Raw genomic sequence first — 144,179 nt, forward strand, 5'->3', positions numbered from 1 at the left:
ATCATTTAGTAGACTTTTCTATTACACCTCTCAACTTAATATATGGGTATTCATACTAGTGTTATATTATTATTATTATTATGTTTTATTTAATTTTATTTATCTAAATCGTCTTGACTGTATGATTGCATTACATATTTTTAAAAGAACAATAATTTTTTAATTATTGTCAATTCAGTGATATGTGCATGTTTGAAGTTTTAAAAGGATTTCATATTTTAAATAAATTAGATTATTGTTTTATCGTAAATATATGCATATTTATTTTGTACTGTTATGAAAATGGTTGTTAATTGAGGAAGTATTTCAGTCTTAGTTCATATTAGGTAATATAAGTTTTTATCGTAAATTCCTCTGCTTTGTACATATGATAAGCCATTATATTATATGCAGAAGATAATTCATTATCGAATATACATATGGGTGTAATAATCTAGAGAATTTACACATTTTTTACTATCAGATAGGGGTATCAATCATGTTTTTAAAGCCTATATTTTGAATAAAATTTTACTGATACTTTTAACATATGTTTTTCTTCACCTTAAGGAGCACACTAATGTTTCTCACTTCTGTATTTTTATGTCTCTTGTTTATTTTGATGATATGAAACGACCTTATTGATTAAATATTTACTTATTATTTTATATACATCTAATATAACTGCTATTTTACGTACATAATATTTATATGATTTTTTATATTATTTTATTTATAAAATGTTATATATAAAATGTAGTAATTTATTATCAAATATTATATATAAAATGTAGTAATCAAATATGAAGTTTGTTCTAGTGGTTTAAATGTGTATGATCTTTTATCCAAACCTCGTTTCGATCCTCACTTTATTTGCTTTCCTTTTTCCTTCCCTTCGATATATTTTTTATTTAATCAGATCGTGATATATGTCATTATATAATTAAAATTAAATTTATTAAATTAAATGAGAATTATGATTAAATTAATAAAATTATATAAATATTAATAACTAAATATGTAATTGTTCTAATTTTTTAACAACCACGTATGCTCCTTCATTAAATGTTAACATATGGTGACTTGATTGGTAATACTTATACAGATAAGTGATCTTATTAACAAAATCAAAAGATCGGTTGTCAAAATAGAATCGATCCATAGTTATGTGGTCATGACAGTGATTTACCGCTAATTATTGGACCAAAGTGATAAATGAAAAACTTTTGGCTGGGTCAATTCGATCGAAACAAAATTAGAAAAAAAGAAAACAAGTGTTTGGAGTAATTTGGAATTCTGCTGGAGTGGAAAAAGCGCAGACGAGAACATTGGCAGGAAAATGACGTCGCTGCTTCTATTAATTTCGGTGTTACTTTGGCTTCCTTCAATCTCCGTTGCTTACAGACCTGGGGACATCGTTCCTATGAGCAAGATGGGTCAATACCATTCCGTCAGTTCATTTTTTTCTTTTCCTTTTTTCTATTAGAGATGTTAGCTATTCTTGAAGCTGACATCTTTGAATTTTGTTGATTTCAGTCTAGAACTGTTTGGCATGACGTGATCGGAAAACATTGCCCGATCTTTGCTGTTAACCGCGAGGTATCGTTATTCTTCGTTTTCCACCTCCATTTTTTAGTTTCTTTTTATGAAAATTTCCATTTATGTGTAAATTATTTTCGCAGGTATTAATTCCTATAGAAAAGCCGACTGGTTACACGGGAGCTGATCCCTATAAAATGTATGTTCAAATTTATGGTTTTATTAATTCGATCTCTCTCTTTGCTTTAGTTGCAACTGTTAGGGTTTCGTTTATTCGATTAATTCAATTTCTCAAAATTAAGAATGAAATATTTCGAGTCCTAAAATGTCGTTTCATTCAGTTTTTTCTAATAGGCGTTTTGCAAAAACGAGTGAGATACAGACCTTGGCTTTAGCTTCCTGGACCCATTTTCTCGTATATTCTCATGAATCTCATCCTTAGCTTTCCACTCCTATGATGCTCCATAAACTGTCTAATGTTAACAGTTTGTCTTAGCAATTCTCTTTTGCTTCTTGTTTTTAGACTTCATAAATTCATTGATTAAGAATTTATTTTAGTAATTCATGTTTTATAATGTTTAACTTGTGTCTAGATCATTCCAAGTTGGGAAGGAGAAGTTTCTTGTCCCATGGCTTTTTCTTATAAATCGTAAGAGTTCTGAAGTTCCAATGATTGACATGCATTTGGTAAGATATTTTTGTAGTTTTTACCCCTTTGCTTTTGGATTTAAATTTACTTCTTTTGGTTTCTAACTTTACGTCATTCAGAGGTACTCAGGTGGTGATTTGCATGGTGTAACTGCTAAAATTGTGGATATGCCTCATCATTGTATGTAACCTTATCTATATGCTTCAGTGTGGTACTTGTTTTCTAACAAATAAAGATACAATGTTTCCAGAGAATTTGTGGTCAAATTTGTTCTTGTATCAGGAGAGTTGTGAGATTTATTTCTCTTGGAAATTGATTCACATCTTTGTTGTGTTATGCATTTGTGCATTTGTGAACTGTATTCAGAGATTTCTTCATATTCAATCATTTTAGAGTAGCATATCCAGTGCGTCAAACATATTATAACTTTTTGTTTTATTTATTTTCCTGTGTGTTTTCTGGGAACTAATTATGTTTTATCTTCAACAGATGTTGATATTCATCCAAATATTCGTAAACAATTCTGGGATCCTCAAAATTGGCCAAAACATGTGCTTGTCAGATATACCTGGTCAGTTTGTTGTTGAAATCTCTCTCTCTCTCATTGTTTGTCTGGTTTTGAATTTAGTCTGCCTTTAAGTTTTAAGAGAAGATACTTTGAAAACGATATTATCATTTAAAGCAATTGGGGACAGTTCTCTGTTGTAGCTTAAGTGCTTGATAATACCTGGCTAATAATAACCTCTGAAAATATGAGTTTTGCATGGGAGGCTGCAACTAAACCTTCCTTGCTATGGATTTGTTTAGGCATTATTCAGATAGTTTTAGAATATTGATTATTCTTAGGATCCCTTAGAATGGGTAAAATAACTAAATACCTAAGATGTAAGGTTAACTTCAATATTACCTATTTGAAATAAGATGCACATAAGCTTCCATTGCTTGTCATAAATTGTGATATGGTTGTGACGGTGTCATATGACAGGGAGGAGCAATCAGAGATAGATGTGACCTCTGGATTTTATGTTCTGTTTGGATCAGGTAAAAAGTTAACACACACTGTATAAGTCAGTGGATCTATTTTTTATGCTTCGTACGACTTGTATATTTTAGTTCCTAAAACAGAAAATTGTTTAGAATGCTAACATTTCCAACGCCATTTTTTTAAACATTTTCATGGTACTCTTCATTACATAGGATTCATTTAAAATGAGTTCTTCGCTGTATTTGTTTTATGAATGCGAGGAACCTTTTCCCCCTTTTTAAAAGTGCATATCAGTGTTGTCAAGGGTGCAAGAACCCTCAGGCACAATGCACAAAAGATGCTTATATAAGCGTGGTGCAATATGTATACTCTTGTGTCCTTGTATGTCTATATGCATGTATGTATATGTAAAATAAGCTTAGGATATATAATTATGATAATAAACCATAAAGAAGGATCCCGTTTATCTGCAAAACATGAAATTGTTTGTGTTGGCCAATAAATATGATTTTCTTATGTTATCATATATGTTGTTAGATTCTCAAGTATTGAGAAGAGAGTTTGATACTATCCCCCTCCCCATCTTACTTGTAAAGGAACGTACCAATCATGTGCCTCACTTGAAAGGGTTTGAGGCGCTTCTGTCTTCTAGTCTTAACACACAAGGCGTAGATGTGCCTTGACAGCATATATCAATCTCAGATGCATGTACTCACCCTCTGCAAGCCATACTATTATGATCCTAATAGGAGTGCATCACCTAATCCTTGACGAGTGTCACTTTGCTAATGGGCAAACGAAGATTTGAATGATAGATTAATTTGAGATATTTATTTACACTAATTTTCATGTTTTTGCGTGAACAGGGCTGATGCTATCATTTATTCTTTCAATCTACATCTTGCAGTCATCAAGGGACAAATTAGCAAAGTAACATTTCATCCCATATTTTTTTTCACATTTTTTATGCAACTAAAATTAATAGATTTCAACTGAAAGGGTATATGGTGATATATCTATGTTTCTTGTATCTCCTGAATGTTACATGTTTTTTTTCTTCATTTTTCCCAGGTTCGTAATGGAGACGGTTGTGGAAAGCAGCATGCCCGGAGTCGGAGTTGCAAAGGTTGAGTGATTCTTCAGTTTTGATAGATTGCGTGATGTGAATTATGGCAAGGATTTTTGGAAGCCCCCACGGGGCATTGAAATGGATACAAGTAACTTTTCCTGATAATGAAAAACCTTCAATGCAGATCATGAATGCATATAGCATTGTCCTAAACCAATATAACAATTTCATGCATAAATTCAAGATAAATACGAATTTGGGTTTATCCCAATATCTTTTCTAAGAGAAGGATTATCGTAATATTAGAGATCATTTCCAGCATTTCAATCATTCTCTACAATTAAAAGGAATAATTAAAGTAATATTAGCTAAGTTAAGCTCACATGAAGGATTATACAAGAATTGGATTATATTTATATTTTGATAGCTCAAATACCGTTGCAGAATGGCCGCCAAAACAAAAAGAAAAACTAGTCATGTGAAGACCATACAGAGTGCTAAATTAAATAATTTTCTCATGTACTTTAAATTAGTTTTTATTATCTTCGATTTGACTGATGAAGATAATTTTTTTCATTAGTAGCAACCTCGTAAGTTTCAAAACATCTAATATTTTCATTAATGGCAATTAAGTAGCTTATACACAAGGAAAAGGATTGATTTTCTTTTATGAAATGATGATATAACATAAAATTATGAACTGATTTTGAGTTACCAATAGTTATAGGCTTTAGTGCTATACATTGACAAAAGTTATCATGCTCAAAAACACATTTCCTACACACCTATACCTCAAACATTAGAATTTTTTTAAAGGTGATAGCATATGCTGAAGAACTGGTTGGTCATCTTTCGTACAAAGATAGGAGGGGCTCAGAGCCCTTCCTACAAAGATGGTCCCTATGGATGGAAAAATTATTTGATGAACTCGACTCACATCATTCACTGTTCCGGTGAATAAGAGCAAAAATTTTTAAAATAACTTTCAAAAAATTACTCACTTTTTATTTACATGTAGAAAAAAAGTGAAGATTCATCTTTAAAAAAATTATATGGACAAATATTATTGGTTGTGATCACGGATGATTCAATGTATCAGGACCATCTTATTTATATGTAGCCCAGTTATAATTCACGCTTGCATCCCCAAAACTATGCCTCCGTCTTCTCTCATCTTTGCTACCAACAATCAGATCCCAGTGGTAAGAGAGTTTTGTTCTCCTTAAAAATCTTAGATTTGAACAGCTGTATTTACATGATGTATGTACTATTACCACCTTATAATCACTCCAAGATAATTCAACACCCAAAGCAAATTACAAGGTTTAAGAAAAAAAAATGCAAAATTTCAGTGGTTTAAATTCAAACAAAGCTTCATTAATTTATATTCAATGGAATATGGGGAACCATATTGCCTAAAGATACCAACACTTGATTGTCGGAAAAAAGGGGGGCTAATAATGGCTAATATATAGGGAGTCCAATCGCCATCAGATTTTGATCACTTCTTATTGGTTCAAATGTGAAAAATCCCCACATAAAAAGGCCAAGACAGTTTTAAACTTAAGTTGTCTCTTTCAAGTTTCAAGACATCACTTTTCTATGTCTTGAAAGTATTGGGAACTAAACAATTTAGTTGTAGGGGAAAGGAAAACATGCCCATTATCACCCACCATTTTGTTTCTTAAGCCCACAAATAATTGAAACTAGCAGGAACCAATGAGAAGACAAAACATATCATTTTTTAACTTGGATATAACAATTCATGTTTTGAAATTTTGGACCTAACTTTTCTAGTCTTCTTAGAAGATTACGTATATGTGATGTATCAACAATATATAATTTTATATATTATTAGTAAATTAAATGATATCACATTATTAAAAATTAATATAAGTGAATTTAATTTTAGTTTTTTAATAGTATGTTGCTACCTCCATCCTAATAAAATTGTCTTTTATTGACTATTTTTTAGTCAATTTTTTTAACTTTGACTTTATATTATTTAAAATTCATTATTAATAAAAACATGATTTTTTAAAACTTTCAATCAAATAGTTTTGAAATATGTATTTTACAAAATTTAATTTTTTTAAATATTTAAAATAATTGTGGTCAAATTTTAAAAAATTTGACTTTTCAAAAGTTAATAGGAAATTGTTTTAATGAGATGGAGGGAATATTACCTTTTAAGATGATTGATCCTCTAATTTAATTTGAATTAAAAACTTTTGGATCCAAATTTTCTATCAACTAGTATATTATAGCAGCTTGATCTAATTTTCTTTCAATTTTGTCTCTAATTTTTTAAATTTTATGTAAAAAAAAACGGGCTTAACATGACAATTAGATTCTTCTCTATTAGCTTAAATTTTAAATAATAAACCATTAAATTTAATCATTTAAAAAGAAAATAGCATTTGGCATTACTGTTCTAGCTCCTATCATATTAATTACTTCCCATAACAAAAACAATTATTTAAATATTTATTTCAAAGCTTACAAAAAATGATACTTTTTATTATATACATACAACATTTTGGAGACTGGAAGAGCCATTTTTAATAAATTTATTAAAATGGTTGGCCTTATGCATAGATCTTAGGTGAAAATTAGTTAAGAATTAAAGTGAGTTATAACACTCATAACCTGTATACGTCTCAAAATATGAGTTAAAGATGTTACATTAACTTTAAAAACATTTGTTCAACATAAATGCTTAAAATTTTGTTTCATTTAAAACCTTCCTGTTTCAAATTTAAAATTACTTCCTTAATCTTATAAAATCATAAACAATATTTAATTATTGAAAACGAATCCAATTTCAGACAACAATTAGACAATTTAGTGTTGTTTCATAATCTATTTAAAATTGCCTAAACACTGCTTAATTTAAAAACCATTTTAAAATATAAAACATAAATATAATATTCATGCATAAAGTTACATATAAGTATAACTACCCAAAATAAATGGTCATAGTTTACTATTACAGAGTATTTTAAAATAAAACTGATAAAATAACTAACACATAAAATATACATGCCACTAAAAACCAAAAGAAACATCAAGATGTTTTACTGATACTGTAACACCCCCAATCCATATCCGACCCGGATCCGAGTCCGAGGTGTCACATTGACTTTTCAAGACGCTTTTCTTTACAAATTAGCAAAAAATTTAAATTTACAATTTAAGAAAATGAATACTTTACATTAATTAAAATCAATTGGTTTTACAAAACATATCAGAGCATATTCAACTCAAATTTAATAGTACATGCCAATTACATTCATTAAAACGAAATACCTATTAATAATTTATTTTCTGATCTGACATTCAATAAGGAGAAACTGACATGTCTTGCTCTTCTTTGCTCATTAGTCTTCTCGAAACCTACGTGTGAAACATTCACACGCTAAGTCTACGACTTAGTGAGACATATAAAACATATAAGGTAAACTATAACTCTTAACAATGAATGCATGTTTCATACTATCATATCATACAACCTCATATACACTTTCACGTAATAAATATATCCATACACATATATCATCATATCATATATGATTGTATACTATTTCATGTTCATATAATCCTGTATATTTACCACACTTAGCTTATATCACATTCTCCTGTTATCATTTAAATAATTTCTTTTACATAATTCTTAATCATATAATTTCTATCCCAAAGTCACATATCTTATCTCTTATTTCCATATGCTTGTATTTCTCATATAACCCATAGATTCTTTTTACATATTCTATATCATATTCTTGTATACTAATTCCTTATATTCAATTAGTTCATTTTTCACATAATTTGTCACATAAACATATATTTTCATAACTTATCATGATCTAATTCCTATGATATCTTCATATGATTTCATTTACTAGATCCTTGTACTATATTTCATATCACCTAATAATTTAACAAGTTTTAGATTACAATTTCATTGAAACATATAAACCTTCCTATACAACTTATCTCATATATTCTTATACTTATTTATGTACATGTTTCCTATTTGATATATTATTTATTTTATCTCAATTCTCATTTAATAATATAATTCCATTATACTAGTTCACCTACAAAGTATATTCTCACAGTACGATCATAATCATTCTATTCATACAATCATATAGTTAACTGCCTCATTACCTATACATATAATTATAGAGCTCACAACATTTCTCATGTAATCCCTTATACTATATCATATAAGTTCATTATATTCTCTTTATTCAAATATATCATATAAACATATTTTCACATAGATATTATAACATGTGTAATATGTGCAACCTACATACTCATATCCAAATACTCGGTCCACATATAACAATTACACAAGGTTTATTTATATTATCTCTTTATTAGCCCATGTACACATGTGAGAACTACAGATATATAAGTCTATAGAGGTTGTGCACATATGCTGTCACCACAGCTCGTATAAAATCCCACTAGGGGCACATAGACTTTGTCCCGGAAGACCACTCCTTAAGAACCATATACATATTCCAATGGACCAAATAAGTGTACTGAAGTATCGCATATATGTTCCAAAGGATTACATATATGTCCCGAAGGACCACTTAGAACCCTCGACTCTTGGCATGTCAACTATACATCTAGCTCTCATGACACATAACATGGACATTCTCTTTCATATCATTTCCCATATTTATATATACATATGGTTCACCTTTACATATTACATAGCTTATCACATATACTTTCTCTCATATATCTTATGACATGTCTCATATCTTGTGATCATGTAAGCACATTACTTATTTTCATGTAGCTCATATCATTTCATTCATAATCACATATCTCATGTTTATATGATCTCTTAAGTTCATATCATATATCTTATAATATATTATTATGTCATCACATATATCATCTATACTTATTCACAATTACACTAACATGTACTCACGTATATCATATAACATATGCAATTAACCAATAACACATATATATTATGTCAAACATATGCTCATATTAATGAATTCATGCATTCTACTATAGGAAATAGACTTGTTGCAAGGAAATAGACTTGTTGCAAGTCTTATTTCCATTAAACATCATATACTATCTAATATGCACTCACATAGCCTCGCTAGTCAATTCGAGCACTTATAACTCTTTCCTGATCAATCATATCTCGTTAACTAATACTTGTTGACTTGTCCGGACTTCGCTCTCGATCAATATCTACACAATCATACTTCCTGTACGCATTCCAATTATTATAATTTGATCCTTAATTTCTTAGACCAAAAGAAAGGCTTAATTCCCTTTTTTACTTGGAGTAGTGTCGGTACCCCCTGTAGGGTACCGATACTTCCCTAGCTGTGGTATCGATACTAAGCCTGGGTATCGATACCCATTTTGCATTCGAAATCCTTATTTCAAAACTGGTACCGATACAGATCTTATGGTATCGATACCCTTGGTATCTATACTACCTTCCCAGGTATCGATACCCCATGAACAATTTATAAATTTATGCCTTATGACATCGATACTCATTCATATGGTATCGATACCCTCACTCAAATTTTGAAACTTTTCTATTGGAAGTATCGGTACTGGATGAACAATATCGATACCCCATGCCCATAATTCATCTTTTTAGTTTGAAAATTCACCCAAACTTGCTTATATATTATACTATAACCTCCTTTAAGTCCTTTAAGCTTAACTACACTTATTGTAACACCCCTAACTCATATTCAACCCGAATACAAGTCCTAGATGTCACATTGACTTTTCAAACTTTGATTCTTAAAGAAAAATCCCGAGAATTTAAAACTTTCATTAAAACAAAATACTTTAATGTACATAAAAGAGACCACTTAATACAAAATTAATCAGAGCACTCGTAATTAACCACTTATTACATACCAACACTTTATACACAACAAAATACATACTTTGTCGATTACTTCTGATCTAACTTCTTAGTAATGTTGCTGTCCGTGCCACTGTTATTTTGAATCTTCTTATTTCTTGGTACCTACGTGTAAATCACTTACACACTAAGTCATAGACTTAGTGAGGCAATAAATGAATATGCAACAATATCTTCATGAATATGCATTCTTACCATTTCCTTCATGACATTTCAATATACATGTATCTATTACACAATAACATATATAATCATATCATGCATGTACAAAACTTACCTTCTTGTACCACTTTCACTTTACTTTGTATTTCAATTGCCCATGTATATTATTGAGAATAGAGGTATGTGAGTGCATTGAGGTTGTGCACTAATACTGTCACCACAGCTCGTATCAATTTTCTCATGGGGCACCGAACCTTAGTTTAGTATTCGTCCCGAAGGACTGTCATATATGTCCCGTAGGACTACTATATCCCGAAGGACTACGTTCCGAAGGACTATTATACCCTCGACTCTTGGCATGCCAATTACATCTATAGCTCTCATATCGTATACTATGGGCATTATTCTTATATTTCATATGTTCATGTACTCATGTCATTTCTCTAATGATCATGTAGTTCATGTCATTTCTCTTGTGATCATGTAGCTCATGACATTTCTCTTGTGATCATGTAGCTCATGTCATGTTCTCATATCACATATCATATCACATGTGTATTTGAATCTATTCATATATATACATCATTTATCCAATCACATGAACATATATATGCCTTATGCATGTATTACAATAATTATCATGTATGTATGTTCACAACTATTGTACTATAAAAATCAATATAGGAATTAGACTTATCACAAGTCTTATTCCATTATACTATACATATAGTATGTACTCACCTTAGCTTTGCTTTGATTCGATTATAATCCTTTGATCGTTCCGGAATAAGCTTACTTTTAGTATCTACATAATCACACATGGATCTATATCAATATTATAGCTAATATACTCTAATGGTTCACTCTTTAAATTAAGATAAATGTCAATTTCCTCTTTTAATGAATGTATGCATCGATGCACTACTTGGGCATCGGTGCATAAAATGCATTCGATGTTTTATTATTAATGGGATGCATCGATGCATGCCTTATGCATCGATGCACTAATTGCATTCGATATTTTTATTTTAAAAGAGTGCATCGATGCACTACCAGTGCATCGATACACCTTCAAACACTTTCTGGGTTTTAACCTTGATGCATCGATACACTATGAATATGCATCGATGCACTCTGCCCAAAATCCTCTTTTTGAACCCGAAAATTCATTCATTTTGGATTAAATCCTTCATGTTTAATCCTCTTTTTCATTCTTAACTATAGTACACATCCTTAAACCAATTTATACTCATTTATTTCATCTTAAACCTCCAATTCTATCTTTCATATGAAATTCAAGAATTACATCAATAATTCAACATGTTTGAATTCCACTTTTAACACTTCGTATATCTTAACTAGATTGATGATAAGTCAAATTTAACTTTCAATTCTAGTTATGAACTCTATTCCAAGATTTCATTTAAGAACTTCAAATCTTAAATCTCTCCTAAATCCATAATCCTTTGATGTTAAGATAACTTAATCTTTCTTTAAGCTTAGTTATCATCTAATAATTAAAACCCAATATTAAATTTAACAAGAAACTCAATAATCAGAAATCTTACCTTTGCTTTGGTTCACACGCACAAGGAAGAAAGAAGAAGAAGAGAACTCTGGAAGTCTTGGGTGTTTTCTCCCCTTCCACCCACGTGTATCCTTATATACATACATACTTATCCCTTCTTTAATTATTTTTGCAATTACTCTATTGTCCTTATATCCCTTCTTCCTTTCAATTCCATCCTACACAATAATTTACATATAAATCTTTATACTATTCATTCATTTTATTTTAACTACCAAATTCTGAGACTTTACAATTTAGTCACTAACCCGATATTGAGGATGTTACAACTCTCCCCCTTAAGAAAATTCGTCCTCGAATTTTCATTATGCAAAGAGGTAGGGGTACTTAATCCTCATGTCCTCTTCACGTTCCCATGTTGCATACTCTACTTTGAGATTCCTCCACAAGACTTTAACCAATGGAATAGTCTTGTTCCTTAGTTGCTTGACTTCGTGAGCTAATATTTGAACAGGTTCTTCCTCATAAGTTAAATCTGGTCGAACTTCAATTTCTTCAGTAGTCACAATGTGGGATAGATCAGATCGATATTTCCTAAGCATTGAGACATAAAACACATTGTGTATCTTTTCCATTTTAGGTGGCAAAATTAGCTGATATGCTACTGGTCCTACTCTCTTAGTAATCTCGTAAGGTCCAATGAATCGAGGACTCAACTTTCATTTCCGTCCAAACCTCAATACTTTCTTCCACGGAGACACTTTCAAGAACACTTTATCTCCGACTTGAAATTCAATCTCTTTCCTTTTTAAATCAGTATACGATTTCTGTCTATCAACTGTAGCTTTCAGATTATTCTGAATTACTTGAACTTTTTCTTCCGTATTCTGAATCAACTCAGGACCAATAACTTCTCGATCCTTAAGTTCATACCAGTTCAAGGGCGTACGACATCTTCTTCCGTATAGAGCTTCATAGGGAGCCATTTTGATGCTTGACTGATAACTATTGTTGTATGCAAATTCAGCAAGTGGTAAATACCTTTCCCACGATCCTTTGAATTCAATGACACAAGCTCTTAGCATATCCTCCAGAATTTGAATAGTTCGCTCGGATTGACCATCGGTTTGAGGATGAAACGTTGTGCTGAAATTCAACCGAGTTCCCAGTGCTCCATGTAATGACTTCCAAAACCGTGATGTGAATCTAGGATCTCGATCAGAAACTATGGAAATAGGTACACCATGAAAACGTATAATCTCTCTAATATACAGTTCCGCATACTTATCCATGGAGAAATCAGTTCGTACCGAAATAAAATGGAATGACTTAGTCAATCTATCTACGATCACCCAGATTGAATCCTTTTTGTTCGGAGTTAAAAGCAACCCCGTGACAAAATCCATCGTTATGTTTTCCCATTTCCATTGAGAAATTGAAATTGGTTGTAACAATCCTGACGGAACCTGATGCTCAGCTTTGACTTGTTGACAAGTTAAACACTTTGATACAAACTTCGTAATGTCTTTCTTCATTTCCGACCACCAATATCGACTCTTGAGATCCATATACATTTTATTCTCTCCCGGATGCATTGTCAATGGACTACAATGAGCTTCCATTAACAAATCATTCTTTAATTCATCATCATCCGGAATTACCAATCTTTCTCGATAACACAAATTCTCATCAGACTTAATCTCATAATCCGTACCCTATCCATTTCTTATATGTTGGATCTTCTTTAAACACTTTTCATCTTTAGGTTGCAATTCTTTAATTCGATCTAGCCATGATGGCTTGACAGTCAATTCTACACAAATTGTACCATCTTCTCTTAACGATAATCTAGCATTAAGAGTTCGCAACGCTGCAAACGTCTTTCTACTCAAGGCATCAGCTACCACATTTACCTTTCCGGGATGAAAATCAATAACAACATCATAATCCTTGAGAAATTCCACCCATCTTCTTTGTCTTAAATTCAACTCTTTCTAAGTCATCAAGTATTTTAAGCTATTGTGATCCGTATACAAGTAACACTTTTCACCATATAAGTAGTGACGCCAAATATTTAAAGCAAACACTACTGCCGCCATCTCTAGGTCATGTGTTGGATAATTCTTCTCGTGCGGTTTTAGTTGTCTCGAAGCATAGGCCACCACTTTGCCTTCTTGCATTAATACGCATCCCAAACCACTATGAGACGCATCACAATACACTATAAAGTTCTTGCCAGACTCAGGTTGAACTAACACTGGAGCTTCTGTAAGAATCTTCTTTAGCTTTTCAAAACTCTCTTGACATTCTTGAATCCAAACAAATTTTACTTCCTTTTTCAACAGTTTAGTTAGGGGTAATGCTATGATCGAAAAGTTTTTAACGAACCTTCGATAATAACCAGCTAACCCCAGAAAACTTCTAACTTCTGATACATTCTTTGGAACTTCCCACTCCAGAATAAATTTAATCTTTTGGGGATCTACTCGAACTCCTTCTGCAGAAATTACATGTCCAAGGAATGTCACTTCATTCAACCAAAATTCACACTTAGAAAATTTAGCATAAAGCTTCTTGTCTCGTAAAATCTGTAAAACTATCTGTAAGTGTGAACTATGCTCTTCTTCTGACTTTGAATATATTAAAATATCATCAATAAACACCACAACAAACTGATCCAAATAAGGTTGGAATATCATGTTCATTAGATCCATAAAAGCAGCTGGTGCATTCGTAACTCCAAATGGCATCACGATAAACTCATAATGACCATATCTTGTTCTAAACGCCATTTTTGAAATGTCTTTCTCTTGAATCTTTAATTGATGATAACTCGAACGTAGATCAACTTTTGAGAACACTGAAGCTTCCTTTAATTGATCAAATAAATCGTCAATTTGGGGAAGTATATACTTGTTCTTGATGGTCACTTTATTGAGCTCTCTGTAATCGATACAAAGACGCATTGATCCATCTTTCTTTTTAACAAATAGAACAGGAGCTCCCCACATCTAAACCAAACTCCAGAAATCATCCGGCATATCCCTGAATGATTCTTTCCACAATATGAGCATTATCTGGCTTGACTCTGATTAGATCTCCTAGCTCCAGATCCCACTGACTGAGTTTGTCTACCTCTTATCTGATTTGACCATCTAGCGGAGGATGCCACTGACTCTGATCTAACTTGGGGTCGAAAACCAGCATCTCTGCCCCTTTTTGATGGTGCGGAACTCGAAGAAGCACCCGTTCTTTTGACTGTTTGAGCTCTCGAATTTTCAAACCTCTCGTTCTGAGCTCTTTCCAGAGCCTTGGCACGGTTGACTACCTCTTGAAACGAGGGTAAATTCAAGATAATTAACATTTCCTTCAACTGAGGACGTAAACCCTCTACAAACCACTCACAAGTATCCTTTTCCGTAGGAATTAACTCGACAGCAAAGCGGCTCAACTTATTGAATTCACACTCCTACTCATATACAGTGTGATTTCATTGCTTCAAATTCATGAAATCTTGCTTCATTTGACGAATAAATTGATCTCCGATGTACTTATGCTTGAATTCTTCTAAAAACAATGACCAAGTTACTTGGGCGTTAGACATTCTCAATGAAACATTAGTCCACCAGATCCTTGCTTGTCCTCTCAACAAGGAAATTACTCCATCCAGCTTCTCAGCATCGGAACAATGAAGTCCCGTAAGCATGACCTTCACGTCATTAAGCCAAAGGTCCGCAGTAACAGGACCTTTATCGGTTTCCCCTCTAAACTCTGGAGCTTCTAATCCCTTCAACTCTTTCGCAACATTCATTTTTGGAGTTGAAGTAACAGGAGGTTGGAAACGCGTCAATACCACATCTAACGTTCTAAAGAATACATCTTGATCATTTACAAGCATTCCAGAGGATGTCTGTTCTTCACTCAGCCTGGCCAGGGCAGGTGAATTACTACTTTCAACGGGTCTATCATCTCCCGCTTTATTCCTAGAACTACCTCGTCTGGACATCTATAAAAATACAATCATATATTTCTATTAGAAAAACAATATACTTACTATTCCATCAGATCAGAAGTTTCTACTATTTTGTTGGTATGTATATATTATCAGACACTCTAGACTCCGGTTTATGCCGAGAATCGACTAAACCGTAGCTCTGATACCATTAAATGTAACACCCCTAACTCATATTCGACCCGAATACAAGTCCGAGATGTCACATTGACTTTTCAAACTTTGATTCTTAAAGAAAAATCCCAGGAATTTAAAACTTTCATTAAAACAAAATACTTTAATGTACATAAAAGAGACCACTTAATACAAAATTGATCAGAGCACTCGTAATTAACCACTTATTACATACCAACACTTTATACACAACAAAATACATACTTTGTCAATTACTTCTGATCTAACTTCTTAGTAATGTTGTTGTCCGTGCCACTGCTATTCTGAATCTTCTTATTTCTTGGTACCTACGTGTAAATCACTTACACGCTAAGTCATAGACTTAGTGAGGCAATAAATAAATATGCAACAATATCTTCATGAATATGCATTCTTACCATTTCCTTCATGACATTTCAATATACATGTATCTATTACACAATAACATATATAATCATATCATGCATGTACAAAACTTACCTTCTTGTACCACTTTCACTTTACTTTGTATTTCAATTGCCCATGTATATTATTGAGAATAGAGGTATGTGAGTGTATTGAGGTTGTGCACTAATGCTGTCACCACAGCTTGTATCAATTCCCTCATGGGGCACCGAACCTTAGTTCAATATTCGTTCCGAAGGACTGTCATATATGTCCCGTAGGACCACTACATCCCGAAGGACTACGTCCCGAAAGACTATTATACCCTCGACTCTTTGCATGCCAATTACACCTATAGCTCTCATATCGTATACTATGAGCATTATTCTTATATTTCATATGTTCATGTACTCATGTCATTTCTCTTGTGATCATGTAGTTCATGTCATTTCTCTTGTGATCATGTAGCTCATGTCATTTCTCTTGTGATCATGTAGCTCAAGTCACGTTCTCATATCACATATCATATCACATGTGTATTTGAATCTATTCATATATATACATCATTTATCCAATCACATGAACATATATATGCCTTATGCATGTATTACAATAATTATCATGTATGCATGTTCACAACTATTGTACTATAAAAATCAATATAGGAATTAGACTTATCACAAGTCTTATTCCATTATACTATAAATATAGTATGCACTCACCTTAGCTTTGCTTTGATTAGATTCTAATCCTTTGATCATTCCGGAATAAGCTTACTTTTAGTATCTACATAATCACACATGGATCTATATCAGTATTATAGCTAATATACTCTAATGGTTCACTCTTTAGATTAAGATAAATGTCAATTTCCTCTTTTAATGAAGGTATGCATCGATGCACTACTTGTGCATCGGTGCATAAAATGCATTCAATGTTTTATTATTAATGGAATGCATCGATGCATGCCTTATGCATCGATGCACTAATTGCATTCGATATTTTTATTTTAAAAGAGTGCATCGATGCACTACCAGTGCATCGATACACCTTCAAACACTTTCTGGGTTTTAACCTTGATGCATCGATGCACTCTGCCCAGAATCCTCTTTTTGAACCCGAAAATTCATTCATTTTGGATTAAATCCTTCATGTTTAATCCTCTTTTTCATTCTTAACTATAGTACACATCCTTAAACCAATTTATACTCATTTATTTCATCTTAAACCTCCAATTCTATCATTCATATGAAATTCAAGAATTACATCAATAATTCAACATGTTTGAATTCCACTTTTAACACTTTGTATATCTTAACTAGATTGATAACAAGTCAAATTTAACTTTCAATTCTAGTTATGAACTCTATTCCAAGATTTCATTTAAGAACTTCAAATCTTAAATCTCTCTTAACTCCATCATCATTTGATGTTAATATAACTTAAGCTTTCTTTAAGCTTAGTTATCATCTAATAATCAAAACCCAATATTAAATTTAACAAGAAACTCAATAATCAGAAATCTTACCTTTGCTTTGGTCCACATGCACAAGGAAAAAAGAAGAAGAAGAGAACTCTGGAAGTCTTGGGTGTTTTCTCCCTTTCCACCCACGTGTATCCTTATATACACACTTATCCCTTCTTTAATTATTTTTCATTGCAATTACTCTATTGTCCTTCCATTCCTTCTTCCTTTCAATTCCATCATACACAATAATTTACATATAAATCTTTATACTATTCATTCATTTTATTTTAACTACCAAATTCTGAGACTTACAATTTAGTCACTAACCCGGTATTGAGGATGTTACACTTATTCTAATCAAATTAGATCACTTTAACTCGTCCTAATATCCAATATCCCTAATACATATTTGAATTCAATAATTAAGCCAATAAATCAACATGTTCCAAATTCATTTCTATCACTCTATACTTCTTAATTATACCTTTGACAAGTCAAATATGACTTCTAAATCCATTAACAACATTTTTTTCAACAATTCACTTAAAAACTCTTTATATTCAATATTCCATAACTTATCATTCTTTAAGTTTTAAGTAATCTAAAGCCTCACTTAAGCTTTTCTATCATCTCTATAATCAAAACCAACTTAAAAATGAAAGGAAATCTTAACTTGAGACCAACTTACCTTATTCATAGTGACACGAGAAGAAGAAGATAGCTCCACCCATTCTCCAGACTTTTCTTTTCATTTTTCCTCCTAATCCCCACGTGTTTTATAGCCCACAAATGAAAGATAAAAAATTTTCTTGCCAAATGACCATTTTACCCTTTTTTCTTTCCATATTTACTAATCAATCATATTCACATAATTTTCAATTAAATCCATAAACTTTTAACTTATTTCAAAATTGAGCACAAAGTTTTCAAAATTTGCATTTTAGTCACTAGCCCTGTATTTGGGATGTTATAGATACTAATAGTACATATGATCTCCAAAAAGTTGCTCGGGAGGCTCTTCATTGCACGTTCTATTATTTATCTGAACCTACGCATGGAAATCATCACACACTAAATATAACTTAGTGACCAGTAATAAGCTAAGGTGAGATAAGACATAAAATTATCATAAATACGATAAAACATAAAAATAATTTAAATAAAACATTAAACTTTCAAACCGACTTATTCAAGCCAATTTCTTCATCATAAACCTGAAAATTTATATCATCCCATGATTTTATCCAAATCATAATAAACATTAGCAGATAAAATAATCATATCATAATTCATGCGAATATGACATATTTAATAACTTTCATATTTCATTTTCATAGCTCAGTGCATATTTAAGAGAAATACAAGGTACGCGATAAGGTGCACACTATGCACTTCACGGTGTCAATCATATAATCATCATAAGATGCACTCCAAGTGCAAATCATAACATATGCACCAACGGTGCTAATCATAATGTACATGAATGTACCATAACTTAACTTGAATTTACTCAACTTAATGGCATGTCAAATGTACCTACGACTCTCAATGCAACATACAATGGACTTTTAGATCAATCACAATTATTTAATAATCAACATTTAAAAATTAGAATCACTTTTAATTCATCATTGTTGTCGAAACAGTTTTTGAAAAGGACTCATTTTCGAACAATTTGATGATCGATAAATGATAAAACGTGGTTCAAGGAGTCACCACCAATCTTTGATTAGGGTGTGATTGGGCACCCAAAAAGTATTTGTCATTTTAATAAAAAATAATATTAATTAAAACAACAAATTTGCGGTCTGCGTTATCAAAATTTGAGTTCGGGAGTTGGTTACGTGTGGGGAATGATTAACACCCCCACAACACCAAAATAAAAAAATAACAACACCAAAATAATTCTAAGAGAGAAAATGATAATATCTAATTATTTCCGATCGAGAATAAATGAACTCTCATGCTTTAAAGCAATCATTTATTACTCCAATTGAAATGAAGATATATCACTATTTCGTCTTAAAATTCAATATTTATTCGAGTGAAAACAATAATATCCAATGATTTCTAATCGAGAATAAATGACCTCTCATGCCTTAAAGCAGTAATTTATTACTCTAATCGAAATGAAGAGATATCACTATTCCGTCTTAAAAATCAATATTAATTCGAGAGAAAACGATAATATCTAATTATTTCCAATCGAGAATAAATGACCTCTTACGTCTTAAAGCATTCATTTATTACTCCAACCAAAACGAAGAGATATTACTATTTTCAATATCGATTCGAGTGTTACTATTTTAGTTTTATGCTTTTATGAAACGTTTATCTCTATTTTTTTGACACGTTTTTCTATGTCTTTTTCGTAGTTTATGATTTTTTATCTTTGTTTTCATTTTTTTCTCAGGTTAGATTTGGTATTGCAATGACTGATTTATTTGTTATCATGCTAGTCATCTTCCCTGTTTTGGACCATTGTATTGATTTAGATACAGGTTTTGCATTCGTTGATAGTTTTCTTACGTCGCTTGACTTTGATTTGTGATTTGTCGTTGATCTTCAATAGTTTTATACCCTTTTATGGTTCGTTTGTCGATACAGTCAGATTTATTCGTATCTTTATTTTGTTTGAGCATTGGTTATAGAAAAATATCTTAATTATTATTTAATTTATGTTTACGGTTGTACCGATAAATCTTCATTATAATTTCAAATATTTTATATTTTTAATAAAACTAGCATTTAAAAAAAAATAAGACCATGCAAAGTGGACCATTAAGTATCACTTGATGCAACGTACAAAAAGTAATGGCAAATGAAAAAACTAGAATCATCGGAGGGGACGAAGAACATATATCTATAGACTAAAAGCAAAGTCTTGTCTTTGGTCTTTGCAGCAGTTCATGCGGAAAAGTAAGCTTCTTGTGTTTGTATGTTACTGTGTCTTTAACTTTACCAAAAACCAAACTAAATTTTTGTTTCCCCCTTTTTTTTTATTAGGAATCCCAAAGAGGAAATTTTAGGTGAGAGTTGTTTAGGTAATTTCCTTTCTTTCCGAGACTGAGTCTAGAAGAATGAACGGTTAAGAACTCATGGAAAATTTTATTTGGTGAAAAAAAAAGACTTTCGAGAGAGAAAGTCAATGACTTTTTGGAATTGGGACGACATCACAAAGGTCGGGGTTTTATTTGTTTTTCTCTCTTTTTTTTAACACAACAAACGAGAATAAAAGAGAGAATTTCAAGAGAAACCATCGGGTTGATAAGCTGTATATTAGAACCTTTCAAAATACCAAGTTGAATTCTTGATTCTCTAGCAAATAACCTCGTGGTTTTGACTATCAGCCCATATCCTTCTTTTCTCCACCTCTATTCTATCTTCACAATTCATTCGGTTTCCTTGGAATCCTGTAGAACTGGGAATTGGATTTTTGAGCTGAGCTTATTTGGTGAACTGGGTATTAGTGATCAAGGAAAAGACTGGATTCTGAAGGGGAATTGAAACTGGAATTCTGGTTATGAGAAAATGGGGGAAACTGGAAATGACAATACAGCTGCCCTGCACACTGCAATGAACGCTGTGCAGGCATTAGGGAGGGGATTTGATGTTAACTTCGATACGAAGTTACTGTATTGTAAAGGCGTGACAGGTTCTAGGATAGTTGAAATCGATGATGAACATGGTAGGGATATCTACCTGGATAATCAAACTGTTTTGCCAAATATTTCTAGAGATATCAAAAACTCCTCGGAGCCTTTTGGCTGTCATAGTTCTGGGGTCTGCAACTTCCATGAGGTAATGTTCTGGTGTTTTATTCATAAATTATGCAAGGGGGTTCGTTCAGATTCAAAACTTGTTTCTATTGTAGTCAAAATATCTTGAGGCTATGCCTTCTTCCCTCTAATTTATCATGGTTTAGTTTTTTCTCATGCATGAGCTTTTTAAGGACTTATTTGATGAAGTACAATTATCCATTGGTGTCAATTGTGAACCAAAAAATCTCTAGCAACTGATTCTGTTTGCCCTTCTAGTTATCTCCTACCAAAATGCTCAAGGTCATGGACTCATGTCTGATTGCTAGTGTCCAAATTTGGTTTTAAGTGATTAACTGCTTCCATAAAATAGTTAGGGTGACATAAGAACATACATAAGAGTGTTGAATTTGATTACGATGGACCTAATTAGTTGTAAGAGACAGAGAGAATGCTGATTGAATTGCTAACTGCACTCTGATCAATGATGAATTATAGCATTAGCATAACTAATGTTTCTGATCTTAATATTATTACCTAAACAATTTATTTCGTATTATTTGTTTTACTCTTATTTCTTTGAACATGATTTGTGTTGCTTTAACCTATTCTAATTTGCTATTCTTAACTTCCAATTTCAGATGGTGGAGTATTTTAACATAAAAGCTGATGTCCCTGGTGGTTTTCCGCTTGGTAGTTTTAATTCTGCATTTAGCTTTACTGGTTCAACGACTACTGATACTGCAATGACAAAGACACTTGCTATGGATGGATTTTACATTCCAGTTGCCAAGTTTCAGCTTACAAAGACCCCATCATCATTGCAAGAAAATGTTAAACAGGCTGTCCCGACATCTTGGGAACCATCGAACTTAGCAAGGTATGAACATTTGTTGTTAAATGAAACTTCTCTTATAGGTTAAGTTCCTAATTCTGCTTTATTTGACAGTTTCATTGAAAGTTTTGGGACTCATGTTATTACTTCAGTAACTATTGGTGGTAAAGATGTGATATACGTCAAACAACATCATACATCACCTTTGTCAACCAAGTATTTGAAAAGCTATGTCCAGGGTATTGGAAACCTGAGATTCTCCGACAGAGAAAGCCTTACAAGTTCAGGTTAAATCAAATTGAAGGATAAGGCTAGTTCCACTTTTTCTTTCATATTTTTCCATCCTTCGGTTTTCTTATTTTCTTGACCTTTGCTGACATAATATTGGAGTTTTGTAGGGTCTTGATTCTGGCATATTCAACAGTCAAGAGATATACCCTCAGCCTACCACTGCGCCATCTCTATATGAGAAAGAGGTATTAAGATGTCATGACATTTTATTAGTGGAAATCAATTTGAATATGCTATGATCGGGATGCCATTTTGTTATATTCTGTGCCCTTGGGGTCATAAAGTTGAGAAATCTAATTTGGAAAAGAAATTTTGCATTGTTCTTCGTACACATAAGCGATTTAGCATGTAGGATATTAAGAACCAGGGGGTGATTGTTATTTATTTTGAGATTCACGACTGAAAATAATTTAACTGCCAACCACAATTGTATTTGCCTGCACTATTTGTCTGAAACTCTTTTATAAGACATGTTAGTTTGTACTCACGGTTTGTTTTTGGCAATGATTCATTGAATGTGATAGCTTCATGATTGGTTTCATCGGAGTGGATGGTGCATTTACTGTTTTTCCCATTATTGAATCAGATCCAGATAGCCAACATTGTATAGTAGGCCATGGTTAGTTTGGACATCTGGCCGTTGTAACCATTCCTCTTAAAATGTTCCCATTGCGATGTATTGAACTATTATTGTTATGTTTTGGCTTGAAATTAAGTTTGACAAGTTGGAAATTTCATCTTGGTTGGTGATCAACTTATTTGAAAATTCTTTTGTAGGTGACCAACTTATTTTTCATCTTTGATCCCTAAAATATTAGGTTATTTATAAGTTTAGTCCTTAAAACTCAACTATAAATAGGCCTAAGTATTTCATTAGAAATCATTCCAAAAACAAGTTCTCTTTTCCTCTTGTTTTCTCAATTCTCTCACTTTGGGAACTCTAAAGAATTTCATTTTTTATAATATTTGTTGATAGTGAAGTTATCATCCGGTGTGATGCCCGAGGAGTAGACGATATTCTCGTCGAATCTCGTAAATTTGGTGTTATCTCATTTATTGTTTTTTATTCGGTATTTTTCCATTGTGTTTCAATATTCAATAGTTTGACAGGTTTATCCGCTGTGCAACTTTTGGTGGTTTTGATCTTGACATTTTAGGTCAATTTTGAAACTACGTTCGTGTGGGAAATAACCCGGTTTCCCCAACAATTGGCATCTGAGCTTCGATTAAGGTTATCCTGGTGGTTCCGTTGCTGAAAAGATACAGTTCGTGATATTGAATATTGTTCGTTAGAATTAAAATGCCAAAATACGGATCAGTTGAGACATCAAGGTCTTCATCTGGACCGGTGAGGAGGGTGATGTCAAATGCAAATTTCTCGGTGGAGTTGTTCGATGGATCCAGTCATTTTGGCATGTGGCAAGGCGAGGAGACACTTTATTCTAACAAGGTCTAGACATCGCCATTGAGGAAGAAAAACCCGAATATATGGAGGAGAAAGAATGTGGAACAATCAATCGTTTGGCGTGCAACACGATTCGATCTTGTCTTTCTAGGGAGAAGAAGTATGGCTACAAGAACGAGACTTCTGCAAGTACGATGTGGAAAGCATTGGAGGAAAAATTCCTAAAGAAAATCTCTCAGAATCATCTCCACATGAAGAAAAGATTATTCAGATTTGATTATCAACCAGACACCAGTATGAATGAACACATCACTGCGTTCAATGAGCTAGTGGCAGACTTATTGAGCATGGATGAAACCTTCAAAGATGAAGATTTGGCTTTGATGTTGTTGTCATCTCTTCCAGATGAATTTGAGCACCTTGAGACAAAATTACTTCATGGTAAGGATAATGTTACCCTTAAAGATATAACTGTTGCTTTGTATAGTTATGAGCTCAGGAAGAAAACCAAGAAGGAGAGCAAGTACGAAGCAGCGAAGGTCATGGTGGCAAGAGGTCGCTTGAAAAGTCAAAAGTCAAAGTGGAGAGGGAGATCAAAGTCGAAGTCCAGACTGGGAAAAGATAATGTGTCTTTTGTCATGAGAAAGACCATTGGAAGAAAGATTGTCCGAAGCTGAAGAAGAAAGAAAAAGTTTCTCTAGATGCATGTGTTGCAGAGCATGATGCAAATGACTCTGACATATCATTGGTTGCTTCATCAACAACATTCCATTCAGATGAATGGATATTAGATTCAGGTTGCACCTATCATATGTCCCCTAATCGGGAGTGGTTCTCCGATTTAGTAGAACTAAATGCATGAGTTGTTTATATGAGCAATGACAATGCTTGTAAAACTGTTGGGATAGGTTCAATTCGATTGAAGAATCAAGATGGATCAACCAGAGTTCTGACGGATGTCCGATACGTGCTCAGTTTGAAGAAAAATCTCATCTCGTTGGGAGCCTTGGAATCCAAAGGCTCAGTGTCAATATGAGAGATGGATTTTTAAAAGTCACATATGGCGCACTTATAATGATGAAGGGCGTCAGGAAAAATAATTTGTATTACTACCAAGGTAGTACAATTATTGGAGCAGTTGCAACAACTTCCAGAGGTGATGATTTGGACGTAACCCAGTTGTGGCATATGCGGTTGAGACATGCTGGAGAGAAATCCTTGCAAATTCTGGCAAAGAAATGATTGTTGACAGGTGCAAAGGCTTGCAAATTGAACTTTTGCGAGCACTGTGTTCTGGGAAATCAGAAGAGAGTAAAGTTTGGCACCACTATACATAATACAAAAGGTATTGCGGATTATATTCACTCAAACGTATGGGGTCCTTCAAAGACATCGTCTTTGGGAGGAAACAATTATTTTGTAACTTTTGTAGATGACTTTTCCAGAAGAGTTTGGGTGTATCCGATGAAGTCTAAAGATGAAGTGCTTCGAATTTTCCTGAAATGAAAAAATATGATCGAGAACCAGATTGGTAGAGAGATCAAACGTCTTAGGATGGACAATGAAGGGGAATATAAAAGTGACACATTCTTTGACGTTTTCCAAGAGTATGATATTGTTCGACACTTCACTGCTAGAAATACACTATAACATAATGGGGTGGCAGAGCGTATGAATCGAACACTATTAGAGAAAGTTTGATGTATGTTGTCTAATGCTGGGTTAGGCAAGACATTTTGGGCTGAGGCTGTGACATATGCTGGCAATCTCATCAATCGTCTACCGTCATCAGCGATAGAAGGAAAAACACCATTGGAGGTATGGTCTGAAAAACCTGCTACTGATTATGATTCCTTACATGTATTTGAATCCACTACTTATTATCATGTGAAGGAATCAAAGCTTGATCCGAGAGCAAAAAAGACTCTCTTTATGGGAATCACCCATGGAGTGAAGGGATTCCGCCTTTGGTGTTTAGACACCAAGAAGATAATTTGTAACAGAGATGTTACCTTTGATGAATCTGACCTAGTAAAGAAGGTAACAAATGAAGCTGTCCAGACAAGTAGTACTCCGCAGCATGTGGAGCATACTCCAAAACAGGTGGAGTTTCAGCAGACGATGATCCCAGAAGTTGATGCAGCTGATTCTTCAACTCTAATAGAAGAATCAGAAAATGAAGAGGTTCAAACCCAAGAACCATTGGAGACACCAGAACCACTTGCAGTTACAAGGCCAATGAGAGAAATTCGTAGACTTGCTCGATTTGTTGATATGGTGGCCTATGCTCTTCTAGTTGTTGATGATGATATCCCTATTACTTACCAAGAAGCAATACAAAGCTTGGAAAGTGATAAGTAAAAAAGTGTCATGGATGAAAAAATACAATCTCTCCAAAAGAACAACACTTGGAAACTGACACAATTACCGAAAGGTAAAAGAGCAATTGGATGCAAGTAGGTATTTGCAAAGAAAGATGGATCTCATAGCAAGAAAGATGTTCGCTACAAAGCACGGTTGGTAGCTAAAGGCTACGCTCAAACGGAGGGAATCGACTACAATTAAGTATTTTCCCCTGTTGTGAAGCATTCCTCCATTAGAATATTGTTGGCCTTGGTAGCACAGTTGAATTTGGAGCTAGCTCAACTTGATGCAAAGACGGTTTTCTTGCATGGTGATTTAGAAGAGGAGATCTATATGACTCAGCCAGAAAGATACAAAGATGGTAGTTGTGAGAAATGGGTTTGTAAGCTGAACAAATCGCTATATGGATTGAAGCAATCTCTGAGGCAGTGGTACAATTTGATAACTTTATGAGGAGGCAAAAGTACACTAGAAGCAAATATGATCATAGTGTGTATTTGCAAAAGCTCAAAGATGGATCTTTCATTTATCTTCTCTTGTACGTTGACGATATGTTGATCGCTTCGAAGAGTTAAAAGGAGATAGACAAATTAAAGACTCAGTTGAATCAAGAGTTTGAGATGAAAGATCTAGGTGAGGCCAAAAAGATTTTTGGTATGGAGATAAACAAAGATAGACAGAGAGGGAAGCTTTGTTTAATACAGAAACAGTATCTGAGAAATGTATTATAATGTTTAGGCATGAATGAAAATACCAAACATGTAAGTATCCCATTGGCTTCTCATTTGAAATTTAGTTCTCAATTATCTCCTAAAACTAACGAAGAACGAGAGTATATGGCAAAAGTTCCATATGCTAATGCAGTTGGGAGCTTGATGTATGTAATGGTGTGTACGCGTCCTGACATTTTACAAACAGTTGAAGTTGTGAGCAGGTACATGCATGATCATGGAGAAGGACATTGACAAGCTGTGAAATGGATTCTACGGTATCTCCAACAAACCGTGGATGTTGGTTTAGTTTTTGAACATGATGAAGCACTTGGTCAGTGTGTGGTTGGATATGTTGATTCCGACTGTGCTGGTGATTTGGATAAGCTTCGATCAACTACTGGGTATTTGTTTACTCTTGCTAGAGCCCCAGTAAGTTGGAAGTCTACTTTGCAATTTACGGTGGCTTTGTCTACTACAGAGGCAGAATACATGGCAGTTTCAAAAGCTGTGAAGGAAGCAATTTGGCTTAACAGGTTGATGGAAGACTTGGAAGTTGTTCAAAGTCACATTAGTCTCTATTGTGACAGTCAGAGCGCTATTCACTTAGCGAAAAATCAAGTCTACCATTCAAAGACTAAGCATATCGACGTGAGGTATCACTTTGTGCGGGAGATCTTTGAAGAAGGAAAGATTCTACTTCAGAAAATTGCAACATCAGAAAATCCTGCAGATATAATGACCAAGGTGGTAACAGTAATCAAGTTCAATCATTGTTTGAACTTGATTAACATCCTGAAAGTTTGAGCACCTTCGGGTGTATGGCGTTTGTGAGCGCAATTAGAGGCACTACATTAAAAGAGCTTCATGAAATGTGGGGAGTTGAAAAAGTTGAGTAGGCTTGGTAATTTCAAGCTAAGGTGGAGATTTGTTATGTTTTGGCTTGAAATTAAATTTGACAAGTTAGAAATTTCATATTGGTTGGTGGCCAACTTATTTGAAAAATTCATCTTGGTTGGTGGCAAACTTATTGGAAAATTCTTTGGTAGGTGGCCAACTTATTTTTCATCTTTGATCCCTAAAATATTAGGTTATTTATAAGTTTAGTCATTAAAACTCAACTATAAATAGGCCTAAGTATTTCATTAGAAATCATTCTAGAAACAAGTTCTCTCTTCCTCTTGTTTTCTTCATTCTCTCACTTTGGGAATTCTTTCTAAAGAATTCCATTTGTTGTAATATTTGTTGATAGTGAAGGTATCATCTAGTGTGGTGCCCGAGGAGTAGATGATATTCTCGTCGAACCTTGTAAATTTGGCATATTCTCTCCTTTATTGTTTTTTATTCGGGTTTTTTTCCATTGTGTTTTAATATTCAATAGTTTGACAGGTTTATCCGCTGTGCAACCTTTGGTGGTTTTGATCTTGACATTTTAAGTCAATTTTGAAATTACGTTCGTGTGAGAAATAACCCGGTTTCCCCAACAATTACGAAATCATTGCTCATTACTGAGCATGCTGGAGTGGCTAATATGTACACTTTATTGGTTTTTATTGCCAAATGATATTCTATCATGGCTTGTTGTAAGATTAGATTGTTGGTGCAAGCCGTTTATAATGTTAGAACAAGCATATAGCAGCTGGCCCCTGGTGAGAGAATTATTTGCGTGATTGATGGAGCAAGCTTATTTGCTTTCTACTACGAAATATTTGCTTTAGTGTTTCTTTTTCTATGAAGCCTTGATCCCATTTTCTGGAATTCTTATTGTTGTAGGATTTTACTTTCATTTTTCGGAGAAGGGGAGGAGATGATCTGGAACAAAACCACGCCCGGTGGGCGAAAACTGCCGGTCCTCTCCTGATGTCATTGAAATGACTTTCTATCCTATAACGGCTATGCTTGATGGTGTAGCTGGAAAGGAGCATGTGGCTCGAGCTATCAGTCTCCATCTTGAATGTAATACAGCTACTTCTTTGTAGTTAATTGAATACAATCTTTTCTTTCAACAAATTCTTTGTACTAACTGGATTATTTGCTCTGATTGTCGGCAGACAAGCCTCCAATTGAAGAACTGCGATATTTTCTGGAGTTTCAAATTCCTAGGATATGGGCTCTTGTACAGGATAAGATTCCTGGCCATCAGAGGAAGGAGCCTATCTGCCCATCTTTGTAATTCAGCATGATGGGCCAAAAGCTTTATGTCAGCCAAGAGCAGGTATAGGCTTTTGCAACTTGACTTTTCATATAAAAACTTCATGCATGGTTTTGCAGCCTATGAACCGATCAAACATCATTGTTATGATTCTGGAGTTTCTGGTCATAGGGCATTCATTATAAACAACCCCATGAAAGTTACTGGGGAATTGTGAAATAAATCATTGCAAGAAATTTTTGGATTTAATCTGGGCTCAATGTAAATGCAGATCTCAGTTGGGCGTAAGCCGCTGACAGGCTTGCGGTTACAAAGGGATCAAGAAGAGTCGTCTGAGTATTCATCTTCAACACAAAGCTTCTCTTCCAAAGATCCTGCTTCCACACTGGGACACGCGTGTAGCAATTGGCGCTCCCAAGTGGCTGGGACCTGAGGAGCAAGACAGCAGATGGTTTGAACCTGTGAAATGGAAGAACTTCTCTCATGTTAGTACTGCACATGTTGAAAACCCTGAAACCTTTATAGTCGACCTCTCTGGCATCTACATTGTCACGGGAGCACAACTTGAAGTCTGGGATTTCGGGTCGAGAAATGTCTTGTACATGAAGCTCTTGTATTCTAAGGTTCCTAGCTGCACAATACGAAGATCTTTGGGGGACACACTCCAAACAAGAAATCAAAGAAGGTCGTTGCTACTACGGGTATTACCAACTCCGGGGACTCGGGTATGGCCACACAAGAAAACAATTCAAACAAGTTGGCAAAATTCGTCGATATGTCTGAGATGAGCAAAGGGCCGCAAGATCCACCCGGTCATTGGTTAGTTACTGGTGGAAAGCTTGGTGTTGAGAAAGGCAAAATTGTTTTGAGAGTGAAATACTCCTTGCTAAATTATTGAACCTCGCCAAGGTTTTGCAACAAATTCTTTTTTGGCATGTACATTGTGTTCATGTTTGTAAAGTATTGTGCTTTGATGAGAGTTTGGTTCGAGTAGGTGGTACCTATTAAGTTTAGTTCGATTCGAGATAAAAGCTTGAACCGTTCATTAGGCTTGTTAATCAACTAACTATTAGCTCAATTTTCATGCTTGGATGATATCTGATTGGTCTGAAAAACATTTACAATAAGAAATCACCAATTATTTAAAAATTATAAAGGATATTAATCCTTAAAAATTATGGTCAATCAACAAACAAATTTCAGACATTATCTTATGGATATTCCCTCCAAAATCCAAACTTAGTAGTTGGAGGGCACTATGCATACATTGAAATGTATAAATGTATATATATATGGCACTTGCTCGCTTATTTCACACAAAGCCAGCGGGAGCCACCTTGCTACCTATGCATAAAACTCTCGTGTGACCTTATACAAGTAATTTTTCAATTGAATTTGTCTTAAAATTGGCCTCCTTCAAATGTTTGTCCGAATTGCCATCCACCAGGCACCACATTGTAGTTTGTGATGGTCCTGCCATCGCTGTCTGTGACTTTGAAAGACAGGCTTTGGCCATTCAGGTAGGCATTGCTCTGCCAGTTTTGGCCCCAGTTTCTCGACATCGGTAGCCACCCCGTCTTCGAACCCTTGATCGACACCGACTTTATATCCCCAGCACCTGCGACGTTTGTTATCAGAACTAGGTTGAAGTATGAATGCCCATTAATGGTGTATCGTATGCCTCCTTTCTTCACACATGAGACCCTGCAAAAGGTTAAAAGAACACTAAAGTATGGTTGAAGATATAATGAGTGAGTGATGATTTGAATCGAGCTGAATTGTGGTTTATGACCTTCTGTAGAGAACAGGTACGATTCCAGCTCGATATTCGGCAATCTGCAAGAAAGCTGGTTCGGCCAAATCAAAGTGTTCTCGGGGGGGATTGCACCAACCACCATTGTCACTTGATAAAGCATAGTTAGGGGGGCAAAAGTTGGTGGCGGTCACGGTTATGGTTCGAGTAAAACACCATTTAGGAGCATCATTGCACCGGAGCTCGTAGCAGGAACCACAGCTCAGGCCATTGTTGAAAAGTGAAGTGCTCAAAGCTGCTGTGCTCGTTCCATACCCTTGACTATACAAGTTCCCATAACCACAAGCTCCCCCTAAAACAAACATCACAAATTACATGTATAACACAGAAGTTCCATTTTTTATGTAGAGTGAAAGTTTGAAACTCACCCATCGTGCCGGTAGCATCAGCACCACCGTAGAAGGTGGCATGTGCAGTTTGCCAGCCGCCATTGTCATCTCCATTAACGCCCTCGAATCTGCAGTTGCAGACAAGAAACAAGCAGAAGAAGAAAAGGGGAAATAGTTGCAATGTTATCGTTTTGGTGGCCATTTGAGTGAGAGATAGCTATAGCTCAAACAACCGGCTGAACTTATTGATTGTAGCAATGGTTTGAGGATCCGAAGCGGAAAGTGTGTAACTATTTATACAAAAACCACCATAGCTACTAAACGTAGGTAAGTGGTGAAAGAACAATAATTAGGATTAATAATTAAGCGACGCATAAAAAGGGCACATGCAAAATTTTATTTTGCATAGGACCTGTGATTGGTCCCGATTTAGCAGCCATGGTATTCAATATTTGCTCAACGCCTTGTTTTAATGGATATAAATATCGATAGATAGATACATAATGTTTAGTTAAAGCTTTTATTTCCCTCCAAAGGGAAGCCATAACTATGAAGGAAGGTTGAGCAATGAGTAGACAGCACTGATCCGTGCAGTTTTCAAAGTCAGAAATAATCGAAGGAGTGTCGGGCCGATTAAACCCTTAAATTACAATATAATTTTTTAAAAATACATACCATGGCATAAAATCATACAGCTGTCTCTGTTTGAAGTGTTGGTCGAGCTGAGTTGTTCCATTGCAGTCTCGTAATTGCTTGCAGTTGAAGCCACTTAAAACTAAACTAAACACTGTAATGTCCAACCACCACCCAACCATCAGAGGAATTAATTTCCCTATCATTTATCAGGTATAATTATTTGAAGTTGGCTTGATGAATGGTGTAGTGTTGTTGATGAATGGTGAATTGGTGTAGTGTTGTTGATGAATGGTAAATTGGAGTAGCGTTGGTCGATTTTCAGCCACCCTATCAGATTCAGGTTTTTCTTTTTCTTTTTCGTTTGTGTTGAATGTTAAAAACAAACATAAATAAGGAGTTATTGTAGGTGTACAAATTTATAGACGGACAGTTAATCATGTGATGTTATCATCTAAAATCAAATAAGGTTAAAGAATTTTAATTTACTGTTTTTGTTTTTAAACTCAAGACTCGAGACAATTTTTATGCCGTCCGTATCATAATTTTTATTCATTTATACGATTCTTGTCATGTTCAAGCATAACATTTATAGTTGTCTAATTAAATACAATATTTGATTTTGTCAAAACATAAAAATCATTAAGTTGAGAACTATAATAATTTCACATCTATATAACTGCAGAAGATTAATATATGATAATGATTCATATATTAATCTAAAAACGAGTTGATCCAATATTTATTCTCAAAAAATTCATATGAATTTTATTTGTATCTTATTCACATATTCATGGTCGTTAAAGTTTGATTAAGTTTTTGTTTTCCTCACTAAAGTTTTAAAAGTAACAAATTGATCATTAACGTTATTGATTTATAATAAATTGATCACTAGCCCTTAACGGCCTTGATAGAATCAGATGTCGCACGTTACAGCCACTTTGACCACTTTTTGACTGTAAAAAATGTTTTTTTATAACAAACCCTTATTTTCTTTTTCCACCTTTCCATGTTCTTGTCCTTCTTCTTCCATGCAAGAAAACTCATCAATATATCTATAAAAAGATATCCCAGCAATACCACTATCTCCCAGCCGAGTATGTGACCAACACCATCAAATGAAAGAAGCAAACAATTTGAATCTTTATTAACATTGTTGTTTTGATGGGATTCTTTTCTCTCTAATTGTGCACGAACCTTAAAGAGTAGTCAACAATCCTTGATCAAAAGACTGCAGAATGATGATACAATCTGTACACAAAGGATGCCATCATGAATGAACATGAAAGGGAGGGATCAACGCAAGAAGAAATAATTCTCATTCAAAATTTAGCATACTGCATAGGGTACATATCAAATTCCAATTCTATTTAATACAGCCAAACGTTTTCCCTAATAAAAATTACTAGAATCGACAGAAAGCTGAAGAAATACGAGCAATCTTCTTTCACAAATGGAAAGGTGTTGACCGAAGTAATAATCTGAGACAAAATCAAACATGAGAAAATCAAACAAGAAAGTTAAACTTTATAAAATAAATCAAAATTAAATAGAAATAAAAGTACTCCTTTTTATTTTGATCAGTTGAGATCGAAATTAATTGAAGTCTGTTGTTACACATTTTTCTTAAGACATATTTTCGACCACTTATTGGTGTTCCAGTTCGTTGGTCATTTGTCTCCCAGTATACAACACCTTATGATCAATTGCAGCAACACATCTGCATAGATCACGAACGAACCTTACCTTTGACGATCACCGAAAAACTAAGAAGAAAAGAATATTTTTTAAGGAGATAAAATATTTTTTCAAGAGAAGAAAATTCTTCAAATCTGAGATGTGAAAAACTATTGTTTTCTCACTATTTATAGATATTTTAAAGAGAAGTTTAATCCAACCAAATATCTTTTAATATTCAACTTTAAATAGATTAATATTTTTTAATTTGAAATATTCAAAAGATAAAATTTCTTTTATCATTCAAACTTAAATATATATATTATTTTAATTTGAAATAAACAAAAAAATATAATTATCTTTAATATTCAAAGTTAAAAATGTAACAAATATCTTTTTAAATTGACATATTCAAAGAGTAATTATCCTACTAATATTCAAATTAAATAATATATTTAATTTGTAATGGTCAAAAGATAAATTTCTTTTACTATTCAAACTTAAACAATATTATTTTAATTTGAAATATAAAAAAATATATAATTATCTTTTAATATTTAAAATTAATATAACAAATACATTTTTAACTTGATTTATTAAAAGTAATGTTATTAAAACCGAACGGGTGGCCTGTCAGGTCCGGTTAACTTCCAAAACTGGATGAGCACAGAACCGGTAGAACCGGCTGAGAACCGGGGTGAACCGGCTGAAAACCGACAAAATCGGTGTGAACCGCCAATTATCTTTTTTTCTTTAAAAAAATTAAACCAAACGACGTCATTTGTTAAATGAGCCGAGTCGAACTCGAGTACTGCTGAGCTCGACTCGAACTCGAGTACTGCTGAGCTCGACTCGAACTCGAAAACTTTAAAAGTAAGCTCAACTCGACTCAAAAACTCACGAGCTAAAAATTATCAAGTTCAACTCGAACTCGAAATATAATATTGAAACTTGAACTCGAAAATGCTTGAACTCAAAAAAATTTTAGAAGCTCGATTGAAGCCTGAAATTCGAGCTCAATTGAAGCGAACGAATAGTTCGCTCTGTGCTCACCAAAAGGTTCCATGATTTTGAATGTCAAATTACCTCTAGTATTTATAGAAGTCAGTTGGGATGCTCTTCTATGTTTCTTAGCCATGTGAGATTGTTTTGTTCTCATATTTTTACTCTTTAGACTTTTGAGATGCTCTTCTATGTTTCTTAGCCACGTGAGATTGTTTTTAAAAAAAAAATTAAACCAAACGACATCATTTGTTATGATTTTTTTCAGCCCCAAATTTATTTTTTAATTATAGTTATATAATTATATTTATTATTTAATATGTTTTACCTTAAATATTATGTTGTAGTTGATTTGAATAATTTTGTTTTACTTGATTTTATGTTTTTTAACTTATATATGTTATGACTTGTGATATTTTTATACCTTTTAATATTGTAAACTTAAAAAAATATTATATATATATTAATATTGCTTTGAATATTATATAAAATTTTTAAAAAATATTATTTTATATAAAATCCGGTTGAACCGCGGTTGAACCCGATTGAACCAGTGAACCAGTACCTTCACCGGTTCAAGGTCCGTTCCGATTTTAAAAACATTGATTAAAAGAGTAATTATCCTCCTAATATTTAAATTAAAAATTATATTTTAGTTTGCAATAGTTAAATTCATCAATTAAATTGACTCTTTTTCCAGAAGTAGGCAAGGACTGGTGACCATAGTTTTGGAACTCATTCACTATTATCTGCAAAAGCAAAACTACGGAATTAATTCCAAGGAGTCAAAAGAATGGAACGGGGCAAAATATTCGAGCGGCATAAACATGGGAGGCAAAGCATACCCAAAGGACACATTTGACGGGTCTTCAACCATCGGCTGATGCAGTGAAAGTGGAATGCATGGTTGCAGACACCTACATAAACAAAAGCGATTAAATGCCGAAGAAAGAGTTCAGGTTAAGATATATTGTAGTTTTTGTGTTGTTTCATTCACTCCTCTACTTCATGAAACCAGCAACAAAAAGCTAGTTGAAGAATGGGTCCTAAAGCTCAATCCTTGTGTTCAGTATAAACCATACTCAAACAGTCCTTGTGTTTTATATTTTCCTTCTCTTCTACATACATATTGCAAACTCAATTGTACAATCCCAACAATAAAACATGCCTAAAATATAACCATTGAGAATATATACGTGAGAGCAATGTTTCAAGGAGTGCAAAAAGGAAACACACCCCACGCAACAGTGCATTCCTCACTGGTAGCGCTTGCTTGGTTGGCTTGGCATTCAAATTGTTTGATTCTTACTCTTGATGGTGTTGGTCACATACTTGGTTGGGAGATAGTCGTACTGTTGGGATATATTTTTATAGATATATTGATGATGTTTCTTGCAAGGAAGAAGATGAAAGACAAGAAGATGGAAAGGTAGAAAAAAGAAATGGGGGTTTGTTATTAAAAACAAATTTTTTAGAGTCACAAAGTGGTCAAAGTGGTTGTAACGTGTCAATTTATTATAAATCGATAACGTTAGTGATCAATTGTTTACTTTTGAGACTTCAGTAGGTAAAACAAAAACTTATTAAAACTTTAGTGACTATCTATGTAGTTTACCCTAATTGATTAGGGATAATTATAATAATCAATAATATTATTCAATGATATTAATATCGGTAAATTATGCTTTTAGTACCTAACTATTAGTTTTAAAAGTTAGTATTTTGTTTCATTTTAGTATACTGTTCAAAATTTTACGTTAAATTTTGAAGAAAATATTTAAAAGTTTAGGTACACGCAAATTGTGATAATAATAAATTCAATAATCAAAACATTATGTCCATACAATATGCCTATAACACTATTACTAACAAGAGGTAGATGAGAAGACTCACGAATTTTCTTGTCATATTGACGAGAATCACATGCTACCGCCTACCTCATCCACTGAGTTGACTCAATAGCTAGGGGCGAATGTGTAATGGCTCTTCTGGATGTACACGAATCCATAGGAGAGCCATTGCATATTCATTATTTTGAGAAAATGTTAAATTTAGTTTAATTAACTAATGATAATAGGAAAAAATAAGAAAACTTGTACACTTAAATATTTTAAAATTGAATATTAAAATTTTGGACCCTATTTTTAAATTTCTAGATCCGTCTCTATTAACCAGCTACTAAAAACCAGACATCCCTAGAGCTGTAAAAGAGATTGAATTTCATGATTCAGACCATCCACGAACGTACATCACTTATCACCCTGTCCTGATGTAATCAGCTGTGTCTTCAAGACTTCAAGTGTGAGAACTTCTTTCTCCTTTCAAGTTAAATAATCATGATGGATATACTTCTTTAATTTTGTCAGGAAAAACTGTTGCGAAAGACGGCTATCGGATAGAGCAAAATTGCAACTGATAATTTGAGAAAATAAAGATGAAGATAAAAGAGACACAAAATTTACGTGGAAAACCCTTAAATAATATAGGGTAAAAATCACGGACAACGGTAGAAGAATTTCACTATGAAAAAATAGGAATTACAACTTCTTTCGATCTACCAAGGAGAAAACAATGATAATTCTCTCTTGATAAAAAAGGAGAAAACAACTCTCAAGAAACTCTCTAAATTCTCTAGTATTGGAAGAAAGCTAGAATGCTTTGGGATGATTTTGAAGCTAAATGAGCTAGGGTATTTATAGTTGAAGCTTAAGGACTAATTTGTAAATACCATAAATTACAATGACTAAAATTTAGGATTTTACCATTTTTTCCAACAAAAATTGCACATTTCGGTGCCCCTTTTTTAATTCATTTTCTTCTTTTATTTTCTCATGCACTTTCGGTGGTGTATGTGCATTCACAAAGAATTTCAACAATCTTCCACTTGAAGATTTGATTGGAACAATCATATCTTCACACCATTCTTTCTACCTTGTACCATCATGTTGCTTACGTCTCTGACATGCCACAAGAGGATTGACACCAAGTAAATTTATCAGCGTTGATCGCCTTCGTCATGAAATCTGCTATGTTGTCTTTGGTATGGATCTTCTGTATATCTATCGTTCCTTCTTCAACCTTTTCACGAATGAAATGGTATTGAACTCGTATGTGCTTTGTCCTTGAATGAAATGATGGATTCCTTGCTAAATGCAAGGCGCTTTGACTGTCACAAAACAGAGAGGCATACTCTTGATTGTGCCCAAGCTCTTCCAATAGCATCTTCAACCAAATTGCTTCTTTACTAGCTTGTGTAGCTGCTACATATTCTGCCTCTGTTGTGGATGTAGCCACAACTGACTGCAATTTTGAAACCCAACTTACAGCTCCACCAGCAATTTTGAACACATATCCTGTAGTAGATTTGCTTTTATCCAAATCCCCTGCATAGTCAGAATCTACATACCCATTGATTAGTAAGTTTGATCCTCTGTAACATAATGCAACATTTGAGGTCCCTTTGATGTATCTCAGGATCCTCTTTACTGTATTCCAATTCCCTTTGCCTGGATACGCCATGTACCGACTAACCACTCCCGCTGCTTGTGCAATGTCTGGTCTTGTGCATATCATAGCGAACATTAAACTTCCCACTGCTGATGCATACGGTACTCGAGACATCTCAATCCTCTCTTCTTCACTGTTAGGACTTATACTGGAGGATAATTTGAAGTTAATAGGAAGAGGGGTAGAAATTGGCTTACAATCTTGCATGTTGAATCGTGACAAGATCTTCTTCAAATAATTCTTTTGTGAAAGCCAAATCTTTCTATTACTTCTGTCTCGGTGAATTTGTATCCCTAGAATCTTGTTTGCTGATCCCAAGTCCTTCATTTCAAATTCCCTAGCCAGTTGTGCCTTTAATTCTTCAATATTATCTTTGTTGGGTCCTGCAACCAACATGTCATCCACATACGATAGTAATATAACAAAATCGTTATCACCAGACCTCTTGAAATAAGCACAAGGGTCTGCATTAAGTCCGTTGTATCCAAGGCACATAATGAAGGAATCAAATCTCTTATCCAAGGCATTAAGACCGTACAGAGATTTGTTCAACCTGCAAACCAAGTTCTTCTTTTCTTTTTCTTCAAAACCTTCAGGCTGGAGCATATAAATATCTTCTTCAAGATTTCCATGAAGAAAAGCTGTTTTAACATCTAACTGCTCTAGATGTAAGTTCAATGTAGCACACATTGCCAAAACTACTCGAACTGTTGTTAGTCGAACCACAGGAGAAAATATTTCATTAAAATCAATACCTTCTTTTTTAGAATATCCTTTGACCACCAGTCTTGCATGATACCTCTCAACTTGATTGTCACCATTTCGCTTGATTTTGAAGACCCATTTGTTACCAATTGTCTTCCTTCCTTGTGGTAGTGGCACAAGGACCCATGTATTATTTTTATGAAGGGCTTCAATTTCTTCTTGCATCGCCATCATCCACAGTGAAGCATCTGAGTTGTTTATTGCCTCCTCGAATGTTGATGGCTCACCGTCCTCTGTTAAAAGACATTATGCAATATTACCTTCTATAACATAATCTGAGTACCAATTGGGACGTCTTCTCACACGATCTGATTGACGATTTGTTGGAGCTTCAGAACTATCTGGTTCTTGTTCATCATGAGATGGTTCTGCTTCAGAAGAATCTCCTTGTTCAACCTCCTTTTCCACATGTATCTGAGTAGTCTCTGACTTTTCAGCGCTATCATCTTCTTCTTTTATTTGTAGCTTATCTTCTACAAAGATAACATCCCTGTTAATGATCACTTTGCGGGTACTGGGATCCCACAAGCGATACCCCTTTACACCATCAGCATACCCCAAGAATTTTCATTTCCTGGATTTTGGATCCAGTTTTGAAATTTCTTGGGAGTTGTACATCACGTATACAATACTTCCAAATACATGGAGGTTTGAATAATCAACTGGTTTACCAGTCCACATCTTCATTGGTGTCTTCAGCTCTATTGCAGTTGATGGAGCTCGATTCACCAAATAACAGGCGGTATTGACTGCTTCTGCCCAGAATGATTTTTCTAGGCCTGCATCCCTCAACATTGCTCTTGTTCTTTCTAACAAGGTTCTGTTCATCCGCTCTGCCACTCCATTTTGTTGAGGAGTGTTCGCCACTGTGAACTGTCTTTTGATGCCTTCTTTTCTACAAAAGTCATCAAATTCTTCGCTTGTGTATTCTCCTCCATTATCTATTCTGAAACACTTGATCTTATTTCCAGAATCAAGTTCCACCCGCGCTTTGAAGATTTTGAAAGTTGAAAACACATCTGACTTCTTCTTAATATGGTACACCCAACATCTCCTAGAGTAGTCATCAATAAATGAGACAAAATATTTTGCTCCACCTAGGGATGTAACTGGTGCTTGCCATACGTCAGAATGAACCAATTCTAGAACACTTTTGCCTCTAGAATTTGACGTGTTGAATTTCAACCGGTGCTACTTACTTGTTATGCAATGCTCACACAAAGGAAGTGTTACCTTTGTTAAGCCTGGAAGTAGCTTTTGCTCCACAAGAACTTTCATTCATTGTTCTGGCATGTGTCCAAGTTTCTGATGCTATACCATTACAGAATTTGAACTACATGAGGCAACAGAGGCTTCTGCTTCAGGCAAAGTCTCTCCCTTCAGCATGTACAAGTTTGCTGCTATCTTTTCGCCTTTCAGCAACACAAGCGCTCCACGAAACACCTTCATGATTCCTTTCTGTGTTTCAATCTTGCTTGCATTATTATCCAACAATCCGTAGGATAATAAATTTTTCTTTAGGCCTTTCACGTGTCGTACATCTTGAACAACTTTAATTGTTCCATCATACATCTTTAATTTGATGGTTCCCACACCAACGATCTCTAAGGCATGATCATTGCAACTATACAGATCCTCCTTAGATAGGTTCATAATGATGGAACCATTATCTTCTTAAGGTCATGTGATATGTCGCTCCCGAATCAATGAGCCATATATCTGCAAATCTTTTTCTGCCTTCCATGGTGGTTGACGCTTCACAGCATAGAGCATCCCCATCATCTGAAGTGCTTGCGGTATTGCCTTATGGATTGGAGTTTTTATTTGGACTCCAACAATCCTTCTTCAAGTGACCCTTCTTTCCACAGTTGTAACACTTTAAATTCTTCTTACTTCTCGACTTAGATCTACCATGTTTGTGACTGCTGCTTTGGCCACGTTCCGTTGATCTCCTTCTCATCGTTGTCAACGCTTCTGCTTGTTGCAGATTTACTTGTCTGTCTTCCCTGTTCTTGCGCCGATTTTCTTCTTGTAGAACAGCACCTGCAACGTCATCGAAGACTAGACTGGTGACATTATTGTTTTTCAAGTTGATGATGAGTTGATCATACGAATCAGGTAGACTTTGAAGTAGAAGTTCAGCACGTTCTTGTTCTCCTATTTTACAGCTTAAGGTTGTAAGCTGAGAAAATAAAGTGTTCAGTGTATTTAAGTGCTCCGTCACTGAAGTAGATTTTGGCATCCGGAGAGTGTACAATTTTCTCTTAAGAAAAATTTTATTGTACAGCGATGTGGCCTCGTACAGTTTGGTGAGATGATCCAATATCTCTTTAGCTGTCTTCTTCTCCTCGATGCTTGACAATACTTCATCTGCTAATGCTAGATGAAAGTTTGCCATAGCATTCCCGTCCATTTCGATCCATTTGTTGTCATCTATGAAATCCACCGACCTTTCACTGATAGCTACTAGACAACCGTCTTTCCTCAGGACGACCTTCATCTTCAATTTCCACAATGAGAAATTTCTCCCATTGAATTTTTCAATATCAAATTTCGTTATCATAGCTTCTATTACGGATAACTCCCACTATTTCACTATCGTGAATAGTTCTCTGGAACCTTCAAAGAATGGGTAATACCTTCTTACTTTCTTATGCTGGAGGATCCACCTTTTGATGGCAACCACAAAGATAATAAGCAGATATTACACACTCAAATCTGGCTCTGATACCAATTATTGCGTAAGACGGCTATCGGATAGAGCAAAATTGCAACTGATAATTTGATAAAATAAAGATGAAGATAAAAGAGACACAAAATTTACGTGGAAAACCCCTAAATAATATAGGGTAAAAACCACGGGCAACAGTAGAAGAATTTCACTATGAGAAAATAAGAATTACAACTTCTTTCGATCTACCAAGGAGAAAACAATGATAATTCTCTCTTGATAAAAAAAGAGAAAACAACTCTAAAAAAACTCTCTAAATTCTCTAGTATTAGAAGAAAGCTAGAATGCTTTGGGATGATTTTGAAGCTAAATGAGCTAGGGTATTTATAATTGAAGCTTAAAGACTAATTTATAAATACCCTAAATTATAATGACTAAAATTTAAGATTTTACCATTTTTTTCAATAAAACGGCACCTTTCAGTGCGGCTTTTTAATTCATTTTCTTCTTTTATTTTCTCATGCACTTTCGGTGGTGCATGTGCATTCACAAAGAATTTCAACAAAAACTCTCATGTAACTCTCTCTTCGGGGCTGTCAGAATAGTGAGTGGTTTCCCACTAATTTTGTAACTGCGCACTTCAATTTGTGTTTATTAAGAAATCGAATCTGTTTCTCCAAGATCTACAAAGTATTATCCAAACAGTATTCAGTAGTTATTTTTGTCTCAGTTAAAAAAGTATCATTAGATCATGTAAGCATATTTATATAAAATATTTGAAGTAAAGAAAATAAAGCGTATATAGATAATATCAATATAGAAGAAACAGATCTATTAAAAGTAGGTAAAATATAATATTATATAGTCGCATAAAGCAACCTAGTACACAACGAACAACGTTACATTAGTAACTGAGATTACTTCCACTAAGGGTGCTATCCCTATCGACTTTTAACATCCACTTTTATTCTTTAGCTTTCATTAGCTGAGGAACTTCCATGGCCAAACTTTCACTTGACGCTGCAAATGGGACAACAAAAATAAAACATTCATCAGTTAAGAAATTGACAACCGTAACCGAAGAACTCAATGAGTATTATAAAAGAAATTAGAGGCATTGGAACCATTTGCAGTCAGTGCTGGGGCTGATCTGGTAAGGGATGCTGACACCGCACAGCATCCCTGGGAGTCCACTTGCAAGGTTTAAGTTGATGCCAGTGACGGCATCCGCACTTTTGAGGCAGTTGCAAACTGCCTGGCGGTCTGGTGTTGTTTGGGCTTCGCCGTTGAGGGTTTTGATCCCACTGCAGCATGCTGGAGGAACAACAACACCGCCTGGACCCTTCAAGTAAGGAATGCAGGGTGCCAGTTTGGATGTGACTTCACAACAATTTATGGCTCCTTGAGCCAAGGGTGCAACCGTCCACGGCCAAGGACAACACCACCACACATGCTCCCTTAAGGGACATAAGGTAGCTGGCCGTTCTGATTGATTACAACAAAAAACAAACGACATTCTGATTGATTACAACAACAAAAAACGATCTTACACAACTTGTAGGGAAAGTGCTTAGTGATTGCTAATGCTGATCGCTAATTGCTGATTGCTGTGTGGCTACTGGTTAGTGATCGAGGGTTTTTATAGCCTACGGAAAGAAACAGAGAAATAAGTGTGAACACGAAGCTTGGTAGTTGGTTGTTGGCTCAATTCAATGCAACTACAAAAATTTGATGTAAACTCCCCTTTAAGACCGCATTAGGAGAAAAGTGTTTTTCCAATCAGTTATGGGCAATCGTCACGCACTTCCTGCTTGTTTGATGTTTTCTTTCAATTTAATTAAAATCATCCCCAAGGACTGAAATATTAGTTTAATCTTTTCTACTTGTCTTCTCAGAAATATGACCGCTCTTTTAAAACTAATCTACTTATTTTCGACATTTAATCTCAAAGTATTTATTTTCTTTGATTATGGGATTAAATATAGGATAAATTTCAAGCAGCGACGGATTCAGAAATGTTTTCGAGGGTGGACACATATTCGTTAATAACATAAAATTTTTATATGAGGTGGGCACAAATAAAAATTTTGAGATGAATGTCATCAATAAAATATACAACTAAAGAAAATTTAGACTTCAAGATGGACACGTACTCACCCTAAATATATTGTGGATTGTATTGGCTATTTATGGAATTTATCTCTTTTAATTTGAATAGAAAGTCGTAATCATTGATTAAGTGATCATTGGTCAATAACAAAGATCCATTGTCTTCATGAAGAAGAAAGACTGGGAGTAGGATATTCAATACTTTCTCCCCTATCTCAATTGGGTTGAGAGATTTTATAGTGATCCTTAGTGTTAGTGTAAGATCATTATAACTACTTTTAGATTAATGGGTTTAGAAGATATGATCGATTGATAGTGAATTTAATTATGATAAATCACATAAATTTATTGAAAATCATGTCTAGAGGTCACAATTTTCTAAGAGATATCAGACACTTGAAATATTTGATTATGAGATTAAATATTGAATAAATTTTGAGATCAACTTTATAGAATATACTTTGATTTTATTGAACTTGTTAAAAATTATTTAAAAATGATAAAATGGTAAAAAATACATAAATTTTTTAAAATTTATAAAAATATTTATTTTAAAATAACTGTTGTGAGCTTAATAAATTCATTTTTAACTAAACAAATTAACCCAAAATAATGTTCAAAATAATTGTTTTTAAAAATATGGTACATACCTCAACCAACTTCAAATTGATTTTAATGACCTCGCCCATGTGTCCCAGTTCAAGAACATTCCAGATCTCAATTAACCTCAGATTGGTTTTAATGGTATTGTAAACGTGTCCCAACAAATGAACTCCTCAACCTCTATAACGGGATTGCATTTATAGTTAGTGTAGATTTTTTTTCTTCATTTGAGTAAATTATCAATTTAATCATTAAATTATAAAATTAATTATATCTTGACCATTAAATAAAAAATTGTCAATTTGGTCACTAAATTAAAGAGTTTAGTGGTTTCTTAACCCTAAATTGAAGATATTGTATTTTTTATTAATAAATTGAAGATATTGTTAAATACCCCACATGTCAACCATTGCTCAAAACACTAAAATAATGAAAGAAATAATCAAATGTTAAGTGTCGATCATATTCAACGATGGTGGCCACCGTTCGATAATAAACACAAGTAATTAAAGAAAAAAATCTTCTGTTATCTTCTAAACTTAGATCTAGAATTTTTTTACCTTCGAATTTTTGGGTGAAAATTTTAGTTTTTTTAAGGTTTTTTTTCCAGTAGCAGTAGAATATTGCTATTAGAGTCCCGTTATCGGCGTTATACGCCATTACTCGTTAAATTACGAGTGCGATGGACCGCTACCAACATGAATCTGTTACCCACCGTTAAAATCGTCAATATGGTACATACCTCAACCAACTTCAAATTGATTTTAATGACCTCGCCTATGTGTCCCAATTAACGAACATTCCAGACCTCAACTACCTCAGATTGGTTTTAATGGTATTGTAAACGTGTCCCAACAAATGAACTCCTCAACCTCTATAACGGGATTGCATTTATAGTTAGTTTAGATTTTTTTTTCATTTGAGTAAATTATCAATTTAATCATTAAATTATAAAATTAATTATATCTTGACCATTAAATAAAAAAATTGTCAATTTGGTCACTAAATGAAAGAGTTCAGTGGTTTCTTAACCCTAATTCTTTTTTTGCTTGGCAAAAGAGATTTTTTATTAAATAAATCCTGAGTCAAGAGTCTCGTTAAAAACTTCCCTAAACTTAAGCGGAGGAAAAGAATACTCTTGACTAGGAGCAAAATACAACTCCAAACGAAACAAAACACACAACTCTGCCCCTACAAATTTTGAAACCCCTTTACCAAAGACAAGGCTAAAAGCATATCAACGTTACAACAACCAACAACCTTTTTGCAACAGCAGTACCTTTAACTAACACTTTAAAGACTTAACACAAACAATATCTCTAGAACCAACAAAGACAAACCGAGCAGAACAAAACAAAGCTAATATTACAATCAGAACAGCAAACGAAAATTCCAGCACTGTAGAGGTTGAACAGATCGACTAGCGACATAACTAAACTTCTCCCTATAGACATAAAAAAACCAGCACTGTAAGCATGTACGACATTAATCCACTTCCATCAGAAAAAACCCGAAAGCAATCGATTGTACGCACCCCCATCAAACGCAAAGCAAAGCCATTCCATTATGATCGCAAGGCACGTAACAACAAACACTACTTAGATCATCCAAACAACCTAACAAATTACAGGATGAAACATTAGATATACTCTTCGGGGGGACACCTCTTTGACCAACAAGTCCTCGCAAGACACAAGAATCCAATCACCTTAGCTCACAGTCAATTGTAATCAATTCAACTAACCACCAATTCCCCAAGGTTCCAACAACCAAGCTGGAAGGAAGACAGTAAACTACGACACCAACAACAAATAAACAGAGCTTAACAGCCGTTATGGACATCAGAAAACAACCAAGCCTAACACACCACACCTAAAAGGTCTTTAGTCTACGCATACCATCATTATCCAGCCATCTTGCCATCCCTTGGCACCTAGTATTCACAATACAAAAATGCACATTTTAAATTAAGCGAAAACATACTTCTTAATCTCAAAGAACAAAGACCGCCACTGCCACTTGCGCTGTAGGTGGTACTCAATTCAGCTTAGCACCATTCTAGACTCCAACTCTAAACTAGATCAGCCTTACCAACCCAATCAATCATCCAAACAAAACACGTACAGGGCAAAATTTAATGCAAAATCCAACACATCTTCGACATTACCTCCTGACAGTGATCCTGAAAACAAAACTCAGAGCGCACCATTACTCGAAAATAAAAAGCCCCCATAACCTGGAATATCATCTCTCCCAATACCATCCACTTTGAAAGTGACAGAACCAGGCAACAACAATACATTTTCTGCTAATTATTGGCGATAAACAGAAAACAAAGTCAGCATACTAATTAACAACCATCAATATCTCATGAGTCAACGCAAATTCAATCTGATGAACTTTGATTACCCTCCTAAGGGCATCTCCAATGCTTCTCTACATTGGAGAATTTCTCCAAAGTAGAGAGCTCACAGCTCTCCAACCCTGCGTTAGATCTAGCGCTACTGTGGAGATTGCTACAGTACTGCGCCACATCTAGCGCGGTACTGTAGCTCACGCTACAATTTTCTTTTTTTTAATTCAAATAGATTAAACTAAAGGATAGATAAAAATACATTGAAATTAGATATATAAACATACTAATTTTTTTGATTTTTTTGTATTTTTCTGATTTTTTTAAATTCAAGTAGATTAATTTGCAAGATAGATAAAAATAAATTGAAATTAGATAAATAAACATACTAATATTTTTTGTAAATTTTCTGATTTTTTGTATTTTTCTGTTTTTTTAAATTCAAATAGATATTTATTAGAAATGTATATGTTTTATTTTATATTTGCAAAATCAATATTATAATAGTTAAATATTATGAATAAAGTAGAGATAGCGGTAATGTAGAGATAGCGCTGGAGATGAATTATTGTTTCATCTCTATAGTAGAGATAGAGATGCGCTAAAATAGATATAAGCATTGGAGATGACCTAAGTACAGAAAAATTAACTGCCGAACCCATACCTCTTATATTCCAGGATAGATTCTTCATCCCAGAAACTTCCCCCTCTAATTTCAATTAAAAAGCATTGATAACGATTGGGATATGCCTTCCGATTCCTCCGCTACTATAATTTCCCTAACTAAAACCTCTTCTGGACTATGAAACTCTATCCCCAACACTCTTCCAATCTACAAAGTTTTCTTTGCTTCCAACTTTTGTCTTTGCCATCTATCTTGCAGATCGGAATCTGATAGAGACCTTCCTTCTAGTTCAGTCCAGTCTTCCTCGTACTCTATCTTCTTCTTATTTTTCTTTGCATGGTTATTTCTTCCCTTCCTTGGTTTGTTAACAAAACTGTCTTGAATGCATTGTAAAGAAACATATCTTTTATTTTTCCGGACCTTTGCTCTTATAGTCTGACTGCTTTTATGCGATTTAATATCCTCACTCAAATACATTTGTTCATTTAACCTCTGTCCATATCCTCCTCTTCATTCCCTATTTTGGTCTTAACCCTAAATTGAAGATATTGTTTTTTTTTATTAATAAAATGAAGATACTGTTAAATACCCCACATGTCAACCATTGCTCAAAACAATAAAAGAAGGAAAGAAATAATCAAATGGGAACACACTTGATTTACTCGGTGTGCTTTGAAAGCTACCATTATCAATTTTTTAACTGATGAATGTTTTATTTTTATTGTCCCGTTTGCAGCGTCAAGTGAAAGTTTGGCCATGGAAGTTCCTCAGCTCATGAAAGCTACATAATAAAAATGGATGTTAAAAATCCATAGGGATAGTACTTTTAGTGGAAGTAATCTCAGTTACTCTTGTAACGTTGTTCGTTGTGTACTAGGTCGCTTTATGCGACTATATGATACCATCTTTTACCTACTTTTATTATTAAATATATCTGTTTGTTCTATATTAATATAGATTATATACACTTTATTTTCTTTTCTCTAAGTATTTTATATAAATATATTTACATGATTTAATGATAAAGAAAATTACTATTAATATTTGAACAAGAATTTAAATGAGGCTTTTATGTTTGACTTCCCTTAAGGTGCGTTTGGTTCACGGAATGTAAGATTACCAATGAGAATAAAAAATTACCAGGGAATAAGATTACTGTGAATGTTGTATTTTGTGTTTGATTGGTTAAAGGAATAAAAGATTATTGGAATGTATTTTTGACCAAATTGTCCTTATTATATATATTTTTTTTAACAAATTGAAAAATATTTATATATTTTCTTTAAAAAATTTACAACAACAACAACAACAAAACCCTATTCACATATGTAATGGAGTAAGGGGGAGGTACGGTAGTAGGCTGCCCCCAACGCCAAGTTGAAAGCAGCTTCCGTGGAATACATCCGACAGTCAAAAAAGTAAAAATAAAGATAAAATACAATGCATATATAAATAAATAAATACATAATTGAACAGTCTTCAAATGCTTTCTTCATATACGCATCTGTAATGGAAGTAATCCCTGCAAATAAATCCCTGCATAAAAAATCTCTGCATATAGACAGAAACGTAAGACCCGACTAAATTTAAAAAGAGGAAACAAATATATAATTTTTTTTTACAAAATTGAAAATATTAAAAGGTTTAATGAAAGGGTAAAATTTTATTTTAACCCCTGAACTTCATATAAAATTTTAATTATAGATTTTTTTTTGTAAATCTAAAATAGTTTAAGGATAAATTTGTAATTTAACCTTCGTAGAATTTTTATTATTCAATGACAGAATAAGGATATTTTTTGAAAGAAAAAATAATTTTAAGGGCATTTTAGTCCAAAACACCGGAAATCCCACAATACCTTAGGAAATGGAGGTAATTACATTCCCGGTAATATACCCCAAAAATCCACTATTGATAATGTAAGATTACCGGTAATGACATTCCCGGCCAACCAAACGGGAGAATGTGGATTCGATTCCCATAGGAATCTCACATTCCCCCAACCAAACACACCCTTAGTGTTCTTTTCCCCCCCTTGTTGATATGGAACCGTTTATAATTGAGGGCTTGCTTATCCATAAATGTACGGACTGGGAGTTTTAGTACAAGATTTTCCTTGTCGTCATTTGTTAAGCGAGTTGACAAACTCACCGATGATCAAAGAACTGCGATAAAGAAAGTTGGTTTTGGCAATTTGCTTTTGATACCTAATCAGATGCTGAGCAAGAGTTTGCTGGTAGAATTGATGGAGAGATGGAATTCCGAGAAACGTGGTTTTATGTTACTTCCTGGTATTGTCAAAATTCCTCTGATGGACGTTGCTTTAATTTTGGGGATTCATGTGGTTGGTGATCCTATACTGCTTAGGGAGGATCAAGCCTTTTCGAATCTTGAAACTAATTATGGAGCTTCTTTATGGAAGGGAAAGATCACAATTGCATCCCTTGAAAGTAGACTCGATTCACTTGGACAATTAGTTAACGAAGACTTTGTTAGGACATTCATTCTCTTCACATTTGGCACTATTCTTTTTCCCAATGCAAATGGAAAAGTGGATTCCCGTTACCTTCATTTTCTGAAAAATGTGGTTTATATTGGTCGCTTTGCATGGGGTGCAGCTGTTCTCGAGGACTTGGTTATGTGGTTGAACAAAAGAAAAGAGTCAAGTGTGCACCATGTTGGAGGTTGTCTTGTACTTTTTCAAGTAAGTTGAAATTACTAGTTAAGAGGCTTTTAGAAAGGAGATAAGAACATAGAAATGAACAAAGGAATATGGTATTCTTGATTACAATGCATGAGCTAGTTTTATACACAATACAAGCAGCTATTCTCAACAGCTCTAATAGAGTAACCAACCCTAACAAATTAACAAACTTCTAACTATCTCTTAACAACCATTGCCAGCGTGGCACATCCAACGTGGCATGATTGCATTGCTCATACCTATTTCTTCTAGTCTTCTGGATTAGACTTGATGAACACATATTTTAGATCGAAACTCCTCAAATGCAGTTCTGGCCAATGGCTTAGTGATTTCATCAGCTATTTTATGCATAGCTGGAATGTAACCGACGCATAGTTGAACAACAACAACTTTCTCACGCACAAAATGGACATCGAGGTCAACATGCTTAGATTGAGCATGGTAGACTGGATTTGCGCTCATGGCCACAGCACTGGTGTTGTCACACCATACAACTGGCTCATGAACCTGCTGAATGCCAAGGTCAGACAAAAGTGATTTAATCCACATTATATCAGTAGCTGCATCTGCTACACTCTTGTATTCGACCTCCATTGTGGATCGAGAGACTGTTCGTTGTTTTTTCGAGCACCATGTAACAAGACATTTGCCAAGGAATACCCCGTATCCAGTGATAAAATGCCTATCATCGATGCTAGCACCCCAATCCACATCAGCAAAGGCAACAATGTTCAATCCATGAGCAGCAGGTGAAAAAATAAGTCCAAAGTTAAGAGTGGAGGATAAATAACGAAGTATTCTTTTTACTGAAACAAAATGAGCTTCTCGTGGTGCATGCATGTGTTGAGCAACTTGTTCCACACTAAATGAAATGTCAGGTCGTGTATGACAAACAAACAAAAGAGAACCAGCTATACTTCTGGATTCACTGACATTCAGAATAAGTTCACCTTCTTCACGTGAGAGTTTCAGAGATACTACTATTGGCGTGGCACAACCTGCTGCATTTGACATTCCAGTCTTCTCTAAGAGTTCCAGAATATATATTTTTTGACTTAATGTAATCGAGTTATTAACATTTTTGACCTCAATCCCTAGGAAGAAGCTCAACTCCCCGAGATCCTTTAATGTAAAATGATCCTTTAACATTGATACAATCTCATGTATAGCAGTAGAAGATTGTCCTGCAATGACTATATCATATACATACACGAGGACATAGATGTAGCCATCATCAATACGCTTGAGAAATAAAGAAGAATATGCTCGAGATACTGCAAATCCCATATGCAGCAGATTCTCCTTAAGTTTAACATGCCAATTGCGAGGTGACTGTCGAAGACCATAAAGAGCTTTTTGAAGTTTACACACAAGGGGTTGGCCAAGTTCATCAGTCTGCTTAAACCCAGGAGGTTTTTGCATGTATACATTCTCACTTAAATCTCCATTGAAAAAAGCATTATTAATATCAACATGTCAAAGCTCCCATCCATTAGAAACTGCTATATTAAATGTTGAAAACCGAACCACAGGGATGAACGTATCCTTGAAATCATAACATGGAATTTGAGAGAATCCTTTGGCAACCAAGCAAGCTTTATACCTATTTACTGATCCATCAAGGTTATGCTTAACCCGAAAAAGCCTTTTGCAACCAACAACCATCCTGTCTTCAGGGAGTCGAACCAGTCTCCATGTTCCATTATTTATTAAGGCGTTGTACTCATCATGAACTGCTGCAGACCAGTGAGAAGGCTGAAGAGCAGCATCTATTATAATAGGAACATCATCATCCAAAGCACTCGAAAACACCTTAGGCTTGAAAATTCTACATCGATTGCGTGTCATCATATGATGGACATGAGTTTGAGGATTACTAACATCAGGCTCAGAAGTAGCAGGAATGTTATCTCGTATACTATCAACATCATCAAGCACACTACTAGCTTCTGCACTTGTACCAACAGTTTCATTAGGTACAATATCTTCTGAAACAGTAGCATTAAAGGTGTGTTGGATAGTAGCATCAGAAGTATACTAAGAGCCACCATTGACCACCTCAACCACATTAGGTATTACAACCCCATTAACCACCTCATTTACAGCAGGTGATGTAGAATTATCAACCACCTTATGCACAGTAGTTATATTTGGTACGTTATGTGGAGACTGAAAAATAAGAGTTCTTGACATCTGTAACAACTCGAAGTAACTGAGCATTCGAACTGGTATTGATTGTAGAACTCAACGAGTCACAAGTTTCTTTCACTGCAAATGGAAAAACATATTCATTAAACACAACATGTCGAGAAACATATACTCGTCCATCAGGTGCCAAACATTGAAACCCTTTGTGTTGAGGACTAACTCCCAGATAAGTACAAACTTGAGATCTAAAGGACAATTTATACTTTTGGAACACTCTTAAGTGAGGAAAGCATTGACAACCAAAAACCTTTATCATGGAATATTCAGGTTTTTTCTAAAGAGTTTTTCAAATGGTGACACATCTTGTAGAACTTTAGTAGGCAGACGGTTGAGTAGATACACTGTAGAGATAACTGCATATGACCAATACTTGATTGGTAAAGATGCCTGAGGTAACATAATTAGTGCGAGTTCAATAATATGACGATACTTTCTCTCTACCACATCATTCTGTTCAGAAGTGTGAGGACATGTTAGTTTGTGCACAATCCCATCTTGAGCCAACAATGGTGAAATGCTACGAAATTCACCACCCCAGTCTGTTTGTAATGCTTTGATAGTACTCCCAAATTGGTTAGCTGCGAGTTTCCAAAATAGTTGAAATGCAAACAACGCCTTATCCTTGTGTTTCAAAAGATAGATCCAAGTATGGAGAGTAAATTCATCCACAAATGAAATGTAAAAACGAAATCCATTTGAAGACACATGTGGTGGTCCCTATAAATCTGAGTATACAAGATCAAATGAAGAAGCTACTATTGTATTTGATTCACTAAAGGGCAATTTGTGGCTTTTGCCCAAATGACATGGAATACACTATTTATTTACATTGGAATGAACTTTAACTCCTAGTTCACTAGCTAATTTTGTTAGAGTATCAACAGCTGGGTGACCAAGACGTCGGTGCCATAGATCATCCAATGAAGTCGATACTAAGCTTGCATTGGCTTGTGCAACATGAACTTTTAAGGAATTATTATTCATAGCAAAGGAATATAAACCATCACTTTCTTCACCTTGAAGTAGCAACCTTCCAGTAGCCTCATCCTGAACACAACATCGATTGTCATGAAACTCAATGAAAACATCATTATCCCTAGCAAACTTATAAACCTAAAGCAAATTCTTGGTTATTTGTGGCACATGCAACAAATCATTCAGTAAAAGCACACGTGAAGAAGCATTCACACTAGCATTTCCAACCAAAGTAACATCAAGAGGCATACCATTCCCAATTAAGAGTTTACCTGGACCATAGTACTCAGAAGATTCAACACCTTAATAGCATTTGTTGTAACATGGTGTGTAACTCCTGTGTCAACCACCCAACGCTCAGATTGCATAGAAGCCACATGAGCTTGTGGTTGATCATCCATAATTGAACCAATCCTTCGCTTAACAAAACACTCATATCCACCATCAGTGGATGAAACTATAAAATTACCAGGAGAAGAGGTAGTCTTGTATTCTGACTAGTATTGCCCTCGATTAATAAAAGTAACACACGAGAAGTCTTGATCATATCTATGCCAACATCGATCAACAAGGTGTCCAACATTTCCACAAATTTGGCACTGAACCCGAGATCTGCCACGACCTCTACCACCAGCTCGAGAATTATAAGAGTAATCAGATCTCTGATAAGAACTTTTATTCACCGTTGAAGTGTTTCTTACCTCTCCCTATGCAACATTTGCACTCATAGGCAAAGCTTCTAGTTGATCATCAAAACTAGCAAGTTGTGTTTCTGCATCAATTAGCATAGTAGAGATGATATCTAAAGACAGAGTTTCCCTCATGGATGTGATAATCGCCATGAAATGTTGATATTCTCGTGGAAGACCTTTCAGAATGCTCGCGATTTTCTCAACTTGAGGAACATTACTGCCACAAGAGGCTAAAGCATCACATACCTCCTTCACACGAGTAAGGTAAGCTCGCATACTATCACCTCCTTTCATTAAGGACTGAAGCTTGTAATGAAGACTCATAACAGTTGTTGTTGAACGGTTGGCAAAGAAATGAAGAACTGTATTCCAGACAGCTGCTGCAGTTTCAGCCCCAACAAATTGAGGAGGGAGATAAGGACTGACCGTAAGCAACAACCAGGAGACAAGAGCACTATCTTGAGCCACAAAATCTTCACATTCATCATTGACACGAATAGTGCCATCATCATCAACCACTATCTCCGGCGGAGTTACTGCAGCTCCTGTAAGCAACCGTTCCAACCGATGACTTCTTATGGTGAGCAGAATCTGCTGCTTCCAAAGAAGAAAATTCATTTCGTCAAGGACAACATTTACTTTCTTGTGGGTAAACGATTTAGAACTCGTGGTGAAATCCATCAAGAACTGCTCAAGCAACGGAAGCCAAACATAAAGCCCCAAGATCAATGGCGAAAGATACCATTTTAGAAAGGAGATAAGAACACATAAATGAATACAAGAATATGGTATTCTTGATTACAATGCATGAGCTAGTTTTATACACAATACAAACAGCTATTCTCAACAGCACTGAGTAGAGAATACACGCCTTGTTATAATGGATATAAATATCGATAGATAGAAACATAATGTTTAGTTAAAGCTTTTATTTCCCTCCAAAGGGAAGCCATAACTATAAAGGAAGGTTGAGCAATGAGTAGAGAGCACTGATCCGTGCAGTTTTGAAAGTCAGGATGAATCGAAGGAGTGTCGGGCCGATTAAACCCTTAAATTACAATATATTTTTTTTAAAAATACATACCATGGCATAAAATCATACAGCTGTCTCTGTTTGAAGTGTTGGTCGAGCTGAGTTGTTCCATTGCAGTCTCGTAATTGCTTGCAGTTGAAGCCACTTAAAACTAAACTAAAAACTGTAATGTCCAACCACCACCTCAACCATCAGAGGAATTAATTTCCCTATCATTTATCAGGTATAATTATTTGAAGTTGGCTTGATGAATGGTGTAGTGTTGTTGATGATTGGTGAATTGGTGTAGTGTTGGTCGATTTTCAGCCACCCTATCGGATTCAGGTTTTTCTTTTTCGTTTGTGTTGAATGTTAAAAACAAAAATAAATAAGGAGTTATTGTAGGTGTACAAATTTATAGACGGACAGTAAATCATGTGATGTTATCAGCTAAAATCAAATAAGGTTAAAGAATTTTAATTTACTGTTTTTGTTTTTAAACTCACGACTCGAGACAATTTTTATGCCGTTAGTATCATAATTTTTTTTCATTTATACAATTCTTGTCATGTTCAAACATAACATTTGTCTGATTAAAGATAATATTTGATTATGTCAAAACATAAAAATCATTAAGTTGAGAACTATAATAATTTCACATCTATGCTATATAACTGCAGAAGATTAATATATGATATTGATTCATATATTAATCTAAAAACGAGCTGATCCAATATTTGTACTCAACAAATTCATATGAATTTTATTTGTATCTTATCACATATTCATGGTCACTAAAGTTTGAATAAATTTCGTTTTCCCCCACTGAAGTTTTAAAAGTAACAAATAGATCACTAACGTCATCGATTTATAAAAAATTTGTCACTCACCGTTAACAGTCATTAACATGGGTGATAAAATGTTGATGTGGCACGTTACAACCACTTTGACTTTTTTATAACAAACCCCCCATTTTCTTTTTCCACCTTTCCATGTTATTGTCCTTCTTCTTCCATGCAAGAAAACTCATCAATATATCTATAAAAACATATACCAGCAATACCACTATCTCCCAGCCGAGTATGTGACCAACACCATCAAATGAAAGAAGCAAACAATTTGAATCTTTATTAACATTGTTGTTTTGCTGGGATTATTTTCTCCCTAATTGTGCACGAACCTTAAAGAGTAGTCAACAATCTTTGATCAAAATACTATAGAGTGATGATACAATCTGTACACAAAGGATGTCATCATGAATGAACATGAAAGGGAGGGATCAACGCAAGAAGGAATAATTCTCGTTCAAAATTTAGCATACTGCACAGGGTGCATATCAAATTCCGATTATATTTAATACAGCCAAACGTTTGTCCTAATAAAAATTACAAGAATCGACAGAAAGATGAAGAAATAAGAGCACTCTTCTTTCGCAACAGGAAAGGTGTTGACCAAAGTAACAATCTAAGACGAAATCAAACCTGAGAAAATCAAACAAGAAAGTTAAACTTGATAAAATAAATCAAAATTAAATAGAAAGAAAAATACTCATTTTTATTTTGATCAGTTGAGATCGGAATCAATTGAAGTCTGTCGCTACACAATTTACTTAAGACAGATTTTCGGCCACTCTTTGATGCTCAAATTCGTTGGTCATTTGTCTCACAGTATACAACAACTTATGATCAATTGCAGCAGCACATCTACATAGATCACGAACGAACATTGCCTTTGACTCTTGTCGAAAAACTAGGAAGAAAATAATATTTTTAAGGGGAGAAAATATTTTTTCAAGAGAAGAAAATTCTTCAAATCCGAGATGTGAAAAACTGTTGTTTGCTAACTATTTATAGAGATTTTCAAGAAATATTTATTCCAACCAAATATATTTTAATATTCAACTTTAAACAGATAATAATATCTTTTAATTTGAAATATTTAAAATATAAAACTCATTTTACCATTCAAACTTAAATATATATCATTTTAATTTGAAATATACAAAATTATATAATTATTTTAATATTCAAAGTTAAAAATTTAACAAATATCTTTTTAAATTGACATATTCAAACATTAATTATCCTACTAATATTCAAATTAAATAATATATTTAATTTGTAATGGTCAAAAGATAAATTCCTTTTATTATTCAAACTTAAACAAATATTATTTTAATTTAAAATATACAAAATTATATAATTATTTTTTAATATTCAAAATTAAAAAGAGAACAAATATCATTTTAACTTGACTTATTAAAAGAATAATTATCCTACTAATATTTAAATAAAAAATCATCTTTTAATTTACAATAATTAAAATAACTATGAATTTAATATAAATATTAAATCAATCAATTAAATTCATTCTTTTCAAACAAAAGGTAAGTAGGCAAGGACTAGTGACCATACTTTTGGAACTCCCTCGCTATTTTCTGCAAAATATCCGAGCGGCATAAACATGGGAGGCAAAGCATACCCAAAGGACATACTTGACGGGTCTTCAACCATCGGCTGATGCAGTGAAAGTGGAATGAATGGTTGCAGACACCTACATAAATAAAAGCGATTAAATGCCGAAGAAAGAGTTCAGTTTAAGATATACTGTAGTTTTTTGTGTTTGTTCCAAGGAAAAATGTCAAAAGATGAATTCAGGCATTCTTTTCTCTGTGCACATGTTCATATTGAATGTCAAAAAATGAATTCGAGCGATCAAATAATGAACTCGGTCACTCTAACGTCATGAAATCACCATGATTTCTTCTCTTCTACACCCAGACAAGAACATTCACTCCTCTACTTCATGAAACCAGCAACAAAAAAGCTAGTTGAAGAATGGGTCCTAAAGCTCAATCCTTGTGTTCAGTATAAAGCATACTCAAACAGTCCTTGTGTTTTATATTTTCCTTCTCTTCTACATACATACATACATATTGCAAACTCAATTGTACAATCCCAACAATAAAACATGCCTAAAATATAACCATGGAGAATGAATAAGTGAGAGCAATGTTTCAAGGAGTGCAAAAAGGAAACACCCCCCACTTGGCATTCAAATTGTTTGATTCTTACTCTTGATGGTGTTGGTCACATACTTGGTTGGGAGATAGTCGTACTGTCGGGATATCTTTTTATAGATATATTGATGATGTTTCTTATAAGGAAGAAGATGAAAGGCAAGAAGATGGAAATTAGGTAGAAAAAAAGAAATGGGGGCTTGTTATAAAAACAAATTTTTTGAGTCAAAAAGTGGTCAAAGTGTATGTAACGTGCCATATTAGCACTCCGTCACCGTTAGCGGTTGTTAACGGCGATTGATCAATTTGTTATAAATCAATAACATTAGTGACTAATTTTTTACTTTTAAAACTTCAGTAGGTAAAACAAAAATTTACTCAAACTTTAATGATCATTTGTGTAGTTTACCCTAATCGATTAGGGATATTTATAATAATCAATAATATTATTCAATGATATTAGTATGGGTAAATTATGCTTTTAGTACCTAACTATCAATTTAGGTCTATTTTAATACCTAAACTTTCAATTTTTTAAAATGATACCTAAAGTTAGTTTTTTATTTCATTTTAGTACCCTGTTCAAAATTTAACGTTAAGTTTTAAAGAAAAAAATTAAAAGTTTAGGTACTTGGGACCAAAACTAATAATTTAGATATTAAATACGGAATTTACCCTATTAATGTATAATAAGCACGTTGCACGCAAATTGCGATAATAATAAATTCAATAATCAAAACATTATGTCTATACAATAGGCCTATAACATTATTACTAACCAGAGGTAGATGAGAAGATTCATGAACTCTCTTATCAGATTGACGAGAATCACATGCTACCGCTTACCTCGTTCACTGAGTTGACTCAGTAGCTAGGGGCGAGTGTGCAATGGCTCCTATGGATTAGGGATGACAAATGGGCGGGTCGGGTGCGGATACCCCCTCCCCTATCCCCATACCTACCTAATATTTTTCAATCTACCATCCGCCCACCACCCATGATGGGTAAAAATTTTCAAATCCACACCCGCCCACGCGGGTACATTCTCAAATCCATCCCCACACCCACTACTCAACTAGAGACGTACCCGGCTAGACCCACCTGACAGCAAACTTAAGTTATACATAAGCAACAAATATAAAACAAACACGTCCATTAAGAAACATAATAAAATAAACCAATGATTATCTAAGTTAAGTGTTAATATATATCTTAAAGTACATAAAACACCATAATAAAAGACATAATTAAAGTCTAGAAACATAAATGACAAACACAATTGAATTATTTCTAAATTGCATAATACATGATTAAAAATACCCAACTATTATCTCATTCAAGTGTTCCCAGAAGAAGAAGAAAAATTAAGGTTCAGGTGTGATAGGCAAACTAAACTAAGTGGAAAGACTTAATGTTCTTACTGCATTCGTTACTTGTTTTCCAGTATGTTGGCTCTCGTCCAGAATAAAACCTCCAGAAGAAGTACCATAATTTAGATAGTAAACGACCTAAAACTCCAGTCTACAATGATGGATTTCTTTGAAAGTGAATAGAAAGACTAAACCTAGCCTTTATCAGGTAAAATTCAGTTTCTCTCCCAAATCCACAGTTAGACTTAACAGGTTCAACAGTTGTATAAATTCAAAAAACTCAAGAAAGAAAATAAAATACAAATAGATTTAAATTACTCACCAGATCATACCACTCTAAATCACCATGAATATAACCAAAATATAATACATACCCCTAAGCAATCCAACTCCCTCCATCCAAATAATCTTAATAGAAAAAAAAATCAAGAAAGACTCCACCAAAATACAATACATACCCCTAAGCAATCCAGTTTCTTCACGGTTCTCTACCAAACACAACACTAATATACTAAAAAGAGGTGAAATGTTTGAAGGAATATGGATGCTTACCAACTTGAACTTAGACTCCGCCGAAGGCTTTTGGTGAACTGGAAACAAGTCAGGATGCGACTCCCATACTTTCTTTCTATAAGCTCCTTTAATCTAAATTCCAAATCAAAATTCATAAAAGAAGTTAATCAATTTACAATTTCATAAAGGAAAAGAGAAAAGATTAAGGAAATTTGTTAGACTAGCTGATTGAAAGAAAGAAATCAAGGCCACAACCTCCAAAAGGAAAACAACTCGAATTCATAAACGTCAACAAAACCAAAAAAGATATTAAAAAACCCTAAAGTACATAAAGATTTAATAGTAAAATAAAAACCAGAGGAGTAGGGCGAGAATTCGGGGGAAGCCTAACAAGAGCCTGGCTTCATCGCCTTGCATTTCTGAATTTTTTGTGAGGCTCAGGTATGAACAAAAAAGTAAAGCTTAGTATGAGTTAAAACTCGAAAACCCCAAAATAGATAAAGATAAAATTATCAAAGGGGTGCCTATAAAACTGAGAAATACGTAGAACCCAGAGAAGGGTTGCCTTTGAAGATGCCAATAATGGCTCTTACAAAAATTAAATTTCAAGTAAAAAGGGAAGAAACATACCTGAGCTGGAGAGTGGAGACCAGAGGTTTGAAACTTGAAAGATCGGCACAGTAATGACTAATGAGAGGTTTGAAAGGAAAAAAAATTATGCACAAACTTAACTTATCCCTAATATTTGGTTAAATAACAACTTATATCTTATACAATATTCGGGTTTATAAATTAATCTCTAAAATTACACCTAAATTCATAATGGTCCAAAATTTAATGGATATTTAGCTGGGCGGGCGGATGCGGGGTGGGTAAGGTCTCAAACCCATTACCCGCGACGGATATCATTTTCTAAATCTACACTCATCCACTATCCACTAAAATTAAACACATCCCCGCCCCAATTGGAGCGGGTGCGGGGCGAAATCCACGAAATTATACTCGTTTGCCATCCCTACTCTGGATGTACATGATTGGGTAGGGGAGTCATTGCACCCTATTATTTTGAGAAATTGTTAAATTTAGTTTAGTTTACTAATGAGAATAGAAAAAAAATAAGAAAATTTACATACCTAAATATTTTAGAATTAAGTATTAAAATTTTAGACCATATTTTTTAATTATTCATACCATCCACGAACGTACATCACTTATCACCCTCTGTCTTGATGTAATCAGCAATGTCTTCAGGTGTGAGAACTTCTTTCTCCTTTCAAGTTGAATAATCATGATGGATATACTTCTTTAATTTTGTCAGGAAAAATTCTCATGTAACTCTCTCTTCGGGGCTGTCAGAATAGTGAGTGGTTTCCCACTAATTTTGTAACTGCGCACTTCAATTTGTGTTGATTAAGAAATGGAATCTGTTTCTCCAAGATCTACAAAGTATTATCCAAACAGTATTCAGTAGTTATTTTTGACTCAATTAAAAAAGTAGATGTTTTCGTTATCATTAGATCATGTAAGCATATTTATATAAAATATTTGAAGCAAAGAAAATAAAGCGTATATAGATAATATCAATATAGAAGAAACAGATGTATTAAAAGTTGGTAAAATATAATATTATATAGTCGCATAAAGCGACCTAGTACACAACGAACAACGTTACATGAATAACTGAGATTACTTCCACTAAGGGTGCTATCCCTATCGACTTTTAACATCCACTTTTATTCTGTAGCTTTCATTAGCTGAGGAATTTCCATGACCAAACTTTCACTTGACGCTGCAAATGGGACAACAAAAATAAAACATTCATCAGTTAAGAAATTGATAACCGTAACCGAAGAACTCATTGAGTATTATAAAAGAAATTAGAGGCATAAGAACCTTTTGCAGTCAGTGCTGGGGCTGATCTGGTAAGGGATGCTGACACCGCACTTGCCTGGGAGTCCACTTGCAAGGTTTAAGTTGATGCCAGTGATGGTGGCAGCCGCGCTTTTGAGGCAGTTGCAAGCTGCTTGGCGGTCTGGTGTTGTTTGGGCTTCGCCGTTGAGGGTTTTGATCCCACTGCAGCATGCTGGAGGAACAGCACCACCGCCTGGACCCTTCAAGTAAGGAATGCAGGGTGCCAGTTTGGATGTGACTTCACCACAATTTATGGCTCCTTGAGCCAGGGGTGCACCCACCACGGCCAAGCACAACACCACCACACATGCAAACTTAAGGGACATAAGATAGCTAGATTGATTACAACAAAAAACAAACGATCTTACACAACTTGTAAGGAAAGTGCTTAGTGAGTGCTAATGCTGATTGTTGATTGTTGTGTGGCTACTGGTTAGCGCTCGAGGGTTTTTTGTAGCCTACGGAAAGAAACTGAGAAATACGTATGAACACGAAGCGTTGGGAGTTGGTGGTTGGCTCAATTCAATGCAACAACAAATATTTGAATCCACATTATCATTTACCATGTGGATTGTGGTTATTGATCTAAACTCCCTTTAAGACCGCATTAGGAGATAAAGTGCTTTTCCAATCAGTTATGGGCAACCGTCACCCACTTCCTGCTTGATTGATGTTTTCTTTCAATTTAATTAAAATCATGCCCAAGGACTGAAATATTAGTTTAATCTTTTCTACCTGTCTTCACATAAATATGACCGTTCTTTTAAAACTAATCTACTTGTTTTCGACATTTAATCTCAAAGTGTTTATTTTCTTTGATTACGGGATTAAATATAGGATAAATTTCGAGCAGTGAGAGGGTAGACACTTATTCGTTAATAACATAAAACTTTTATATGAGGTGGGCATAAATAAAATTTTAATATAAGCATCGTCAGTAAAATATATAACTAAAGAAAGTTCAAACTTCAGGATGAGTACGTGACCACCCTAAGTATATTGTGGATTGTATTGATTATTTATGAAATTTATCCATTTTAATTTGGGTAGAAAGTCACAATCGCTAATTAAGTGATCATTGGTCAATAACAAAGATCCTTTGTCTTCATGAGGAAGAAGAGTGGGAGTAGGATATTTGGTGCTTTCTCTCCTAACTCACTTTTGGTCGAGATGTTTTACAATGACCCTTAGTGTTTATGTTAAGCGAAAGATCATTATAGCTACTCTTAGGTTGACATGTTTAATAGATATTAAGATTGATGGTAGATTTAATTATGATAAATCACATAAATTTATTAAAAATCGTGTCTAGAGGTCACGATTTTCTAAGAGATATCAGACATTTGAAGTCTTTGATTATGAGATTAAATAATTAGATAAATTTTGAGATCAATTTTATCGAATATACTTTGATTTTATTGAACTTGTCAAAAATTATTTAAAAATGATAAAATATTAAAAATTATAAAAATAAAAATAAATGTATTAAAATTTATAAAAAATATTTATATTAAAATAACTGTTGCGAGCTTAATAAATTCATTTTTAACTAAACAAATTAACCTAAAATAATGTGTCCCAATTAACGAACATTCCAGACCTCAACTAACCTCAGATTGGTTTTAATGGTATTGTAAACGTGTCCCAACAAATGAACTCCTCAACCTCTATAACGGGATTGCATTTATAGTTAGGTTAGATTATTTTTTTTCATTTGAGTAAATTATCAATTTAATCATTAAATTATAAAATTAATTATATCTTGACCATTAAATAAAAAAATTGTCAATTTGGTCACTAAATGAAAGAGTTCAGTGGTTTCTTAACCCTAAATTGAAGATATTGTTTTTTTATTAATAAATTGAAGATATTGTTAAATACCCCACATGTCAACCATTGCTCAAAACAGTAAAAGAAAGAAAGAAAGAAGAAATAATCGAATGGGAACACACATGATTTATTCGGTGTGATTTGAAAACTTCCACAAAGTTTTATTAAATACTTTCTTTTACTTTATCTCCTCGTGCGGTCTTAATGTGGGTGTTTAGATTTAGGAATGACAGAACAACCCGAACCTGACAGGGAAACTCGAACCCTGCTAAGTTTAGGTCGGGTTTGAATAATATCGAATCGGGTCAGGTATCAAAGTAAAATTCGATGATTTTTCGGGTTCGGGGCAAGGATACCTTGCCCCGTTCTACCCCGATTATATATATATATATATATATATATATATATATATATATATATATATATAGTATTTTATATTTTTTATATTAATTATTTATAATACAAACAAAACATTTAATCTAGGTTTCCCAGTTCCCACTTTTCCCTTTGTATTTGCTATTCCTACACAGCAGCAGGCAGGTAAGCTTCACTGCTTCAGTCTTCGATTCTTCGTTGTATGATTTGAATATCGGAACAAGTTTGTATTTAATTATGTATGCGTTTTATTTTGGAGTTTAGACAATTATTTAGAATTGAGTTTGAATTTGTGACGGTAGTTTGAATTGTAAATCATGTAGACTATTGTCCAGTTTTTTGTGATCGTTTTTCTATTTTTTATGAAAACTAAGGCTGCTCGGTTTTTCTCGGGATCGGGTACAACATTTTGGGTCGAGGACGGGGTAAAAAAAATCCCCGACGGGACGCCCTGATAAAAAACTCAATAAAAACAGGGACAGAGATTCATTTCGAGGACGGAGGAGCAAAACCCACCCCGTTGCCATTCCTATTTAGATCCATAACCACAATCCAGGTGGTAAGTGATCATGTGGATACAAATATTTGTAAATTTTGGATCAATAACCCTCGCATTGAATTGAGCCAACCACCAACGCCCAACGGTGTCCTAATGCTCAGTTTCTTTTCGCAACCCTTCTCCCAGCTATAAAAACCCTCGAGCACTAACCAGAAACTACACAACAATCAGCATTAGCACTCACTAAGCACTTTCCGTACAAGTTGTATAAGATCGTTTCTTTTTGTGTTGTAATCAATCAAAATGGCTAGCTCTCTTATGTCCCTTAAGCTTGCATGTGTGGTGGTGTTATGCTTGGCTGTGTTGGGTGCACCCCTGGCTCAAGGAGCCATAAATTGTGGTGAAGTCACATCCAAACTGGCGCCCTGCATTCCTTACTTGAAGGGTCCAGGCGGTGGTGCTGTTCCTCCAGCATGCTGCAGTGGGATCAAAACCCTCAACGGCGAAGCCCAAACAGCACCAGACCGCCAAGCAGCTTGCAACTGCCTCAAAAGTGCGGCTGCCACCATCACTGGAATCAACTTAAACCTTGCAAGTGGACTCCCAGGCAAGTGCGGTGTCAGCATCCCTTACCAGATCAGCCCCAGCACCGACTGCAAAAGGTTCCAGTGCCTCTAATTTCTTTTAAAATACTCACTGAGTTCTTCGGTTATGGTTATCAATTTCTTAACTGATGAATGTTTTATTTTTGTTGTATCATTTGCAGCGTCAAGTGAAAGTTGGCCATGGAAGTTCCTCAGCTCATGAAAGCTACAGAATAAAAATGGATGTTAAAAATCCATAGGGATAGTACTTTTAGTGAAAGTAATCTCAGTTATGTAACGTTGTTCGTTGTGTACTAGGTCGCTTTATGCGACTATATGATACTATCTTTTACCTACTTTTATTATTAATATACGTGTTTGTTCTATATTAATATCGATTATATGCACTTTATTTTCTTTTCTCTAAGTATTTTATATAAATATATTTACATGATTTAATGATAAGGAAAATTACTATTAATATTTCAGTGAAATTATCATTGAAGGTGAATTTAAAAATGTCAACAATTGACTGTTCACTCTTTCTAGTCAGAAGTGAATTATTATCATATATTGATGTTTTAGAATTATTGTCCAGATCTATTGTAAAATTTTATGTAATTACTTGCCTTAGTTTTTTGACCATCATTATCCAACTGATCTTCTCTCAAATCAAATCAAAAGAAATCAAAAGAAGTAAACTATCTTTGATTAATGTTCTCAATTTTTACCCTGATGATTCTCCATTTTTTTTTAAAGGGGATTTGTGCCGATGATCCTCCACTTAAATTAGAACATGTAAACTTCAATAGAATGTTATCAATCTCACCCCCTATTTGCACATCAATAATAATAATTTAAGATTTTTATTTAAAATATATATATACACACACCAAAACAAAGACGGATATGATCTAAGACCTAATCAAAAAGATTAATTTTTAAAAATAATATATAAAAATCTAATTTTTTTTATGTTTTTGTTCTCTATTTATTAGCAGTTCATAACTAATTTGTTTCACCAACCGATTATCAACTCAATCACTGAGTTGATCCAAAGTAGTGTGAAACCAAAATACTCATATAAATATTCAATCATGAAAATCTTCATATAAACATATAAACAATTATCATGACATATCAATATACCTTGCATTTGACTAATTCATACTTTGTTTGCTTGACAATAATTTATCACAGAGTAGATGGTTAATCTCGAACCTTAAAACAACTAAACATACAACATATACAACACATAAATGCACTCACTCACCTTGTTGGAATCTCTCTTAAGTTCACAAGCTTCATTGCCTATCACTGGTACCGGAACACCCACTAACGTTTTGCTTGAAACATCGAATGCATGGTTAGATTTTCTCGCTAATTTTTATCTAGAACTTTGTCAAGCTTTAAAAATAGTAGATAAAGATAACGATAAATTTACACGAGAAATAAGCGTGAGGCTTTTCTGTGCAAGTTTGCCAACCAACCATCGAGCTAATAAGAGATTTTGTTCACGTTGAGCGAGGTGGATCGAGGCGACGAATGCTACATCAGCCTAGAAGCTTTTGTGAGCTAGGATCATTTGCGAGAAATCAACTTGTGAACTAGAGTTGAGAAAGACTTTTGATATATTACATTAAAATCACAATGGAGGACTTGATGGAATTCTACCCGGCCTAGATGTACAACCGAATCTCAGAGATCACAATAATTTGAATTAACAAATATTATGAAAATTTTAGATTAAAGCATGTGTTGTCAAAATACTGGTGTAAATTCGCTAACAAAATAAGAGTTCATAAAATATAACATAATCCGATATTAAAATCCAAAACAAGTAAAAATATAATATAGTCTAAAAATGTCCATACAATGACTAGATAAAAAAAACATGTTACCAGTCTATCCTCGAAATACCAAATAGAATCTTAAAGATAAAAGGGAACTAAAAAGACAGAAATTAAAAGAATGAGTTATAAACCCCAATGTGTCTCCTACACAAACATATATTGGTATTAAAAGAAAGACAAGGTATGATATATCAAATAACATAAAGAATATGCAAACAGTAACATTAGAAATTAATCATCAAAATGTAGCGTCAACAACACACAACCTTACCTTTTGTCTCAAATAAACAAGATGGGGACATTACCCTCCGAAGAGGTACCCAAATCAGAATACAAAAATCGGGATGGAGATGTAGCCCTCCATAGAGGATTCTAGTCGGAAAAAAAATCAGAATGAGGATTAAGTCCTCCGTAGAGGATCTCATATAGAAATAGGATGGGGATTTTTCCCTCCGTAGATGAGATGATCCCTAACAAAAACAAGATGTGGATAATGTCATCAGTAGAGGATCTCAGGCAGATGAAAAAATAATTCAATATACATAATAAAAATAATACAACAATAACCGGAAATTCAACATGTCATTAATACACATAACGAGAATATGAGCATGCTTACAAACATAATCATTTAGTATAATAGCATAATCAATAGTCAACATGCACTCAGACAATTCAATAACAATGTACCAACTGAAAAATAACATGAAAAATAATCATTTAATATTAGTAAAGGGACACACCTATACCAGGTAATCTATATCGACTAAGCCTTACACTTCCCAAGACCAATAGTAATAGGTCATGCGAAATGAGATCTTAAAAACACACACACTAATATATGAGTATTGAAACAATATATTTAAAAAATTAAACTATCAAGTCACTAAACAATACTTAAACATATCTCGAGATAATTTCGAAATCGAATTGAGTTGAGCGAGGATGGTTAGAATCTACTTGAGAGGGATACAGAGAAACATGTTCACCTTCGGAACATAACATCATAAAGTGAGTCCAAAATTTCAGAATTTACCTAACTCAATTATAACTTAAAAAGAGATAAATAAGGCAAAATAAAACCTTTGAGTTAGAATTTGACAGAATGGACACAAGACATAAAAAAAACAGAAAGACATGAGTAGTTAATGGAAAAAGTAAACATCAAAGCGGTTAACGATCAACGGTTCGGTCAATAGTTCTATTCGGTCAAACAGTTCGGTTTGGGTGGATCGGTTCGATCTTTTAAGGTTGGACCAATTTATGGCCGATGCAATCAGACCGATCTAGGGTCAATTAAACCAGTTCAACCGCATAAATAATCTCACAGGCACACGGCGACATGTGAGGCATTCTACGATGGACTAAAAATGAGAAAAAAAAATTCAGAATACGTTTTAAGACACGAGAAGTCGCTTAATAATGTTGATTTATCGAAAAAGGATGACAGAGAGGGTTTTAATGAAAACCGAATGTTTGTCTCTTTCCTAATTGCAAACGGCAACGGCGAACAACGAACCAAGAGCACCGGACGAACGATGATAACAGAGGTGTACTTCACGGCCAAGGAATGACAACCAAAAGTGAAACCAAACAAAAATGACAATGAACTAATTTGGAGAGAGCTAGAACGGCCCAGAGAACAGTTTTGCACGAACGAGGAAAAGAGAAAAAGAAAAGGAGGTTGGGGATTTTTATTATAAAAAACCTAAAGTAAATCACGTTATAAGTCCTCGTATTATTGAAAACTGTCGCCCATATACAAAAGTTTATAATCACTACAATTTAACCCAAAATATGGGTTACAATATGCAACGCACATTAGAGAATTGTTGACATATGATATCGCGTGTTGATGAGAACGAAGAAGAGTTAGATTGATTGATCTATAAATATGTTGAATAATTTTGAACTAAGGCCCAATGATATAATGTATAAGTTTTTTAGATTAAATTATTATTATATATGATCACAACTTTATTTTATTGAATTTTTTTAACGATGAGTTATTAAAATAGAATGAAAATATAATTTTAAGGACCAATTTGAAAACTTTTTATTTAATGAATAAAATATATTTGATTTTATAATTTAACGATTAAATTGATAACTTACCCAAATGAAAAATAATAATAATAATAATAATAACCTACCCCTACTATAAATGCAATCCCATTACAGAGGTTGAGGAGTTAATTTGTTGGGACACGTATTCAAGACCATTAAAATCAATTTGAGATTGAGGTCTGGAATGTTCGTTTATTGGGACATAGACCTCGCAAATTTGATCCCAAATCGAATACTAGAATCAATTTACCCATATGATATTTGATATAGACCCGAACATAATGATTAAATTTAATCTAAAATCCAAACTATATCCAATTCAAGCCAAAATCAATCTAAATTTTAGTTGAACCTATATAGACTCATACTCAATTTAATCCGAACCGAAAACTATCTCAACTGAAAGTAAACCGAAATGAATTTAACTCAATTCAAAAGTAATTCGAACCGAAAGTAACCTAAACCAAAAGTAATCCGAATTTAATTTAACCAAATCCAATTCGAACTGAACACTAACCCGATTTTTAACCAGGTAAATTATTAAAAGTGACTAAATAATTTATTGTTATTATATATATGTTAACTATATGATGAATAGAAAAATGATGTGTGTTTTATTCTCTTTTTACATTATATTACTAGTTAATCACCACTTTTGATAAAAGTTTAATAGCCACCAGTTCCACGTTTGAAAATAATTTAATAGTTTATTATTATTTTTTTGTTTAAAAGCTGATCTCCGTATTTGATTCGATAATTTTTTAAAAAATATTAAAAATTATTTGATATGAAGCATTATAAAGTCAATTTTCTACCCCAAAACTTTATTGTATATGATTAAATTTAAATATAGTCACTTAGATGATATATTACAATTAACTTTAAAAGAAAATAAATTTCACTTTTTTATAAACACATTATTATGGAACACAAATCTCAAATAAAGAGAATTCACTTTAATTCAAACGGACAACTTTATTTTAAATAATGAATTTGTAGACACTCGTTTTTGTACAGATTTTTAATTATTTATTATATCCGTTAGTTTAATTATTGTTATTATTATTATATTATTATTATTAATTATTTTGTTACATTTTTGCATGGCCCAATTGAAAGCCCAAATACAAAGGCAGCCCAGTACAACCAAACCACCAGGACCCAAATCTACCCGAGGCCCAAAAAATACATAAGACCAACAATACTTGAAGCCCAATCACTCAGCAACCCACCATACTTCAGACCTGGAGTCGACTCAAACCGGTCCAAGAAGATAACACAACCCGATTCAACTAGGGTTTCAAAACCCTAGTTCTGAACCCTAGCCTCGTCGCCGCCTAACTTGATATCTATTAGCTTTGCTTACGTTCTCTGTTGTCGATGCCTCAATCTGAACCAAGTCAATCAATCCATCAACGATAAAAGAAAAGCCAAATAAAAAATTGAAAAGAAATATGTTGATATCCAAGGCAAATCCTCAGAAAATCTCAACAAACCCAAGCCTATCCATCAATCACAACTCACACATGCAGAGCCACATAAAAGAGGGAAAAGAAAGAAAAAAGGGGGACATTCGATATTCAGGGGTTTCTAGAACAAAAAGAGAGAAAATGGAAAACAAAACCAGAAAAAAAACTGAGAGAGAAGAGATTACCTTCGGGTTTCGACGACGGCCACTCCGGTGGTCGAACGTTGGATCCGAACGGGGAGAAGGTTTATGGTGGCGGGTAGGCCAACATATCTCGGCGGTGGCTCATCGAACGATGAGTTTAGAGGCGGCGTAAGGTAAACCTTTCGGTTTCCTTATGTAGATCTAGGCTTGTGGGTTGTTTTTAGGCCGAGAGAGGGTGAGTTTCGGGTTTGGGGTGAAAGAAAGGGTCTTTTGGGACTATTTACTCCCTCCGATCGTCGTGTGCCGCCGTGCCGATCGCCGTGGGTTGTCACCGACGAACTGCGACCTTCTCCTCGACGATGAGAGAGTTGAGAGAATCTGATGACTCTCTATCTCTTCTCTGTTTGAGAAATGAAGAAAATGAGGGGAGTGGAAAGAAATTCAGCATGGGTTTAGGTATAAATACCCAAGTCAAAACGCAGCCATTTTGGACCCCCATTTCACCGTGTTTTCAAGCATAAAGAGTAAATAGCAGACTAGGTCCCTCGTAGTTGTAATTTATCTATTTCAATCATATAATGAAATTTTACTTTATTCTATTTTGAACACTTATGTTTCTATATTTCTATTTTAGTCATGTTATTATATGTTATATTATTTCTATTAAAGTTTGACTTTGGGAACCATATTTGTAAATCTAACATTTTAGTCACTATTTCATATTTGATATATTTATGATTCGGCCTTCATGTTTTTGTTTATTGCAGTTTAGTCTTAAATACTATTTATAGGTTATTTTCATATCTAGTACCTGGGTTATTTAATATTTTCAATCTGGGCTCCATTTTATTTGTAATTACTTTTTAGTCCTTTAACTTTTTATTTTTTCTATTTTAGTATTTTAAGTTTCTATTTTTACTGTTTAGTCCTTTAAGTTATGTAATTATTGTATTAGCCCTTCAAGTTTCTATTTTTGATATTTTAGTCCCTTAATTTCCTATTTTTACTATTTAGACCTTTAAGATTCTATTTTTACTATTTCAGTCCCTACATTTTTATTTTTGTCATTTTAGTCCATTAATTTTCTATTTTTTAGCCTTTAAGTTGTTGTTATTACCATGTTAGTCATTGTAATTATTAAATACTTACTTTTTGACCATTATATTTTGTATTATTTGTATTTATTTCAATCCGTATGTACATATTTTCGTGGTATGTAGACATTTGTATCAAATGTAAATAAATATGCCTAGCTTTATTTGTTGTAAATATTGTATTGTGCATATTTTTATTTGTATTTATTTTCATTTCCATTTTTATTTATAGATGAAATATTTGATTTTTATTTTCAAGAACACGTATGCGTAGAATGAGCGTGGAAAGTATCATTTGGTCGAAGTGGTGCGATCCGATACAACATTTTAATGACATAGTAACTTGAAATAAATTGAGTTTATTTTACTAATTAATTTATTCTAATGATGCATTGTGTGTTATTTAATTTACAATTTATTTCATTTTATGTAAATGTAATAGTTGATTTTTTATTTATTCGATTCACGTTTTCAAATCAAGGACGGAATATTCTTTAATAATGAAAAATAGTTGAAATAGTTTTTCCTTTGGAGGATTGTAAATTTCAAGATTTTTTATCAAGTTAAAGGATTTTCTTTAAATAATTAATTTGAAGTAAATTAATTATATTTTAATAAATGATCATATTTTAATTTTATATTCGATTTCTAATTTATACCATTTACAACAATGTGTAAGAGATTCAGTATCAGTTTTTGGGCGCTATGAGGGTGCTTATCCTTCCCCACGCGTAACCGACTCCTGAATCCTTTTAAATCGAATCTTTGGTAAACGCAGACTGATTTTTATCTTAAAAATTATTATTTTTAAATTATTTTTTAAAAGATGTTTTTAGGTATTCGATCTACCTAACCCAAAGGTCGATGGTGACTTTTTTCAATTTAATTCTAATTAATCCAAAATCACTAAATTTTCCAAATTAAAGTCATAACTGTTTTTTAAAATAATATTTAATTGTTTTTATAAAAAATGGTTATGACAGAATTAATGTAAACAAAGTTAAAAAATTTTAATAAATTTTTCTTTACCAAACAATATTCACTTATAAACTTTTTGGATAAGATCAATATAAAATTCAAGTTACAAACTCTAGCATTTGTTATAGGATCGAATTTGGGTTAAATTATTGTCTCTATATGATGGTTTAATTTAAAATTTTGAACGAATTAAAGTTAAAATTGAGCCTAAATGATAAGATTGACAAACAAATAGACATATTTTTTTTACAAGAATATATCAATAATTTTATATATACTTAATTAGACTCATATCAAATTCAACACGAATTGATCCGATCCAAATGTTGTTTTGAACCGAAAATGAATCGATCTGACATTGACCCAAACAGAAAATCAACTGATCCGATATTGATCAGATCTAAAAATCAACTGATCTGATATTGATCAGATCTAAAAATCAATTGATCCGATATTGATCAGATCTAAAAATCAACCAATCTGATATTAATCTGACCCGAATATCAACCAATCTAACATTGACTGGAACCGAAATGCAACCGATTCAAAAATTGACCCGATCCAATACCCGAACCTACTCAATTTACTATACACCCGAACTTAATCCGTACCAAACCCGATCTGACCCGAACGAAACTAAACCGAATATAATCTAGATCCAAAATAACCCAATCTAAAATAAACCACCTCAAACTCGATCCAAATGACTCGTTTACCACCTCCATTGTACACATAGGCGAGATGATTAAAATCAATTTGAAGTTGGTTGTGGTATGTACCATATTTTTAAAAAACAAATATTTTTTAAAATTATTTTAGGTTAATTTGTTTAGTTAAAAATAACTTTTAAGCTGACAACAATTATTTTAAAATAAATATTTTTTAAAATTTTTAATTTTTTAAATTTTTATAGTTTTTAACATTTTATCATTTTTAAATAGTTTTTTAACAAGTTCAATAAAATCATAGTATATTCGACAAAGTTGATCTAAAAATTTATTCAATATTTAATATCATAATCAAAGATTTCAAATATTTAGCATCTCTTGGAAAATAGAGATCTCTTGATATGATTTCTAACAAACACACATCACTTATCATAATTAAATTAATTATTATTCGATTATATCATAATTAAACCTCTCGACCAAGATTGAGACATAGAAGAAAGAAAATTAATATTCCAACTCCCACTTTTCTTCCTCATGAAGATAAAGGATCTTGATATCGATAGAAGATCACTTGATCAACAATTACAGCTCTCCATCCAAACCAAAAAGGATGAACCACCAACAACTGACATAATCTAATTGTTTCATTAACAATTTTAAATATAATCAAAGTATAATTGATAACAGGGACGGAGCTATGATCAAATGTTAAGGGGTTAAAATAGTCTTATATCAAATAAGCAATAATCTATTAAGTATTTAAATCTAAAAATTGTGGGGGAAGGGGACAAAGGCCTTATTTAATTAATATTTAAACTAAAAAGGACCTAAGATGCTATTATACAAAAAAAAAATTAGGAAGGGAACAGCTCCTCCTATACACCATGTAGATCCGTCCCTGATTGATAAAGTTGGTCTAGAAATCTATCCGATATTTAATCCCATAATAAAAGAAAACAAATATTTTTAGATTAGAGGTCGAAATTAAGTAGATTACTTTTAACAGAATGGTCATATTTCTGAGAAGGCAGGTAGAAAAATTTAAACTAATATTTTAGTCCTTGGCTGTTGAGGCATGATTTTATTTGAATTGAAAGAAAACAGCAATGAAGCAGGAAGTGGGTGACAGTTGCCCATAGTTGATTGGGAAAACACTTTATCTCCTCATGCGGTCTTAAAGGGGTGTTTAGATCAATAACCTGAATCCACATGGTCAATGATAATGAGGATTCAAATATTTTGTTGTTGCAAGGCCCAACGTTGTCGTATTCATACGTATTTCTCAGTTTCTTTCCTTAACCCTTCTCTCAACTTCCCGGCTATAAAAACCCTTGAGCACTAACCAGTAACAACACAACAATCGGCAATCACCATTTGCATTCACTGAGCACTTTCCTTACAAGTTGTATAAGATCGTTTGTTTTTTGTAGTAATCAATCAAAATGGCTAGCTCTATGTCCCTTAAGCTTGCATGTGTGCTGGTGGTGTGCTTGGCTGTGGTGGGTGCACCCCTGGCTCAAGGAACCATAAATTGTGGTGAAGTCACATCCAAACTGGCACCCTGCATTCCTTACTTGAAGGGTCCAGGCGATGGTGCTCCTCCTCCAGCATGCTGCAGTGGAATCAAAACCCTCAACGGCGAAGCCCAAACAACACCAGACCGCCAAGCAGCTTGAAACTGCCTCAAAAGTGCGGCTTCCACCATGACTGGCATCAACTTAAACCTTGCAAGTGGACTCCCAGGAAAGTGCGGTGTCAGCATCCCTTACCAGATCAGCCCCAGCACCGACTGCAAAAGGTTCCTATGCCTCTAATTTCTTGTATAATACTCACTGAGTTCGTTGGTTACGGTTATCAATTTATTAACTGATGAATGTTTTATTTTTGTTGTCCCATTAGCAGCGTCAAGTGAAAGTTTGGCCATGGAAGCTCCTCGGGTCATGAAAGCTACAGAATAAAAATGAATGTTAAAAATTCATAGCGACAGCACTCTTAGTTGAAGTAATCTCAGTTATGTAACGTTGTTCGTTGTGTACTAGGTCGCTTTATGAGACTATATGATATTATCTTTCCTACTTTTTTTTTATTAATATTTGTGTTTCTTCCATATAAATATTGTTTATATACTCTTCATTTTCTTTTCTTCAAGTAGAGGTGTCAATCCGGTTGTTCAGATCGAGTTCGGATTGAATTATTTTAGGTTATTTTATTTAAGGATCTTGATAGTATTTAATCTAAAATTTCATTTGAGCTGAGTTAAATTTAGTTTAGATTTAGTTTGGGTATATGATAAGTTAAATCGAATTGGGTATTATGTTAGGTTAATGTTAGATCGATTAATTTTTGTCGAATAAATATCAGATCGATTAATTTTTTATTCAGGTTAATTTTAGATAGTTCGATTTTTAGGTCAGGTCAATATCAAATCAATCGTTTTTTGAATCTATTCGATCGATTTTATGAATCGATTCAATCGATTTTCAAGCTTGGTCAATATTAGATTGAACAATTTTTGGCTCGGGTCAATCTTTGGATCTTTAGGTCAATTTGGATTGAGTTGTGTAAGAGTCTAATCGATTTTTTTTTTAAATGTTTAAGGTCCAAAGTGTTGGCAATTAAAGGATTAATTGATAAATTATTACTAATTCATTGGTAAAAAGATTTCAATATGATTTAGTCCAATATTACTTCAAGTATTGATCTTAATCAAGAACCTTATTTTCTAGCATACACTTTATAATCCGAGCAACCAAATGCAAATTTCTATCCTACCTTTCCAACTAATTAGAGATGCTTACATTAGGATGCAACATTAAAACATTAATGTTAAGGTTGGATCTTTTTATAGCATGGTGGTAAGTAGTTTTGACTGTTTGCTTCACTTTGGTTTTGCAGTTTCTACAGCACTCTTGTATGCTCCTCTTTTTGGTTTCGTAATTATTCTTGTGTGTAGAGCGATCTCTTCTTTGTACTCAACCACTTAGTTGTGTATTCTTTTCTTCCAAATAAGTTTAGAGCACTACTAGAAAAAACCCCTTTAATGACGCGCATTGCGCGTCATCTATGGGTGCGGATGACACACAAATGCCTGTCGTTGAAGCCACCGACATGAATTTCAGATGACACGCAATTGTGTGTCATAAATCTATGACGCGCATTTATGACACACATTTATGACGTGCATTTATGACGTGCATTTATGACATTCATTGAGCGTCATTGAAGCCCCGTCATAAATTAAGATGACACATATTTGTGTGTCATAAATATATGACATGTGTGTATGACTTACATTGCGTGTCATTGAAGCACACGTCATTAAAAAAGATGACACACATTTCGTAAATTATAATATATATATATATATATATATATATATATATATATATATATATATATATATATTGTAGATTGACAAAATCAACTAAATCATCTAATGCCTCATAATACTAAATATATATATATATATAAGCAATCAATTTGCATACAATATATTCACATTAAGTTATCAAAATATTGTAATCGTATGTCGATACAAAATATCACGGCATAATAAAGTTCTACTAATATGCCCTCGCCATCCGGGCGTGTACACAAGAAATAATTGTAACAGTTAAAACTAATTGCAATACATAGAACAAATACATTCCTAATATGCACATTAAACTTCTGAAAACACCTTCCTTGGTCCAGTATATTTATGCACAAAATGCACTGTTTCAAAACCAAGTGACAACTTACTTTTTGAAACTCTATCAGATTCAGCAACTTTGTATTCTCAATTCCAATGGAGTTGAGGCTTCCTGATTCTAGTTTTGTTTCATCAACCATCAAGTTTGAGTTCGCAGGTAGCTGAAGAACTCCAGGAATCAATATGCACTACAACGTGAAGAATTATCCAAGTTGCTTTCTTAATGCTTGCAGACATTATCTTCCCCTAGTTGCAGGGATACGATTAAGGATACCTGTTTGTTTGATAATCCTTTTTCGGGGCAAGAGAGGCAGTGTTTTATTCCAGTGGGAATCATATATCTGCAAAAAAATGGAAAATAATCAGCCTTGGTTTAAAAGATAAGAACAAGGGATTAAGAATTATAATCCCAAGAAGCAATAATCTGATACAAACACCATGCATATGCAAGAATAATCAACTAGAAATAAGACACAGATCTAGTAAATGTCTTTATAAAAATAAGCAGATCTCAAATCATTCAAAGAATTGAAAATTTTTCATACAAATATAAGAATTGATCTCAGGTCCCACATCCATCCTTTCTCAGTACTATGTGGTTTTACAAATAAATCCAAATAAAATTGCTACATGAAGCATAAATTTTCACTTCTAGAATGTCCTACAAAAAGAAATGAGCAAACTAGTTGACTAAAAATAATATATTTCATTTGGAAATCCTTCACAAAAGTTCAGCAATATAGAATCTACATCATCTAGCTAAGGGTTTTAATTCATCAATGTAACATATTTAGCTTTAAACTAAGCAAGTCCATTAAAGAAATTCATGCAAATAAAAATAGTTGCATAAATTACATGTTTAATGTCCGAGGAGAAAAAGCATAGGTGATTGCTCATAAGCTCTATCTTTCATCTTTGAGTTCATGAGACTTAAATGAAAAAGGCTATCAAGCTTGATCCCTTGGAAATTGTCAAATAGAAGCTTAAACAAAGCATAGGTGATTGCTCATAGCTGCCTGTTCCAGTTTCAAAAACAGTGTCAGTCTATAAGCTGCGACAAGATGTTTTTGGATTAAACAGTAACTGCCATGTTAACAGGACTGATCCTCTATGATAAGCTCAAGTTTCACTCGAGCTCAGTTGATATGCATATTATTTTACTAATCTTTCCTGTTTTGCATATTCAACATGCAAATATACTCCTTTTCCCTGTTTTACATATTTGACATGCAAAGGTTGAGACCTTTCTCTCCTTCTAAAAATAGAATAAAAATACCTACTTGCTAAAAAGGTACTCTTTTCCCTTTTAAGACGATGAATAAATATTCTCAAACGAAATAAAAGTGTTAACGCAATTCTGAACAAAAGCATTACAAAGAGTTCAGTTGTGCAATTAAAAGCTTCCAGTAGATGCATACCAAGAAAAGACAGGCGAATTACACGGTCAAAGGCACTTTCACCGAGTAACCGGCATAACTATTGGCTAATGAACCAACAAGGTGTCTCATGGCCTGAAACATAGTTGGTGCCCCTGATCCTTTATATGAGTCTGAACCTACTTGTCCAACACAAATAAGAATTCTATGGTGCTCATAAAAGTGCATCTTGAATTCAACGCTATATATCACCTTCATCACCACTTAATAACTAATGCATGTGATCTAATACAACATTAACATTTCTCCACTTCCTTTGTGGAGCTAGAAATAGAGAGGCACACGAATCAATACAAGTGAAAGGGAAAACTAACCAAGTTGATCAATGGTGAAAATTTCATTTTCAGTTCCATCACCCCAACCTAGAAGTGCCAAGTAATTCACCATTGCCTGAGGCAGATACCCCATATCTCTGAACTGGAACAACATAATTGTTAAACATGGAAACTTTTAATCCTCAATTGAAAAAGATATTGTAGACCCCATGGAAATTAAGGAGATGATATAATTATTTTACAACATTTTCCATGAAACAAAGTATAATGAAGATAACTACCTGACCAACTGAAGTTACACCATGACGTTTTGACAATTTGCTCCTATCAGGTGCAAAATCAAAGAAACAAGGGCAAAGGAACGCATGGGGAATCCCAGAGCCTGTAGCAATTTTTTTTCCAGTTTAAAGATTAGTTTCCTTATATTGGTTAAATGAAACCAGAAACTCCAAAAGCCACTAAATATTAACAAAAGTAAATAAATAACTAAAGCCCTTTAACATTACCTTGTATATTAAGGCTTGACTTAGAGTATTAGGTAAATGCTCTTCTGCTCTGAAATGCCAGTATAGAGAGTGTGAGAACAAAGGACTAAAAATGTTCTAACAGAACATATATTAGATGTAGCAAAAAGACAATCAATTATTCTCTCAATTACCGTTTAACATGTGAAATAGACATGGTAGCATCATCAACAGTAACACAAAAGTTGTAAACAGGTTGACCATTGCTCCTCATTATAACAAAATCCCCAAGTGTGTCCAATTTCCAGCTAACCTTCATGATACTATCAAACAAATTAGTGCTTGTAAAAGTAAATTACATATATATCTACATTTTGTTGTTGATGGACCACTGAAACTTAAAGATAATGATGCTTTACGCCAAAAATCCTCAAATCAACAGACAAAAAACCTTATTAGTCAAATGTTAAAATCTGAGCATGCTTCGAAACACATAATCATAGTTCATTTAAATTAAAGGTTATGTTCTGTGAGACACAAAATTCACACTTTTGTCTCTAAAGGAATAGTGTTATTCTAATTCCTAGAGGCATTCCAATGAAACGAAGGACAAAAATTGTAATTCAAGGTACAAATATCTCACATTTGCAATGTCTTAAAATCAATTACCTCATTGGAACAAAAGCAACGATAAACCTGACCAGATTCTAAGAGCTTCTCAACATATTGTTTATACATAGATTTTTCTCTAAGATTTTCGATAAGGACCATAATCTCCACCAATGCCAGGGCCTACATGGCAAGTGATAGAATCAATATCAACTTAATGCTAAAAGTGACAAACACAATCGAGCCATACATGTAAAATTGAAGATTTGAAGCAATAAATTTCAAACCAATTTAATTAAAGCGGAAAGACAATGGCAACGACATATAAATAGTACCTTCATCCCAGTCAAGTCCAAGCCAAGCTAAATCTCGAAGAACAACCTCCTCCGATTCTCGCGACGACCTCTCCAAATCAGTATCCTCGATTCTCAGTAGCAATTTTCCTCCCTTATATCTTAAGAGAAAAAAATAAAGAGCAGAAAAGAGAAAACCATCAAAATTCTACGAAGTTAGAAACAAGATAACAACGCACAAGATATAAAAAAGAGAGGAAAAAGACCTAGCGAATAAGTAGTTGAAGAGAGCAGTTCGAGCGTCACCGACGTGGATATTGTCGGTCGGAGAAGGAGCGAAACGAATTGTAACATCCCAAAATACAGGACTAAATTGTAAAACTTCAGAATTTGGTGATTAAAGTAGGATGATTGAATAGTTTAATGATATATCTGGAAGGATTGTTAGTAAGTATTAAGTGAATTGAAGGGCAAAATGGTCATTTGACCAATAAATAAATTAAAAGATGATAAGGATGAGATATATACACGTGGGAAATGAGGGGGAGAGGAAACAAAGTTTCCAGAATTCTCTTCATCCTTCTCTTTTCTCTCCATCGAGAACCAAACTAGAGCAAATATGAGTTTTCTGATTAGTTGGTTATTTGATAAATTAAAGGTTAGGTTTTGATAATTAAATGATAACTAAGCTTAAGGAAAGCTTAAGTTGTCTTATAATCAAAAGATGAAGAAGTTATAAGAGATTAAAGAAAATGGGTTTTTAAATGAATTTATGGAAAAGAGTTGATAAGTTGAATTTGAAGTTAAATTTGACAAGTCATCATGCTAATTAAGGAATATGAAGTGTTAGAATTGTATTTATAACATATTGGAATTTGAGTATGATTCTTGAATTACATATAAGGGACAGGATTTGGAGGTTAAAGATGATTTTCATGAATATAAGTTGGTTTAAGTAATGATAATTGGGTTGAATGACATGATAGGGGTTAAAAAGTGAAGAATTGATGATTTTCGGGCTTAAAATACAATTTATGTGTTATGTGCATCGATGCACATGAAGTGCATCGATGCACTCCTTTAAAATAAAAACATCGAATGCCATCAGTGTATCGATGCACAAGTAGTGCATCGATGCACCCCCTTAAATGCAAACATCGAATATGATTTATGTATCGATGCATAGATAGTGCATCGATGCACCCATCAAGGGATGCATCGATACATGGTGTAGTGCATCGATGCATACCTTCATTAAAAGATAAAAATAGCTTTCTTTTTAGCCTAAGGAATGATAGTTTAGAATATATCAATTAGTATACTGATATGTATCAATGTATTACTATGTAGATTTAGAACGTAATCTCATTCCGGAATAATTGAAGGATTAGAATCGAGTCAAATCAAAGCTAAGGTAAGTACATATTAGAAGTATGGTACAATGGAATAAGACTTGTGATAAGTCTAATTCCTATGTTAATTTTCATAGCACAATAGTTATGAACATGCATACATGATAATTATTATGATACATGCATAAAGTATATATGTTCATATGATTTGATAAAATGATATATGTGAATATATTCAAATGCACATGTAAGATGGTAAGTGATATGAGTTATATGATCACAAGAGAAATGACATGAATACATAAACATATGAAACATAAGAATAATGCCCATGGTATACGATATGAGAGCTATAGGTATAGTTGGCATGCCAAGAGTCTAGGGTTCTACGTGGTCCTTCGGGACATATATGTATCCTTTGGAACATTTACAGGGTCTTTTGAGACAGATTTGATCCACTGGAATATGTATATGGTTCTTAAAGAGTGGTCATTCGGGACAAATACAGTACATAGGTCATTCGGGACAAAATTTCATAGCCCCTAGTGGAACCCCATACGAGCTATGGTGACAGCAATATTGCACAACCTCAATGTACTCGAATACCTTGAGTTCTAAAAAATGTACATGGATCTACAAAAGGTTATCAAAGGTAATTGCATTGTTATAGTTATATGTTACCATATTATTATTGTTTACATTGAATTGTATATGACATGATTGAATGGATAGATTGCATATTCATATTCATACGAAATGCATTATTATTATATTTATATGTCTAACTAAGTCTATGACTTAGCGTGTAAGTGATTTACACGTAGGTACCAAGAATCAGGAAGAGCGGAAATAGGGTGGCAAGAACAGCAGCACTGCTAGAAGATCATATCAGAAGTAATGGATAAAGTATGTCTTTTGTTGTGTATAGTATTGGCATGTAAGAAAAGTGTCTGTTACAAATGCTCTGATCAGTTTTGTCTTGTTTTGATTAACTTGTGTAAAGTAACAATGTTATTTTAATGAAAGTTTTAAATTTCCTTGATTTTTTGTCAAGAGTCAAAGTTTGAAAAGTCAATGTGACACCTCAGACTCAGACTCGTATCCGGGTCGGGTACGAGTTGAGGGTGTTACATTTAATGGTATCAGAGCTATGGTTTAGTCGATTCTCGGCATAAACCGGAGTCTAGAATGTCCTATAAAGTATCCATGCCAACAAAATAGTGAAAACTTCTGATATGATATAATAGTAAGTATGTTATATTGCTAATAGAACGATATGGTTATGTTCTTATAGATGTCCGGACATGGTAGCTCTAGAAGTGAAGCGGGAGATGATAGGCTCGTTGAAAGTAGTAATTCACCTGCCCTGGCCAGGCAAGGTGAAGAACAGACACCTTATGGAGTGTCTGTAACTGATCAAGATGTGTTCTTCAGAACACTGGATGCGGTATTGGCGAGTTTTCAACCTTCTGTTACTTCAACTCCGAGAATGAATGTTGCAAAGGAGTTGAAGGGTTTAGGACCACCAGAGTTTAAAGGTGAAGTCGAAGAAGGTCTTGTTGTTGCGGATCTTTGTCTTAATGATGTAAAAATTATGTTAGATGGTCTTCACTGTTCTAATGTAGAGAAGTTAGATGGAGTGGTCTCCTTGCTTCATGGGCAAACGAGAATCTGGTGGACAAACGTCACTCTGAGAATGACAAGTGACCAAGTGACCTGGTCATTGTTCTTAGAAGAGTTTAAACACAAGTATATAGGAGACCAATTTATCATGCAAATGAAGCAAGAATTCTTGACGATGAAGCAATTGGACTGCACTGTATATGAATATGAGTGTGAATTCAACAAGTTAAGTCATTTTGCGGCCGAGTTAATTCCGACAGAAAAATATTCGTGTGAGTGGTTTGCTGAGGGTTTGCACCCAAGGTTAAAGGAGATGCTGACAGTATTGAACTTGTCCTCGTTTCAAGATGTAGTAAATCGTGCTAAAGCCTTAGAGAGAGCTCAAAATGAAAGATTTGGGAATCAGAGAACCCAACCATCTAAAAGAACTGGGGCTTCCTCAAGTTTTGCACCACCTAAGAGAAGTATAGATTTTAGGTTCTGACCTCAAGCACAATCAGAGTCGATGGCATTCGTTGCAAGAGATTCAAATTAGATGAGAGCTAGACAAACTCAATCTGTAGGGTCTGGTGATGGACGAGCACAGCAGAGTCAAATTAGACAATGTGAAATTTGTGAAAGAAGCCATAGTGGAACGTGTAGGGTAGTTACTGGAGCTTGTTTCCGATGTGGTAAAGTGGGACATTTTATGAGAGATTGTCCATTGGGGACAGGAGAACAGTATAGTTGGAGCGATCTACTTCGATGTCTCAAAGGAGAAGAGGTAGAAGTCAACCTGAATCCTCTACTCAACAGGAAATACGCTCCACTGCTCGAGTGTATAATATTAATACTAATGAAGATTTTGATGATCCAGAGATGATAACATGTACCTTTTTATTATGTAATAGATACATTATGATATTGATTGATCTGGACTTGCATATTCATATATTAGTAGTAAATTGATGTGAGAATTGAGAATTCAATTAGAAGTTATTTATAGTTATATGGAAGTGACAAATTTATTAGGGTACAGTGTTGGGATAAATAAGATATGTTGAGAATGTCCCATTAGAATTCAGATAATTGAATTCTCTGTTAAATTGATGGAATTACTTTTTAAATGATTTGAAGTAAGATTAGAAACTATAGAGTTAGAGGATCTCTATCGTTCTGAAATAAAGTAGTTTTACTTCAGTGACAAGATAAGGTAGAAGGAATGGGTGTTATTAGGGTGTTACATGAGGAATGGGAAAATATGTACATCAGTAATCAGTTTATTAGACAAAGGTAAATGGAATGTTTGAATGCAAACCAAGGAAATGGACGACGAACTATTTTTTATTGGGAAGAATGTATAGTATATGAATGGTTTGATGGTGGGGTATGTTTTTATTGGAAGAAATGAGTTGAATAATAAAGTAGTATGATAGTGAGTGTAATAAAGATAAAGGATTTGTATGTTTGGCGGAAGTAAGAATTGACAGAAAAGTTTAAAATGATAAGGAGAGATAAGTATAAGAGGGATATGAAAGGAATGTGAGAGCATCAAGGAAAAAGGTAATGGAAGAATTAAAGTAATGAAGTAAAGTTTATGATAACACAAAAGATTTATTGAAGAGGTGATATGTGAAAATGAATAGTAGATGTGTAGACAATATCTTATCTCATTGTGCAATGAAAATTTGAGGACGATTTTTCTAAAAAGGGGGGAGATTTGTAATATCCCAAAATACGGGTTAGTGACTAAATTGTAAAACTTCATAATTTTGTGATTAAAGTAGGATGATTGAATAGTTTAATGATATATCTGGAATGATTGTTAGTAATTATTAAGTGAATTAAAGGGCAAAATGGTTATTTGACCAATAAATAAATTAAAAGATGATAAGGATGAGATATATACACGTGGGAAATAAGGGGGAGAGGAAACAAAGTTTCCAGAATTCTCTTCATCATTCTCTTTTCTCTCCATCGTGAACCAAGCTAGAGCAAAGGTGAGTTTTCTGATTAGTTGGTTATTTGATAAATTAAAGGTTAGGCTTTGATCATTAGATGATAACTAAGCTTAAGGAAAGCTTAAATTGTCTTATAATCAAAAGATGAAGAAGTTATAAGAGATTAAAGAAAATGGGTTTTTAAATGAATTTATGGAAAAGAGTTGATAAGTTGAATTTGAAGTTAAATTTGACTTGTCATCATACTAATTAAGGAATATGAAGTGTTAGAATTGTATTTATAACATATTGGAATTTGAGTATGATTCTTGAATTACATATGAGGGACATGATTTGGAGGTTAAAGATGATTTTCATGAATATAAGTTAGTTTAAGTAATGATGATTGGGTTTAATGACATGATAGGGGTTTAATGACATGGTAGTGGTTTAAAAGAGAAGAATTGAGTGAAGAATTGATGATTTTCGGGCTTAGAATACAATTTATGTGCTATGTGCATCGATGCACATTCAATGTGTACCGATGCATCAAGGATAAATCCCAGAAATTGTTCAAGGTGTATCGATGCACCCCCTTAAATGCAAATATCGAATAGGATTTATGTATCGATGCATAGATAGTGCATCGATTGCATCGATGCACCCGTCAAGGGATACATCGATACATGGTGTAGTGCATCGATGCATACCTTCATTAAAAGATAAAAATATCTTTCTTTTTAGCCTAAGGAATGATAGTTTAGAATATATCAATTAGTATACTGATATATCAATGTATTACTATTAGATTTAGAATGTAATCTCATTCCGGAACATTGAAGGATTAGAATCGAGTCAAAACAAGGCTAAGGTGAGTACATATTAGAAGTATGGTACAAGGAATAAGACTTGTGAAGTCTATTCCTATGTTGATTTCATAGCACAATAATTATGAACATGCATACATGATAATTATTATGATGCATGCATAAAGTATATGTTCATATGATTTGATAAATGATATATGTGAATAGATTCAAATGCATGTGACATGGTAAGTGATATGAGTTATATGATCACAGAGAAATGACATGAATACATGAACATATGAAACATAAGAATATGCCCATGGTATACGAAATGAGAGCTATAAGTATAGTTGCATGCCAAGAGTCGAAGGTTCTACGTGGTCCTTCGGGACATATATGTATCCTTTGGAACATTTACAGTGTCTTTTGAGATAGATTTGATCCACTGAATATGTATATGTTCTTAAGGAGTGGTCATCGGACAATAGTACATAGGTCATTCATGACAATGCATGCATAAAGTATATATGTTCATATGATTTGATAAATGATATATGTGAATAGATTCAAATGCACATGTGACATGGTAAGTGATATGAGTTATATGATCACAAGAGAAATGACATGAATACATGAACATATGAAACATAAGAATAATGCCCATGGTATACGAAATGAGAGCTATAAGTATAGTTGGCATGCCAAGAGTCGAAGGTTCTACGTGGTCCTTCGGGACATATATGTATCCTTTGGAACATTTACAGTGTCTTTTGAGATAGATTTGATCCACTGAATATGTATATGGTTCTTAAGGAGTGGTCATTCGGGACAAATATAGTACATAGGTCATTCATGACAAAATTTCATAGCCCCTAGTGGGACCCCATACGAGTTGTGGTGACAACAATAGTGAACAACCTCAATGTACTCGAATACCTTGAGTTCTCAAAAATGTACATGGGCCTATAAAAGGTTATCAAAGGTAATTGCATTGTTATAGTTATATGTTGCCATATTATTATTGTTTACATTGAATTGTATATGACATGATTGAATGGATAGATTGCATGTTCATGATCATATGGAATGCATTATTATTATATTTATATGTCTCACTAAGTCTATGACTTAGCGTGTAAGTGATTTACACGTAGGTACCAAGAATCAGGAAGAACGGAAATATGGTGGCAAAAACAGCAGTACTGCTAGAAGATCAGATCAGAAGTAACGGATAAAGTATGTCTTTTGTTGTGTATAGTGTTGGCATGTAAGAAAAGTGTTTGTTACAAATGTTATGATCAGTTTTGTCTTGTTTTGGTTAACTTGTGTAAAGTAACAATGTTATTTTAATGAAAGTTTTAAATTTCCTTGATTTTTCGTCAAGAGTCAAAGTTTGAAAAGTCAATGTGACACCTCGGACTCGTATCCGGGTCGGGTACGGGTTGAGGGTGTTACACGGACTCTGACCGATGCATTGTTGTCAATTGAAGTGCGAACGGAGAAATTTCTACGAAAATAACACCGAAAAATAAGCAGAAGAGCGAATTCAAGGACTACTCTTATTCTCATCCATGGCGTCCCTGGAACGAGTGCCCCCATTTTTGAAACGACAAAATGGAGTTGAAGATACTGGATATAAGAGGATAGCAAATAAGATAGTGGGACACAGGAGAACGAAGTTGTTTTCCATTTTGTCCCAGTATCCCTGAATGAAAATTTTGTTTTTGAAACACAAAATGGATTAGAAGCGGGAAAGCATGTGTATGTGATGAAAATTATGGGGGAAATTAAAAGACGACTTTTAGAGATGACACACAATGAAAAGTGTACTCCGTGTTTTGCTAAATTTTTTGGATTATGACTATTAAATATGACACATTATTGTAAGTCATAAATCGTTCAAATTTTAAGAAACATAACATTTTTTTATGACACACATTTTTTGCAAGTCATAAATTAGCGTGTGTCATAGTTCGTGTGTCATTAAAGGTATATTTTCTTGGAGAGATTATTAACGAGATACACATTAGGATTAACAATTATTAATGAGTTACTTTACTACGAGAAAAATAACTTACCACAAACCTATAATGACAAATAATTTAATGTTTTGGTATTAAAAAAGAACAATTCAAGCTACTTAGCACATAATCCATCATGTAAATCTTCATATGTTTATGCTCAAACATATAAACTAATTATCATTGCATATCAATATACCTTGCATGTGACTAGTTCATACTTTGCTTGCTTGACCATAATTTACCCCAAAGTAGATGGTTAATCACAAACCTTGGAACAATTAAACATACAATATATACAACACATGTAAATGCACTCACCTTCCTACCAAACAAATCAAAATTGAGGCTTAGTTTGTTTTCATTGTGCAACCTCTTCAAACCTCTTATGTATGCTTCGCGTAGACCACGCGCAGACATTAGGCTTCACAGACCGTTTGTTTTTTAGAAGACATAAGCTCTTCTAACGTCTGCGCGAGCTCTTCTTGGTGCAGACATAGTTTTATGTCTTCAAAGGTCTTCAAACCTCTTCAAGAACAATTATAAAATATGGTTATTTATTAAAATAATTTTAAATAATTTAATAGGGTTATTTATTTTAAAATAATTTATTTTAAAATAAATTATTATAAAATAAATTATTTTAAAATAAATTATTATAAAATATGGATTGATTTATTTTAAAATAATTTATTTTAATTAATTTATTAGTATGGATTGATTTATTTTAAAATATGAATTGATTTATTTTAAATAATTTATTAGTATGGATTGATTTATTTTAAAATATGGATTGATTTATTATTGTAGTTGTATGGATTGATTTATTTTAAATAATTTATTAGTATAGATTGATTTATTTTAAAATATAGATTGATTTATTTTAAATAATTTATTAGTATGAATTGATTTATTTTAAATAATTTATTAGTATGAATTGATTTATTTTAAAATATGGATTGATTTATTTTAAATAATTTATTAGTATAGATTGATTGATTTATTTTAAAATATGGATTGATTTATTTTAAATAATTTATTGTTGTAGTTGTATGGATTATTTAAATTTCAGTATTGTAAAACTAAAATTATTTAAATCTCAGTATTGCAAAACTCTTTTAAGTTTAAAAAATCAGTTTATTTATATTTTAGTTCATTTTAGCAGTCTGCAGACGTTAAAAAACAAACAGTCTTTTTCTTGCAGACTGTAGACTTTTAGTCCACCTCTTCTGCTGCAGATGCATACAGATGTAGTCCCTATACTGCATACCTTGTACCTCTGCAAAAACAAACACCACCTGAGTCTTTAAGGATTTAATAGTGAGCTTTAGTGTTTCCTCTTGAGGTTCCAACACCAATTTCTTCCTTGGATGTCACAATTTTTCAAAACAAAATTACAAAAGGATGACCTCCTCTTCTTCATTGGAACCTCTCAATTTCACATCCTTCATCGACCATAGTTCGTACCGGGACATCCACTATCGTTTTGCTTGAAAAAACGAATGTATAATTAGATCTTCCCGCTAATTTTTATCTAGAACTTTTTCAAGTTTTAAAAATGGTCGATAAAGATAACGATAAATTTATTATGACAAACAAGCTCGAGACTTTATTGAGATTTTGTTCACGTTGAGCGAGGTAGATCGAGACATGATGGCTACGCCAGCCTAGAAGCTTTGGTGAGCTAGGTGGTCTGATCAATAGTGACAAATCAGCTGGTGAACTGGAGCTGAGAGGCTTTTATATATTTGATACATCACAATGGAGGAGTTGATGGCATTCCACAAGGAGAAAATAAAAATAGATGATGAGCGATGCACATTTGAGGATTATTGATTTGTGATATCGCGTGTTTATAAGAATGAAAATGACTTAGATTGATTCATCTTTAAATATATTAAATTATTTTGAACTAAGATAAACGATGTAACATATAAGCTCGTAAGAATAAAATTATTAATATATCAGGTCATGATATCATTTTCTTTAAAATTTTAATTATGAATAACTTAAACATAACGAAAACGTAATTTTGATTAGCAAATTGACACTTTTGGTCAACAATCAACATATAATTGATTTTACAATGTAACGATTAAATTGATAATTTACCCAAATGAAAAAAAATATACACCTACTATAAATGCAATAGGTTGGGGAGTTCATTTGTTGGGAGTGGTTTACAATACCATTAAAACCAATCTGAGGTTAGTTGAGGTCTGGAATGTTCGTTAACCGGGACACATAGGCGAGGTCATTAAAATCAATTTGAAGTTGAATGAGGTATGTACCATATTTTTAAAAACAATTATTTTGAACATTATTTTAGGTTTATTTGTTTAGTTAAAAATGAATTTTTAATCTCACAACAGTTATTTTAATATAAATATTTTTAAAAATTTTAATGTATTTTTTACCATTTTATCATTTTTAAATAATTTTTAACAAGGTCAATAAAACAAAGTATATTCCATAGAGTTAATCTCAAAATTTATTCTATATTAATCTCATAATTAAAGACTTCAAATGTAACGACTCGAATTCAAGCATTGACCGATGTTTAATTGAATAAATTTATTATAGTATAGAGGATCATGGGGGTAAAACTTGAATTCAATCGGATGAGAAATTAGCCTTAGATAAGATAAAAAGAGAATTTTTAAGCTTAAAGTGATAGAAGAGGGATATAGAGTGTAATTTTCTCATTTAGGAAATGCGGTAGATTTGGGTTTATCTTTTGGGCCATTTAAGATCGGGTTAAATTAAATTTAGTTTACTTTTAATTGAGATTGTTTTCAGTTCGGATCAAATTGGTAATGAATCCATATAGGTTCAATTAAAAATTAGATCGATTTTGATTCGAATCTGGTATAGTCAGGTTTTTAGTCATCATGTTCTAGTCTATATCAAATACTAAATAGGTAAATTGATTCTAATAATTAAATTCGGATCAAATTTGCAAGGTCTTATATCCCAATAAACGAACATTCCAGACCTCAATCTCAAATTGATTTTAATGATCTTGAATACGTGTCAACAAATAAACTCTTCAACCTCTATAACCGGACTGCATTTATAGTAGGGGTAGGTTATTATTATTATTTTTCATTTGGGTAAATTACCAATTTAATTGTTAAATTATAAAATCAAATATATTTTATTCATTAAATAAAAAGTTATCAAATTGGTAACGGTTGACTTTGATTTTTGCTTTTTCCATTAACTCATGGCTTTCTATTTTTTGATGTCTTGGGGTCTGTATTGTCAAATTCTAACTCAAAAGCTTCATTTTATTTTATTTATCTTTTAAGTTATAATTGTGTTTGGTAAATTCTGAAATTTTGGACTCATTTTTTGATGTTATGTTCTAAAAGTGAACACGTTTCTCCATATCCCTCTCCAATAGATTCCAACCACCCTCGTTTAGCTCAATTCGATTTTGTACGTTATCTCTAAATATGTGTAATTATTGTTTAGTGACTTGATAGTTTATTTTTTTATAAATATATTGTTTCAGTACTCATATATTAGTGTGTTGTTTTTAGGTTCCTATTTTGCAAACCTAGTACTGTTGGTCTTGGGAAGTGTAAGGCTTAGTTGATATAGATTAGCTGGTATAGGTGTGTCCCTTTACCCATATTAAATGATTATTTTCCATGTTATTTTCAGTTGGTACATTGGTATTGGATTGTCTCGGTGCATGTTGACTATTGATTATGCTATTATACTATATGATTATGTTTGTAAGCATGTTAATATTCTAGTTATGTTTATCAATGACATGTTGAATTTATGGTTATTGTTGTATTATTTTTATTAAGCATATTGAATTATTTTTGTCATCTGCCTGAGATCCTTTACGAATGAAATTATTTTCATCTTGTTTTTGTTAGGGATCATTTACGAAGGGCAAAATTTGTTTGAGATCCTTTACGAATGAAAGTATCTCCATCTTGTTTTTGTTAGGGATTATTTACGGAGGGCAAAATTTTCGACTAGGATTCTCTATGGAGGGCTACATCTCCATCCTTATTTTTGTATTTTGACTTGGGTACCTCTTCGAAGATTAACGTCCCCATCTTGTTTATTCGCGACGAAAGGTAAGGTTACGTGTTATTGATGCTACATTCTGATGATTAATTTCTGATGTTATTGTTTGCATATTCTTTATGTTATTTGATATATCATACCTTACTTGTATTTCTTTTAATACCAATATATGTTTGTACGTAGGAGACACATTGGAGTTTTTAACTCATTCTTTTAGTTTCTGTCTTTTCAGTTCCCTTTGATCTTTAGGATTTTGGGTGGTATTTCGAGGATTGACTGGTAGCATTTTTTTATCTAGTCATTGTATGGACGTTTTTAGACTATATTATATTTTTACTTGTTTTGTACTTTAATATCAGATTATATTATATTTTATGAACTCTTATTTTTGTTAGCGAATTTACACCAGTATTTTGACAACGCATGCTTTAATCTAAAATTTTCATAATATTTGTTAATTCAAATTATTGTGATTTCTGAGATTCAGTTGTAACATCAGGCCGGGTTAAATTCCATCAAGTCCTCTATTGTGATTTGTATGTAATATATCAAAAGTCTCTCTCAACTCTAGTTCACAAGTTGATTTGTCGCAAATGATCAGACCACCTAGCTCACAAAAGCTTCTAGGCTGATGTAGCAATCATCGTCTCGATCCACCTCGCTCAACGTGAACAAAATCTCTTATTAGCTCGATGGTTGGTTGGCAAACTTGCTCAGAAAAGCCTCACGCGCTTATTTCTCGTAATAAATTTATCGTTATCTTTATCTACTATTTTTAAAGCTTAACAAAGTTCTAGATAAAAATTAGCGAGAAAATCTAACCATGCATTCGATGTTTCAAGCAAAACGTTGGTGGGTGTTCCGGTACCAATGAAAGGCAATGAAGCTTGTGAACTTAAGAGATAGATTCCAATGAAGAAGAGTAGTAGTTCATCCTTTAGCAATTTTGTTTTTAAAAATTGTGACTTCCAAGGAGGAAATTGGTGTTGGAACCTCAAGAGGAAATGCTAAAGCTCACTATTAAAGCCTTAAAGACTCGATTCTATGTTTTGAGTTATTCGGTAAGAAGGTGAGTGCATTTATGTGTTGTATATGTTGTATGTTTAGTTGTTTTAAGGTTCGAGATTAACCATCTACTCTGTGGTAAATTATTGTCAAGCAAACAAAGTATGAATTAGTCAAATGCCAGGTATATTGATATGTCAGGATAATTGTTTATATGTTTATATGAAGATTTTCATGATTGAATATTTATAAGTATTTTGGTTTCACACTACTTTGGATCAACTCAGTGATTGAGTTGATAATCGGTTGGTGAAACAAGTTAGTTATGAACTGCTAATAATAGATAAAGAACAAAAACATAATAAAAATCAGATTTTTATATATTATTTTTTAAAATTAATCTTTTTGATTAGGTCTTGGATCATATCCGTCTTTGTTTTGGTGTGTGTATATATATATATATAATTTTTAAATAAAAATCTTAAATTATTATTATTGATGTGCAAGTGGGGGGAGAGATTGATAATATTTGATTGAAGTTTACATCTTCTAATTTAAGGGGAGGATCATCGGGGTAAAAATTGGAGACATTAATCAAAGATAGTTTACTTCTTTTAATTTGATTTGAGAATAGATAGTTTTCTTCTTTTAATTTGATTGAAGTTTACACCTTCTAATTTTAAGGGGAAGATCATCGGGGTAAAAGTTGGGGACATTAATCAAAGATAGTTTACTTCTTTTAATTTGATTTGAGAAAAGAGCAGTTGGATAACGATGGTCGAAAGACTAGGGCAAGTAATTACATGAAATTTTACAATAGATCTGGACAATAATTCTAAAACATCAATATATGATAATAATTCACTTCCGACTAGAAAGAGTGAACAGTTACTTGTTGACATTTTCAAATTCACCTTCAATGATAATTTTAATGAAATATTAATAGTTATTTTCCTTATCATTAAATCATGTAAATATATTTATATAAAATACTTAGACATTACTTGTTGACATTTTAAATTACCTTCAATGATAATTTTAATGAAATATTAATAGTTATTTCCTTATCATTAAATCATGTAATATATTATAAAATACTTAGAGAAAATAAAATAAAGTGTATATAATCGATATTAATATAGAACAAACAGGTATATTAATAATAAAAGTAGGTAAAAGATAGTATCATATAGTCGCATAAGGCGACCTAGTACACAACGAACAACGCTACAAGAGTAACTGAGATTACTTCAACTAAAAGTACTATTCCTATAGATTTTTAACATCCATTTTTATTCTGTAGCTTTCATGAGCTGAGGAACTTCCATGGCCAAACTTTCACTTGACGCTGCAAATGGGACAACAAAAATAAAACATTCATCAGTTAAGAAATTGATAACCGTTACCGAAGAACTCAGTGAGTATTATAAAAGAAATTAGAGGCATTGGAACCTTTTGCAGTCGGTGCTGGGGCTGATCTGGTAAGGGATGCTGACGCCGCACTTGCCTGGGAGTCCACTTGCAAGGTTTAAGTTGATGCCAGTGATGGTGGCAGCCGCACTTTTGAGGCAGTTGCAAGCTGCTTGGCGGTCTGGTGTTGTTTGGGCTTCGCCGTTGAGGGTTTTGATTCCACTACAGCATGCTGGAGGAACAGCACCACCGCCTGGACCCTTCAAGTAAGGATGCAGGCGCCAGTTTGGATGTGACTTCCCACAATTTATGGCTCCTTGAGCCAGGGGTGCACCCACCACAGCCAGCACAACACCACCACACATGCAAGCTTAAGGGACATAAGAGAGCTAGCCATTTTGATTGATTACAACAAAACACAAACGATCTTATACAACTTGTAAGGAAAGTGCTTAGTGGGTGCTAGTGCTGATTGTTGTGTGGTTACTGGTTAGTGCTGGGTTTTTATAGCCGGGAGAAGGGTTGCGAAAAGAAACTGAGCATTAGGACAGCGTTGGGCGTTGGTGGTTGGCTCAATTCAATGCGAGGGTTATTGATCAAAATTTACAAATATTTGAATCCAGATGATCACTTACCACGTGGATTGTGGTTATTGATCTAAACACCCCCATTAAGACCGCATGAGGAGATAAAGTAAAAAAAAAAGTATTTAAGAAAACTTTGTGGAAGCTTACAAAGCACACCGAATAAATCAAGTGTGTTCCCATTTGATTATTTCTTTCTTTCTTTTATTGTTATTTAACAATAAGAATTGTCCGTCCAGCTTAGTTGGTAGAGCGCAAAGTTCTTAACCTTGTGGTCGTGTGATCGAGTTCCACGGTGGACAATTCATAATTCTGATTACCAGAGGTCTTCTACGGAAACTGCTCTCAACCTGGCGTTGGGGACAGCTTACTATCCTACCTCCCCCTTATCCCATTACATATGGGAATAGGGTCAGCTAATTTTCAATTCATTAATAAAAAAACAATATCTTCAATTTAGAGTTAAGAAACCACTGAACTCTTTAATTTAGTGACCAAATTGACAATTTTTTATTTAATGGTCAAGATAGAATTAATTTTATAATTTAATGATTAAATTGATAATTTACTCAAATGAAAAAAATAATAACCTACACCAACTATAAATGCAATCCCGTTATAGAGGTTGAGGAGTTCATTTGTTGGGACACGTTTACAATACCATTAAAACCAATCTGAGGTTAATTGAGATCTGGAATGTTCGTTAATTGGGACACATAGGCGAGGTCATTAAAATCAATTTGAAGTTGGTTGAGGTATGTACCATATTTTTAAAAACAATTATTTTGAACATTATTTTAGGTTAATTTGTTTAGTTAAAAATGAATTTACTAACCTCGCAACAGTTATTTTAATATAAATATTTTTATAAATTTTAAAAAATTTAATGTATTTTTTTTACTAATTTATCATTTTTAAATAATTTTTAACAAGTTCAATAAAATCAAAGTATATTCAATAAAGTTGATCTCAAAATTTATCCAATATTTAATCTCAGAATCAAAGACTTCAAATGCATGATATCTCTTAGAAAATTGTGACCTCTAGACATGATTTTTAATAAATTTATGTGATTTATCATAATTAAATCTACCATCAATCGATCATATTTACTAAAACTTTTAACCTAAGTGTAGCTATAATGATCTTACGCCTAACATCAACACTAAAGGTCACTATAAAACCTCTTGACCAAAACTGAGATAGGGAAGAAAACATCGAATATTCTACTCCCACTCTTCTTCCTCATGAAGACAAAAGATCTTTGTTATTGACCAATGATCACTTAATCAACGATTGCGACTTTATGCCCAAATTAAAAGGGATAAATTCCATAATTAATCAATACAATCCACAATATACTTAGGGTGGGCACGAGCCCATTCTGAAGTCTAAAACTTTCTTTAGTTATATATTTTACTGATGTCGCTCATCTTAAAATTTTATTTGTGTCAATCTCATATAAAAATTTTATGTTATTAACGAATATGTGTCCACACTCGAAAATATTTATGAATCCGTCACTGCTCGAAATTTATCTTATATTTAATCTCATAATCAAAGAAAATAAATACTTTGAGATTAAATGTCGAAAATAAGTAGATTAGTTTTAAAAGAGCGGTCATATTTCTGAGAAGACAGATAGAAAAGATTAAACTAATATTTCAGTCCTTGGGCATGATTTTAACTAAATTGAAAGAAAACATCAATCAAGCAGGAAGTGGGTGACGGTTGCCCATAACTGATTGGAAAAACACTTTATCTCCTAATGCGATCTTAAAGGGGAGTTTACATCAATAACCACAAATCACATGGTAAATGATAATATGGATTCAAATTTATGTTGTTGCATTGAATTAAGCCAATCACCAACGTCCAACGCTGTCCTATTTCTCAGTTTCTTTCCTTACCCTTCTCCCAACTTCCCAGCTATAAAAACCCTCCAGCACTAACCAGAAACCACACAACAATCAGCAATCAGCAATCAGCATTAGCACTCACTAAGCACTTTCCTTACAAGTTGTATAAGATCGTTTCTTTTTTTGTTGTAATCAATCAAAATGGCTAGCTCTCTTATGTCCCTTAAGCTTGCATGTGTGGTGGTGTTGTGCTTGGCCGTGGTGGGTGCACCCCTGGCTCAAGGAGCCATAAATTGTGGTGAAGTCACATCCAAACTGGCACCCTGCATTCCTTACTTGAAGGGTCCAGGCGGTGGTGCTGTCCTCCAGCATGCTGCAGTGGGATCAAAACCCTCAACGGCGAAGCCCAAACGACACCAGACCGCCAAGCAGCTTGCAACTGCCTCAAAAGTGCGGCTGCCACCATCACTGGCATCAACTTAAACCTTGCAAGTGGACTCCCAGGCAAGTGCGGCGTCAGCATCCCTTACCAGATCAGCCCCAGCACCGACTGCAAAAGGTTGCAATGCCTCTAATTTCTTTTATAATACTCACTGAGTTCTTCGGTAACGGTTATCAATTTCTTAACTGATGAATGTTTTATTTTTGTTGTATCATTTGCAGCGTCAAGTGAAAGTTGGCCATGGAAGTTCCTCAGCTCATGAAAGCTACAGAATAAAAATGGATGTTAAAAATCCATAGGAATAGTACTTTTAATTGAAGTAATCTCAGTTACTCTTGTAGCGTTGTTCGTTGTGTACTAGGTCGCCTTATGCGACCATATGATACTATCTTTTACCTACTTTTATTATTAATATCGATTATATACACTTTATTTTCTCTTCTTCAAATACTATATATATATGATCTAATGATAACCAAAATCATTACTTCTGATGCTTTATTAAAATTATTACTGGAAGTGAATTTGAAAACGCCAATTACGGATAGTTCACTTCTTGTCATAAATGAATCAATATGAATTGACGTTTCAAAAGTATTATTTAAACTTATAATAATCTGAACTGATTGAACTTGAGCTTTGGTCTTTTATATATAAACTTGCCTAATTGTTCTTCGTTCAAAGGAAAAGGAGTAAACCATAAACAACTAATATCCTCAAATCCACCTCCAATAACCCTCCACCTAAATTAGAAGAGAACAACAATCATACATTCCATATTGTGATACCAAAATACCCATGTAAATATTCCTCCCTAAAAATTAAATGAAAAAAATAATGCTTATCAACTCAATATAATTCAACTGAAATTTTTCACTTGATACCGTTCGAATACTCACCCCTACCAATTACTATTATTAAATTTTACAGAAAAATAAAAGGAACAAAAGCTTTAGTTAAATATTTCCTATCTAAATAGTGATTAGGATGTCTCATCCATTACAAGCCCCTCCAGTCGTGTCACCAAATCATTAGCGGAATAAATCTGCATTTTCATTTGTCTGTTTTCCAATTTTAAAGCCTCTATTTCTTTCCTCAATTCTGTATTTTCAGTTTCCAATACCTGATTCCTCTTCATCAATTCAACTTCCTGTCAAATAAATTATATATCCACGTCACCTAAAGTAATTCTAAACAAAAACAAAAAATGGATAAAAGTCGCAGACTGATGGAAAACTTACATTGCCACTTGCAAATTTATCCGAATTATGACACTGTGATGATGGCTCCACACATTCCATACGTAATCCGGAAACGCACGGCATTGATGGAAAAGCCGTGGCCTCTCCTCGCACTTCTGGTAAATGTTGCAGTGTTGACTTGTCCAAGTTAACCTCTTGTCCATTTTGTACTTCTACTTTACCAATACTACTCTCCCCGGATTCTATATGAAGTCCAACAACCTTTACCATGTAATAACTTCTATTAAGTGATTATTCAAGAGTACAACTAAGCAAGGAGATAATAACTAATTCACCTTGCATAACTCTGAAACACGCACAACTGATGGAAACTCCATGGCCTCTGTTTCCACTTCTGGTATATATTGAGATGGTGTTGACTGCTTCAGATGAACCTCTTGTCCCTTTTGTAGTTGTACTTCACCGGTATTAGTCACGTCTGATTCTAGGGGAAGAAGACCAACAACCTTTAACAGTAAAGAACTACACAATCAACTAATTGTTCAAGTGTTGAAGCACGACTAAGCAAGAAACTCGAACGAATAAGTTAACAGAATTTAGATAAAGAGGAGATAAAACTCACCTTGCTAGTAATCAATTTCTCTGATTGGCACTCTGATAATATCTCCACAGAATCCTTGTCTAGCGCCAAAGAACCTGAAGTTGATGGAATCCCCATTGTTTGCAGTTTTGGTATATTTTGTGACACTGTTGACCGCTTCAAATTAATCCCTTTTCCTTCTTGTACTTTACAGGAATTATGCTCGACTGATTCTACTTCGTGTCCACTAACCTTTAACAGTAACAAGAATATTAGAGCTTGAAAATTATTTGAGGATTTCAGGAAACAAATAATTAAGCAAGGAACTCACACCAATAATTGAACCGGGGTCTGAGGAGTTGTCTATACTGGAGCTCTCAACCTCCAATAACTCATTGATAACATCAAATTGTAACTCCTCAGCAGTTGGTTGAAGATGCCATGTTATCTGTTATACAGATTTAAAATTAGCATACAAATGCTAGAAAACACTAAAAATAGATTCATGGTTAACGTTTGCACCTGATAATCCTGCAGTTCCTTAAATCTTGCAGCGAACCATTGTCTCTGACGAGACTTGCTATTTTCCCATTTGCATGCACGGGGAAACATTGACTGCCGCTCTTTCAAGTCTGACCGAGCAAGGTCAATGTGCTCATAACACCATATCTTTCACAATAACATAACAAATAGTATAAATAAAGGATAACTTACATACGCTGAAATCCTTCATGATATCACATCTAGAACCAGTCCCCAAACCCTGTATTGTTTTTCCTTTAAATCGAGGAAGAAAAGGCAGGGAAAAGGGAGTTTGATTTGACTGGCTTCTCTAAGAATCACGAATTTAAACAAAAACAACGACTTATTAGCCTCTTAACTAGTAATCTCAACTTACTTGAAGAAGTATAAGACAACCTCCAACATATTGCACACTTGACTCTTTTCTTTTGTTCAACCACATAACCATGTCCTCGAGAACAGCTGCACCCCACGCAAAGCGACCAATATCATCCACATTTTTCAGAAAATGAAGGTAACGGGATTCCACTTTTCCATTTGCATTGGGAAAAAGAATAGTGCCAAATGTGAAGAGAATGAATGTCCTAACAAAGTCTTCGTTAACTACTTGTCCAAGCGAATCGAGTCTACTTTCAAGGGATGCAATTGTGATCTTCCTCTTCCATAAAGAAGCTCCATAATTAGTTTCAAGATTCGAAAAGGCTTGATCCTCCCTAAGCAGTATAGGATCACCAACCACATGAATCCCCAAAATTAAAGCAACGTCCATCAGAGTAATTTTGACAATACCAGGAAGCAGCATAAAACCAAGTTCCTCGGAATTCCATGTCTCCATCAATTCTACCAGCAAACTCTTGCTCAGCATCTGATTAGGTATCAAAAGCAAATTGCCAAAACCAACTTTCTTTATCGCAGTTCTTTGATCATCGGTGAGTTTGTCAACTCGCTTAACAAATGACGACAAGGAAAATCTTGTACTAAAACTCCCAGTCTGTACATTTATGGATAAGCAAGCCCTCAATTATGCACGGTTCCATATCAACAAGGGGGGGAAAAGAACACCAAGGGAAGTCAAACATAAAAGCCTCATTTAAATTCCTGTTCATTTAATTGGTGCTTTAATTCCAATTTCCGCACAATCTTTTCTTTATTGGACTAATAATAAGTTAACACACCAAATATTACAATTATACATAGATATAAAAGAAACAAGGCAGCTAAGCTTTCCAACGTTCCTCTACCTCTAAGCCAAGCAACACTAAACGAAGAATTCTTTCTTTTTCATCTTTCAAAATTAATAATCTGAATAATTAACTTCCTAGCAAAAACTTATGATTTTCCAGGAAATTTAAAACGGGCAGCGTATTTTTTGAATGGAAAATGAAAGTACCGGTTTTGAATCGAGGCGTTCATCGACGCCTAATCCTATCCCCATGGATGACCTCCTTGTGGATCTCCTCATTGTAGACCTTTTCCTTGATTTTTTTCCGGGAAAATGATAATGATTTTTGAAAACCCTAGAGATGATAGATATCAACTGTGACTGTGAGGCTTGCCAGAGAAGCTCGAGAGAATTGGCGCGAAACAAGAAAATTTGGGGGCGCGTCATTCCACGCATCCGTTCTTACTGACATCACGCTGTCGTTTTTATTTAGTTCTCTCCTGCCTTTTGTTTGCGAAAAATATTGTTATAAAGGTGTATGCTATTTTTCGTACTTATATTCTCATATTTAGTTGACAAAAAAAAATATTATTAAGTAATAATTTATTACCGATAGTAATTTTTTGAGTTAAAATTGTGAGAATGTCATTATTTTTAAAATTTTAGATAACAAATAATTCTCATTAGACATAAATACACCTAAAATAATAATTTTTATATGGATATTTCTCGATTCATATTTTTCGTGTTTTATTCAAAATTATAAACTTAATAATAATAATAATAATAATAATATACAAAGAGTTTAATTTAATAAAATATTAATAAATTTGAGTAATTAAAATTATTTCTAAAGATAATCTTATATTATATGAACCAAACACACCCTTATAGTATAATAATGTCTTAATTCTAAATTCATAAAGTATTGAGATAGTGTTATTTATTTATTTTTATATCCTGAATTTGAATAATTGTATTTATATATATATATATATATATATATTGAATTTGAATAATTGTATTTAATAAAATATATTTAATCATACTTTGATTTTAATAAAATTTGATCTCACAAATATTTAAAGAGGGTCAATTGAAAATATATATGTTTGATTCATATTGTGTGTAATTTTCATGCTACACTCTGGTTGATCTATATTATTTGATTGTGTTTATATACATGACTATTGATGGATGTAGTCATGATTAGTACGATAAAGATTGTTTTGATCTTATATAGATATAGTTGATGGACAATATTATTATATAATACATATTATATGATTGTAAGTTTTGAGCTCATAAGATTGTACATTTGTCAGGAAATATATGTTTCTCAAGTGGGATGTTGTTGGATTAAAATCCACGATTGTAGACTCATATGTATAATGTATAGTGTGTAACACTAATATCCTGTATACATCTCAAAATACAAACTAAATATGTCACATCAACTTAGCTGACATTTTATGAATATAAATGCTTAAAATTTTGTTTCGTTTTAAAACATTAATTTTTCAATTTAAAATATGTTTTATTTAGCATGCATTTTCATAAAATAATAATAATTTTTCACTCCAAAACAATGATGATTTTATGCAGCAATTTGACAGTTTCGTGTTGTTTCATAGATATATAGAATTGCCTACATACCATTTAAAACTTAAAATTTATAATATTCATTTAAAAATAAGATTGTAATTAAAATTAGCCAAAATTAAAATAATATTAAATTAATATTAAAGACCTTTTTAAAATAAATTCAATAAAGTAACTTAACAAATATAATGTACATGTCACTAATAAATCAAATATAGGATATCTTATTGATACTGTTGGTAAGTTTGATTTCCAAAAGATGCTTGGAAAACTCCTCACTTCACGTCATTTTTCTTTATTTAAACCTACACATGAAAATCATCACGCGCTAAGTAAAATTTTGTGAGGCAACAACATAACTAAAGTGATATAAAACATAAATTTCGTAAAGTATTATAACATAAAATTGTAATTTAAATAAAAACATTAAAACTTTCAAACCGAGATATTCCATCTGATTTCTCCTTGAAAACCTGAAAATCATCCTCTCATGATTTTATCAAAAATCATGTAAATCCACATCAAATATCGTAAACAATTCATATTCCTTTCATTCGTACATATTTCAGAACTTTCATTTTCATTTTCATATTCATTTATTTCATAATTCTGTCATAACTTTTATATTTATTTGTATAGTCTAATGTATATGTAAGAGAATACAAGGTACGTGAGTAGAACATAAGGTGCACACTGGGCACATCACGGTGCCAATCATAACTGAAACATATAATGCACTCCAAGTGCAATCATAACATGAACACCAACGGTGCGAATCATAATGTACACTAATATTCCATAACTGAACTGTAAAGTACTCAACTTAATGACATGCCAAATGTACATACGACTCTCAATGCAACATACAATGAGTTTATATATCACAATAGAATCATTTATTAATAAACGTCTAATAATCGTAAACGTTTAAAAATCATCATAAATATCGTACTTGGACAATTCATACCTTAAATCATTCATAAAAACTTGATAAAAAATATTATGGAAATATTCCATAATTAAAATTTATAAATTATACTTGAAAATAAAATGAGGTCGGCTTATCGCAAGTCGTCTTCGATCGTAATAATTAAATAAATAAATTATACTCACTTTGAAACATTATTTATAGGTCAAAATATAAGTCTCACTAAGCTTTAGATTTAATCCTTTTCTTTTACATGCTTCAACTACATGATTTTTTGAAATTTCATACTCGGGTAGTTTGCACTACCTTCAAAGAAGTATTACTTTTTATTAATCTACATACTTCAAAATTATTCCGTTTATACCATTGAAAACTAGACTCGAATATGAATCTAACCATATAAGGCACTCCTTCTAGTTCAATTTGTTTAATTTAAAGTGAATTTTCAAAGTTGACTTACAGAAGCTAGTTTGAGCAGAATCTGCTGCTCTGTTTTATGATCTATCATCGATTAAAAATTCATATATTTTTGTATACTCCTCAAAATCAATAGCCCATTTGTTTTAAACGAAACTTTATTGACATGAAAATCCAAACGGTATAGAGATCGTCCTTTAATCACTTTTGTATAATTTATGATGATTTTATAAACTTACTATTCAAATCATAATTTCTAAGAAGCTTTCCTTAATTAGCATCCTTAGCTTATTTCATAATTCTTGTAGCTTACCAAATGAATATGTATGCATGAATCACAATTCATATAATATTTAGGAGTACTTATTACCATAGTAACTTTGTCATTGGCTCATCGCAAGCCATGTTCGTTCGATAACATAAATATAAATTAAATATGCATTCACATTTGCCTCACTATCGAAACTTCACCACGATAATTTTCTCAATCTCACACTTTTCCCTTACCTTTCGAGTTACTTGGATCATTAAATTTATCTTGGTCTAACGGCGTCACATAATAACATAAAATATTTCAATTGTATGTTAGTATCATACTAACATAATCTAAACTTAATAATACAAAAGTCTATAAAAAATAGAATCGATACTTAATCGGTATAAAACTAAATTGTACTTCCGTCATAATTCAAACTTCTCAAAATACACATTCAATTCCACAAATTCTTATTCTCATATTCAGCTTTAATCAATTTCTCAATCAAGTCACTAATTATGAATTCTTTTTAGAATTCACATTAACTTTTTCCATTAAATTCATTATGATCATTGCACATTAATTACTAAATTTTCCAGCATCTTAATAAACTATTTAAATCCATGCTTTAATATTCCAAAACTTGTAATTTCATCCTAAACTTTCTTAGACTTTTCGAATTCAACCATTCATCTTTATAAACTTGAAATTTGATCATAACTCAATATTTAAACTCAAAAATCAACATACTAATGAAATTTCCAGCATTGCAAATTTCTTGTTCAAAATAATACCAACACATTTTCAAATTCACCAACAAGTCCTTATAATATCAACACCTTTTGAATTCCACCACTAAAATTTACCAAATTTGTAATTTGGTTTCAACCGACTTCCTAACTTAAAATTTTCAACATGCAATTATTATAAATCAACATTAAGTCCCTAAATTATCACATTTACACATTAAGATCCCAAAGTTCCCAAAATTTGCCAAATGGCCCTTTTACTATTTCAAGCTTCCAAATTTATCTCCAAATCACATAGAACACTTTTAATATCAATTCTAGACCATATGAAATTTTACAATATTTTCCCCAATTTATTCCCCTATGGCCAAACACTATAAGTCCTCTAGGGCTTGATTTTCATTCAATTTCAAGCATGAATTCAACTTCCTTGTATCAAATTCATGTTATTATAACCTTTACAACACCAAATTGTATCAAAATCCATCAATTCTCCATAAACCCTAAGTTGGTCGAACCTAATATAAACATATACACATGATTTAATCATCACACATGCTTTAGAATTAATCCCCAACATCAAAAACATAATAATGTTTCATCAGTCCTTCAAAACCCATAAACCGTAATTTTCAATCTCATGAAATAGACATGTTCACCATGTAATTTTTATATCAAATGATAGAGAATTTCATGTAGAATAATTCTTTATTTCACAACTTAGTCCAAAAATCAATCATGTGAGCTTAAAAATCAAAACAAAAATTCTTACCTTATAGCTATGGAACCCACGGCCAAGAGAGCTTGAAGATGATAAATTCTTGATTTTTCTACACTTAATTATCATAATACACTTGGCTTGATAATATAAATGAATTTAAAATTCATTTTATTCTAGATTACAATTTTGTCATTAATGAATTATGATAATTATCATATGCTATTGTAATATCTTCCATTAAAATATTACTTATTCAAAAATGAACCAATATAACTTTGACTTTCTATTTTGGCCAAGCAATTTTTGAAAATTTCATTTTAGTCACTAAATTTCCACTATTCTACCACATCTGAAAAATTACACTGATTTGTGCTAAATTTCTCTGTTCTAAAATATGGAAATAATATCTCCAAACCTCATCTAACATCCTTCAAATTCTCGTAAAATTTTGGTTCAATCCGATTATCCGATTTTGATACTGAACGTTATCGCTTTATAGTTTTTAACACAAATCCCGTACCGAAAATATGATTACCACGAAAATCCTTGTTTTAGTTCAAATTGTTCATTTACAAACTAAAATATAAAAATTACATTTTTGGTCCCTAAACTTTTACAAAGTTTATACATTAGCCATCAAACTTTCAAAACTTAGACTTTAGTCACTAACCAAAAATTGGGGTATTACACAGTGTTTTCATAAAGTATGACACAAAATTAGGTGATTGATTAATTATGTTATGTGCCATAAATATTAAAATACCATGAAATTAAAATGTAGATCTCGTAAGTTGTATTTATAATTTCATGAGATACAATATTATAAATATTTAATAGATTGACCTAATGTCAATTCTATATAAAGAGGTTGTGGTCCCAAGAAGTAGGTCAACTTGTTACTCTTATCATGTCAGAGAGTTTTATTAGAACAAGAGAAAATATTTTTTTTTCTTGGAATATCATAACCAAAGAAAGACCCAAGAATTTTAACATATTAATGCTCTTAAATGCGTTTTCGCATCTAATATTTTATTCTTCATGATTCGATATGATAAATTTTGTATTATTGATTTTACATCAATTAAGTTTTTTAGTTTTATGATTATTATAATTTGGTTCTATCATCAAGATCTTTGAAAAGATTTGACCCTTACTGGACCATTTTAAAAGAATCAGTTCTTATATCATAATAAAAAAAATAGTATAAAAAACTTTTTACTTTCTTTTTTTAATCTTGTGTTCTTACGTTCTGTTTTTATGCTTATTCTCTAAGTATCCTCTACGCATCAATCTGGTTCATTTAGATTAAAGTTTGGTTTACTAACACCACCACCAACATTTATTCCTTGTTCAATATAGTAATGTCCAACAACAAGGTTAGTTTAAGTGAACAGAGTTTGGTATTTATGGTCTAGGCTGATTTGAGACCATTCCATTTAAGACCAACTGCCCACTGTTTTTTTACATCCTTTTATGACCTAACTGCATAAAGGCATGGAACCAATGGGGATGTCAAAGTGGTTCAAATCTGAACTTTCAACCAAAAACAACCACCTTGTCTTACGCTCCACCCCAGAGGGTCAACCGGACATCATCGCCATAACCCTAAAACTAACCCCCAACAATACCAACGTGACTCACAACTCACAGGTTCACTTCTCTCTCCCCACCGGGACAAACAATGTCCTTGTTCGCAGGAAAGTATGTTTTACAAAGTAATATAAATATTTGGGTAAGTGTTCGTTTTCACCACTGATGTTTGAAAAATCACAAATCGATCACTAATGCTATCGTTTGTTACAAAATAGTCAAAGTACATTAAAAAGGCGTTTATGTGGGTGACGGAAAGCTGATGTGGCATATTAATCTGATTTTTTGACATCATTCGACCTTATTAGACCGTTTTGACCTACCCTTCTTCTCAACCCAACCCCTTCTTCTTCTTCTTCTTCAACCAAATCATCTTTGGTTGATTTTGCATCATCTGTGACAACCTCTTCAACAGATTGTTCCTTTTATTTTAGATAAAAGAACTTCAAAAAAACTGATCTTATCTTTGTTGTAAACATGCCTATATCTGGAACTCACACCCGAGTCAAAGTAACATAGTTCCTAGATTTAATAAGGTCCGTATTTTTCTGGTGGGATATTTGCATCGCTTTTAAGTTTTAACGCTTCCGAGTTGGGGGCTGAAGCTCTTTTATTGTATGTGATGGTGATATATTGAAGGTATAATAATCCTCAACAGTGCTTTCTATAATTGCAGGCAAAAGCTCTTATAACAAAGCTGACTGAAGGGAAAACTAAAGCAATTCAACAAAATAACAAGCTTCGCCAAAAGCTGGTGAGTCGGACTGACAATGATATATTCAATAGGAATCGTAGTAAATTCGTCGACCCTTTATTTTTCGCTTAATCGTCTCTCCGTAATTGCTTCTAGTTATTGAAAATTTCGAGCCTTCCGTTTCCCTTTTACATCTCAGACCTCAACATGATCCCTACTCATCTTTTCATCAAACCAATATGATCTTGTTGTTAGTTGCTTATGAAACGCAGTTAAAAACTTTCCATCACCTGATAGATTTGTGCTTTCGATATACTTGTATCAGACCGGTTCATCATGTTCTGCTGGTCTATACGAGTAATGCGGAATTCTCACAAGTAAAAATCACAAATGTTTAGGAACTGTTGAAGCGCGAAAGCAGCAAAAGTGGTGGCGGTCTGTCGTTCATGCTCGATATGTGTTTATCCATTCTTTCACCACCGCAAGCCGACCAAATCCCGTCGATTAAGTTCAACAACCCCGATAGCATTACTTCACTCTCTTTTTTCTCCTCGTTTTTTGATATTGAACTAGCCAGACTGGACCCAAGAAGAATCTAAGCAAACCTAGAAAATAAAATTTGGAAAGGGTAAGGGATTAAGTTACCTTTGTTGATGGTAATTTCAAAGACCAATAGAGTTGTAAGACAGTTCATGAAGAAGAGAGCATAAGATGAAATGAAGGGAAAAAGTAGAAGAAACGAAATGAAATGAGAGTTAAAACTGAGGGGGTTGTTCTGCTAACAAAATGTTGTGTTGCTTGAGCCATTGATAATTTGATTGCATAGGCCAGGTGGTTTAAGTTTTGTTTATTTCTTTGCAGGGAACTATTTTTGCTTTCCCCTGGTTTAGGTGTGCAGGACTGGTTTGTGCAGTTTTGATTTGGGGAGGAAGATATTTGTATTGAATTTTTTGAGGTTAGAATGAAAGCTTAATGCATTCAAAAATGGTAAATTTTGAGTTAAAAAGACAGTATGAAGATGAGAGAATGGAGATGGAAGAGAATGATAGGTATAATGGTTAAACAATACCAAATCAGTATTTAACGTGCCACATCAGCTTTTCGTCACCCACAGTCACCCACAGTGGCGGTCGTTAACTTGTAGTGATCATTTTATAACAAACGATAACGTTAGTGATCGATTTGTAACTTTTCAAACAGCAGTGGTAAAAACGAACACTTGTCCAAAATTTAGTGACCATTTGTGTAGTTTACCCTATAATGTACTCTTATAAACGGTTTATGATTTTCTTTCAAAATCAGAGTAATTGTCATGGTTTTATTAGAAAATAATATACATTTCAAAATTTTGAGGCAAATAATTTATTAGTAAAACTGGAGTTTGGAATAATAAAATTATAGATTTTTATTCTATTTCATTAGACATTCAAAACGTTATATAATACGTTTAAAATGGTTAATTCAAACATGCAAATGTTATTGGGAAAATTTAATGCTTAAAACACTGTGTGTGGAAAGAATTTAAAAGTGAGTAAAAGCTAAACCAATTTGACGGACACGGATTACAAATCAATCCCTTCCAAAAAAAAATATTCAGTTTTGTTCATGTGATAGAAAAAGATTGCTAGATTCTCCGCATGAGTGGTCCATCTTCTATTCTGACATTTCTTTCTTCTGGAATTCTCTTGAAACCTCCGAATCTTATTTAATGTATTATTTCTAACATTTTATACCTAATTACACATCACCGTCTAAGAAGAAGAAGTCCGTTCATTGATTCCATCATTTCAAGGACAACTTTAATGGGGTTTTGGAGTTGGGAGATATTTTGTGGGCAAAAGGATGATATTCATACATGTAGATATCTGCCCATGGTGATATCAAAAGTTACAATCAAACAAATCAATAAGTGGCAGCAAAGCTCGACTTCCCACTATAGATGAAGCTCGTTACCCAACCCTTTTGTCATTGGCTTCAATCACGCTGGAACTACTCTGGTTTACCAAACAACTGTTTAATGAAAGGGAACATGATGGGATTTGGTACCCTTTATCGAACTCCTTTTAAATGTCACCCCAATCATGATTAGGCAGGCTAACCCGTCACAATTATTTCTTTAACTCCGAATCTTCCACTTGTATCTAACTATATATCTCTTGAAAACCTGACACCCTTAACCACAGCAACCCACTTGGTATAAATTACCCTTTAATCTCTCTTTCTCCCACTGCACAACTTAAGCATCTTAGTGTTGTAGTTTTCTGGCTTGAGCAGCCATGGATTCTATACCCAAAATAGAGAGAATCAGGTAAGGCAACAAGGCTTCAACTTTGCTTTTGGTGTTTTCATATCCCAATCCTTTTGGTTTTTCCTTTTTTGGGTTCTATAGAAGAGGCATGTTTGGACCATTTTATTGAGAAGCTGGGGAATCCTGCAGGCGAAATTGGTCCCGGATGTTACTTATCTTAGAAACAAAGAAGATGCTCTCTTTATGTCTTTTTTCCTAGCTGGAATCTTTACAACATTATTGTACTACTGTAAGCCTAAAGGAACCTCCCCCCACACCTTTTGTTCTGCGTTGTTGTCTGTCTGCAACTGTGAATATGCATCGCCGCCTGCTCGAGACGGAGGTGAGCTTGCCGCCGGGAAACGGAAACATAACCCATGATTCTTACATTAGTGAGACGAAGTTCGACACCAACATGGTGGTCATATTGGCAGCTCTTTTATGTGCTTTAATCTGTGCTTTGGGGTTGAACTCCATAGTCCGTTGCGCTCTACGTTGCAGCCGGAGTTTTGCCTCGGAAACCCCGGAGCAAGAAGCAGCTCGGATGGCGACTACGGGGCTCAAGAAACGAGATTTGAAGCAAATTCCGGTGGCCGTTTACGGTGAAGGCGTGATCTTCCCGTCGACCGAGTGCCCCATCTGCCTGGGAGAGTTCGTGGATGGAGAAAAAGTTAGAGTGCTGCCGAAATGTAAGCATGGGTTCCATGTGAGGTGTATTGACACGTGGCTGCTGTCACACTCATCTTGTCCGAATTGTCGGCACTCGCTGCTTCAGCTCAGTGCACCGAAAACCGAGTCATCCCAAGGACTCAGTGCCGTAAGGCAACCAGAAAACGGCTTAGGTGATCATCAAAATGGCAGTGTTGCTGTGGTTGTCGAATAGTGGAAGTCATGAAATACGATTTGCCCATTCGTCTAAAAACTAGAGGTGGATTTTAGAGCTTTACCGTACTTGTTGTAGCTGTTAGATTCTTCTTTTACATAGTTACGGTGAAGATAAACCGTTAAAATATCATCTTGATCTTCGGAGAAGTAATGAAAGAAAGATTCAGTGAATCAACTCGATTTTTTTTTTTTTTTGCATGTGCACATGGTTTTTAACTACTGTATTGGAATTATTTAAGGCACTGGCCCCTCTTGTTTTGCACTTTCCGACTTCCTTCCTCGCTTCACATGGGGAAATATTGACTTAAAGTCCCCAAAGATTTTATATATTTTTGGGGAATCGTGTCAAGACCCGTATTCACTATTCAGTAACTTATAAATACATACTACTAAAATTTAATTCGATTCAAAATTTTAATTTTACTTAAATTTTGAGTTAATTCAAATTTTAAATTTGATTTTTGAGTTTGAATCTAAATAAAATTTATCAATTTAAGAAATAGAATTTGATTATTTTATAATTTAATCCTTTGATTTTCACATTTCTCTAATTTCTTCTCATTTTAGGGTTTTTTTATCAAATTTGAACTACACATTAAACCATTGTAGAGTATTAGAAAGTCAATTCTTTTTTTTTAATTTAATCCCTTAAATTTACATAATTTTCATATTTCTCCAATTACTTCTTCATTTTAAGTTAATTTTTCATCAAATTTAAATCACATGTTCCACTAACACAGTAGATTACATATGTGACTTTAAATTCTACTATTAAAAACTCTATTTATTTACTTTTTTTAATTTAGTCCTATTTTATTCAATTTGAATCCTTTGGTTGATTTCTTCGTAAATATTTGATTACCATTAATTATTGTGACTCCTTTGTATTTTCATCAATAATTTATACTAAAAATCCATTAACTAAAATTATCATTACAAACATATTTTTAAATTTAGATGTCATTTGATTTATTAAATAATATTATAAATTTATAAATTTTACTTACCCGTATGAAAAGAATATAAAGATATATATATATATATAAAGATATATATATATATATATATATATATATGATTAGATAAAACATTTTAAATTAAAATCAATATGTATCATAATATTATAAAGAAATGTAATTGAATTTAAAGAGAAATTAGGTTCCACTAAAATTTAAATCACAAAAGATGTTTCATCAATTTGACTAATTCAAAATTTTTTAACTTGACTCGATTGAATACTCGTCTTTATTTATGAATTTTCACATAATTATGTATTATAAATATTTTTTATGTAGGAAATATATTTAATAAAATATTTTTGAATATTCTTGGATAATTAGAATGTAGTATATGTTCAAAATCTTTCTTAATTATTGACAATAGACAATAAACCATGCAGATGAAAGTACTTAAATCTAAGATCTCTAAGAAAAATAATACTCCTTTAATTATCGAGACCATTTTATAGTTTAATAAAATATTTGATCGATGGCATAATATTTTTTTTTTAGTAATATGGGGTAAGTATAAGGCAGTATATGTTTAAAGATAATTCTCAACCATTTGATATTGAACGCTTACGGTGACAAAACTTGGTGATAAAGTTGTGGGGGCAATTTAAAACTTTTAAAAATTCAGAGGTTTAAATTAATTTTTTAAAATTTTTGAAGGGTTTAGTTTACATTTTCCCCAAAAATTAAGGTCTAACTAAAACTTTTGAAATTTTGAAAGGCTTTATGAAATTTTTTAAAAATTATGGGAATGAGTTTAATTAAGAAGATTCAAAAATTTTAAAGTTTAACCTAAATTTCTAAAAAATAATTGAGGGGCCAATTTTTTTTTTAAATTTTAATGGTCTATATTGTAATTTTTTAAATTTTGGGGGGCTAAGGCCCACACTAGCTCCTCTTGCCTTCCCCTGCTAAATGCTCATACCTTAGTATTTCTAATATTCAAACTCGAGATTTTAAAAAATAACAATATTTTTTTTACTACCAAAGTGACTTGGTTAGTGCTAATGGTATGATACTAAATATATCATGAGGGGCACGAAAATAGGTTTGTTTAGAGGTTTAAATTCAATATTTATTTAGTAGCATGAAATTGAGTCGGTAAATTTTATTTTAAACATCATTATAGACAATTAAGATTTAGAGTAAATTATCTATTTGGTAATCAATATATTATTTAGTTTTTGTTTTAGTTATTTAACTATTAGTTTTTTTAAATTATACATAATATTACGTTTTTGTTCTATTTTAATCACATATCATTAAAAAAATAATGGTAATTTTGATGCGTCACCATGAGATAATGTAACGTCGACATTAAAAATAAAAACATCACATCAACATCACCATTAATTTTAAATATAACTAAAATGTAACATTAAGTATGATTTTGAAAAAATAATAGTTGATTGAATATAACAAAAATTAGAAAATAGTTAAATGACTAAGTAGATAATTTACCCCCAAGATTTAGTGTTTATCATGTCTGAATTAATTTGTAGGTTGATTTTTGGGTAAAGTACACAAATGGTCCCCTGACTCTAGTGTACTACTTTGTTCAGTCCTCTTACTATTAAAAATTATAAAATGATCTATTGACTATATGGTATTATTTTATTGAGCCCACCAACTATTAAAAGTTACAAAATGTTCACACGACTATTCATATGTTCTCAACTCACCATTTTCTATTAAAAAACTAGCAATTGTCTGAGTTATACGTTAACATGTTGATTGGAATATAATAAAAGTTGATCATAAAATCGTTTAGTTGTATTTTGTGGATTGATTCTCTATTTATATTATTATGTCGTCGAGCTAGTGTTTGAAACACTATGTTGTCAAGCCATTGCTTAAAAGGGCGATGTCAATTCTAGAAAGCTATGACAGTGTCAATATGCATCATTAAAATATGATTTTATTATATTTATAAAGCAAGATAATGTCAAGCTAAAACAACCATATTTTTTTAACAAAAATGATGGGTTTGAAACATACCATTTTGTAACTTTTAATAACAAGAAAACTCAATAAAATAATATCATATAATAGATGGATTCAATAACGCAACTTCCTATAGTCGAGCGACCATTTGTGTACTTTACCCTAGATTTTGTTTAAATAAATATTAATATTGATTATCTTGTGGGGATTACTTAATACTTAACACCATATCTAGGGATATGGGTGTTAAAAACCGGGTACCCAGTTCTCCCGGTAGTATTTTTGTCTACTCGTGACCCGACCCATTAAGTTCAGGTACTCGATAGTTGGGTACCCGTAAAATCCTGGTACCCATAAAATCCTGGTACTCACGTTTTCAATTCACGAGTACCCAATTTATTTTTTTAAAATTTTAATTTATTTTTTAAAATCACATAGGAAATACATAAAAGTTTAAAAGTTCATAATACATGATCTACACACAAATATTAGTGATTTGAAGTTAGTTTTAAGGATAAATAATATTTGGGTATATATATTTATTAAAGTTTATTTCTAAAACAACATTAAAAATATAAATATCAATCGTGATTTTTTTACAAATATCATATTAACAAATTAATAAAAATATCTTTTAAAAATTTAAAACTTAAAAGTAAATAATGCAAATCTAAGAAAAAATTAGGGATATAAATTTAATTTAAAGGTAAAAATATTAAGAAACTAAAAAATATATAATTTAAACTATATATATATATATATATATATATATATATTAAAACTAGTTGGTCGGGTATCCAATTATAAAAAAATTGGTCTAGACACTATCTAATTATCTGAAAAAACTGTAGACACTCGTTTTTGTTCGAATTTTAAAAATATATTATTTATTTATTTATTTTTATTATTATTTTTTTTTTTATTTTTGCAGGTTTTTTGTTCGACCCCTATTTCCTACAAACTACCCACTAAACCACTACTCACCTACATGACCAACCCCCACCCACCACCTCGCACGTCTAAGCTCATGCATGTTTGAAGGAAAGTGGGAATCTGGGGCTAGTTAACTTTAAATAATGTTGAGGGACATACACAGAGGGGGAAGGCAAAAAAAGGAATTGAAGAGGGAAGATAGGAGAACTGAGAGCCCAAAATTCCAAAACGTTCCTTCTTCATTAAACCCCAATCTCCTTCTTCTTTTACGATCGTTCACAGTCGACAACCCATACTCACATCCAAATCTATTTCTCGAGGTCCTCGGCTACTATCTTCTGCAACTATGGCAACAACTATGATTACGAGGAGGCTCCAAGCTCCTACAAAGCAGAAATAAGTGTTCGCAGTTGATACTCTCCAAAACCATTCAATCACAGAGGAAAAATATCACAGTCATGGCGACTCTCGATGTTCTGCAAAGAGAAGCCGACCTTCTCTCATCTCCCTTGATTGAGCTTCTCGAGAGCATAGCTGGAAAAGTTACGAACATGTGTTCTCGAATATGGTTAAATGATCAATTGTTGATGGAACTTGTTCCTCGCTTGAATGCATAAAAAATAAGAGGCTTATTTGCTCCACCGCCATGGAGTGATGCTGTACCACCATCGACATTTTGCATAAACCAATGAAAAATGCTTGAGCTATATCCCATTTGTGAGGTCCATGGTTTCAAAGATCATGGTATTTTGTTTCGACACTGAATTTTAATCTCATGTCTGGAGTTGATCTTGGATGAATCCGCCTCTGCAATTTCATACAAAGAATGAAGTTAAGTCCTGATCCATAAAACTGAAGTATAGGATATATGTATATCTATGTATCGACTAGTAAATCTCAAAGACAAATTTCTCTTCTGCTTCTCTTAAATTTTCTTGGATATGACATGAGATGTTACTCTGATCATGGTAGTGAGAGCTTGGTTGAACAATTTTTTGGGTGTTTGTGTACATGTTATTAAGCGATTTTAATGCGATGCAGATTATTCTGTCTGGTTTAGAAAAGAAAGTGAGGCGTTGATCATGTTTTATTAATCAATCAATGACAATGTAATGTATGGCGTGGTTTATGTCTACTGTTTATGTATGTATATATATAATGCACATATAAACTTGACATCCTCTCAATTCAGTGTCAGATATGGTCTACCAATTCAATGAATTTGCTCGAAATCTTTATTTCAAATATTTCCTTTGATGTCCAAAAGTTTTGATCGATTAACTACCCTAGTGTTTTTGCTAAATATTCTTGTTTCCTCATCTCAGTGTCTCTATTTTACCAATACTTATCTTAATGAGCTACTTTATTTGCAATCTGATCTTTTATTCTCATGGTGTGGATTTGGTACACAATTATCTTTTACATTTAAGTTTTTTTTGAGCTGACCTAAGAACTTGTTTCATAATATACTGACTTTTTTCTAACCAATCAAAGGTAAGTAGTTCGAATCAAATGTTTTAAATTTAAATTTTTAATTTTCGCAGTTAAAGACAACCGATAAATTAATTGGTACCGAAAGGGCAGTTCAAGGGTGCTAATCCTTCATTGACCGTAATTGACTCCCGAGCCCGACATCTTTCTGGTACAACGCAGATCAGGTAAGATGGTGTCCGACCCACCTAAATTCGTTTTAAAATGGTCGGTGGCGACTCCAATCCATTTAATCCAAGTCGAAGCCCAATTCAGGGCCTACTCGAAAGACGGTTCCGACAGCTTGACAACTCTACTAGGGATGGTAAGTGAGTCAGGCCGAATTAATTTTCGGTTATCTTTTTAAGTGAAAATTGAAAGTTTAAATTTTAATTTAATTCTTCAATTCTTATTATGTATATTTGATTATTTTTATTTTTCAAATAAATAGTTGTACTAACGCTTTTTCAATGATTATAGATTTTTCAAAAAGTTTTCATCTCTGGCTCTATACCCGAGCTCCGAACCCTTTTAAGTGGGGATGAAAGCGACGCCTTCGTGTGAATTTATTCACCGTATGGGCCTAGCAAGTAACCTTCGGGATTCATATACCTTATGTCTTCGTGTGAATTTATTCTCCGTATGGGCATAAGGGAATGTATCCTCTCGAGTTTAACTTAGTCCACATAAACTTGTAATGAGATTAGGACTAAGGGTCTGGCAAGCCCAAGGGACACCAATAAGGAGAATTCGAGTACCTTTTTAGAACCTAAACTGGGAGAGTATAGGGAATTAGAGCCCACCCCAAAACCTCATTCCAAACCCTAGGTTACTTTGTTTCATGCTTTATTTTATGTTCAAAGCTTGCGAACTAGACAAATATGCGGTTAGGATTTATTTAAAATTAGCATGCGGGATAGAGATCATGTCTGGGTAAGAATTAAAGCATGTGGGGTAGACATCATGCGGGGTAGGATTTTTCATTTTTTATTGTTTTGATTTACCTCACTAACTCTTTTTATTCTTTGTTCTCTTTCATTTTGTTCTCATCATTCGCATCATTTAAAAGAGGTGTTGATCCACCAAAAACGTGTTTGTTAAACATGAATAATCTGCATTAATGGACAAAGGGGTTGTAATACAAGAGATGAAAATGCAGAGGACAGTTTACAAGGCGACTATGTGTCACATTCAATCCAGAAGACGTGGTGCCCATAATTGAAGAGTATATCACTCTGCTACATTATAAAGAACTCAGAATGATCCGGGTCTGCATCAAGCACAATGAAAATCTATCTTTGAAGAACTAACTGGCAGATGTTGCAGGGGGTAAGATGAAGGTTACTGATCTTGGGAGTCCCTTCAAAGACAACAATGGCAAAATAATAGCTGAAATTAGAGACCATTGCTGACGAATTCAAGAAACAGACAAATGAACTTCACATAGTTCCTCTCAATTGAGGACTCCAATGACGTATTCGTTGGGAACAGGTTCAACAAAAGATAAATGCCAGAGATGCAATCATTCGAGACTTCTTAGGCTAGTACAAAAAGCAACTCAACATTTGCATGGTTCATCTAGAGAAGCCAGAGCGGTTCGACAGGTTATTCAACCGGTGATAGACAAAGGCAGAAGATTGACCAACATGTCAGAAGCTGTCAGGATATTTTTGTCTCTTAAAAGATAAAACACTTTTGTCCCCAATAAGGATTATTTCTAATAGTAGACATATTTTTTGGATTAATGCCTCGAACATTGCATGCATCATGCATTCCTGTATATTTCGCATTACTTTTTTCTTTTTTTATTACATTCATATGTCTCATAAAAAATGAGAACATTTCAATCCTATGATATATAAGGAGCTTTACCAACAGTTGTTTGACGCACATGTGGTGTCACCATATCCAGAGAAATCCATGAAGCCCCCGTACCCTAGGTACTATGATGAGAACGCTCATTGTGAATATCGTAGTGTCCGCTCTTTGTGAGTACTAAAAATGAGTGCGTATATGTGTGCAAGTATACACAATCGAACAAGTAATAAAGTGATAAGTCGAGTATCTTCTCTACAGGGAATTGGGGAAATCAAATAGGTTTGTCAAGGCACTTTACTTTGTCACCTAAGTCAAGTTAGTGATGGTATATACAAATGATAATGTTGTGGTAAAATGGAATGACTGATGTGGAAATGGAATGATGGTGGTGTGGTAGTAATTGAATATGTCGTGGCAAATGAAATTGTAATATGTGCAAGCAAAATGGAAATGTCAAGGCAAAATAAAAATACAAATATTGGATTTAATTTATAGGACTTTAGCTTTCTCACACAACTAGCAGCAATGGGAATGATTGATGGGAGTCACTAGGAAAACCTAAGTCTATTTCTCTGAATGGTATTTCCTCTATGCTTAACCTGCCCGACAGAGTTTACTAAAGTTCCCTAAGCTATCTCTAGTAAGGGACTCGACAGATTAAAGATGCCCTGCAAATCTGATTGGTGTAAACTCCTGCAGTGATCCTATTGGTTCAGATAATAGGATATGTCTCGGTAATACCTTTTTGCGGCAGCATTAACATCTAACCTATCGGTTATGCTCTACTCCTTTTAGTCGAATGAAATCCTATTCTTATCTCTAAGATGGATTAGACCTAGTTACTTTCTAGAACCCCTATGTTTATGTAATTCCTCCTTAGCTTCTCTCGAAGACTAAATATATTTTGCCTAGGTATTCTCTCGAACCCTAAACACCTTCTAAGGAAATGATACTCTCATAGCTCCTACAACCTCAAAGCATTAAGTTTCATAAACAAAACAAATTAAAACATAATAAAGCAACCATTCATTGAAAATAAAACTTAGACATCCAAGCAAACTCCCACCAAATATGATTAGTTCATGGTGGGGTTCGAAATAAACAAGTTCAAGACAAGTTCCATTCGTTTCTTACAACCCAACAATAAAATATGAAAGCAAAGAACAATGGGAATGAGAGAAATCCTTCGACGTGTACTGCCTAATGCTCATCTCGGCCACCAGGAACTACTCCCAGCGGACTGGCTCCTCTCGGATGCTCAGAACGCCACACCTTTATGCTAGTCAAGGAGAAATACCACGTCAAGACTGATTTACTAAGAGAGGTGAGATATTCTCACTCTAACTTTTTAAGCTCAAATCTAGGTGAAACTAAAGTCTCTAATAATTTGGTTTCATCCTCTATTTATAGGGGAAAATTAACCCTTGAACTAAGAGTTGACTTTCCCAAACCATGGTTAACTTTGCTTGGGAGTCGGGCAAGACATGTGATGATACAGCTTGGGTAGCTGGCTGAGTGACCGACATAATCTCATGGCAGACACCTAAGGACAGCCAGGATCTGCAGGGTCAGGTGGCGTCATCAGCAAAACCGGCGGTTTCAGCGCTGATCCCTCCAGGCGTATCTTCGAGGTGGATTTCTCGGGCAGAGCTCTCGGACAGCTGGCTTCAAAAATATATTCCCGTACTTACAACACTTTCGAAATGCCGGTTGACCTCAGCAAATTCATTTTGCTCAGCAATCTCCTTATGTCACGGTATTTTCTTTCCTCTTCTCCTTGCTCTCAATACCTGCACATCATCATACAAAGTACCTTTCCCATAAAGTAGCACCGCTGTAAAAATAAAATGCCACGGTAAATCGAAATCTACCACATGCAACTAAATGCTTCTAAATGTATCTACATGGTCCTAAATGAGCCTTTAAACATTCAATAACTTAAGTTAAAAGGCCCCAAAATAACCTTTTAAAGAGTTATCACACCCCCAAACTTAAGTTATTGCTTGTCCTCAAGCAATGGATAGTAATAAGCAAAACAAAATTACCATGACAAGTTCAAAAGTCAAATAGTTTCATGGAATCAAATTTCAGCCCTCAACATACATGGCTTCAACATGCTAGACTAGGTCGAGAAATCTAGTACTGTCCCCTAGGGCAAGATTCTTTGTTTGAGTGTATGCGTGTTTATATCCAGTCCACGCTTAACAAACCTAAAATTCTTCTATGCAAGCTTTCCATTTGACATGACATTTTCTAAGTCAGCTCCCACCTCGCCTTTCTTTTCTTTTATTAGTTCTGCTACGAGAGGAGTCAGCCCATCACTCTATCATCCCACACTCTAGGTGAAAGGGACCATACATTCCACCCCCGAGCTAGTCAGATAGAGGCATCCCGTGATATCTTTCATTCACTCATATGACATGGCATAGCGAAATGTCTCTCTACAGATATGCCTAGGCATTTATTCATAACTTCATACTTTTTTTTAAACAGGGCTTTCATCAGTCAAAGTTTTATGCCAAGACATTTTAAGAATTCTCTTATAAAAGATTTCTAAGTTTCTCAAACATGGAAAACATACAATCGTGTAATCAAGGGTTTCAAAGAAGCAAGTCCTAGAGTTGGTTCTATCATCCTCAACCAGTCATGTATATTCTATCATAGCCATCAAATTCATCATCATCGGGCATCCTTAACTGATTCCAGAAAACTATTCAAGCAATTACTAATGTCATGGCATATGTATTTTACTACTACTATCATGTAGTGATGCGAGAACCCTACTTCCCCCAAACTTCAGAGAAGCATTGTCCCCAATTCTTAGTAAACTAAGAAAAATGAAACTACATGCTATGAATGCAATGCAAATGTAAGGTACCTTGACTTTAAACGGGTGGTGGTGCAGCGGCTACGCGGCGAGTGCATTTTTGTAGCTTGGCGGGGCTAGAGTGCTCAGACTCATATGTAGGTGTGGCTGGAGGAGTGCTAGGTCCTTATAGAACGGCTCAGAGTGGGGGCTTCTGATGCTGAGATGCCTTCCTAAGGCGACGTCAGCTCCTACGCAAAGGAGCTTACCGTGGCATCTCGAATTGTGACTCCTCGGTTGACTCAGTGGGTTGTGGTACTTCAGGGTGTTCTACCTCCAAAGGTTCAACAAGTTGTGTTGGCTCCGGGATATTAGCGAGTTGGAGGTTGACTTCTTGATCTGTATCGGGTGCTACAACATGGACTGGGTCAGGATCATCGTTCTCTTCAGCGTCAGCAGGCTCCTCAGGTTCAGTAGGCTGGGGACTCTCTGCACCATGTGATTGAGGGACATCAGTATGGGTAGGATGAGGTGCTTCTGTAGATGCCTCGGTATCCTCATTCAGTGGAACGAGTATATCTAAGAAGACAGGAATGGTGAAGTTTGTGTGCGGGAGGAATTCCATCAAGGCACTGGTGAGAAATTCATCTCAGCGTTTGGCATAGGCAAAATATATCATCAGTTTGTCAGACAGCTGCCCGACATGATCTTGAGTGCGCTGGACTGCCTGCTACAGTGCATCTGAATTTGCCTTGGTATTTGGAGATGGTGATACGCGAGATGTGGATGCCTCTTTTTCCTTCCCCTTTGCTTCCTTCAATCCCAACAACAAAGGGATTTTTGCTTTGGTGATCCCAGCAATACCCGGTAAAATCTCATCAAACATTTCTCCGGGGACCTTCTTTTTAAAGCATAATGCGGTGATGAGATTTGAAAATACCAAGGAACTGGCAGGGCGCTTCAGGAACAAATGATTCTACTCTACTATAATCTGTCCTACATCAATGGCTCGCCCAAAGATGATCGAGTGAAGCAGAAGCATTCACTGGCAAGACACAGTCGTGTTGTGGGAAGTGGGTAAAAGTTTGTGCTTCATGAAATGATTCCATAACCTCACTTGTGGAAGGAGTCTCTCCCGATCCACGGTCTTGCGGCTCATTTGCTGCCCATTCCATTATGTGTCCGGAAGACTGAGATCTTCCAGTATGCCTTGGTAAGTTTCGTTGTCAGCATCTTGAGCAAAAGTAGCATGCTGGTCTTCAACAACCTGTAGTTTAAAATAACGATTAATTGCAGAAGGAGTAAAACGAATAGAAATGCTGCAAACCGTCACGACATGCTGGTTTGGCTCTGATATGTTGGAGTAAAACTCCTTTGCTAGAGTGGCGTTGACGGTTGCGGGATGCTTGGCAAATTTATGCCACTTATGCGTGGTGACCACGTCGAGAACCTCACTCCCTAAGGTTGCATCTTCTTCCTCAGAGAAGACAAATCCCAACTCGAAAAAGACTCGACGGTTTTTGAGTGTTTGGAAACGTTCGCGGGCAGAATCATCCACAAACCGTGGTGGTGAAGATGGCGTAGGGGGGTGGGAACAAACCATGATCAAAAGAGAAAATGAGAAAAGAAGAAAAACTTTGAAGCCTTGGACGTTTATGGCGGTGTCGGTCAAAGAAAGAAGAAGAAGATGAAATACGAAAAAGTGAAAGGAAAAGTGAAAAAGAAATGAAGATAAAAACAAGAAATAAGATTATATGGGGGATAAAAGAAGAAATTGTGGGGTCAAGGCGGGAAGAAAACAAAAATTAAAAGTTAAAAAATTTTAATCCTAGGTAAAAGTGAAAAAGTCCCTCATTTTACTATTCACTTTTGCCGTCCAAATTTCACAAGCTTCCTTCATACTCTTCACATGTTGGTCATGTGGGAAGTCTCTTGCACAAAAATAAAACAAACATAATTAATTAAAAATAATAAAGACTAAAAATACTAGTAATATCAAAATTATTTATACACAAGAGTAAATTTAAAATGTCATGGCATCCTTAAGATGCCGGACCCGTGTCGACATCGTGCAAGAGCAGCACTGACTTGTCACGCGCAGGTGGGATTCCTTGGTAGGCCTTCAGGCGTTGGCCGTTGAATTTAAAAATGGATCCATCGTCTATATTCTTGATATCAACAGCGCCATATGGATAAACATGGTGAACTTCAAACGGTCCCGACCAACGTGACTTTAGTTTGCCAGGAAAGAGTTTGAGCCTTGAGTTGAACAACAATACTTTCTGGCCTTTATGAAAATACCGTGGCAAAAGATTTTTGTCATGCCACTTCTTAGTCTTTTCCTTGTAGAGCTTGGCATTTTCATATGCTTGGGCTTGAAACTCCTCCATTTCATTTATACCGAGCAATCGTTTCTCCCCAGCAAGTTGTACGTCGAAGTTCAGCTTCTTGATTGCCCAGTATGCCTTGTGTTCTAACTCAACTGGAAGGTGGCAGGCTTTTCTATATACCATCTTAAAAGGCGACATTCCCAGAGGCGTTATAAATGCCGTACGATAGGCCCATAATGCTTCATCAAGCTTGGGGGACCAATCGTTCCTTCGAGGGTTCACCACCTTCTCAAGTATTTGCTTGACTTCACGATTGGACACTTCAGCTTGCCCATTTGTCTGTGGGTGGTATGCCATGGCAATCTTATGTCGCACTCCATATTTTTGCAATGCTTTGGCAATTAATCTATTATCGAAGTGGGTGCCCTCTTCGTTAATGATGGCTCTCGGTACTCCAAATTGTGTGGATATATTCTTGTGAAGGAACTTGAGCACCGTCTTCGAGTCGTTCCTCGGCGTAGCAATTGTTTTAACCCAATTCGAGACACAATCCACCGTAAGCAAAATGTATAAATCCCCAAAAGAAGATAGGAATGGTCCCATAAAATCAATGCCCCAAACATCGAAAAGTTCTATCTCCAGAATATTTTACAGCGACATTTCATGTCGTCTGGAAAGGTTTCCAGTGCGCTGGTATCTGTCACATGCTTTGCAAAATTCGTGGGCATCTTTAAATAATGATGGAAAATAGAAGCCCGATTGGAAGACCTTTGCAGTAATCCTCGAACCTCTAAAATGCCCTCCACAGGTTGTTGTGTGGCAATGATATAAGATATTGTGTTGCTCCTCTTCGGGGACACACCGCCTAATCATTTGATCGGCACATTGCTTGAACAAGTACGACTCATCCCAAAAATAGAACTTGGCATCATGCAGAAACTTATTCTTGCCCTGGCTATTTAGTTCATAAGGAAAAACACGTCTAACAAGAAAATTAACGAGGTCAGCGTACCACGGAATTGCTGTGGCATATAAAATTTTCTCGTCAGGGAATTCTTCTTTAATATAAAAAATGTCATGGCATTTTGAAATGTTCTCTAGCCTAGATAAGTGGTCTGTAACCTGATTTTCAGTACATTTCCTATCAACTACCTCTAAGTCGAATTCTTGCAAGAGTAATATCCATCTAATCAGTCTAGGTTTGACATCTTTCTTGTTCACTAAATATTTTATAGCAGAGTGATCGGTGTGAACTATGACCTTTGTGCCTATCAAGTATGGCCTAAACTTGTCAAATGCAAATACCACGGCAAGTAATTCTTTCTCGGTGGTAGTGTAATTCAATTGTGCATCATTTAAGATACAACTAGCATAATAAATCACATGAAAATTTTTACCTCTACGTTGTCCAAGCTCAGCTCCCACGGTAAAATCACTTGCATCACACATTAATTCGAACGGTGCTGTCCAATCTGGGGGAACTACGATCGGCACAGAGATAAGTCTTTGCTTCAGCTCTTTGAATACACCATCGTATTTCTGATCGAACACAAATGGTTGGTTCTGTTGTAGCAGGGTGCACAAGGGCTTGGATATTACAAAGAAGTCCTTGATAAATCTTCGATAAAATCCAGCATGTCCAAGGAAACTCCGAATGCCCTTGACAGAGTTTAGTGGGGGGAGTTTCTCGATCACCTCGATCTTGGCCTTGTCTAACTCAATGCCCTTTGCAGAAATCTTGTGGCCTAGAACAATGCCTTATATTAACATTAAGTGGCATTTCTCCCAATTCAGTACGGGATCAGCCTCTTCGCACCGCTTCAGTACCTTTGCCAAATTGCCGAGGAATTTTTGAAAGTCGTCACTAGAAACAGAAAAATCATCCATAAAAATTTCAAGATAATCCTCAATCATGTCAGAGAATATGGCTTGCATGCAACGCTGAAAAGTTATCGGGGTATTACAGAGTCCAAAAGGCATTATGTGGAAATCATAAGTGCCATATGGGCATGTGAATGTGGTATTCTCTTGGTCCTCTGGTACGATGGCAATCTGGTTATACCCCGAGTAACCATCCAAAAAACAGTAATATGCCTTGCCAGCAAGTCGATCCAACATTTGATCAATAAATGACAAAGGGAAGTGATCCTTCTTGGTGGCATTGTTAAGCTTGTGGTAGTCCATGCAAATTCGTCATCCGGTGACCGTGCGAGTAGGTATCAATTCATTGTCTTCACTTGTCACCACGATCATGCCTCCCTTCTTGGGCACACATTGAGCGGGACTTACCCACGAACTATCCGAAATGGGGTAAATTACTCCAGCATCAAGCTATTTGAGAATCTCCTTCATCATAACTTGCTTCATGATTGGGTTCAATCTTCGTTGTGGCTCTATGGATTTGCCATGGAATTCTTCCAGCATGATTTTATGTATGCAGATTATTGGACTTATTCCCTTGAGATCTGCCATTGTTCATCCTAACGCTTTCTTATGCTGTGACAAAACACTTAACAAACTTGATTCTTGGTTAGGAGTAAGGGCAGAGGAAATAATCACAGGCAAAGTTTCATCACTACCCAGATAAGCATATTTAAGATAATGTGGCAAATTCTTAAGTTCTAGGGTAGGAGCATGCTGTAATGAGGGCTTGGGAGGAACAAACTCTTCAAAGTTCAAAGGTTCAAAATGCATACCTGGGTTAGCCTTGAGAAAGCTAACATGTTGTTCATTGAATGAAAATTCATGAGGCTCTATGGCCTTTAAGTCTTCCAGTAGCCTCTCATCAGGTCCCAGTTGAATAAAATTGTCCTGGAAAAATTGATATGCTTCTTTTGTTATTATTGTATCTACTTCAGAAATGCTCTGGCATTCTTCAAAATCATCTATGTACTTAACTGATCGGAAGACATTTACGGTGACATATTGATCAGCCACTCACATCATTAGCTCTTCCCTCTCACAGTCGATAAGAATACGACCGGTACCTAGGAAGGGTCTCCCCAAGATGATGGGCGTTGTGCCATCGACCTCACAGTCCAAAATAAAAAAATTAACAGGAAAAACGAACTTGTCGACCCGTACGATGACATCTTCAATTCACCCCTCTAGACGAACGTGCGAACGATCAGCTAATTGCAAGATGACTGAGGTGGGTTTCGTATTTTCTATCCCAAGCTTGAAGAATATTGACTTAGGCATCAAGTTCACACTTGAGCCAAGGTCACATAATGCCTTCCCAACAAATTTATCTCCTATTGAACATGGGATGATGAAGCTGCCCGGATCATGTCTCTTTGGTGGCAGCTTACTTAAGGAATAGCAAAATTCTTTTGTCGTGGCAATTGTTTCATACTGCTCAACCTTTCTCTTCTTGGTAAAGATTTCCTTTAAAAATTTGGCATATGTGGGCATTTGTTCCATATCTTCTAGAAAAAGAACATTGATTTGCAGTTGACTCAGAATGTCAACGAACTTTTTAAACTGAATATCTTCGTTATGCTTCTTCAGCCTTTGTGGAAAAAGAGATGGGGGTCTGGTTTCCTGTACTGACGGGGTGCGAACAGAAGTTGCATTGGCATCTTTATTTTCCCTATCAGTTTCTTTACTTGACGACTCCTCAGCCGTTTCCTTTTCCACTGGTGCTTCTTCTTGCACTTCATTATTAGCTTGCTCTGTCACAAGGGGTGGTTGATCCTTCGGTCTTCCCCCAAACTTGTCTTCAACATTAATTTGTGTACCATTTCGGAGAGTTAGCACACTGCAGCTCTCTTTGCCATGAGGTTTAGTGACTTCAGTGTCACTCGGTAATTGTCCTGGTTTGCGTTCTTGTAATGCCGCGACAATTTGACCAACTTGACTCTCCAACGCCCTTAGCGACGAACTATGGATCTGAAGCAGAGCTCCTTGATTTTTGATTGAGGTTGTATGGTCTTACAGTATTGTCTTTGTTGTCGCAATAAACTCTTGCATTGTGGCCTCCAAAGAACTTTTGTTTGATGAAGATGGCCCTCCCTTGTTAGAATTATGCCATGGTATATTCACTTGATAACCCTGGGAGTCATTGAAATTCTAGTGCCGAGCTAGTTGATGGGCATTGATGGATCCTTGATTTCCCCACGAAAAGGTTGGATGCTGATGCCATCCCGAATTATACGTGTTGGAATAGGGGTTATTGTTGCCTCGATTAAAGTTACCCACATAGTTGATGGATTCTTGATTGGTCGGGTAGTCACTCTCATTTTGATTGTCGTGGCATAATAAACAAGCTGAATGGGTTGCCTTCACTTCTCTCACCTCGCTCGGCCACGTAGGGAGTAAGTAAACAACTTTAATTTCAGAACGTCTTCGTGCACCCCTTGTTGGCGGAACGAATCGCACACCTCCAAGAAGTTACGAATATGTTGCCTGACATCTTCATTTGGCATGCCTCCAAACTGGCCTATGGAATTCAGCTTATTGAACATGACGGGTTTGAGCTCGAAGTGGGCTGCCTGAATATATGGGGCCATAATTTTAGGATTTAGATCTTCTAAGATCGGATTTAGATGATCACGAATGGCACGAGGTCTGGCTGCATTTCCGACATTTAAATTTGCCCCGACATTCTGATCATTCTCATGACCAATGCCTTGATTTCCGAGTTGGTACATGTTTACACGTTGAGCCCATCTTCGTTGCCTAAAAAGTCTCTCGATTTCAGGATCAAACGGTTCTAATGGCTCTTCAGGGTTGCTTCGGGTCATGTACCTAAAAAAATAAATGAAGAAAAATTAAGGAAAGTAAAAAGTAAACTACTAAAAGGAAAATAAGAATAAGTAAAATAAAAATACTATGACAAATCAATTTAACTTCCACTTGCCAAGTTCCCCGGCAACGGCGCCAAAAACTTGTCCGCTCTTTGTGAGTACTAAAAATGAGTGTGGATATGTGTGCAAGTATACACAATCAAACAAGTAATAAAGTGATAAGTCGAGTATCGTCTCCACAGGGAATTGGGGAAATCAAATAGGTTTGTCAAGGCACTTTACTTTATCACCTAAGTAAAGTTAGTGATGGTATATACAAATGATAATGCTATGGCAAAATGGAATGACTGAAGTGGAAATGGAATGATGGTGGTGTGGTAGTAATTAGATATGTCGGGGAAAATGAAATTGTAATATGTGCAAGCAAAATGGAAATGTCAAGGCAAAATAAAAATGCAAATATTGGATTTAATTTATAGGACTTTATCTTTCTCACACAACTAGCAGCAATGTGAGTGAGCGATGGGAGTCACTAGGAAAACCTAAGTCTATTTCTCTGAATGGTATTTCCTCTATGCTTAACCTGCCCGACAGAGTCTATTAAAGTTCCCTAATCTATCTCTAGTAAGGGACTCGACAGATTAAAGATGCCCTGGCAAATCCGATTGGTGTAAACTCTTGCAGTGATCCTATTGGTTCAGATAATTGGATATGTCTCGGCAATACCTTTTTGCGGCAGCATTAACATCTAACCTATCGGTTATGCTCTACTCCTTTTAGTCGAATGAAATCCTATTCTTATCTCTAAAATGGATTAGGCCTAGTTACTTTCTAGAACCCCTTTGTTTATGTAGTTCCTCCCTAACTTCTCTCGAAGACTAAAGATATTTTGCCTAAGTATTCTCTTGAACCCTAAACACCTTCTAAGGAAAGGCTACTCTCATAGCTCCTACAACCTCAAAGTATTAAGTTTCATAAACAAAATAGATTAAAACATAATAAAGCAACCATTCATTGAAAATAAAACTTAGACATCCAAGCGAACTCCCATCAAATATGATTAGTTTATGGTGGGGTTCAAAATAAACAAGTTCAAGACAAGTTTCATTCGTTCCTTACAACCCAACAACAAAATATGAAAGAAAAGAACTAAGGGAATGAGAGAAAGCCTTCGACGTGCACTGCCCAATGCTCATCTCGGCCACCAGGAACTGCTCCCAGCGGACTGGCTCCTCTCGGATGCTCAGAACGCCACTCCCTTCTGCTAGTCAAGGAGAAATGCCACGGCAAGATGGATTGACTGAGAGAGGTGAGACCTTCTCACTCTAACTTTTTAAGCTCAAATCCAGGGGAAACTAAAGTCTCTAACAATGTGGCTTCATCCTCTATTTATAGAGGAAAATTAACCCTTGAACTAAGAGTTGACTTTCCCAAACCATGGTTAACTTTGCTTGGGAGTCGGGCAAGATAGGTGATGATACAGCCTGAGTAGCTGGCTGAGTGACCGGCATAATCCCGTGGCAGACGCCCAAGGACAGCCATGATGTGCAGGGTCAGGTGGTGTCATCAGTAGAACCGGCGATTGCAGCGCTGATCCCTCTAGGCGTATCTTTGAGGTGGATTTCTCGGGCAGAGCTCTTGGACAGCTGGATACAGCTGGCTTCAAAAATATCTTCCCGCACTTACAATACTTTCAAAATATCGGTTGACCTCAGCAAATTCATTTTTCTCAGCAATCTCTTTATGTCACGGCATTTTCTTTCCTCTTCTCCATGCTCTCAATACCTGCACATCATCATACAAGTACTTTTCCCATAAAGTAACACCGCTATAAAAATAAAATGCCACGGTAAATCGAAATCCACCACATGCAACTAAATGCTTCTAAATGCATCTACATGGTCCTAAATGAGCCTTTAAACATTCAATAACTTAAGTTAAAAGGCCCCAAAATGTGGCCTTTTACGGAGTAATCAGGTGTCCCAGGGTGCACTATCGAGAACTACTCCACATTCAAGAGATACATAACAAGAATTGGATCGACTTCAATAACTCGGAGGCATCCAAGTGAGGCAGATCATTTCATCATTTGAGGCATTATGCTTGAGTATTTTTTCATTTTTTCTCAAGTTTTTGTAAGAATATTTGAATAAATTTATGTTACTTCAATGATGGCGAGCAATGAATCACATTTGCAAACTTGCAATTCTTTAAATATCAACTGAATTAAGAAGCTCTGTAAATGGTTCAAAGTTACGAATCCCTGACAAAGTAACATGATTTAAAACAAGGACTTTGACATTACCCAGAATATGCACTCAAACACCGTACCCTGCTCTTGCAATTAACCAATGTAACCTTTTCCTTTCATAAGGTGCGGACAACATGGGGCATCCTTTTGCATATGACATTATTATACTTTTTATTTAAGACGTTCAGTGATGATAATGATCTTCACAGATGGAATAGTCGAGTAAGCAAATCTAGTTTAGGTCAGTTGCTTGGAAATTGAACTCTAAAGATGAGATTCCTTGATTTTTAACAACACCTAGGCTATAACAGGTTCTTCTTGACAATCTGAAGAAGTTAAATCCGTAAAAACTGAGCTATTCCGCTAAGGCAATTGTTTATAGAGGAAACTCGAAAGCCCTGGCTTTATGAATAGATTGCGTTCAAACCATGACATTGCTCAGACACTTGGCAACTCGGTGTTTGCTCCAATTCTATTGTCAGGCTGAAGACTTTGTGATGAGATGAACCCTTTAGTTAACCTGATAAAAGTGATTATAATATTAAGCTTTCCCTCTAAAGCAATTGGTTAAACACCTCGGCTTTATGGATTCAGTTAGCTAGATAACGGGAAATAAAATCAAATTTATCTAAGCAATAAGTTTCGGTAAAATGGACTAAGGGAGTTAAGGAACACCTGTTATAGTCAATTTCACAAGAGCACTCAAGAATTTTATTTTTAGCCGATATTTCTGCATTACCTTTGTTAGAGGAGCTTACAAAACTTGAACAAATGGAAGATTTCAGAGGAACGAAATAAAAGGTCTAGTAATTGATCATGCTAGTTGCGTCATTTTGTCTGCACCCAATTAAAATGCCAAACCAAAAAAAAATGTTGCGATATTTCAAAAAATGACATTTTAGATGACTGAAACCTTAGAAATGAGGCTAACTTAAAGCCAACTCATCCATTTGAACATTTGTCAAAGAGTTATAACTCTGAAAGCATTAAAAAGAGCTATTGATTCATTTGATATACTTTGAACTCATGTTTACAATTTGATTCAATTGCGAACAATATTTTACAGAATTTTTATCCTTTTCCCTCCTAAAACAAGAAAAAAGAGATTTTCAAACAGGACAATCTCAAATATGAAAGGTTTGTAAAGCCAAAGCTCGAGAAGCAAATGGGGCACGATCGATTTCAAGGACCAGATTGGTAGACAAAACACGATACTCCAATCCAAGGAAAAATAGAACTCATTCATGTTGCATACTTAAGAGCGTCATATTTTTCATTTTTAGCACACATAATTTTTTACAACTTTTAGAGTTAAATTTCAAATTCAAGATGAAAGATACTCGATTCAAAAGCGTATTTGGAAATTGATGGTGGTTGCTCAACTTCACAGCAAAGGGGCGACTGCCAACAAATAACTTTTCAGTTTCATTCAGAGTCAATTTCAACTTCATAGCGAATGATATTGGACTCGAGACAACACAAGCTCAACTTCACAGCGAAGGGGTAACTGTCTGTCAACAAACAACTTTTCAGTTTCATTCAGAGTCAATTTCAACTTCACAGCGAATGATATTAGACTAGAAACGACACAATTTGCTCGAGAGTAGATTTCAACTTCACGATGAAGGATATCTAGCTCGAAGCCAAACTTCACAATAAAGGGGTCATCCACAGTTTCAACTTCACGGCGAAGGGAATCGTGTCCACCCACACGTCCACGATTTCAACTCCACGACGGAGGATATCGTGCCATTTGAGGCTCAACTTCACGACGAAGGGGCTTCTTAGTTTCAGAACCAATTTCAACTTCACGGCGAAGAATATTGGACTCGAAACAATACAACTTACTTGGATTTCAACTTCACGACGAAGGATATCCAATTCCAGGCTCAACTTCATGACGAAGGGGCCACCCGCGGTTTCAACTTCACAATGAAGGGAATCGTGCACACAAGCATCATACATCTCTAGATTGGATTTCAACTTCACGACGAAGGATATCCAATTCAAAGAAGGAGTGTATGTCAACAAACTTTTCAGTTTCAGAGTCAATTTCAACTTCATAGCAAAGGATATTGGCCTCGGAACAACGCAACTTACATTGGATTTCAACTTCACGATGAAAGATATCCAATTCAAGGCTTAACTTCACAATGAAGGGACCATCCACGGTTTCAACTTCACGACGAAGGAAATCGTGCTCACAAGCAACATTCATATTTAGATTGGATTTCAACTTCACGACGAATGATATCCAATTTAAGGCTCAACTTCACAACGAAGGGGCCATCCGTGGTTTTAACTTCACGACAAAGGGAATCGTACCCACCAGCAACATTCATCATCAGGAACAAGCAAATTATAGATCACCTTTGAGATTGTTTCTCTCGAAACAAGGGGTCGTCTCACTTGAGACTAATTTACTCAAAACAAAGTTTTGTCTCTCTTGAGACAGTTTCTCTTGAAACAAATTTTGTCTATCTTGAGATATTTTCCCTTGAAACAAATTTTGTCTCTCTTGAGACAGTTTGCCTTGAAATAAAATCTTTAAATATGTCTTCCTTGAAACAAATTTCGTCTCCCTTGAGACAGTTTCTTTTGGAACTAAGTTTTGTCTCTCTTGAGACAGTTTCTCTTGAAACAAATTTTGTCTCTCTTGAGACAGTTTCCCTTTAAACAAAGTTTTGTCTCTCTTGAGACGTTTTTTCTTGAAACAAAAAACCTTTGAAAATATTTCTCTTGAAACACCAAACCTTCGAGTTCGACTACGCTCAGCTCCAAGGCACATCATTTGCAGCATAACTCAAGGCTAGAATGACTATCTGCCACCAAAAGACCTTCGAGTTCGATTACACTCAACTCAAAGGCACATCATTTGCAGCATAGCTTAAATCGAGAAGGGTTATCTGCCACAAAAAAACTGACGAGTTCGATTTCATTCAGCTCGATGACAGCAAGAAACTACTTTCTGGAAGAACTTTCAAGCCGAAATCTTTCAACCGAAAAGAAGACAAAGGCCCAATTCTAGGAAGCCCAATCACATTTGAGCGGACCGGACAAAAACTGATTGTCTTTTCGTCTTTGCCCTATTCTTGTTAACATAAAAATGTGCATTAAGGGGCAGTTGTAGACACTCGTTTTTGTCCGGATTTTAAAAAAAATATTTATTATTATTATTATTAATATTTTTATTATTTTTGCAGGTTTTTTGTTCAACCCCTATTTCCTACAAACTACCCACTAAACCACTACTCACCTACATGACCAACCCCCACCCACCACCTCACACGTCTAAGCTCATGCATGTTTGAAGGAAAGTGGGGATCTGGGGCTAGTTAACTTTAAATAATGTTGAGGGACATACACAGATGGGGGAAGGCAAAAAAAGGAATTGAAGAGGGAAGATAGGAGAACTGAGAGCCCAAAATTCCAAAACGTCCTTCTTTATTAAACCCCAATCTCCTTCTTCTTTTATGTTCGTTTACAATCGACAACCCATACTCACATCCAAATCTATTTCTCGAGGTCCTCGGCTACTATCTTCCGCAACTATGGCAGCAACTATGATTACGAGGAGGCTCCAAGCTCCTACAAAGCCGAAATAAGTGTTCGCAGTTGATACTCTCCAAAACCATTCAATCACAGAGGAAAAATATCACAGTCATAGCGACTCTCGATGTTCTGCAAAGAGAAGTCGACCTTCTCTCATCTCCCTTGATTGAGCTTCTCGAGAGCATAACTGGAAAAGTTACGAACATGTGTTCTTGAATATGGTTTAATGATCAATTGTTGATGGAGCTTGTTGCTCGCTTGAATGCATAAAAAATAAGAGGCTTATTTGCTCCACCGCCATGGAGTGATGTTGTGCCACCAACGGTATTTTGCATAAACCAATGAAAAATGCTTGAGCTATATCCTATTTGCGAGGTCCATGGTTTCAAAGATCATGGTATTTTATTTCGACACTTAATTTTAATCTCATGTCTGGAGTTGATCTTGGATGAATCCGCCTCTGCAATTTCATACAAAGAATGGAGGTTAGTCCTGATCCATAAAACTGAAGTATATGATATATGTATATCTATGTATCGACTAGTAAATCTCAAAGACAAATTTCTCTTCTGCGTCTCTTAAATTTTCTTGGATATGACATGAGATGTTACTCTGATCATGGTAGTGAGAGCTTGGTTGAACAATTTTTTGGGTGTTTGTGTACATGTTATTAAGCGATTTTAATGCGATGCAGATTATTCTGTCTGGTTTAGAAAAGAAAGTGAGGCGTTGATCATGTTTTATTAATCAATCAATGACAATGCAATGTATGGCGTGGTTTATGTCTACTGTTTATGTATGTATATATATAATGCACATATAAACTTGACATCCTCTCAATTCAGTGTCAGATATGTTCTACCAATTCAATGAATTTGCTCGAAATCTGCATTTCAAATATTTCCTTTGATGTCCAAAAGTTTTGATCGATTAACTACCCTAGTGTTTTTGCTAAATATTCCTGTTTCCTCATCTCAGTGTCTCTATTTTACCAATACTTATCTTAATGAGCTGCTTTATTTGCAATCTGATATTTTATTCTCATGGTGTGGATTTGGTACACAATTATCTTTTACATTTAAGTTTTTTTTTGATCTGACTTTTTTCCAATCAACCAAAGGTAAGTAGTTCGAATCGAATGTTTTAAATTTAAATTTAAATTTTTAATTTTTGCAATTAAAGACAATCAATAAATTAATTGGTACCGAAAGGGCGATTCAAGGGTGTTAATCATTCATTGACCATAACCGACTCCCGAACCCGACATCTTTCTGGTACAACGCAGATCAGGTAAGATGGTGTCCGACCCACCTAAATTCGTTTTAAAATGGTCGGTGACGACTTCAATCCATTTAATCCAAGTCGAAGCCCAAATCCAGGCCCATCCGAAAGACGATTCCGACAGGTACTCGCCCAGTCAAATAATTATTTTTAAAGAATTACTCGATTTTTTTAGATTCGGGTCGGTGAGTTGACGAATCGAGTCAATCGAGTAGGGTATTTTTTTTATCACCCCTAACTAGGGAGAGGCGTGGCGATTGATGAGAATTTTATTGTAAAGAGGGATATGTTAATATGTTATCCACATGAACTTGATAATACATAGAAGTTCTAAACACCAACATTAAACATAGACTCACTTCGAACATTAAACTAGGGAACTAATGCAGGGGCTTAATGGTGCCTATATATATATATAAAATGTGATTATAAAATAATATCTATTTCGAATACTCTCAATTATTTGACAGTTAACGCTCAATCATCCTATTACAATTGCTTGTATTCAAACTCGTAACTTCTAAAAACAACAATGATTCCTTTAACTAGTGAGATAAGTTGATCCGTACATATAATAAAAATATTTAATTTTATGAGTGATAGGGACGTGATATAATATCAAAGTTATTAATTTAAAAATAATAAGATCAATCTTCAAGGTTTCATTCAATTTCAATTTTATCCTTAATGTTTAATAATTCAAAACATATTAAAAAATTAGCGGACCAATCAATTATTAACGTCCGGTATAATACTAAAAATTTATTAATTTTCTTAGATATTTTTCATTTTTTAATTTTCATTTTCACTTGAAACATTCTTTTTCTTGTAATTAATCGATTTAGTCCTTAATTAAAAATTCTCAAGAATTCCTCAATTATTTCCAACCAGAGTTAAAATCGTCTCTAAATAACTTCTAAATTTACTCCAAAATCATCCAAACCATCTATCTTCAAGTGGAGATATAAACATTCAAAACAATCTCTTGGTGTTTAAAATTTTCGAAAATATACCTTTTCTTTTGGTGAAGAAATTCATTATAGTTATTTTTTTTCTCATTTTTTTCATTCCTGAACTCCTTTATACCAAGAATCTAAGCTAGAACAAGTTTCACTTCGTCAAATAATGTCCTAAAGCCCCAATAACCACTAATTCCCTTTATAAAAAGCTCAAAATTGAAGATGACATTTATATCTAAAAATAAAACAAACGGGATTGGTTTAAGTAGTGAATAGCTTGATATCGCTTAAGCAATGTCTCAAGTTTGAGTCATTGTGTATGTAAAAAAATACCCGCGAGATACTTACCCTCCAAAACCAGATGTGCGACCCGAATCGATTCAAATTAGTCAAGGTGAAGTTTTGGAATTGAAGGCAACAAAAGCCCATTTTTAAGGCTTAAATAACTTGAAAAAAAATGTTAAAAAATTGCTTTATCATCTTGAAAATGGGGTTCCCCGAATCCAAGAGACGAATCAAGCAAAATCATTTCTTGAAACAAAATTAGAAATCAACAACTTTGGGGGATGAGTATTTTATGTTGTATTTTCGAACTAGATAAAACATTTTCGTCCATTCGTGTTTGGAAAACAAAAAATCAATGGAGAAATGCAAAAATCTTGGAGAAAAATGAGAAGAAATTTGAGCAAAAACCGGATAATTATAAAACAGAATTTATTTTTTAATGTAAATGGATAACTTTTAAATCAATGAAACACTGAGAATTAATTTATTATTTTTGTTAAATACACACCAGCTTGGTGTGGCTGCCCCAATACGAGGATAAATTTAACCGTATCCCTTTTTCCTTTTATAATATGAGACTACCCAACGAAAGTGATTAACCTTTTTTGGCATAATCACCGGTATCCGATCTATTGATCGACTAATCCGAATCAAGTATTGTAGAGGCAAGGGCACACTCTTAATCCAGTTTGCTCCATTCGCAATCGCTAGGATTCGAAACTCTGACATTGTTTAAGAGATCTAATGCCCCATCCCACTAGACCAACTTCTTGTTGGTAAAGTGATTAACCCTTTTTTATTGCTTTATTGTAGGTTTTCATGTGGTGGTACTAGTAATATTCTTGTTGTTTGATTTGTGATTTGTTAGTGATTGTTTTGAATTAAGTTGTTAGTGATTGTTTTGAATTAAGTTGTCAAAACGATGGGAAATAACGAATAAAGTTCTAAAAAATTAAAAAAATTAAGGGTAGAATTGAAAAAAATGAAAAATTAAGGATTGATTTTTTATTATATCTAGAGAATATAAATAATTGAAAAAAAATTAAGGGTTGATTTTTCTGGAATATTAAGGATTAAATTATATAAAAAAATTAAGAGTACAATTAATAAATAAATAAAACATGAAGGACTGATTCTATTATTATGTCTCGAGAACATAACGAATAAAGATAATTTATTTGAAAATTTTCAAAATAATGACGTTGTTATTGTAAAAAAAATTATAAAATTTAAAAATAGTAAACATTTGAAGATTAATCTTGATATTACTTCTTAAGTAATAGGTGAACTTTTAGGATAATTGTTATGTATTTTTTAAGATTAAGGATATAAATTGTAAAGATTTAACTATTATTAGTATTGTTTTTAATCTATTGGAACTTGATTTAAAAATTCGATTCTTTCACTTGTTGTTGTGTTCGAATTTAGAGATATTTCATTTGTTCTAAAATCTAACTTAATTTTTTATCTCAGTTGTTAAATGATTTGTTATTATTCTTAAAGTTTATTATTCGAGCACCAATAATTATAACAATATGATTATGTGTTCATTGTTAAATAATTAATAATATTTATAACAAATATTACTTTCTAATCATCTTAACTTAATAATATATATATATATATACATATATTATTTTAATTTTTTAAAAATATATTATATTTTTATTAAATTGGAACTCATCGTGTCCATTCTCATTTGAGTTGGGTGGGTCCCGCATAGCTTTTGTTTTTCCAAAAAGAAAAAAAATCGTGACGGAGATCTTACGAACGGGGAATGAATCGGACGGTCACAGTTGAGAGAGAGTCAAACGCCTATCTTGAAAGGTCTGTTTGACCACACCCCCCGGCCCTAACATGCTTTTTATAAAAATATAATGGAAACTAATTTTCTAAACTTTGACTGTCCTGTCCTTTCCATAGATGGGGCCCTCCGTTGAAAATCTAGGTGCACCTCTTCGTTTTACCCGTTCTACCCACGAATCTTTATGCATTTTCCTTTTTGCCACTACCCTTCAAAATTGTTAAGCAAATTGTATTTTTTAAAACTGTTTTTTTTATACAAAATAATTTTGGAGTCATAAATATATAGCATTTCTAAAAAAGAAAGTATTTTTAATCAAAATGTAAAAGTAAAAAATAAAGTTTATATATTTGAAAAGTATTTTTAATCTTCATTCCATTGTTGTGTACGTTCATTTTATAATCTTTTTTTTTTCGTTAAGATAATTTCATGGTCAATAAATTATTTATGGGTTAATATATTCTTAAAAAAATAAATTGATTTACTGAACATAATTTAATTCAAATATTACTTTTGTCAATAAATCTTAAGTTCAATACATAATTAAGGCTTATTGTAATTTTTTCTAACTCTTTTGTAACAGTGTAGGCTAAAAATAATATTTTGTCCAAATATTCCAAAGTCGTATACTTAATCTAATGGTTAGGCGTTGGAAATATTTTTCCAAGAATTTAGGCCACAATCTTACTTCATATTTTCCCTAAAATTTTCTCCAATTTGATGAAGCATACTGATTTCAATGTGTCACTTTAGTTGATGTATTTTTGACACTGTAATTTGATTAAAAAAATAGATTTTAATGACTAAATTGAAAACATACTAAAAATTTAGTGATCACTAATGTAGTCTACCCTAAATTATTCTCCTTACAAAGGAGATACAAGTTTTGAAAATTTGAACGAGAAGAAGGGCAAAAATGTCAAACCAAATAAAATAGGAAGCGTGTATTTCTAATTTCGTTGTTGAAAGAAATTAGTAATTGTTAGATTAATGAAAGGGGGAGGGTTTTGGTTGGTTTGACCAATGCTCATGTATGTCTCTTTCTCGCTGTTCATGTTTGTTATAACTATTATTTTCTCTCTTTCTTCCTAATAATAATAATATTCTGCGCATATTTTGCCTACTTTTCTAGCTTTTGCTCAATACCTCACACTCTTGAACACCTTTTCCTCATCAGCTTTCTTTGACCTGCAAGCTTGCTTCTCTTATCAAACAAGGATTTCTGGGTTTTCTTCATTTTTCTCGATTTCTTTCGCCACTCTCAGTTTTGCCTTGCATGACCTGCTTTCGTAGGTTTGATTCTCACCTTCTTTTTGTTCTTCTTTTTTTCCCTGCTGAAAACCATTGAAACTTCGTTAATGATTTCTGGGTTTTTTTTGTTTTGTTTGAAAGTTGTGTTTTGCCTGATTTCATTTCATTTTTTATACTAATCATGCAGATGAGAAAATTCCAACTGTTGATTGGTGGGTGTGCGAATTATGTTTCCCCCCTTAAGTTTTGGATTATTCTGGATCTGGGTTTGAATTTTTTACTCGAGTGCTAGGTGGACGATTTTTCTATTTTTTTGTTAGAAATTTATGTTTGCTGATTTGGGCCAATAAAAATGGTTTGCGGAACAGCGAGTGTTTTCTGTGGCTGTGATTAATGTTGCATTTTATCTGTTTAGGGATCCATGGCTGTGATTTTATCAGTAAATATATAATTGAAATTAGCTTATTCACTTAATTATTTTGGAGTTCGTGGAATTTGATGCCTTTAAAAACTGTGTTTTGAATGTGTCCTTGATTTAAAAGATTTGAACTTTGAACACTTCTGTTTGACAAAGGTTTACTTTAGCCTTGTCATCCTCTGCCGTAGAATCTGTGTAGTCATAGCGTTGAAGATAAATGGGGGGCGGTGTTCGACGTCGAATCGATGTAACTTACGATGCAATCTTCGTTTGGACATGTTTTCTTGCATATGGTTTTGCAATAACCACTCCATGTTTCTTGTTTTAAGAAATGAAGGCCTGTATTTTATCTTAATAAGACATTCAATAGCTTGAATATTGTGATTTAGGCACCGACTATTTTAGATTATTAATGTTATTGGTCGTATGAATTATTCATCCAATATTATAAGACAAATTTGTTACTGCGTTCCCTTTTCTTCTTTCGTGCACCCAGTTTGCAATGGAGTCCGGATTCATATGTCGGTGTTAATTATGTCCTAACCATTTCAAAGCTTCTGTTGATTTGTTTGCTTTCTTCTTTGTCCTCTGGCAGAAACGTAGAAGACCTCGACACTGTTTAGGGGGTTTGTACTTTGTATATAAGATGGGGTGTTTTACAGTTTTGAGAAGCAACAAGAAAAAGTCTAAGCAGTCTGTTTTTGTAAAACGCATTGCACACAAGGAGCATATGCCTACTGTGCTGCCTGAGCCCGAAGTTCAGACCCGGTCACTCCAATCTGCACCCCCAAGTTTTATAACCAGAGTAAAACTGATTCAACCTAATAACAAGGCAACATCCAATAGGGCACGTGCGTTATCTGCTCCATCAAGTCTCGATGCTGCCGAGCAAGATGCCCTTGCATCAGTCGAATTTGAAGAGCAAGAGGAGTTGAAGAGTCGTGGAGGATTAGTGAAGGAACAGAAGTCATCTAGTCCACAGCCACTTCCGCTTCCATCTCCCAATACTACTGTGCTGAAGACAATGGGAAGTTCCAAAACAGGGAATGTCAGTGATCCACTTTTTGCTTCTGGACCATTGCCCCTGCCTCCCTCCGGAACACTACGAAACTTTGGTTACGAAGAAATCGCAGCTGCTTGCCATCATTTCTCTTCTGATCGCTGCACATCTGAAGGTCTATCTTCTGTTATGTATAAGGCTTCCTTCGGAGAGGATACATTGAGTTCGAAGAAGTTTGAAGCTACTGTCACTCGCCTTCATCCATCGACTCAGGTACAAAATTTTTACCGATGAAATTTGTCCGCATAATTTCTCATAATCCTTCAACCCGAAACTATTATGTTGTTCAAGTTCCCTTAATTTTGGAAACATTTGAAGGTATTATATTTTAGAGAGTGTCACTGTTTTATTTCTCTTCATGTAGGGTTTAAGGGACTTCATAAATGAAGTAAATACTCTTGCATCATTGCAACATCCAAATCTCTGTAAATTGCTTGGATACCATGCACGTGATAGTTCAGAACAAAGAATGTTGGTCTATGAGAGGCTGTTTCATGGAAGCTTAGACCGGCTTTTATATGGGAGATCAGATGGACCGCCGCTTGATTGGAATACCCGAATGAAAATTGCTTTATGTGCTGCACAGGGTCTTACTTTCTTGCACGAGGAAGGACCATTTCAGGTATAGTTCAAGTCTATATCGTCATCTATATTTTCGGATGATAAAACTGAATGACACGAGTAATATGCATGTTTGGACTTGAGCTTTGATCATGTGATTGAGATAACAATTCTGTTTGAAATAAGGTCTTTTATTGATCAGTCCTCGATGGATGTCATGAATCATTACCGTTCATGCTATACATTATTATTTTTTATTAATTCTTGCTATACATTAGTTTGTGTCGAATAATAACTTTTGGAGATTTGCTTTTATTTTCCGAGTTTTATTCGAACTTCATACAGGCGTAATTACATAAATGCCCTACCATATGCGCAGGCAATGTACAATGAATTTTCAACTGCCAACATACAGATCGACAAGGATTTCAGTGCAAAGCTTTCGGGATATGGTTGTGTCGGTCATATACCGGAGACAGAAGAGATATCCAGTAATTCAGTTGTAAGTTACTTTTCCATGTGATTGATCTTCAAGTTTTTTTTATCTATAGTTATTCTTTGAAGAAGAAAAATTGTGGTGTTATGAGTTTATCACAACTCTCTACACTACACAAATTTACTTTTTTTGAGTTATTATTGTCTCTATCTCTCTATGCAGGCTGTGGCAAATATCTCTGTGGAGACACTGGAGAGAGGACGGCTAACTCCGAAGAGCAATGTTTGGAGTTTCGGAATCGTTCTACTTGAATTACTCACTGGCCGGAAGAACCTCGACAATCGTCATCCCAAGGAAGAGAGGAACCTAGTTAAGTGGAGCCGGCCATTCCTAGCTGATGATTGCAGACTGTCACTCATCATGGATCCTCAGCTCAAAGGTCGATTTCCTATGAAAGCTGCCCGTACAGTGGCTGACATTGCACAAAGATGTCTCCAGATGGACCCATCAGAAAGACCGACCATGAGAACCATAGTTGAGCATCTCAAAATCATCCAAGACATGAAATATTCATGTCGGTTTCCTCTGCAAGATCCAGCAGCAATAGCCGGAAAACAGATGTCAAGGTCACCGAGTCTTAACGGGATCATCACTCCTGCCCCTAGATCAAGTTTCTCGCCATCACCGCCTTCGGGAGCCAGGATGTCCTTTTCTCCTACAAGACCACCTAATTTGCCATCGACGCTTCCCCCACTTGTATGTTCCTCCACCATGTCATTAGAGGAGCTTGAGAGGCAAGAAAGTCGAAGATCATCATCGGCAACCCTTAGAAGGGCTAGTGTGGAAGGGTGTTGATTGCTTGTAATATAAGCATTTTTTTCATTTTTTTCTTCCTTTTTTAATTCAACGCAACATATAGAAGATAAAATATGTGGTTCTTCTACCGACCTATCCTTCTAGATATCGAAATAGAAGAGGATGCTGTTTTTGTAGATAATGAGTGCAAGCCTGAGCTTAAATATACTGTTATATGTATGTTCATAATCACTAATATCAAAGTCTGCTATACAGTATACTCATGGTATTTTTGTTGTGATACATAAATATTTGGGGATTGAAAACTCCAATTCCAAACGCCTTATTGATTTTATACGAGAAAAGAACCCCAAACCAAAGGGGTTTAAAAAGAACTAAAAACAAAACAAACAGAAACAGCAAGTGCCTTACTGTGGATCCTTGTCGTTCTCACTATCACCATTTTATTTGTCCCTACTCTCGGGTTCTTCGGTGGCAGAAGGGAAACAACTATCGTCTTGTGTTTCACCCTCCCCAGTCCCACTCGTGCTCTGCGGTGGAGCATTTGACACCGTGTTCCCTTGCTGCTCATTTAGTAAGCTTGTAAGACCATTCTCCTTCAGGTAGGTCTCCAATGGAAGGGCTGCCACTTGAACAAGACTCGTCATGTTCAGACGGTTGGGACCTAATTGAGAATATTCCTCACGGTCAGGATCACAGTTCAAGTCTATCTGTCCCTTGTTAGCTTCAACCAACTTGGTGGTGATCTGACTCTTGGATTCTGACTCATTAACCGACCTTGCTTCATTCTCGGAAGGATTCGGTTGTGATGATGATAAATGTTTTGAGCTGCTGTCTACTTCGGCTTCTTCATGGGTACCCCATGCTTGCTGGTTCCTCTGAGCAATCATCTCTGCTTCACGCTCCGACTGACGCTTCTTCTTGCGCATAGTGAGGGTTTTAAAACGACGTTTAACCGTCATGCACACAACGCATGTGCATGTTGGCTTGTGTTTTCCCTTCCCGCTCGGTGGCTGGATGCATACAATGCAAGAGCAACCGGGACGGTGCCTAGGGTGTTTAGTTGTAGTCGCCCCTGACATTGTGCCTGAATTATCTACATTGTCTCCAAAGATTGCAGCATTGGCCAAAGCATCCAAACCAGATGATGATTCATTCTCGGGGGTTGGCCTATGGAATGCTGCTATTCTCCTTTTTTTGAAATCTATGCATAAAATATGGCTTAATAGCTACATTTGTAGATAGTATCTAGAAAGCAAGAAGCTGACTAAATATGCAATCAAATCAAGAAAAAAAATCACAGATAATATATAGCCAGCAACTGTTTGTATGCGGAATACGCATTATAAAAGATAATTGGATCAAGGAATATGCAACGACACATGGCCAACCTACACATGTATAAACTCTTAATAGTGAGAGATAATTTTGAGGGATTAGAATGGCTCCTTTGTTCTCTAGAAGAGGATATATACCGAGAATGTACCTCGGTTCAATCTAAGAAGATTTTCTAGCTCCCTTGGGGTGAGTTCATTTGGTGCAGAACATGATGACCTGAAAAAAAATGCAGAGGA

The 144,179-nt window shown here is 34.1% G+C and overlaps 8 protein-coding genes, 1 long non-coding RNA gene and 4 pseudogenes across 15 annotated transcripts in view; 6 read left to right on the forward strand and 7 right to left on the reverse strand.

Moving 5' to 3' along the window:
• The first annotated feature begins 1,215 nt into the window (after positions 1–1,215).
• Positions 1,216–4,393, forward strand: LOC120185642. Its single transcript, XM_039189811.1, has 9 exons — positions 1,216–1,429; positions 1,516–1,578; positions 1,662–1,717; positions 2,112–2,205; positions 2,287–2,347; positions 2,657–2,738; positions 3,153–3,208; positions 4,019–4,082; positions 4,224–4,393. Exons 1-9 carry the CDS (start codon positions 1,319–1,321, stop codon positions 4,285–4,287), a joined length of 651 nt encoding a protein of 216 aa, XP_039045742.1. The 5' UTR covers positions 1,216–1,318; the 3' UTR covers positions 4,288–4,393.
• Positions 4,394–21,397: 17,004 nt separating this feature from the next.
• Positions 21,398–30,297, forward strand: LOC120185685 (annotated as a pseudogene).
• A 225-nt stretch (positions 30,298–30,522) lies between these two features.
• On the reverse strand, positions 30,523–31,802 carry LOC120185791 (expansin-A4-like). The gene is made up of 3 exons (XM_039189904.1): positions 31,563–31,802; positions 31,174–31,486; positions 30,523–31,085 (listed from the first exon to the last, which is right to left on the reverse strand). The coding sequence occupies exons 1-3, from the start codon at positions 31,723–31,725 to the stop codon at positions 30,782–30,784; spliced, it is 780 nt and encodes a 259-aa protein (XP_039045835.1). The 5' UTR covers positions 31,726–31,802; the 3' UTR covers positions 30,523–30,781.
• A 10,931-nt stretch (positions 31,803–42,733) lies between these two features.
• LOC120185797 (non-specific lipid-transfer protein-like) lies at positions 42,734–62,213 on the reverse strand. Of its 2 annotated transcripts, none has more exons than XM_039189908.1 (2): positions 61,855–62,213; positions 42,734–42,798 (listed from the first exon to the last, which is right to left on the reverse strand). In XM_039189908.1, the coding sequence occupies exons 1-2, from the start codon at positions 62,196–62,198 to the stop codon at positions 42,789–42,791; spliced, it is 354 nt and encodes a 117-aa protein (XP_039045839.1). In that variant the 5' UTR covers positions 62,199–62,213; the 3' UTR covers positions 42,734–42,788. The 2 variants fall into 2 exon arrangements, with proteins under 2 accessions (XP_039045839.1, XP_039045840.1); XM_039189909.1 differs by lacking the exon at positions 42,734–42,798 and adding an exon at positions 61,627–61,750.
• On the reverse strand, positions 52,117–60,199 carry LOC120185798. The gene is made up of 3 exons (XR_005522153.1): positions 60,001–60,199; positions 56,761–56,762; positions 52,117–52,126 (listed from the first exon to the last, which is right to left on the reverse strand). It is a non-coding gene; the product is annotated as an uncharacterized LOC120185798 (long non-coding RNA).
• A 2,595-nt stretch (positions 62,214–64,808) lies between the features above and the next one.
• LOC120185794 (non-specific lipid-transfer protein-like) lies at positions 64,809–75,378 on the forward strand. 2 transcript variants are annotated; one of them, XM_039189907.1, is made up of 2 exons: positions 64,809–65,238; positions 75,338–75,378. In XM_039189907.1, exons 1-2 carry the CDS (start codon positions 64,880–64,882, stop codon positions 75,345–75,347), a joined length of 369 nt encoding a protein of 122 aa, XP_039045838.1. In that variant the 5' UTR covers positions 64,809–64,879; the 3' UTR covers positions 75,348–75,378. The 2 variants fall into 2 exon arrangements, with proteins under 2 accessions (XP_039045838.1, XP_039045837.1); XM_039189906.1 differs by lacking the exon at positions 75,338–75,378 and adding an exon at positions 65,343–65,381 and having other exon boundaries at positions 64,838–65,238.
• Positions 75,379–77,048: 1,670 nt separating this feature from the next.
• On the reverse strand, positions 77,049–87,505 carry LOC120185686 (annotated as a pseudogene).
• A 6,747-nt stretch (positions 87,506–94,252) lies between these two features.
• Positions 94,253–94,804, reverse strand: LOC120185796 (annotated as a pseudogene).
• Positions 94,805–97,021: 2,217 nt separating this feature from the next.
• LOC120185795 lies at positions 97,022–97,624 on the forward strand (annotated as a pseudogene).
• Positions 97,625–98,181: 557 nt separating this feature from the next.
• Positions 98,182–101,051, reverse strand: LOC120185734. Its single transcript, XM_039189876.1, has 8 exons — positions 100,972–101,051; positions 99,958–100,572; positions 99,582–99,728; positions 99,391–99,507; positions 99,102–99,311; positions 98,815–98,985; positions 98,519–98,740; positions 98,182–98,427 (listed from the first exon to the last, which is right to left on the reverse strand). The coding sequence occupies exons 1-8, from the start codon at positions 101,041–101,043 to the stop codon at positions 98,260–98,262; spliced, it is 1,722 nt and encodes a 573-aa protein (XP_039045807.1). The 5' UTR covers positions 101,044–101,051; the 3' UTR covers positions 98,182–98,259.
• Positions 101,052–109,988: 8,937 nt separating this feature from the next.
• On the forward strand, positions 109,989–110,928 carry LOC120185575 (RING-H2 finger protein ATL74-like). The gene has a single exon (XM_039189750.1). The coding sequence runs from the start codon at positions 110,304–110,306 to the stop codon at positions 110,868–110,870; it is 567 nt and encodes a 188-aa protein (XP_039045681.1). The 5' UTR covers positions 109,989–110,303; the 3' UTR covers positions 110,871–110,928.
• Positions 110,929–139,221: 28,293 nt separating this feature from the next.
• LOC120185651 (probable serine/threonine-protein kinase PBL1) lies at positions 139,222–142,717 on the forward strand. 2 transcript variants are annotated; one of them, XM_039189819.1, is made up of 5 exons: positions 139,222–139,356; positions 140,328–141,005; positions 141,157–141,414; positions 141,733–141,855; positions 142,012–142,717. In XM_039189819.1, the coding sequence occupies exons 2-5, from the start codon at positions 140,379–140,381 to the stop codon at positions 142,642–142,644; spliced, it is 1,641 nt and encodes a 546-aa protein (XP_039045750.1). In that variant the 5' UTR covers positions 139,222–139,356; positions 140,328–140,378; the 3' UTR covers positions 142,645–142,717. The 2 variants fall into 2 exon arrangements, with proteins under 2 accessions (XP_039045750.1, XP_039045749.1); XM_039189818.1 differs by lacking the exon at positions 139,222–139,356 and adding an exon at positions 139,975–140,025.
• Positions 142,718–142,855: 138 nt separating this feature from the next.
• LOC120185649 (B3 domain-containing transcription repressor VAL2-like) overlaps positions 142,856–144,179 on the reverse strand; it is a 6,542-nt gene continuing 5,218 nt past the window's right edge. For all 4 annotated transcript variants that reach the window (XM_039189815.1, XM_039189817.1, XM_039189814.1 and 1 more), the window contains exons 12-13: positions 144,092–144,159; positions 142,856–143,809 (exon numbers count right to left, since the gene is read on the reverse strand). In XM_039189815.1, coding sequence (XP_039045746.1) covers positions 143,049–143,809; positions 144,092–144,159 — 829 coding nt within the window. In that variant the 3' untranslated portion in view covers positions 142,856–143,048. The remainder of the gene's footprint in view (positions 143,810–144,091; positions 144,160–144,179) is intronic.

This window comes from Hibiscus syriacus, unplaced genomic scaffold (assembly GCF_006381635.1).
Source record: "Hibiscus syriacus cultivar Baekdansim isolate YM2019G1 unplaced genomic scaffold, ASM638163v2 tig00113124_pilon, whole genome shotgun sequence".
Classification (NCBI taxonomy): Eukaryota; Viridiplantae; Streptophyta; class Magnoliopsida; order Malvales; family Malvaceae; genus Hibiscus; species Hibiscus syriacus.

Bases quoted from the DNA above. Each gene is read 5' to 3' on its own strand.
- LOC120185642 (XM_039189811.1), top strand. From the start codon at position 1,319: ATGACGTCGCTGCTTCTATTAATTTCGGTGTTACTTTGGCTTCCTTCA. The intron at 1,579-1,661 runs GTATCGTTATTC...TTATTTTCGCAG, and splicing joins TCTTTGCTGTTAACCGCGAG to GTATTAATTCCTATAGAAAA. The intron at 2,348-2,656 runs GTATGTAACCTT...TATCTTCAACAG, and splicing joins TGTGGATATGCCTCATCATT to ATGTTGATATTCATCCAAAT.
- LOC120185791 (XM_039189904.1), bottom strand. From the start codon at position 31,725: ATGGCCACCAAAACGATAACATTGCAACTATTTCCCCTTTTCTTCTTC. The intron at 31,487-31,562 runs GTGAGTTTCAAA...TGTTTGTTTTAG, and splicing joins TGATGCTACCGGCACGATGG to GGGGAGCTTGTGGTTATGGG. The intron at 31,086-31,173 runs GTCATAAACCAC...AACCTTTTGCAG, and splicing joins GTACCTGTTCTCTACAGAAG to GGTCTCATGTGTGAAGAAAG.
- LOC120185797 (XM_039189908.1), bottom strand. From the start codon at position 62,198: ATGTCCCTTAAGTTTGCATGTGTGGTGGTGTTGTGCTTGGCCGTGGTG.
- LOC120185794 (XM_039189907.1), top strand. From the start codon at position 64,880: ATGGCTAGCTCTCTTATGTCCCTTAAGCTTGCATGTGTGGTGGTGTTA.
- LOC120185734 (XM_039189876.1), bottom strand. From the start codon at position 101,043: ATGAGGAGATCCACAAGGAGGTCATCCATGGGGATAGGATTAGGCGTC. The intron at 100,573-100,971 runs GTACTTTCATTT...ATAAATGTACAG, and splicing joins AACGCCTCGATTCAAAACCG to ACTGGGAGTTTTAGTACAAG. The intron at 98,428-98,518 runs GTAAGTTTTCCA...TTTATTTGACAG, and splicing joins ATAAATTTGCAAGTGGCAAT to GAAGTTGAATTGATGAAGAG.
- LOC120185575 (XM_039189750.1), top strand. From the start codon at position 110,304: ATGCATCGCCGCCTGCTCGAGACGGAGGTGAGCTTGCCGCCGGGAAAC.
- LOC120185651 (XM_039189818.1), top strand. From the start codon at position 139,990: ATGCAATCTTCGTTTGGACATGTTTTCTTGCATATG. The intron at 140,026-140,327 runs GTTTTGCAATAA...GTCCTCTGGCAG, and splicing joins GACATGTTTTCTTGCATATG to AAACGTAGAAGACCTCGACA. The intron at 141,856-142,011 runs GTAAGTTACTTT...CTCTCTATGCAG, and splicing joins AGATATCCAGTAATTCAGTT to GCTGTGGCAAATATCTCTGT.